General features: G+C 41.3%; 2 protein-coding genes across 8 annotated transcripts; both read left to right on the forward strand.

The window, feature by feature from the left end:
• The first annotated feature begins 1155 nt into the window (after positions 1–1155).
• On the forward strand, positions 1156–10099 carry RSAD2 (radical S-adenosyl methionine domain containing 2). Its single transcript, XM_054194566.1, has 6 exons — positions 1156–1832; positions 2059–2220; positions 2664–2893; positions 4116–4265; positions 6080–6112; positions 6727–10099. Exons 1-6 carry the CDS (start codon positions 1496–1498, stop codon positions 6889–6891), a joined length of 1077 nt encoding a protein of 358 aa, XP_054050541.1. The 5' UTR covers positions 1156–1495; the 3' UTR covers positions 6892–10099.
• Positions 10100–11480: 1381 nt separating this feature from the next.
• Positions 11481–82448, forward strand: RNF144A (ring finger protein 144A). 7 transcript variants are annotated; one of them, XM_054194568.1, is made up of 10 exons: positions 11481–11681; positions 30021–30110; positions 32463–32660; positions 53369–53514; positions 69353–69457; positions 69671–69731; positions 70756–70963; positions 72819–72966; positions 74282–74371; positions 77454–82448. In XM_054194568.1, exons 4-10 carry the CDS (start codon positions 53380–53382, stop codon positions 77583–77585), a joined length of 879 nt encoding a protein of 292 aa, XP_054050543.1. In that variant the 5' UTR covers positions 11481–11681; positions 30021–30110; positions 32463–32660; positions 53369–53379; the 3' UTR covers positions 77586–82448. The 7 variants fall into 7 exon arrangements, with proteins under 7 accessions (XP_054050543.1, XP_054050547.1, XP_054050542.1 ...); XM_054194572.1 differs by having other exon boundaries at positions 32463–32617; XM_054194574.1 differs by lacking the exon at positions 11481–11681 and adding an exon at positions 26621–28494.
• The last annotated feature ends 61731 nt before the right edge of the window (positions 82449–144179 follow it).

Below are 144179 nucleotides of genomic sequence, written 5' to 3' on the forward strand. Positions count from 1 at the left end.
GGAAAGTGAAGGAAAGGTGATGGGAATTTAAGGATAGCAAATGACAGTACTAATTAACATAAAGTAAACACTTTTTATTCACAAGCAGGTTTTGTTTCCCATTAAAATTTGCAAACAGGATGACACTAGTTCTCCTACCCCTTTTTCAAGAAAGGGAAAAAAAAAAAAGTCAACATGAGAGCAAGACTGTCCTGCTACGTTAGCAGTTCTGGCAGATCAATGGAAGTGAGGGAAGCTCCAACTTAACCCTGCCACAGCCAACATGCAGTTGGTAGGTGTTGAGATCTGAGTATGGCTCCGTACCTTGGCAGCAGTGGTGACACTAAACTGCCCATGCAAGAATAAGGACAGACTGACTCAAGGCAGGGTGAGGCTGAAAAGCTGCGGAGGACTACTTGGTGTGTCGACACACTGGAGGACTGCAGATAGCAACTGGTGCTATGAGGGAGGTGCTCCTTTCCAGCAATAGCTGTTGTGCCACCGAGGAATTGAGGAATACAGGAATTGGCAGCTTGGTCCCAGTCTCTCCTGGTGTTACCGTGAGGGGACAGCCATCTGCCCCACCAATGTGTCACCTCAGTCAGCTGCCAACTTTTCCTGCTGTTAAGGCTAACCCCATAGTCAACTTGGTGGAGTAGCTTTGCTTGAGGTGCTTTAGGCAGTATTGGAGATCAAGAATTTGAGAACCTTCAAGTATTTTCTTTTTATGAATCTGAAGTCATCGGGCTCCCTAACCTGGAGTGCTCTGCAGTGCGAACCTGTTTAAACTTCCAGGGACTCATAGCTGTCTCTGAGAAGGATGTGGCACAGTCACACAATTTCAGCTTTCTCCCTGCTTCACCAGTCACACCCTTTTGACCAGAAGAACTGAAGCCACTGAGCCCACACACACCAGAAAGTGTACCTCAGGTGCTAGACGTGCTCAAACCTGGAGGTGCCCAAGCCAGCTACCGACCCTGGGCAGCCGGCGGGTTTCGTGATGGCGCTGCAGGGCAGAGCAGCGAGTCTGGGGCGGGGGTCGGGTGGGGTAGGGAGAAGTAAACCAGCGAGCGAGCACCTGCCGCTCGGTGCCAAGTTTCCGTTCTGCGAGAAAGGAAACCGAAACCGAGTGGTTCCCCGCGCCCCGGCGGGGCGGGAGGGGACGGGTCCGCCTCCCTCTTAAGCGCGGAGCGCCGGGCTCCGCTCTGCAGCTGGCGAGCCGAGCCGAGCCGGGTCCAACCGAGCCAAGCTGAGCTGAGCCCAGTCGAACCGAGCCCAGCCGGGTCGAACCGAGCCGAACCGTGACCAGCTGCGCCCAAGTGAACCGCAGCGCATCCCGCCGGGTCCAAGTGAACCGCAGCGCATCCGGCCGGGTCGCACCGAGCCGAGCCCAGCCGGGTCCAACCGAGCCAAGCTGAGCTGAGACCGGGCCCGTCGAATCGAGCCGAACCGTGCCCAGCCGCGTCTAACTGAAGGGCAGCGCATCCCGCCGGGTCGCACCGAGCCGAGCCGAGCCATGCCCCTGGGCGCACTGGTCCGCCTGCCGCTGGCGCTGGCGCGGGCGGCGCTGGCGACACTGCGTGGGCGACTAGGCGCCCTGTGCTGGAGCCTGTCTCCCCTCTCCTTGCCCCTGTCCCTGCCCGGCTGGAAGAGGGTCTCGGCTCCCAGCCTCGCCGCCCCGGAGAGCTGCCGGCAGGAGTGGGACGAGCCGTCCCCGACGCCCACCAGCGTCAATTACCACTTCACCCGGCAGTGCAACTACAAGTGCGGCTTCTGCTTCCACACGGCCAAGACCTCCTTCGTGCTGCCGCTGGAGGAGGCCAAGCGGGGGCTGGAGATGCTCAAGGAGGCGGGTGAGTCCCAGGGAGGGGGCGGGGGGTCGTCGGTGGGAGCCGGGGCGGGGGGATGCGCGGCGGCCGCGTCCCGGCAGGACCAAGTGGCGTCGGAGAAAGTTACCCCTGTAATTAGACAGTCGGGATCCCTCTTCACATCGCTGCGGTCGGGCATGGACAGCGTGTGGAAGGAGCGGGGCAACAGGCAGACGGAGTGTCCTAGCATCTCTCTTTGGTCCTTCTCTAGGAATGGAGAAAATAAATTTCTCGGGAGGAGAACCGTTTCTTCAGGATAGAGGCGAATTTGTAGGGCAACTGGTGAAGTTTTGCAAGCAGGACTTGAAGCTACCAAGCGTCAGCATCGTGAGCAACGGCAGCCTGATTAGAGAACGTTGGTTCAAGAAGTACGGTAAGGCAAAAGCCCCGTGCACAGGAGCGCTGGCGGGGTTTGGGAGCTTCCTTGGGGCGGCCTCACCAAATACGGTTTTCAGTGCAAGTGGGAGACAGTTCGCTAGCGGTTCATTTACAGCAAACACAAACCAAATGTAAATACCGGTGAAATATTGTTAGTTATATGTTGTGAACATAGTCAGTTTTACTATTGACTCTTTGGTATAATAGTATAATAAAATAATAGGCTCAGGCTGTCTCCATAACGTGCGCACACACACACACAAAACGTGGGTTTTGATGATGCCACTGCTGTGGCTTTTGTCGTTCATGTGTTGACTTCCCAGAACTGTATTTACATGGCACTTTGTGACAGATCACGAGGCGGTGAAAGTGGACAGAGTCCCAACAGCTTTTAACTGAAGGACAGAATATTAACCAATTTTTAAAACTTGTTTTCAGGTGAATATTTAGACATTCTGGCAATTTCATGCGATAGTTTTGATGAGAATGTCAATATTTTAATTGGCCGTGGTCAAGGAAAGAAGAACCATGTGGAAAATCTGCATAAACTGAGACAGTGGTGCCGAGAGTATGCAGTTGCTTTCAAAATAAATTCAGTGATCAACAGATTTAATGTTGAGGAAGACATGAATGAGCAGATCAAGGCACTCAACCCTGTGCGCTGGAAGGTAAGAAAGTGGCATATACCCTAGGTTTCCTGGTCAGAGAAAAGTAATGATGAAGTTCTGGAGTTGTCTGAACCTCTAATGACCTCAGTCAGATCTCCAGCTCCAGCTTGAGCTAGCGTTAGTGGACTTCTTCTCAGTGCTATGTGATAAATATTTCAGCATACATAGATCTATTTTCTTTATGATATTAAAAGTAAGATAGAAGTTCTTTAACAACTGAAAATGTGTCATGATGTCGAGAAAATGAAGAAAAGTTAGTGTACAATGCTACATTGGAGTTAATACATCAGCAATATATAAGTGTACATTACACATTAATGTTCTGTTATAGAGTTTTAGTGGTTAGTGTACATATATCATTTTCTACTAGAATTGTATTAAATACATTATGCTTATTAAATACATTATGCTATCGGTTTGAAAATGGGTAGAGATAATGTGACATAAATATGGGAGAACTTGTGGCATAATCTCTCATTATTTGCTTCATAGAAATTGGTGTATATGTATGATCTCCCAGAAAACAAAAAATCACTGTGAAATCTTGGTCCTACTAAAGGAGTGTAAGGAGAATGTGACATACATTTTAACATTTTTATCAAGTTTCCTGGCCTACTTTCTTACTGGGGTTACAGAGCACATTGATGGCAAAAGCATCTTTTTTCCCCGCAAGGTCTGAATGTAGTTGAGGACTTGGCCATTAGACAGAGGCTGTTAAGTGGACAAACTATTGCATTTTGTTTCTGGGAAGTCTTCTCTATCTTTTCTGCAGTTGCCTGAAGCTACTTAAACTTGCAGTCACAAATCAGGTTAAAATCTTCAAACATACAGATTGACTGGATAGTCTGCATTGTACACAGTACTTGCTGGCATTTATGATACAGCCGTACTATTTGAGGTCCAATCGAAAGTTAATTTGAGCTTTTATTGTCTATGCCCTTATTAAGACCAGAGCAGTTAGGATTTCTGTGGAAACCTGGTCAGGAACCATGACTGTATAAGTACATTTAGAACTGTGTAATGTTAATTTGCTAAAAATACGTCTGCACTGTGCCCTTCATGCAATATTCACTTATCACAATTTGTGTCAGTGTGGCTCCACTGACAGAAAAATTAGAGACATCGCTACTGAGACAACTGGAGGTTTTTGTCACGGTGACGGTGTCTTATACTCAAGGGAAGTGAAAACAGCAAATCTTAACCAGGCGGCTTTTGTCTTCAGGTATTCCAGTGCCTGCTCATTGAAGGGGAGAACACTGGTGAGGATGCCCTGAGAGAAGCAGAGAAATTTGTTATCAGCGATGAAGACTTTGAACAATTCCTGGATCGCCACAAAGACGTCTCCTGTTTAGTACCGGAATCTAATCAGAAGGTAAAATTGAAACTGTCCTTTTGCAACTTTAGTTTGAAATAAAGTCGGAAAGACAGAAAAGAAAAAGAAGCATTCATGGCAATTAATGCTTTCCCTATTAGTATTGGCTCGGAAGAGGTACAGTACAACTTTGTCAAGCAACTGGTTTTGTTATGGTGGAAGACAAGGTTTTTGATTTTCTTTAAGGCTTTTTATTGAGCACAAAGATATTAACAGAGGCGTAAAAACTCGTTGATCCCAAGCCTGTGGAAACCAGGGGGAGTCCTCTCACAGTGTCAGTGGGATGGATGTATAAAGTATCAGCACAGAAACTGGAGAAACTGAGTTTCCCACACATGAGTGGTGAACTCTAAACAATAATTAAGTCCTTTGGAATTGAATAGTCCTTCCCCACCAGGTCACAAGAGCCTGATAGGGTTGAATATTAATGTAGACACACTTTATACTTTAAGCATAGTTTCCTAATAGAGATTCACCATGATGTTATGCTATGGCAGTGTCATTGACCTACATGAAGTAAGGTATCATCCCAGTCAGCATTATATTGGGTACTGAGGGATAGGAACTAGTATTTTTGCCTGACACATCTTACTAGGTACTCCCTCACACAACAAAGTTGTATTTTTAACATTGTCTATCTGAACTCCTTTGGACTGCATGTTCAGGCTCTTTGTTCATGGGGAGACTCTTTGTGCTACGGCAGAGCCCAGCAGGTCAGTTAACAAGCTGCCATCCAGCTTATGTTAGCTGCAGTGAAGAGCCTAAGGGTGGAGATCAGACTCTTCTCTAAGATGCCTACAGACCCTATACGTGGCATAAGAAGAGTTAGAAGGCTCACTGTTAAGAAAGTTAATGAACTGAGTGAGGAGATACTAACTTGAACCAAGTTCGGGAATGCCTATAATCTCCCATCTCACCTTCCCTTTCCTCTCCACAGATTAATAATCTCCATTTACAGTTTACTTTTTAAGGTATAGAGAGCTCAAGTGAGCAAACTGGGTTGCCTCTGCTATGAAGACCTAGAAGCGCAGTCTAGTGTTTAAGGCATTTTGTGAGAGAGAGCACTCATCAGAGGAGGTGTTTAGATCATAACCCAGAACTGTTTCTAACTTTTTTTCCGTGTAAGAAGTCCTACAAAAAAAGAGTAGACTTCCCTGAGTAGGTTTGGTTCTAGAAGACTGTTTCTGATTTCTGTTAAACCTGTGTGAAAGATGGGTAGCAAATTGATTGAACAGATTTCCTATTCTACACAGCAGCAAGCACCAGGCACCCAGAGAATTTTAGAGAAGATCATGTAGGAGATGCACAGTTAGCTGAGCAAACATGTCTTATTTCAGCTGTTGGCCTATTTCTTGGTGCAGACCCGAGAGCCTTCTGAGCTGGGAGCGCACCTTCATTTTCTGGGGTGATAATTAAACACCCCAGCTTAAACGGTCATGTCATTTGTTTGGAAAATGACCTAATCATTCCAGTATGCAAAACAGTGCAAGTTCTGCTGGTGTAGAAGTTAATAGAAAACTTGGATATTATTTAAAACACCTTCATCCACTTGGGCACCCATATTTCCATAAGACACTTGAGAGGTCATATTCCAAGAATTACTGGTTTATTCATGCATTAAGTCATGCTAGTAATCCTGTCGTTTATTTCTATAAATTTGATCCAAGCTCACTGAAACAGTGGTAAGACACTACCTATTTCAAAGATTTGGATCAGGCTTTGAATGAACAGTTGTTTGTTTTGTTCTTGATTTTTCACCAGAATGGAATTTTGGTTTGGATATTAATTTCTTTCTTTCTTTTGATCTATTACAGATGAGGGATTCATACCTCATTCTGGATGAATACGTAAGTCTTTGTTTGATGCTTAGTATTTATTTGCTATTTGCATAGTATTTATATGCTAATGTATGTATGTATACAACAGTGATAACCTATTCTATTTACTGTGCAGTAAATTTACTACATGGTAAATTCTATTTAATGGTAAATTCTATTCACCTATTCACGTACAAGGAATAGACGTATTTTTTCTCATCAAACATATTAAGAACTTGAATTTAAGTATGACCTGAGGAGGAGTTGCCGTCAGGTTGCATGTATGATCATAGCATCACAAATCTTAAAGTGAGATGTGTATCTTTGAAGGATGTCTTTGCTGTTTTTCTTTAATTTAAAAATACAGAACTTGTGCTGAAAGTTAAGTTTCAAAGAGCCTACTTAGTTTACATGTAACTGAAGAGCAAACATTTAATCTTCAGGAGTTATGGTATGGCTTCCTTCCTGCAAAGATGCGTCAGTCTGTGTAACTGTGAGCTTCTGAGCCTTCTAAGGACTACAGTGAAACTGTTTATGCACTTACATAGGCTTTTATGGGATTAGCCGTGCAACTTGTTCAATTCTGTAGAAAAATAAAGGTTTTACAAATTGACTTTCTAACATCTTATCTATTGATGTTCCAGATGCGTTTTCTAAACTGTAGAAATGGACGGAAAGAGCCTTCCAAGTCTATCCTTGATGTTGGGGTAGAAGCAGCCATAAAATTCAGTGGATTTGATGAGAACATGTTCCTAAAAAGAGGAGGAAAGTATGTGTGGAGTAAAGCAGACATGAAACTGGACTGGTAACTCGATATACTCATACATGACTCAATGAGTTAGGGCAGGTGCATTATGTAGAGAAAATGGGTGCGTGTATATATGTGCGTGTATATATGTATCTATATGTCTAAGGCTTTTAACTACACTTGGTATATTATACAGGTTGATGGTCAGTATAACCCTGTATGTGAACGTGTTAAATGTTTTTAGAATGTAGATTATGTTCTTATCTATTGTTTGGTTGAACTTTACCAAGCGCCTTCAGAGTTCTCATATAAATTGGTCTCTGAAATCGACTTTCTAGTCTATTTTATGAACGACTTAAGGGTGAACTGTTAATATCATGTCACGCAGGAAATGGTGTGAAATCTCTAATTCGTTATAAACAGCTGTAATGATGGATAAGTAGAAACTCTTAATCAGGGGACGTATTCTGCCTAGTTCGTATGGAAAGGTGGATTGCAGTTCCTCACTCCATCACAAGAGGGCCGGCCGGCAGGCCTTTGGAAGCACCCCCTGCCTTTTTCAGGGGTAATAATAGAAGGTCAAAATCTAGGAATCATTGTCTGTAATAATATACTTAAAAGGAAATGAAGATGAAAAAATTGGCAGTTTTCATTCTTTAAGACTTAACTGTAAAAGCGTCGGTTTTTCTTGTCCCTCTCCTCCATATACACACATGATATTTGCAAAAATATTGGGGGATGTAATTTTCTGTGAAATGTATTTTTAGTTATGAAAAAATATTATATTTGTCCTAAAACATGAAAGTAAATTTTATCCAATGATGAGCAACTTCTTATTTCACCTTGGCAATGACCTTAGTTCTAACAAATATTTACAGAGAAAACATTATTTGCATTTTATTCATAACTTCCTTCATTTTCCCTTTATCTGTAAACATTGATTTAGCATTTTAAACATTTTTTTTCTCTTCCCATACATACAGATTCCTTCTGAAATTAATTAACATTATGTAGCACACCTAATACGTATCTTCTGTTGCATACCGGCTGTGTTGTTTGCATGCTTTTTATTTTCATATTTTTTTAATTTTTATTTTTGTTAGTTCATGTATCATGTAGCCTTGTCTTAAAGGTTGCTTGGCCCAGTGATCATTCTTACTTGCTGGCTACAAACGTGCAGGTATTAAGTGAAACTAATTGGATTTGGCGATAGCTGTGTCTGATTTTAAGAGCTGGCAGCATCAACATAAAATAGAGAAAAGCCAAAAAAACTTGCAAAAACAAGTAATCTAATATGCTGCCCTTGTCCTTGGTTTTCTGGCAATTTTTCTGGCTTTATAATTACAGTTTTCCAAATATAACTAGTCCCATTCGCTCCAAAGCTCTGTACGAAGGGCACAGGGATAAGCATTTCACAAAGCAGAAATGAGCCGGCACTTCTCATTCTTACTGTCCGTTGAAATCAATGCCCGGACTGTCTCACATGTCTAAATATCTGCAGCAGCTGGGAAACAGCATGCATTAAATGTACTGTATAGAGAAAATTACACCTTCTTTCCTTTTTCTGCTAATGCTAGTTTATTTTTTTGAAAGAGTTTTTCAAGAGAAACGTTTTGCGTTCACCTAATGCGTCTTCAAAGTTGAAGGAGGAGAGCGCATAAGTAGGAGCTGCTACTTCTGAATAAAGGCAGGTACATCTCTGAATACACTGTGAAAAAGTTTCCATTTATAATTCCTTCAGTTGCTATTTTTACTATGGTAACTGTAAATAGACTGCCTCAGTGGTGCTCTTTTGTCTCTTTGTATTTTGCATTTTGCAATCACAACACTCGCTAGACACTTACATTTCAGTATTATTTTTTTTTCTTGTATTACTACTAAGTGACATTCAAAACGTGGCCCACAGGCATTAACCCCACAGTCTTTTCGCAGCGGTTTCGCTGACCTCAGTTGGAGTTTTGCCTCAGTAGCAACTATGGGCAGCACAGATTTATCTAACCGTGGGATTGGACTTCCTCTGCCTTTCCATCGCTCAGCTGTTAAATCCAACCTCTTCCTCAGCATCTACGCCGCGTGATAGAAAAGAAGCATTTTTCCTTTGCTGCTGGCCCAGTCCCAGCATGAGGAAAGATTTAGGGCATCAATGTACCACTAAATCTACCAGCTTGCTGCTTCTGCAGAAAATGCCAGCTGTATCGTGACATGCAGGTGTGAGGTGCACAAACTCCCATTCAGACCCCCAAATCCTGCTATTCTTCGCGTTTTACTCTGGAAACGGCTATTCTTTTGCTGCAAGAGATCCTCTGTGCCTACGGAGGAAGCTGCAGGATAAACAAACGGGAGGTGAAAATGTGAAAATACAGTAAATAATGTAAAGACATTGAAGATGGCTTTTATCAGAAGGTTCTAAGTTCTTATCTGCTTAGAATCTTAAGGATTTTACATCGCCTCTTGCTACCTACGTAATTAAGAATAAGTTTCTGCTCTGTGTGATATTCTTTTCCAAAGGAAATGCCAGTTGGGTACACTGGAAATGAAGAATTTGACATAACACACTTTGATGGAGAATCGTTGAAGTTAAAGAATAGCTACCGGTATTTTTCTCTGCAAAATTAATTTTTGTGTAAAATCTCTAATTTTTTTTTTTTTTTTTTGGCTAAAGCTTGATTAACCTAGGTTTGTTTTTTTGTTGTTTTTTTTTTTTTAAATCTATAAACACAATTCACGTTGGACCAAAAATGGACTTCAGGCTTTTATTCTGTAGTTGGGCCTAACTTTCAGAAAAATAATACTGAATTCAATAGGGCTACTCACTGGCATGGAGATTACATGCACATTGTGGCACTGAAGAATCAGGATTTAAATTTAAGTCCTGTAAACACAGATATGCTTAATTGTATTTTCATGTGTAATCTCTTAGTACTGCAGCTAAGCGCTTGCTAAAGATGCTGAATTGGGGAGGAACCTCCGCTGTGGTTTACCAGTATTAAGCAGATAGTATTTGTAAATTCATATTTGTAAAATTTGTAGAGAATGAGTGTTTGGGAGACTGAGTTACGTCAGTTAAAATCATCACGTATATACCTTGGATAATGAACAAAACTGTGATTTAAATGCATTTTAAGATGCTTTCTTTTTCAGTTTGAAGGATGCTTGATATATTTGAATGTTAGAAACGATGAATTTTTAAATGATACTGCCGCATAATTAGTGCTAAGTATTTCACATGAGTATGTTGCACATTTCAATAAATGTTTCTATTTTCTTAAGTTTGCCTGCAGTTTCTTTTTTTCCAAAATACAAGCCAGAACCGTAACGGCAGAATGTGCGACTGCACTCACAAGAGAGCCGTAATTCTGGATGAGGTCTGTATTTAGCACAAGGGTCTGCTTGCACAGTGCCGAGGGCAGCATTTAGGCCAAAACGGAGAATAATAGTCATGATTCTCCACGTGATGAAAAGCATTTGTTCCATGCTGGAGTAGACTGGCCTGTGCTGGGAGAAGACGGTTAAAATACATTGTGCTGTTCAAGTGACAGCCATTACGAAAGACACAACTGTCCATAAATATCTGAGGAGAAAACAGGATTATCTTCTGTTATGGTAAATAAGAGAGAAGAAAAAAAAAGGTCAATTTAGAAGAGTAAAGACAAGCGGCTTCTGAGGCTCATCTCCTCATCTTCAGGCTGCAGTATGAACTCTTGTACTAGACAACCTGAAATGGGACTTTTCATGGTAATTTGTTGTGTGTATGGGGGGAGGCTTTGCATTTCCCCCCCGCACCTGGCCTTTGCCAGTTTTTTTCCCTGCATATGCCAGTGGAGCAGAGATGCCCGGGAGCCGAGCTGCAGCGAGATGCTCTGTGCCCCGCTCCCCGACCCCGCGGCCCCCACAAGGTGCCCCCCCTGTGTCGTGTCACCCCTGTGCGGCTCGGCCAAGGGCGCAGGCTGCCTTTTGCTAAATCAACCCGACTGCTCCCGTTCACCGCTCCAGCTCCGCGTTCTTCCTGTGTGCCTCTGTGCGCTACGGAAGAAAACCAATCCTTGCTCCATACATAAACCAACAACAGGAAAGCAGCTGGTTTTGCTAAACAGCACTTGCAAAACAGCCATGACCGTCACGGTTTCCTTACATTTCCCTTCTTTCCCTTCCTTGCAAGCATTCCTTACGTTTCCCTTCTTCCCTTCCTGCCCTCCTGTGCAAAACCAGTCCCCCCCGTCTTGTTTCTCTCCATCCGCTGGATGCCCTGCTGGGCCGGGAGGGGTGTCACTCTAGGGCAACCCGAGATGAGATTCCTTAAAAAAATATATATACATTAAAATACGGTAAAAAACCATAAAAAATATTTAAAAATATTAAAATATAGGGAAACCTTAAAAAAATATGAACTACATATTGAAATATGAGGAAACTGGCATCACGGGGCGGCCGCCTCCTCCGCTCGCAGCCGGGCGGCATCAATCCAGCCGCTTCCAGGCGGGAAATCCCGGGACCCCCGCGCACGCCGCGCCGGGAGGCGCCTCCCGACGCCGCCAGGGGGCGCCGCTGTGCGCGGCGGCCGCTTCAAAGCGGGCGGTGGCGGCGGCGCGGCGGTTAATGGCGCCCGCCCTCACCCCACCCTCCTCCGCCGCCTCCTCCTCCTCCGCCGGAGAAAAGCCCGGGAGCGGCGCCTGCCGCGCACACTCCAGGCTCCGCGGCTGACGGCGCCGCCGGGGGGGTGGAGACCATGCCTGGAGCGGCGGCGGCGGCGGTTGTGGTGCCCTGCCGCCGCTCCGCGGGATAGCGCGGGGCGCCGCCGCGCACCTTCCGCCGGCCGCCCCGCCCCGCGCCGGCAGAGGCTGGAGCGACAGGGTGAGGCGTCCTGGGGGAGCCGGGAGGTGGGGGTACCTCCGCCGGGGCGGGGGGGGGTTACAGGGGGTGTCCCCGCTCCCCGGTGGGGCGGCGGGTGGCGGGGCCGCGCACCCGCATCCCCTTATGTAAAGGGCTCTGCCCGCCCTGTGGGGCGCACATGGCCGTCGGCGGGCTGCGGGCCTCCTCCGCGGGGTGCCGTAAGAGCAGGACCGGCGTTATTCCCGCTGCCGGTGGCTCTCGTCTGCCCCGGCACCCAGCGACACCCGCTGCGGTGGGCGCCCCTTGGCCGGTGAGGGGGTGTTTCTGTGCCGGGGGGGGCGGTGGTCGCTCGGTACGGGCTGTCGGGGTGGGGGGAAGGAAGGGGGCGGCTGCCGGAGGTGCGGGTGTTGTCGGGCAACGTAACGAAAGCGGTGACTGAGACCCGCGTGTTTTCTGTGCTCTGATTTCCATAAATGAGCTGAAGCTTCTTGGAACAGTCCGGTACCTCGGGGTGCAAGAGCCTCTCTTCAAGGGGGTGAAAAATAATAAAGAAAGGAGTGTGTGGCTTGACATCCACCGCCAGTGTTCTCGGATACAAGTGAAGTGTGGGGTTTTGGGGAGAAACTGGCTCGTTTGGGTTGCAAGGGTGGAAAAAGTAGGAATGGGAGTCGGTTTTTTCATGCTGGTATTTCATTTCTTCCCTCATTGTGCTTAAGAGATGCTACCGTTGACTTTTTTGAGATGTTGGAAGAAACCATATGCATGATAACGAGGTTCCCCCCTCCTCCTTCCCCCCCCCCCCCCCCCCCCCATCCTGGATCCCCAATGTCATTTTAAATCAAGGGTATCTTATTCCTGAAAGATCAGGTACTGTATCACTCTGTTTTTATTGCTGCTAAAGAACTGGAACAGGCAGTGTCAATGGGGCAGGCTGGTGGAAGAAGATACAAGCTGTTTGAATTTCCACCGTGTTCTTGGAAATACTGTAATTTCTGCCCTGGAACATATTATTCCCTGTTCTACAACGAGCATGAACGATGATTTATAAATAGATCCATTTGTTTATATTGTGTCCCCTGTAGCCAAACAACTGTTTACATTGTGAAAGGGATTGCTTCATTTCACATTAGCTTATCAGTGCTGACCCAGGGGTGGCCACAGCCGAAGTTACAATGTTCTTGGGCAGAGAGACAACGTCAGGAGTTTAGAGTTATAAACTCCTGGTTGCTGGCCTTTCTCTTTGCTTGTGTGTGCTCCTCTTCTAGACGTGAGATGTAGTGAAGGGGTGGGGGAGAAGGAAGGGTGTGTGGGGATGTGGTGTGCTGAGGGGCAGATTTGTGCCTTTAAAGAAACTGCCCTGTTTATACTTAGATGGGGCTTTACAGCGTGGGAGAATCAGAGTGACTGTCCCCTAGTGATGTTAGGGCATCAATCAAAGTGACCTGACTTGAAGTTTGCTAAATACCCAACAGAAGCAAGATCGAGTGAGAAAAGAGTGGGGAGCGGAAATATTTGCCCTGGTACTATTTGAAAAATACAGGATTTTTTTTCACGGTGAAGTTCTGTGTTTTTTGGTTTGTTTTTTTTCCCCTCCTTTCCCTCGCCATCACGTTTCATTATCCTCTTGTGCAATCTGTATATTGTTCATGAGGGGGAGAAACCATCTGTGATTGAAATATGAGTACAATGACGGATGTTTCAATCTGATATAACTACGTTGAATGAGACATCCTTCAGGTAAAACAAAGGGTTGTTTTCCACCCCCCACCCCCCTTTGCCGGCCTTCTAAATTGCCCTGATTCCTATTCTGGGAGCTGCTAGGTCAAATCATGTGTTTATCATCTACAAACAGTTATTGTAGATTTTTGCCCTTGAAGCACAGTCTAGTATTCTGAGTTATCTTCACTTGCAGTCTGGATTTTTCATATTTCAGTACTTTAAGGCAATAATTTTTGGGGAAAAACAGACTATGTATTTGCTTTGTTTCTAACGTTTTTTCTGGTACTACATTCCAAGTCTTTGGCACATTTTCTGTGTCTTTTTTTTATTATTATTATTTTTCTGTAACTTCTGACAACTTTCCTCTCAGTTAAGCCAAAAGACAAGGCTGCTGTCTTAACCATGAGTTTTGGCTGCAGTGCCATACTGAGGGTATGAATGGCTTCAGTGTATCTGTATTTACAAGAATGCTCTCATAGGCTGGCAGAGAACTGTTGTTTGCCCTCCCAGTGCTGATTCAGGGAAAAAGATCATCCCGCAGCTTGATCTGCGCACGTAGACCCTTTCTCTCCTAGAGACCTGATGTAGCGGGGGAATCGGTGCCTGTTGTGTTTCCCACAGTGTTTCCCGTGGAGTAGTATTAATAGTTAAGCAGTCGAGTTAATAGCTTAGGGTTTGATTAGGAGATTTGCTTTTTAACTCTATTCCTTTTTGTATCTTGAGTTACAAAAAGGAAATGGAAAACAATTACAAACCAACCCACCTCTCAGTTTGAATGGCTGTGGTCAGCTGTTCTTTTTATAAGATGGGATCCTTTTCTGTTCTGCTTTGCAGAAAGGAGCTCATAATGTTCATCTTTCTCTGACCTTTTGAAGGAGATCAGACAAAAAGACCATAATGGTAGTTTCTATTTTTCACTCCTGATGGCTGGGAGGAGCTGTTGAAAATGCACTTGCTCCTCTGGCTGCATGCTGCAAAGTAATGGGAATGATTTTTCTATTTCATAATCAGATCAGAAACGCTTACAGCTTTTCTGCATATGCAGTCAGGGAGTAGTGGAGCTGGCGGTGCTAGTACAAAACGGGTTTTCAAATAGCTTGATTGTTTGCTGATGGTGCCATTTGTGGTGGTGACACCATAAGTGTCCTTCCTCAAAAAGGCTGATGAAAATGAGGAACAGAGAAAGTAAACCAATGTGTCTGGTGGTTTTAGTTACAGTGAGGAAAAAAATTCTCATCAGATGGTTCTAGTCTTGGCAAGACAATGTTATTTCCTTTTTATAGTATCATGTCATTCAAAGACTAGCAAGTGAGTGGTAGCTTGTTGCATTAAAATACTTTGCAGTTATCCTCCAGGTACCACTATGGTAATTTAATACAAAGGCATCCTGTTTGTATTGAATGGAAAGGCCTTATGATTGAAGAAATGGACTAAAGCTTACTTAATGTAAGCTTTTTCTGCCATATAATATCCAAAGGATCACCTGAAATACTCGTGAGTGAAGATGGGTCTTGTAGTTTGTCTGGAAAATAATAAGATTCTGACTTAGCAGGTTCAGGCATAATTTTTTTTATGGTATACAAGTGTTCAACTTTGTTTGCATTGACCACAGCTTTGCTTGCAAGTAGCTACGTTCTGGACTTTTGTAGTCTTTATATTTACTCTTAACTTTCACTTGGAAATTTTCCTGACTGTTCTGTTTCTGGAGCATTGGGATTATTTCCTGTTATCATAAAACTCCACTCCGAATTTGAGCAATCTGTGAAAGCTATCACTGTGGCTCTTGGAGAAGGTTTCAGCTGACCTGCCTTCATCCCAGCTCCGGCCTCTAGTAATTAGGTCATCCGCAGCGTAAGAATTGGATAATACCTGACAACTGTTGTACACATCCAGCCCTTGTGGAGGACTCTTATATTTAGCTAGTGAGGAATATGAAGATGAATTTAGGAAAACATACTAATGCAACAGTCCATTATTGGCCCACCATAAGCTGTTACGTGGTCATCTTCCTATGCTTATTATCCTGCTGTATTTGTTTACCAGATGGTCTGCTTCATGTTTTATTGCTGGTGAAGATCCGTAGCGGGAGCTATGTGTGGATTTCTTCATCTCACAGATATTAATCTCTTACATGTAGTGTAGTGTGTGTATATATATAAAATGTGACATATAATACTTTACATATACATAATGTCACATCTATATATCTAGAATCTAGTCTTGAATATTTTAAACAATGTCTGTTAGAGGCCAGACCTAGTGGAATTGTCAAAAGCGATTGTGTACTCTCCCACCCACGCTGGCTTTCCCGAAACTCGCACTATTATGACTTCTGATGTCTTTCCCGTCACATTGCCCTTGAGGTACATCCGTTCCAGATTTGGGTATGCTGATAATGAACCTTTCATTTTGTCAAGCAATGCAGACTTGAGGTAGCCACCTCCTCTTGCGGGTAGTTGGTATTCACAGACTGTGGTAGACTCGTACAGCCCGTTCCTGGTGGGGCAGCAGAAGTGGCGAGGAAGCCAGGTTATCGCTCATCATGGAATCACAGAACGGTTTGGGTTGGAAGGGGCCTTAAAGATCATCTAGTCTAACCCCCCTGCCATGGGTAAGGACATCTTTCACTAGATCAGGTTGCTCAAAGCCCCATCCAGCCTGGTCTTGAATACCTCCAGGGATGGGGCATCCACAGTTTCTCTGGGCAACTTGCACCAGGGTCTCAGCACCCTCACAGTGAAGAATTTCTTCCTAATAACTAATCTAAATCTACTCTCTTTCAGTTTAAAACTGTTACCCCTCGTCCTTTTACTACACTCCATGATAAAGAGCCCCTCCCCATCCTTCCTGTAGGCCCCTTTAGGTACTGGAAGGTCTCCCTGGAGCCTTCTCTTCTCCTGGCTGAACAACCCCAACTCTCTCAGCCTGTCCTTATAGGAGAGGTGCCCCAGCCCTCGGATCATCCTCATGGGCTTCCTCTGGACTCACTCCTACAGATCCATGTCCTTCTTATGTTGGGAGCTCCAGGGCTGGACACAGTACTCCAGGTGGGGTCTCACAAGAGCAGAGTAGAGGGGGAGAATCGCCTACCTCGACCTGCTGGCCATGCTGCTTTTGATGCAGCTCAGGATGTGGTTGGCTTTCTGGGCTGTGAGTGCGTGTTGTTGGGTCCTGTTGAGCTTCTCGTCTGCCAACAGTCCCAAGTCTTTCTCCTCAGGGCTGCTTTCAATCCATTCTCTGCCGAGCCTGTGTTTGTGTGCGTTTCATTGAACGCGTCCAGTGATGACGAACCGGAAGTTATTTATCTTTTTCTGGTATTTATAAGGATCTTTCTGGCAGATCAGTCTATCTGTTATTGCCATAGATGAGCGTGCTAGATGATTGCTGAAGCTACGCATCCAGGGCTATACGCAGAGTAATTTGGGATGGTGGATCTGCTGCGGCCCTGAGCCTGCAGTCCAGCCAGATGCTCTCGCTTGAAGGACTTTTGGGAAATGCCCAGTTGTTGCCAGGTACTCAGGCGTGTTACGTGACATAACCCGCCAATTCCTGGAGGAATTCACACTCTGTTTTCAGGCAGGGCTGCCCGCCCACAGTGACCAGGCAGGGTAGCTGTGGTGGCATGGGTGTGCAGAGTCCTCTCCCTGCCCAAATGCCCCCTCCCTGGGGTGACAGGAGGAGTCATGCCATATTGCTTAAGGCCTGATGCGTTAGACAGTGTTTATGTCCTCTTAGGAGGAAAATGAATGTTATTTAACTTTGGTTTTCCTTCTTTTGCTACTTAAGGAAAGAGCTTTCCCTTCATCTCTGTATACCTGCATTAAGAAATACATCCATGCAGGTGGACTGAGAGCGATGCTCTGTGGCTTGTGTGGTCAGGCTTATGTCTCCAGCGCAGTCTTGTAACAGCCACTGCAAATTCAAGACCAAGCTAACTGCAGTCAGCATATAGATATTTTTAGCCTGGTTTTCTGAGAAAACAGAGATTACGTGCATCTCTTTCTGTGAATGTCTGTCTTTTGCTCTCACTTTTAATAATTTTCAAACCTTTTGACCAATTCCAGTTGCATTTGTGAGAGGGGTAGAAACTTACCTCCAATAAACCTACAAGTTTTCTGGCAGGAGGCAGCCTAGGCAGATGGAAAGATGCCTGCTGAAGGAGAGATTGCAGTCTGAACTCTTCCTACCACTTTGACACACTTTCCTAGGAAACTGGATTTTACTGGCTCAGTTGCTTGCGAATCAACTTGTATTGTGCTCCTATTTTTTGACCTTATCTCAAATTAGACTGTTACTTCCTCTTTGGATATTTCTGTAACAATTTTGGATATGGAGGAAGAGCAAGTGTTCAGTCCTTATCCCCAAATAGCTTTATAATACTGCAGAAAGCGCCTGATGAGAAAGAAAAAGCTTTTTGGTTTTTTCTTAAACGTTAAATTATAATACTGTTTTTCATATATTATAATAATGTGCTGCTTATGTAATTCCCTTCCCCTGAAAATAATTATTTTAATTCTTCTTTCTTTTATTAATTTTGGCTTGTAATAGCAATCCTTTAGAGACCCAGAAACTTTCAGGTTTCTTGTAGTTGTCTTGTATAAAGATTATTCCTTGAATGGGGCACGTTACTTGATAGGATGCAAACAGAAGCAGTTCAGTTTTATTTCCGTTATTTCTCCTGTCTTTGTTTTGCATAAACATACCCTGTGTGACTCTTTCAATTAGCTGATCACTTTTGCACACTGATACCTGTTGAACGCATCTTACAGTCTTCTGTTTGCATCTTCATGCTGATTCGATTAATGTTGTACCGTCATCTTCCTTCATGTATAATGTATTTCTTGTCATGCATTTGGAGCCTAGAGGAGAAAACACCTACACCTACTTTCTTTAGATTAATTATGCATTACTCCTACCTTTGATGTGTACTGTCCCTTCTTACTTTTGTAGAAAAAGTGCTGACCAAATGTGCACGTTGAGGGTATGTGTAAAATGTTAGATTTGTGGAGAGGCAGTCTATATTTTAATTTAAAAAAAAAAAAAACCCACAACTTTAATGCTTTCCATTTTTTTTTTCCTGATGCTCTTTGTACTTTGATACTTGTTGACATCTTACATTTTGAAAGGTTTGTGGATGACATTTCTCTCTACTTTAAATTACTGGGTTATTTTTGTGTCAGTCACTGTTTCCTAGTTGTGTGTGTGTGTAGCTTTCTAGCAAAGATGAAGTGACGACATCCATTGGGCCACAGCTGGAAAGCCGGGAGAGGCAGGATAACTCAGGTCACCGCTGCAGGATGCGTATGGCGCCTCAGACGAGCTGTTGGTGCTCGTTACATCTTGAGGTTTGGTCTCAGCTGATCCCCAGGACCAGACTTTCCAGCTGTGCAGGTAGGAACACTGCAAGTGTGCTGCAGGGGCTGCCTGGGAGGATGCAGGAGATGGATCAAGGTGACACTGGCGACTCTGCCACTTGCGTGTGGACCAGATAGGTCAGAAGTCCACTGGTTTCTGGCTTGCTCCTAAGACCAAGCTGGTGTCATATAGTCTTTGTGCCTCAGGTAAGCCGCAGGCAAAATAGACCAGGCAACTCTTCCTGTTAATCACTGGGAGATGAAATCTGTCAAGGCTGTTAAGCACAACGTGGTGGTGAACTTTGTAGCTGCTACGCGTGTTGACACTGACCACTTCCTGAGGGTGCGGTGTGTATTATCTTATCTGCAGCTCTGATGGTAAACAGTTAAAAGCCTGCGTGTTCATGGCTTTCCATCCGTTCCTACTCACCTGCCGGGTGCACGTTTATCTCGGGGCTCCAAGCTAGTTTGTTTTTTTCCATCTTCTGACATGATGGTCCCTGGCCTTGGGAAATGTTACGCGAGGAGCATTTGTGCTGTGCGAGGCTTGCACTACCCAGCGCTGCTGACCCTGGCACCTCTCCATGCTGCTGTTGGCTCCAGTGTGTCTGTCTGGCTGTGCCCTGTACTTTGGATGCGTGCGGCTCCGAGGGAGCCGTTCTCCACAGCGTGAGCTCATCCTTCTCCCCACTGCTGTTTCTCACCTCTGCTGCTCGCCTGAGCAAACGCCGCCAGGGTTTGGCTCGCATCAAATCCCTGCCCTCACTGGGCATCAGCCGTGGTGGCGTTCAGAAATGTAACCTCTCCTTTCTTCCATGACGTGATGTCCCACTGGAGCGGCAGCGTCAGCCACATACTTTCCATGGATTTGTGCCTGGAAATCCATTCTCAAATATTTTTACCAGTGACTGTTATTGAGGGTAAAATGTCTAGTTCTTGCTTGTTTTCCTGTCCCCTTTGCATCTATGAAGAGGCATTAGTAGGGTGACAACCCACTTGTCTTTCATCTTTTGTTCCAGGTTGACATTGCCTTCGAAAAAATCTCGCTTCAGAGGGAGCAGCAATGTAGTTCTAGCTTCAGATCACGTTAGATATTTAGCTTAAAATCAAGTTATGACAAATCCTTAGACGACTTATAAATCCAAAGAGTGTGATAGTCTTTTGAGCAAACTGTCAGTTAGCGCTAAATATTTTCACCAGTCACTTCACATTTCCATTAGCTCCTGAAACAGCTGAAGTTCACAGATTTGAATGAAATATAATGCTGTCTTCACTGTTTTTCAATTTAGACTAGTGCTATGATGCTTTATTATAGTTACAGGGAAATGTGTTTTCAGGGGCTGCTCTTTATTGGGAAGATCACTGTTTTGTTTTCCCCTGTCTGAAAGGTCTGCATGGGGTTTTTCTGGTTTCTTTGTTTAGGTTTTGTTTTCTTCTTTTCCACAATTCTACTGTACTGGTCTCCAGACCAACGCAGGCCAGGCCTTGTTACTTTCATTAATGGGAATCGTTGCTTTTGGATGGGATGGTTCAACGTAGCTGCCAATACAAGGAGGAGTCAAACCATCATGTCCCCTCATTGTGCTAATAATAGTGATGTACTGTTTTTTCTGGCAGGCAACACTGGTGCTAGTGGCAGCTTCAGGAGGGATCGTTGGAAGGGCAGCAGGGTCATTCAGGATCTCTGCTCTTTCCTCTCACCTTAGTATCTTTTCCTCATACAGCTTCATTTCTTACCCCTTGAGACTGAAACAGTCTTTTAATTGAAATAACTGCGTGTTTCACACTGTGGTATCAAATAATTCTGATCTTGAACTGTGGAAGAAGGGCGAAGATGGTGCTATTTTTGAGGGGAAAAAAAAAACAACCCAACACCCTCAAGCAACCAACAAAACAGTTTTTGTGCTACCCTGGACAGAGTGTTACTAAAATTACAACTTGGAGAGTGACAGGGTAAAACAATATGTGGATGTGCACAGCAGGATGTCCTATCAAAGTCACCTCAGCTAACATGAAAATCCACTTGTCTTCTGAATACCACGGGAGCTTTCATATGATTCCCTTAACATGAGTGCTATAGGAATTGTCCAGCCTTACTGGTTATGGAGGCTTTGAAGAATTCACAGTATCTGGAGTTCGATACGAAAGAGAGGAAATTCATGTTCTCAAAAAACCCCCCAAAAAAACGAAAAAAAAAAAACCCCAAAAAACCCAAAGAAACCAAACCCAACCAAACCCAAAACAATACCACCCAACAAAAAAAAAAAAAAAAACACAACCAAAAAAACCCACAAACCAAACCCCCTCACCCCAAAAAAAAAAAACAAACCCAAAACAACAAACAAATGAAAAACAAACACCGAAACAGCAACGACCACCCCAACCCCACAAAACTGTACTGTTAAAGAAAATTAAGGGAAGCAGGCTTAAATGAAAGACAGTAGAAATCTGTCAGGTTATGGCAAGGTTAGATATTTTCTAGTTTAAAGATTTCTGATAAATGTTTTATGGACTTTGTTTTTTTGTTTCTTTAACGTTTGCCAATTACGCTGAAAAGTTGTTAATCTTGGGAAGGGGAGGGAGAGGGTCTGAAGCAAACCTAGAAAATCACCTTGAAGTAAAGCACAACTAAATTGCTTCAGAAACAGCAGCTCTATCTTTTCCCTGTGTAACTGCCGGCATTACTGCAAAGCCCGTGTAAAAATACGAGGAAGTCGAAATGGCTCATTCCTTCACGTAGCAGGCTGCTTGCCCACCCTCTGGGAGGGGAAGGGGAAAACCAGCACGTATGGAGTAAGGCTGTGGGGGTCAGTGTGTGTCTGACGGAAGAGACCAGTTTAAGGGACATACTGAGAACTACCTGAAGCTAAAAGTGAATGGCCCACCTCTAAACAGGTATTTGGGGTGGTGATTGGGAAGACAGTAGCTATCTTTGCACTTGGAAGTTGCTGGAAGGCTGCAGGAGGTTAGTCTTCTGACCATCTGCAAGTAGGTCTTCCAAGAAATGTGTGGGAAGTGCTCTTTGTAGAAGCTGTAGACCTGAACGTAGGTGTTTCATGTTAGTCAAAGTCTTCTGTGTCTGCTGTCCAAATGTTTCAGGGCTTGAGTGGGATAAAATCCAGAGGTTCCTCAATGAGACCCCTCCTAGATGTTTATCAGAGCTTTGATTATTTTCATTCAGTGAAGACATACAGAACTCTAGTACTTAAAAATGGTAAATGCTGTAATGTGACAGTAAGAAATAATTTACAAGACCTAGATTCCTATCTGCATGGACCTCTTACCTTGAGTGCAGACATCAGATATAGGCGCATTTGATGCATTTATAAAAGCTAAAGAGAACTCAGTGATAACGGTATCTTCTGTGATTGCATCATTATATGCTTAGGGAGTCTAAGCACCAAATTGACTTTCTCTGTAATTGAGGTGACTCCTGCCGTTTAAAACTAATATATACCTACAGTGATGGGAAGTCTGCAGGGATCAGAAGAGATTCCCTGATTTGCCTGAGACCTTTTTTCTAAATATGCTCTTCCTGTATTTCTCTAAAACAACAGTTACTTGTCATAATAATAATACAAAAAACCTCCTCCAGTTTCATTTTTTTCTTCCTACTCAGCAGCCATTCAGTACACAGAAACAAGGAAATGAGGATATTTTGAAATAGGGATACTTTGCATAAGTTATTTCCAAAAATACTTGCTGTTCTTGAATGTTGATATTTCCTATGGATGTTAACAGTTAAGTAATATAATGGAACTGCCAAAGGAAACAAGATACGAGTTCCTCAGAAAAGAATAATGTAAATATAGTGTTTTTTCTCTCAATGCAGCATGCTTTGGCAGATGCCATCTATTCAGTGGCAATATCACATATGCAAAGCATGCAAATGCAAAGAGAGCGGCTTCAGGCCAATCTGTCTCAAAACGAACAAGAGCATGGGGCATCTGATGGTACATCTTAAAAGTGTACGAACTCTTAATGTGTAAAGACTTGGTGTGCCTGTAAATGAGTGAGCAGCACTTGAAGGACAGGGAAGATGCGAGTTATTTCAGAGCCTTCTTGGAGGATCATCTGGTGTTAGCCATGAAGGCAGCCATGCTGAATGGAGGCCTTTGACTGCTGTGGTGGTATGAATTACAGCATTGCGTGCCATGCTATAAATGAGTAACAGTGTACACAGAGAAGGGACTGTGTACCCTGTATACAGAGCTGTATTTTCTTGTTCGGATCACTTCCATCTTCTTTTATGCTCTTTCCCTGTGTTCTCCTGTGTGTGTATGGGGTGTTGGTTGGCTCGGTTTTGAGGCTACATGGGAAACTTGAGGCAGAAAACTGGAGATAAATTACATATCTAATTCCCTTTTCTATCAAAGGACCACAGTCATAGAATCATAGAATGGTCTGGGTTGGAAAGGAAAGGAATGGAAACGATCATGTAGTTCCAACCCCCCTGCCATGGGCAGGGACACCTCCCACTAGACCAGGCTGCTCAGAGCCCCATCCAGCCTGGCCTTGAACACTTCCAAGGATGGGGCATCCACAGCTTCCCTGGGCAACCTGTTCCAGTGTCTCACCACCCTCACAGTAAAGGATTTCTTCCTAATATCTAATTTAAATCTCCCCTTTTTCAGTTTAAAACTGTTACCCCTTGTCCTGTCGCTCCACTCCCTCATAAAGAGCCCCTCCCCATCTTTCTTGTAGGCCCCCTTCAGGTACTGGAAGGCTGCTCTAAGGTCTCCCTGGAGCCTTCTCTTCTCCAGGCTGAACAACCCCAACTCTCTCAGCCTGTCCTCATAGCAGAGGTGCTGCAGCATTTGGATCATCTTCATGGCCCTCCTCTGGAGCTGTTCCAACAGGTCCATGTCCTTCTTACGGTGGGGACTCCAAAGCTGGATGCAGTCCTCTCAGCTGATACAGCACTTTTGGTAAATGTGCTGATACAACACAAGATACAGGGGAAAAGCACTGACAGTCACTTGTACAGCTCTAATCCAACAGGCGTAGGGAGAGTACTTCCGCAAAGTTGCAGGGATATAGGGAGTGTATGCTTTGGGAGAACGCCATTCTTGCCTCCTATTTTGCCGTTGTTTTGCCTGTGTAGCTCACTGCCAGTCAGCAGTGACCAAACCATTGCGAAGTCTGTCCACCTGGCTGTAGACTACACAAAATGCAGCTGTACCTCTGTTAACCTCTGTACCTTTGTCCCATGTTGTGCAGGCATTTTTGTGGCCTGAAAAAAGTCATCCCACATATTTCTCTTCACCCAGTCACTCTCTTGCATGCTCAAGTTTCAAGGGAGAATGTAGGCACTTCAGGACTGGAGGAACATGAATCTAGGACATTTACAATGAAAATCTCACTCATTAAAGAAAAAAAAAAAAAACAAAAACAACCCACAAACCAAAAAACCTACCACTTTTCCAGTCAAATTCTTAGTGTGTTTCAAAGTACCTGAGATGAGCCGCAACTTCTCATGTCTCTTTGGGACTGACTGTCAAAATGAGGTCAGGTTAAACCTGTGTGGAATTCCAGGTTAGGCTGAACCTGCCCTCAGACTCTTGTTTAATTTCTCTCTAGTACTTCAAGTGAACAGTAGCTTTGAAAAATATTTCCGAATGGAGGAATTAAAAAATGGATTTATGTTCTTCTTCTTATGTTCTGTTTGCAAGGGCATGTAGCAATAGGACGAGGGGCAATGGTTTTAAACTAGAGCAGGGCAGGTTTAGATCAGACATTAGGAAGAAGTTCTTTAAAATGAGGGTGGTGAGACACTGGCCCAGGTTGCCCAGAGAGGCGGTGGAGGCCCCATCCCTGGAGGCATTCAAGGCCAGGCTTGATGAGGCTCTGAGCAACCTGATCTAGTTGAAGATGTCCCTGCTCACTGCAGGGGGGTTGGACTAGATGGTCTTTAAGGTCCCTTCCAACCCAACACATTCTATGATTCTTATACGTTTCTGAGGGATGGATAGAAATTTTCCAAAATTCAGACTTTTTTACAGACTGGGCACTTCCCTTCAAATCATAGTCAAATTATTTTAATATTTCTCCTTAAGAAGCTAGACTAGCAAGCCATGTGGAAGCATTTTTTCCTACACGATATTAAGACTGTTCAAAATGGTGTGATATGCCTCCATCTCCTTTTTTATAGGAGTCCAAACAATATTTCATCAACTTTACTGCATTTGAATATCATCTGGAAGGATTACAAAACCTTCTCCAGGAAGATAAATATGAAACGCTGATTTCGTTATGTTAACAGTAGGCTTTGATTTTTTTGTTCTTCACTGGAGGGAAAAATAAATAATAGGGAAGATGTTTTTCCATTCCAACTCTTTAATGAGCAGGTGGGTGTGTGTGGAGGGAGTTGTCTTCTCGGGAAGGCTTAATTGTGTGTGCTTTTCTATTGCACATATTATAGTAAACCTGGTAGTTAAATCCAAGTTAAGACCACCTCTTCTTACAAATCTAAAATGACAAGGCTTTTTTTTGCAGGTGCATCCAGGAGTTAGAGTAGTAATAGCTGTCAAGTTCAAAGCAAAGCTAGTAATTAAATCTTCTGGCCTATCATGTTAGAAATGTAATATATTTCCCTGTTTTCAGCACACGGTATCTCCTGTATTAGTATGAATGGATCTATTAAAATACCTTTTATCACTGTGCTTTGAGCTTTTCTGTCTTCATGAAATCGTGTAGCTGCTTTCTGTAATAAGCTTTTAAAGAGCTTCCCGCATCTGATCTGATAAAAAGCATCATCTTGTCATGAACCAGCCAGATGAATAACTGTTCAGCTGTAGTAACCTCAACAATACTTGCTAAGAGCAAATGATGTGGGATACGTAAACCCAAGGGAAGGAGGGGAAAGACTGTGGCGGGTGGGTCGCTTCAGACTCTGCTCCAGGGAGTCCATGGGAATTTCACCTCCTGGCTTGGATGACCGCAGAGTTGTCACGCAAAGGTCATATGCGCTTCTCTCTTTGCTGAATGTTACGCTTAAGTTCTGCTTAAGAGTTTCAAGATGAAACTTTGTGTGACCTCTCTGGCACAGGGATCACAGGACTTGGGTTCTGTTGCAGCATGTAAATACCTTGCACAGCAGAACTTCCCTTTGACGAGTGTGTTGTGTCCCTGGCTCCCGTGGGAGCCGTTGCTGCCGAGGGATCTCATCTTTCACCCTGCGCTTCTTCCCTCTTTCTGTAGCGGTGACAGCATAGGACTGTATGAAATGCGGTCTCCTGACAAGGCTGAGGAGACCGGTGAGGACATTGCGTTTTGCATAATCACACATTGTCACCACCATAAGTAAAGGTGAGAATCCAAAGCTGAAATTCCCTCTTGTGCCTATAACCTGTCAAACTTCATCCTCTTTCCTACGCGTCCTTAAGCTTTCATCCTTGGACCCTGTGGCTGCTGGGCTGTGAGCTGCATCATCAGCTCTGACAGGACGAGGTGGAGGGAGATGAGTTTCACGGCCATTCGTGCCTCCGAGCTACCCTTGGCTGACACAAAAAACAGATGAACCATGGGCTGTCACCGCCATACAGAGCAGATCCCACAGCCTTTCTTTCTGCATCTGCCACTGGTCCTGTGCTGAGCCTGACACAGGTTTCCGAATTCTGCCTGTCAGCTTGTGGCTCTGTACAATAGAGCTTTTTTTGTTGGGGAAAACCATTACAGCACATCAGCAAAAACACGCCGGGTGAATGGAGCGGCAGCTGACTGCAAAATATAAACAAATAGATGTCTGTTGGAAATAAACTGGGAATCAAGATGCTCCAGAAAGACTGAGCCTAGACTAGACACCATTTAACAGTTTCATTTGTAAGACAACAGCTTAAAAAAAAAAAAAAAAAGCAAGCTGATTATGCTGTTTGCCAGTCTGTCATTCCCAGATTTTAATGATAAGCATGATTTCTTTCTTTTTGATGAGTAAAACCGTAAAACCAAAGGTATGTATGCAGGGTGTGGTTGAACACAGTCAGATTTCCCAGTGACAAGTTTTCTGGACATCCATAGCATGGGAGACTGCATCCTGGGAAGCAACGACTCTGCAAAGGCATTAGGGATCAGGCTGGATACAGAACTTTAAGTTCCCAGTGCACTGTGGCAGGGAGAAGGGAGAGGGCTAACTTAATCCTTGGCAGATGGGATTTATAAAAGAAACATTTTTCTCTTTACACGGCATTAATGACAGTAATACTCAAATTCTGTATCTGGTCCTAGTTTTCACATCTTTAAAGGGTCTTTTGAAAACCTGCAGGAGGTACAGAAAAAGAGCCACAAGAATTATTAGTGCTGAAAAAATTCCTGGTAGTGATTTAATGTGGAAAGGGTGGGGTGTGAGCAGCTTTTATTATTTTTTTTTTTCCTGCATTTGTCTTATTTGTAATTATTGTATCCCTGTCCAGACAATTTTAGGGCAGACTTCATCTTATCCAAAGAGAAATGTCTAAAATAGGCCGGATGGATTGATCTGTCAGGTCCACCTCTGTGAGGCAGATTGCTTTGTTGGTGGTGGAGGGCAACGTCACCGGCTGATCAGAAGTAGGCAGCTGGCTCAAACACTGGTGTAAAAATGATCAAGACAAAACAGGCTGAGAAGGTTATTAAAATTATGGAGAAGGATTTTGGGGTGGTTTCACATGAATTAAACACCAAAAGAGGGTTAAAACAGCAAGGAAGCATGCAGGGGAGGTGACCGTTGCTTACGTCCTTTCAGAAATACTTCTTAAAGTCAAATTTTGTTGGTTGAAACCCAAGAAAAGGAGGAAGATCTTGAGTGCCTGGATGAGCATTTTAGTCGTCTGACAGATCAGAAGGAAAAGACTGCATTTCATGTATATTATGCATATTCTTTCTGCAGGAGTTAGATGTACAGGTTCTTGTTGAATATCACGATCAGCCTCCAGGCTGGGTGGCTGGCAGGATGCTGGCTAATCAAGGAAGAGCCTCTTGGGAAAAGCGTTGTGTGGGAAGGGAGATAAGAGGTTTGTCTGTCTCTGTGTAGGGCTTAATCTAGTAGCTGGATATCTCCAAGGAAATGTCAGAGAGAAGGATTGAAATTTCCAGTTTGGATAAGGAGAGAGAGGCCTGGAGTAGAAGGTAAATCTGTGAGGTCCTGCTGTAGGACAGGATAACTGAATTTTTGTGGCTGGAAGAGATTGCCTAGGAGCAAACGGGAAGAGGGACAATAGCCACTGATATAAAGGGAATTACTTCCTCAGGATCCCTCCTGCCTTTGAAAGACAGAAGTGGGAGAGAGGGCCCCAGGAAGGCAGCGCCGGTGGAGTGGTTAGTGAAGTGCTGAGTGAGGTGCTGGCAAGGGCGAGGTTTTAAGAGGAAGAAAGATGTCATCCCAAGTCGGATGAAGCTGATGCAATAACTGAGAGTACTGGCCAGGACAAGTTTTGTCCTAAGGAAGAAGAAGGGTTGGCAGAAGACCTGGAAAACATCTGTGGTAGAGCTGTAGGAAAGGAGTTTGCAGGCAGTTTAAACACTAGCCATACCCCAACAGCGTGAGAAGAGACAGCGTCTTAGCTGCCTTGACAAGAAAGTATTTTGTACTAACTTTCTTTTACTTTCCTTTTTTATTTTTTATCTTCTTCCTCCTCCCATTTAGCGAGTGAGAGGCGTAACTAGAACCACTGGCTGAAGTTCTAAATGGAAATAAGGCGAACTGCTGCAGCTCTTCAAAGCAGTAAATTGCCTTTCCCGCCATTAGAGAAAGTGGTGGATCTCTTGAGGTGCCCAGCCCAAGGCAGGTGATGTGCCCGTCAGTATTTGTTAGCCACGTACAAGTTACTTGTCTTGCTTTCAGGGTACTTGGGAACTGGGTAATAATTTGTGGTGTTCAGGTTAGGAAGCCAATGCATCTGACAGTCCTTCTGACCCTAAGCTCCAGGAAGCCGCTTTCTTATATTACAAGCAGATACACAGTAATGAAAGTAGATTTTGTTTGTCACTTTTTTCCTTCCTAAAATGTCAACAGAGTATGGGAAGAGGGCAATAACCCAATTTTGTCAGATTTCCGAATTTTCAAGCAGGATTTTGTGTCAAAGAAGCAAGTAGGAGGGGGAGGTTAAAGTGAGGAGGATGTGCAAGAAGGGAGGAGGGAATGTCTTTTTGGTGACTTAACTGTTGGTTGAATAACTGATGGGTCGCCTAAAATGCTACAGTGCGCATATATCTGAGCTTGTTCAAGTAAAGGTTGCCTGAGCTGTCAGGCCATTCCTTTATCTACTATTTGTTTTGGTTTTTTTCTCGAAGTATAGCACATACTTTTTCCATAGTACATCTCTCTCTAAATGGAAATCAGAGAGTGGGGGATGAGAAATTAATTAAGTTTTCAGAAATGAAAAGCTTATTTTTAGATGTTCTAAAGGTTAATGCATGCCTTGATACTTACAAGTATTTTTAAATAGCGTGTTGTTTAAAACTTCAGATGAATAAGGATGACCAGAAGCTTGCATGTTTGGCTATGAATTCATTCCAAAGCTGTTTTTTTTTTTTTTTTTTTTTCTATTTTTAAGATTTGAATAAAGGACAGGTTTTATGCTAAAAATCTACCTCGTTAGTTTGAGGATACAGGTTTTCTGAGTATTCAGCGGAAGGGAACTAAGCTCTGAAATTCTCTCTCAGAAATAATACTGCTGGATAAATCTGAAAATGGGGAATAGCTTGAAGTGAAAGTAGGACTCCTGCCAGCTGCTGTGTTCTGAATTCCTCCTCTTCCCTGGCATCTCATCACATTAAAATGTTCTGCCTACAGACTGATTTTGCCCAAAGTAGTGGCCTTCGCGTGTGGTTTTGTGTGTATGTTTTCCTGGTACAGTTTCTAGAAATGCTTTGCGAAGCGTGTGGAAAGTTGTAGTTCACTGTTGGTTTTGTACATAGGGAGTCCCTGAACCTGTGCTGGATATGGTTTGTTGATCCTTCAGAGTTTGTTGATCCTTCAGAGTACGTTTTCCTGAAGTTCTGGATCATGGGGGCTACAGCTATGTAAAATGATAGTAAAATGTATTTTTTTCCCCTTCAGGCTTGGAAATACATTCCATGAAAAAAAAATAATCTCTTGTGTGATGGGATTAGTCTTCCCAAGCTGCTAAGTACAAAGTGAGCCAGCGAGTGCAGAGAGTAGAAAGGGTTAAGAGGTGAATTTTGTCTTTCTGCACTAAGACCACTTGTGCCACCACACAATTTTAAAAGCTCGTTGACAGAACGGAGCTGTTAGTTCCGGTTTTATGCAGTCAATCTAAATAAAGTCTGACCCTTATTTTTTGTTTTTCAGGCCTGTCTAACACTACCTTGAGCCAAATTCCTAGACTGGCTGGTGCTTTCTCATGGGATCCCTGTGACTGACAAAGGAGAGATTGTTGTGGTAGGCGTTTGCATTGACTGTCTTGACAACGCTTGGCCTGGGCACAGACAGATGCAGTTTCCAATGCAGCCACTCTTTCCTAGGACTCTCTTGCCAACAGGAGCTGGGGAGGGGGGGGGAATAAATGCCTCTGGGATGGGTTTTATAGTCTTGGGAATTGCTGTTGTGTTTCCCCATAAAAATCAAAACCACATAGCCCAAACTGCTACAGAGGAGGGAATTTGTCAAAGTTTGCTTTTAATTGCGGAGCTTTAGCATGAAAAGGCTTGGTTCACTTCGCAATTAAACGTAGGAGAACAAAAATCTGTGTTCTGGTTAGCCCGCTAGCAAAGTCCAAGGTGCAGAGAGAGAAGACTTGTTTTGGGGCAGTTCAATAACCGTCTTCAAAGCACAGTTTTACGGTACTACCTAAAATGGGTTCACTAGGCTTTTATTTTTATATCTCAATGTGTTATATAGAGATATAAAGACACATATTTTATATATATATGTATTATATAAAACATACATATAATGTGTTGTTTATTATATGTGTATATATAACATAACATGCATATGTTGTGTATATGTATATTAGAACATATATGTTATATATATAATAATACCTATCTTTATAACTGTAACAGAGATTGTTGTGCTTTCATATATGGTCCTTAATTTCATTGTTTAATGTCCCACAATACTACATTTTCAATTTTAAACCGCAGTAAATCCATACTTCAAATAAGGAAATGAGATAATAAAAAAACTGATTTCCTTTTTGACATGGCTACAGATCTATATGTACACCATAGGTAATTGTTGATATATTAAAAAAAAAAAGAAAGTAGCACGTTTATCTTCTTGTCTTCTAAAAGGTAGTAAAAATTATGTTTAAATAATTAAAGTCTATCCATTTTTCTGTTTGCGGTTTGGAAAAGATTATCCTGCAAATATCACTAGAGCTGGAAGTGCTGCATTATGCTTAACCTAATACGTGGGTAGATGTGGAAATAGTGACATTTTTAGATTCTTCATTTGCCTGAGCTTGTGACTTGCTGTTGGTAGCTTTCCATTTTCCCAAGCAGTGCCACTTTTGCATGCATGCATCTGCTAGAAATAGTATTGAAAAGTCATATACTTACAGACTGGCAGGTTTTAATTTTTTCTTTTCTGCTTTCCTTTAAAACTCATATTCTTGGCTTGGTTATCATAGTGTAATGATGTTCTTGCTTGACTCTTTCTGATCACAGGAAAAAACTGTTGTAAAGAAAACATAATCATGCTCTCATTGGCTTGAATATCGTTATTGAGATTTTAATATAACAAGCTGTATGTTCAGCTTGAGTAACATGTCTTAGGGAAAAAGATATACTGTTTAATTGTAAAGCTTGTTGAGATATTTTTTTTTTATCTTAAGATTTTTTTTTCTGCTCACTTTTTCAGTACTAAGTGAAAAAAATCTTTTTTGTCACATCCTTTTTAGTAGAAAAACAAAATGAGGGAAAAAGGAAGCGAGATTAAACTTGATTTAAAAACCAAATGGCTGATGTTGTTTTCAGTACCCCTTGCTTAGAAACCAAGCTGAGGTTCAAAAAACGTATGATTTCATGGCTTTTTATTTTAACCAGCTGATTTAGAACTTAAATACAGGGAAGTGGAGCGGGTTTCTTGGATCTCTGTTTGGACTGTAGATGATGTAATTCCTTTCATAAACTTTCCTCTTACAAGTAATCAGTATTTCTGTTCTCCCTACCTCTTTTCGGAAGCTGTAACAGAAACATATCCTGTATCTCTGACACTTAGAAACTTTCTTTGAGTTTCTATAAGAAGTATATAATGCCAAGTTTATACCTGTCTGTCCTTGTTGTCAATGATGTCCTTTTAGCTTAAACAGTTCCTCTCCTGTTGCGTGATGTACGTTACCCTGCATCATATACATGCGGGGATTGACCATATCTCTTCTTGAGCTCACTGCAGGAAGCTAATTAAGCCAAAGCCCATTAGCCTCCTTCCCCTAGATCAGCTCTCCATCCCTCCCCTGAGAGCCCCGCGCCTTCAGGCACAGTGCTCTGCCTCTGCGCCCCTTCCACTCTCTCTTCTTACAAGAAGAGCAGCTTGCTCTCCCCTCCTTGTTTGGTTAGTTGGCTGCTGAGGTGTTTCTAAAGATCCTCAAACCTCTCCAGGCACCATATCCCATTTTCTGAAATACAAGTGTGCGTAAAGTACTCTCAGAACCCACGTCCAATCTCTTGGAAAAACATGCAGAGCTCGTCTTTTCTTTTTTTTAATCTCAAAGAAGTAGAAACCTCAGTTTAGTGTCATTGTTCTGCCAAATGTGAAAAAACTGGGGACTTCTATGATCTTTTGTAGACTTCTGTGGTCAGCGTGAGAGCAGCTGCAACATACTGTGCACATACATACCTGAAATGTGCCTTGACGTGTCCTGAGTCTTTCTGCTGCCTGCCAGCCCGATTTCCCTGAAACGGCTCTGCAGGATTACTGAGACGGAGCACATCCTGGCAGGGGTCTGTACTGGAAAATATTTGTGGCATACGGAATGATCACGAGGTATTTGTGTAAGGAATAAGAACATACTATACGTAGTTCAGACCTTTAGTACAAAGCAGAGGAGCGCTGCCCTCTGATTTGCCTCGTCTACCGGGGCAAGAGCCCACCACCCTGGTGGTGTGGTAGCAAACATAGTGGCAGAACTCACTGGTCTTTCCTAAGCATCTAGAGAAAAGCTTGTGCATCCCGTCATCTCTAGAGATGCTTTCATAGATGGAGCTTGCTCCTGCTCATTAGTAAGGAGAGGAGGGAGCAGATGGGGAAAGTCAGGAGTTTGCCAGTAAAAGGCAAAATTCTTCTCTAATGAACTAGTGTTGGCTTGGAATTGTGGGTCTTTCTTATGGAGTTGTTTATTTCTGTCTCATTGTTTATAACCTTAAATAGTTGTAATGTTTCGTTTCGCTGTGGAAGGAAGCGATCAAAATATTTTGGCTTTGCTGCAGATAATGTTTTTCTAAGTAGCTGTCTGTAACCCTAATAGCAGCTGAGACCTCTGTAACTGAGTCAGTGTACCATGGTTTAGTGACAAGCATGCAGTGTGGATGATCTAGCTCCAGTGACACACTCATAATTTGCATTATCATTATTATTATGTCTCGTAGCAGTAGCCAAAGGCACAGCTTGGCTCAGTCCAACATAGAAAACTTTGATAGCTAAAATGAAATTTAGTAAGGATGTAAATATAATCTGCCCACAAAAGTCAAGTAGTGTCTTTTCAGCCTATGACAAGAAGCAAGAACTTCACTGCAGAGGTGACAAACTCATTCTGTGGTGACAGCCACAAAGTAAAGTTTGTTTTTAATTATAGTTCATGAAAGAGGATGTAAAACCTATTTATTGGCTTTAGTCCACAAAAAATCTCCCCCAGTAGCAAGGTTTGAAGGTGGAAAAGACTTTTTTTTAGTAAGCAAAATTTATAAAGTAATTTACATCTGCTCATTTCAGAGCCATCTGCATTCCTTTGTTTGCCTGGTTGTTTATATGTGTGGGTTTATGGCTTGTGCAGAGCAACGTGGAGTGGTTTTAAGCAGGCAGGGCATTCTCGGTCTTCAAGGTTTTTAATTCTTAGTGGATGTCTCACTATTACTGCCGAAGAACTTAGCATCCTATTGAAATAAATAGGTGTAGGTGGCGTTTCTGGGGTTTTATTTCAAATACCAGAGTTTTTTCTTTTTTGGTTTTGTTTCCTTTTTTTTTTTTTTAAACATACTATTAGTTCCTAGTAAGTTCAGATTGACTAAGATATTTTGCGGTTGTACCATATTACCAAAACCTAAATGGGAGTTATTTCTCCCCTTCTTTTGCATGCTGTAGAACTGAAATCTGGCTGCAGATGTTCACTTTTTGAACAGATTCTCTCTATGCGTGAAGTTGGCTTTCTGTATAGTTTGTTCCAGTTCTGTATCGCTGGCCACTTTTCTGTTAAGAAGGGATTGCAAAAGTCAGTGGAGTTGGGGATAGCTTTTTTTTTTTCTCCTGTTCAGCGAGTGAGAAGGGAGTAGGGGACACTGACTACTGCAGACACACAAAGCAACAGGGAAAAGCAGTAGGATTCCAGTACTTAAATGTGAGGAATGTACTGGCAATGATTGAAGTAGGGAAAGAGGCGCAAGTCAAGACACTTGCCTTCTGTTGTGTATTTTGACCTTCTTGGAGAAGAGTTAGGCAACCACTGCATACCAGTCCTTGGAGCAATAGTCTGTCTTGTGCAAAAGGGTCTTGTTTCTGCATAACAAAGTCTGTTCCTAAGCTTTCACAAGCAGAACTTCCACTTTTTCTACTTCTTTTGAATGCAATTTACACTAATTTATTGCAACAGTACTTGAGAAATTTTCTTGCCCCTCCCTAGATTCTGACATTACTCTGGGGCCTCTAATCTTAACTGATCAGTCTTTCATTCTCCTGTTAGTATATTGATCCCATCTCCTGCCAAGGGAAACCAGTTCAAAAGCTCCCGCCGCGTTTGCTCTCATCTCAGTATTCCTGAATCTTCCTCCCACCCCAACAGGTAGAAATGCAGCTGTTCCTTCTTTTCTCTTTAATCCTGGCTTGCTTTCTGCGTGTCTCAATCCAGTTTCACTTTCCTGTAAAACTTGCAGGTTGGCTTGAAACCATCCTGCAGGATAAGAACTGCCAGTGGGAATGAAGCTGCCAAAGAACTCTGCCTCTGGGAGAGAGGACCTGTCAGCTCCATCCCCTTCCTTTGCCACCACGGTAACAGGCTGATTTGCAGCTTGCCATAATGATCAGTAGTCCTTTTAATGTTTCTTTCCTAATTTTGAGGCGCTGGTTCCCATTTCTGTAAAGACTAGAGCCTGCGGCTGAGGAAGAAGCAGGTTGGTGGCTGGTCTGTCACAGGCACAAGCTGAGCTGTGCAAGTGAAGTAGTTTTCTCAGGGGCTGTGGAAGGAACTTCTCCAGGAACTTGGAGCCGTCTCAAACCTCACTGCCTTGCTGTTCCAAGCACAACACCCACTTTTCAACCACGCTTTCTTTATCCAAAACACAGAGCCAGTCTCCCCAGAAGAAAACATTTCCTTTTGAGTATTAGTAGAGAAGACAGGAGAGAGTACAAAACTGTCTGTGACATGGGATAATTATATTGCCTTATGCACTATATGCCACTTCGCCTGCCTTTTTCCATCTGCTGAGCCTCCAGTCGCTGCTGGCATTGCAGGAGCCCGGGCCTCCTGGTTATTTCAGGTCACAAGCAGCTATTGCTGCATCCTCCTCTAGCCAGCTCAGTGGATTCAAATTTATGGATAGAAGTTAAGTCCATTTTGTCACTCAGTATTAAAGTGTTGCCCCCAAATGCAAGAGCCTGTATTGTTGCCCAGAGACTGGGAGGAGAGTCCTCTGTCTGCGCACCAGCCTGAATTGTAGTTCTAGCGCCATTTTTTCTGTGACCATGCTGCTTTGTGTATGGTTTTTTTTCCTCACTATTTTTTTCTGTCGTCTTTATCAGGCATTTTTACGAATGGTTAGTTACTTCTATTAATTTCCTAAAAAAACACATAGTTAGAAGCCCCATGCAGCCAGCTTATGCCTTTTATGTTTTTAAATCTTGCATTTGGATGTTTTCTGGTCTGCATGTCCTTCTCTCATTTTCACTGTCCTCTGTAGAACTTCATTAGTGGGGTTTGGGTTTTTTTGTTCTTTCAAAGTATGGATAGACTACAAACGTTCCTGTAGTTAATCAGTTACTCACCTAGTTGCTTTGTCAGTCATATTCCCAAACTCCCCATTAACTCAACTGGGTGACTTCAGCTATTAGACTTCAGAGGCTTGAAGCTTTTGTAGCATTGCCTTGGCTTACAGCTGGTGCAGTAGGTCTGGTGCAAACACCTCGCTATTCTCCATTGAGAACAGAGTTTGGTACAGGTGAAAGAAACCCTGAATTTCCCATCTTCTTCTGTTGCATTGCGGGGGTCTTCATACACTCCTCCAATGTGGCTTTTCCCACCTAAATGAGATCTGAAGTCCACCAAGTACCTTTGTTCCAGTTGCGATGCTCTTGCTCCCGTTTCTGCTGTCAGGTGTAAAGGAGATGCACTGTTCTTGTGTCTCTGTCTTTTTTTTAAACAAATGGCTTGTTCCAACTCTCTTCTGAAGAAGCAGCAGCCAGCTACTGTGCCTCCTCCCTGTTCTTTGTTTTTAAAGTAGCACTGCTTTGCTCTTGAATCTATTTAATTAGTTTCCTGCTGGAAAGAAAGCAAAGGGCTGCCTTTGCCAATTAACTAGGGCAAACTACTGTATTAGTAGACAATGTAGGTTAACCAGGGATTTCAGAAAAGAAAAGTGGGATACCTTTGGTAGTTAAGCACTTCTTTGGTGGGGTGTTCTTTTCATTAAATATGGAATAGGAATTCAAAGACATTCCAGGGTGCAGTTCCTTCCCTCTGAAAGTTTTCTTCCTGTCTAGTTTTAATATTGACAAACTATTTCATCCTAAAAGCATCCCGAGCTCTCAACTCCTAGCCAAGCACTTATTGTCCTTTGACAAAAAAAACAATAAAAAAACGTAGAGAATGATTTCAAGCCTGTGACACAGCTGACTCATGTAATAGGCTATCTTTAGGAACATTAATAGCTGTATTTTAAATGAAATTTCTATTATTGGCCTCCTAGATTGCTAGGTGCAATAAAGTCAACCAAGAGAGAGCAATCAGATTGAGTCTGTTACTAGGAATATCTAAAACAAACCACAAAACCTAATTTTAAGCAGTGGGTTGCAATCCATGTTGTTTAGTTTAGAACCTCTGGAACAATTCCTTTCCAAACATCTCTATTTTAAACTGGTATGTTAGACCACTGTGGCTGCTCTTTCATGGTGTTCTTAACATAAAACAGTATGGGTGACCATTAAAGTAAATAGGAAAAAGCAACAATTACTGAACTTATAAAAAAAGATTCATTTATTTGCACAGTGGATTCCCTTTAAATTGGGGGGCGGGGGGGGTATGTCTGAAGAGCTGGGTGGGTGGTGTGTGTGTGTGTGTACACGTTACTTGACTTGGACCATAATGAACAACCTCATCTGTGATCTTCCCAGAAGCTGAAAAGAGGGCAGGCTTCTGTGGTTTGTGTCTTGTTTGGTTTGGGAAAGCACGAGTTGAACTTGGCAAGATTCCTACTATCTAAAATGTTCAACACGTGGCCTCTGGAAAGCATAGAATATCCTTAACTAGGTTTGTTTTTTTTTAATTCAACCTTTTTAATAATAACAACTTCCAGTGACATTTTGTTTTACTAGAGTTTTTCGGCTTTATTTTTTAATGCTGAAATAATGTGAAACAGTTGATGTGATTACTTCTGCTTTTTTAGGCTGTGTACAAAAGGGAGGAAGCTACAGGGGTCAGAACTGCTCAGACAAATAATGTTTTAAAGATACCTCCTGACACCCAAGTGGGTCTAGAGAAAATGGTTGTCCGCTAAATTCAGCTACTCATCCATTTTCTGAGTCAGAGAATTTAAGACCAAGGGTATTAATATTAGTTGAAATGTTTTATAACTTTGTATTGTTGTTAACTTCTGAAACCTGTGGTCCGCTGCAGCATGTGCCACGCAAACATAAAAAGTAAAATGGTTTTTCTCCACAGAGGAGTTTGCAGTCTGAGGGTGATACTGACCCTATTCTGGTGCCCTGGTTTGAGAGAGAGAACAGAACCAGTTTTCTTTTCAGTAACTTTACTTTTCAGTTAAGTCTCTCCTAACTAGCTACACTCTCCGAAATTAACAGCATGTTTTTCAGACAGTGTCTGCTTCCAGAGTGATAATGTCCGATGTTTAAAGTTAATACCAAGGAATGGTATGCAGAGAGGCTCTTGCTTATACTTACTGGTGTAACAACTGAGATCAGCTAACTTTGTTGTGTGCTCTGTTGGAGAGTGGGAAGCAGAAGAGCATAGAAGAGCACCTTCAGGGAGGAGCGGACAGCCAAAATCTACCACTTTATATAATAAAGTGGCTGAGAAAATGTATTTTATATATTGATCTTTAAATATGTGTTGCTGCTTTATTCTGTTTCTTTCTTTAAGGAAGTAAAATGACTTGATTCTGGCAATGTTAACTTCCTTTAAAAAGCATCAAGGCTCTCTGTTTTGCTTTTAAAGCTCTTCTTTATAAACCCCTAGAATGATGAGCACAAGCTTAAGCTGCCCTAGAAATGTTTTCCCTCCTGGCCAGAATAAGTCTATGCAAATTGCCCTCACTTTATGCTGCAGGCCAGATCTCTCTGCTGGGAAACTGTGAAGAGTAAGTACGTGTTTTCCATCCCCGTGCCAGCGTGCTCACAAGCAGGTCAGTGCTGGCACCCAGGAGAAGGGTGCAGCGAGGGCTGCCTTTCAGCGTCCTTCCTGCCCACGCTTACGAGCTGGTGGGAGTTGCGGATTGAGCAGAGGGCAGGTGACTTGCACAGAGCCACAAACCAAAACTGCTCCTATGAATATGCAGCGTGGGATATACCCAACGCGCCAGAACTGAGTACCTCTTGCCATGTGCGTGTTCGGTTGGGGAAGGGGTTCATATTGTCTAGGAACACTAGGAGGCAATGTGAAATGTCCTGTCATGTGAGTAGGCTGTCACTTTCACTACATATCAAATCTCTAGCGAAGTCAAGCACTCTGATCAAATTCGGTGGTTTTGCATTGCTTAATCGTAACCTGAAGTGATTCCTTTTTAGCAGGATGAGTTATGTGAGTATGTAGAAGGTGTAAGGGACTGACTTAAGTCTATTCAGTCTTCTCTTTCTAACGATGCAGTGACACGTAAGGCAACATGCTTTATTTATTTTCTTTCTTTCTGAAATTCACATCAACTATGCTGACATATTAGTTATAGCTTATTCTATACCAAGTTGACATTTTCCTTTAATAATTTTAAACATCTGTTCTGTTTGGGTAACTCAAAAATCAAGTCTTTTCCATAATATTAAAGGTTAAAAACCCAAAAAGTCCTAATCAGCTCCATACTGTCCTTACTAAATGAATTAATTGGCAGGGAAAGCCATTTACAAATGTAGAACTGTCAGTAGTTTGTTCTTAAGGTTTTGTTATAAATGAGGAAAGAAAAACTATAGCTCAAGCTGACAAAGCATCTTAATTTACTACAATTAATCAATGAGTAAGAGGAGAAAACTAAATGGAAACCATAAGTAGTAAACCAAGGCGCAACACCTATTGATTTTTAAGAGCTGCGCTCAAGTTTACGAAGCAATACAGAGAAATTCCCAATAGTGTTCCTCTGCATGTGTTCCCGAAATCAAAGGTCTGGAACTTACTGGTACTTGCCATCTCAAGAATGTGGGGAGCCCTGAAGGGAGAATGTTTCCACTGTGGAGGACCTGTGCTCTTTCTTTTCTTCCCCTTATGCTTTCTGCTGTCTCTACATGGCCTTAGCGCGTCAGCCTTCGGTTTCGGTCATTCTGCCTTTGCTGTTGCAGGGATGTTACGTACCATCTCTGCCACCCGCAGATGGGGTGCTACAGCGCTTCTGCATTCTGCGGTAGACAGGTAATGCGTGTTACACTGCTGATGTTGTGAAATGTGGGGAGAAGGGGAAAAAAACCACCACCAATAACAAAGCAGGGAGCATTACTATGCAATAGTAATATTACTGTGAGGGATTAGAGCTGGGGCTGATGTCAAGGGTAATATGTTACACCTCTGAAAATACTGCAAATGCTGATTTTCGCTCTGCAGAGGGAGAAGGGAAGGAAAACGCACACTCAGGCAGCTAAAGCACTGCTCACCAGCTTGGGTGATGTGATAGGTACCATCTCATGTGTCTGAGGCACAAGTAAACCATGAGCCGCTTAGTTACGTGGTAAGCTTGAAGCAGAAGAGGTTATCAGTAGTTTCTTATAACTCAAGTGATCTTCTAACCACTAGATCAGCCTTTAAAAAAGGTGTGTGCAATCTTAGTGGTTCACACTGACATAAGAACTTCCTGTTGGTTGTGTTTCATGAAGGTCTTCCAAGGCCTGGGCTAAATGACTTGACTAGATAGTCAATAAGAAGGGAGGAAGAAACCACACCAAATAAAACATCTGCCCCTAATGGAAGTATTTTTACATAATAATATTTAATAATAAGGGGCCCTTAACAATAAGGGGGTCTATAGAAAAGATTGAGAGGGACTCTTTATCAAGGAGTGTAGCGATAGGAGAGGGGGTAATGGTTTTAAACTGAAAGAGGGGAGCTTTAGATTAGATATTAGGAAGAAATTCTTTACTGTGAGGGTGGTGGAACAGGTTGCCCAGAGAAGCTGTGGATGCCCCATCCCTGGGGGTGTTCAAGACCAGGTTGGATGGGGCTATGAGCAACCTGGTCTAGTGGGAGGTGTCCCTGCCCATGGCAGGGGGTTGGAACTAGATGATCTTTAAGGTTCCTTCCAACTCAAATCATTCTGTGGTAATAAAAATCTGTTTGCAAGTTCCCTACCCCATGTGAGTGACAGGTCTGTGCCCAGGCACGTGTTGGTTGAACATCACGTCAGGAAATGATTTGGAGAAATGTAGCTGGAACATGTAATTCTGTAATGTGTGAAAGGAAACTTGTGAACAAACAACACTTTGTTCACCAAGCTAGAGCAGCTGAGATATTAACATAGACCATAGTGTAATTAAATTTTATAATACAGTGCTTAAAAAAGGCATACGGCTCCTCTCCTAGAGAGAAGAGGAAAACTTGTCCCAAGCCAGTTGCCCAGTAGGACACCCTGACCTCTCCTCTTTGTCTGACCGGGGCTGTCCTGCCTTGGATACTGTGTAGTGGAGGCAAAACTGAAGAACTGGATTGTGGTGCAGAAGAATTGATGGGAAGAGGGCAGGCTGCTTCAAGCAGGAGGAAATTAGAGCAACAGTATTACTCATAGGAAAGGAGATAAAAAGACAAATAATACAAAACTTTTAGGAGGATGCAGGGAAATTATCAGTGTGCAGAGAGAGACTTGAATCTGGAGTTACAGAGTTTGTCAGGCCAGAAGTTTGTTGTAAAATGTCCTCGCTGATAGGTGTAACTTCTATCACGTGAAGCATCAGATGGTATGAAGGGTTGACTGTTCAGTGAGACATGCAGGAATTTTCAGCTCTTTTCCTCTCTTATGATTTTTAAAGTTGGCACTGCTGTTAAGAGGAACAGTGAGTAGCTGGTACTGTTGATCGGGCTGGATCTTGTTTACAGGGTGTGCCAAGCAGGATGCATCAGAGTTCTCTCGATGTTTGAAAGAGAGGGGAAAAAATAATAATCTTAGTGATCTATAATCAGCCCATTGAATGTCCCAAGCCGTCGGGTTTGTTGTCAGGAGACAGAATTCTTCCAGAAAGATGTGGTGAGATTTGTGTGTTTGGTTTTTTTTTTCCCCTTCCCCCTTATTATTCCGTTTGGGTGGTTTTTTTCCTTTGGCTGAGGTGCGTGGTACTAGACACACAATCTCCCTCTGAAGGCCTTTAAAAACACTTTCCTTCCTCTCACTGAGTAGGGAATGTAGGCAATCATCTTAGAAAATCTGCTTCTTTAGGCACCAACAATAGAGTGACTACGTTAGGTAGCCTGGATCCCATCCCAGGTTTCTCCTTATGCTTGGTCCAGTGTGTCACACTGACATGGTGAGTGAGTTTGTATACCATAACATCTAATTAAACTACACTGTACTCTTCTGTCCTCTGAAGACTGGAGGGGCAGTTCTGGGTCACGGCTGACACACAGTGCGGTATGGTATGATGGAAGCTGTGACTTCTGCGGAGAAGCTGTCCAGCTTCTAGCAAGAGTTGCTGTTTTTAGGCCTGGTTTTGGAAAAAGTGAAAGTCATTTTCCAAATGGCTGTAATTATCGCACAAAACATTTCTATGAAGTTTTGCTCTTTCTATGAAGAGCCTTTTTCTTTATACTTCAGCAACGTTTTCTTACTAGTCCTATTGAGTATATGTGCTCTGATGGTTCTTCTCCCTCTTAATATGTGGAAGTCAAATCTTCAGAACAAGGGAGAACTTCATGCTAATCTGAGGGGCAGATCTGGGGCGTGAGACTGGGAACTCGCTGTCCACGTTGGGAGCTGTGAAAAATGCTGTCTCTTACAAATATCTGCCTGGAATTTAGCGGTTATTATGGAGTCACAGGAACGAAGACAGCTGTGGGTAGGTTTGTAAGACTTCACCCCACTCCGAATGCTGTTTTCGGCTACCAGCTTATCTGCTTTGCTGTTCAAGTGTAGCATATGAAGGGATGGTACTTGTGTATGTGTTATCTTACAGGATGTGAGCTGTTGTTAAAGCCCAAGCTCCGCTGTTAGTATACAAGTGTAAGACAGCAAGAGGGTTTGTGGTGGGTTTTTTTCAATCCAACGTACTTTGTTCCTGCATCTGAGACTTGTAAAGTGCTATGGAAGTGCCACACTGGGCAGCGCACCGAGCATGCATTTTGCCACAGTTGCAAGGAAAAAGACAATTTTGATTTCCTTTTGACTGGTGGAAATGAGAGAATTGCTCAGCTGGTCTCTCCAAGTGGCTCAGTCCGAACTAGGGCTCCACTCCCCTTGCTCGTATTTGCATTTTCTCAGTAATTTTGCATAGCTTTAAATGTGGTTTTTAGCTTTAAGCTTCCAAAACTTTTTTCTTCCCCCACCCTCACCCCCAACAAAGGAAAAGCCCACAGAGCTCAAGCTTGCTGTTATTTGGGCTTTGTGTAAACATAGCTCTTACTTTTCTGAGAGTGTCAGCTGTGGAGAAGGAAAAACCCTGTGGTATGTTGAAGTTTCAAACTGTTCCTTACTGATTTATTGCTATTGTGGAGACGGCTCAGAGTGCACTAATTCATCAGTTCCTTATAAGCAGAGAGGTGGGAAAGAATAGGAGGAAAAGAATAGGAGGAAGCAAGGAAAGGGGTGGAGGGGGAGTGAGTTGGGGAAGAGAAAAATAAAAACATGGGAAAATGTTAGGCATGGGAGGAAAGACACAGCAAAGCATTTGTTTTTGACTGGGTGGTTTACGAGTTTCTGGCAAATAATAAAATAAGATGTTACCCTAGAGAGCAGTGGAATTGTTTGTGCCGTTGTTACTAGTGTTGCCTTCGCAAGCTAGAAAATAATTCAGTCATGAGTGACTTTTTACTGCTAGATAGTGTTCAGGCATTGTTGCAGCTGCAAGTTGCCTATTTACGTTATAATTGGCTTTGTTAGGACCGCTGTCTTTCCAGTTGGCTTCATCTTACCTTGCTTCAAGACCCCTTACAGATGTTGTCTTAGAGTTCACCCTGGGCTCCTTGTGGGAGAGTTAAAACCAGTAAGAGGTCAAGGCATATGGGTGGAAATCAGCCTAAGTTTTAAGGTATTTTAAATGCAGGTGGCTACTGGGTTACCTGTAGCCAGTAGTAGAGCTGTAGTTGGTATGGCCAGCAGAAGTGCCAAAATAGTCAGCACGCTCTAAGGCAGGCACCTACAGCCCATGACTATAATGGCAGCTCATAGCTGGAAAACATGAAAGTATCTTCTTAGTCATGTTAATTTGGAGTAGAATTTATCTGCGTTCTGAGCTGCCTTTCTTGGCTGACGAATGCTAGCTGTGCAGCCCTTGGTGTACCCATGGTTTTGAGCATTAACTCTTGTTTACAAAGGTGGTGGCTACAAGGTGCAGAACAGTCTGTAAATCTGTAAACTTTGTAACCATCATCTTTCTTCCAGTAGAAGCAAAATGTGAAAACATTCAGTCTAGAAAATGTTGGACTGTTTCTGATTTTGTCTTCTGATAACCAGAAAGACCCAAGTCAACAGGATGTTGCTCTTTCACTCTGAAAGTCTCCTGGTTGTTGCTGGCATCTGCTGAAATGGTTATTCATCTGACGGCTCCTTTCAAGAAAGATTACACTGACTTTGTTGTATTCAACTGTCAGTGGAGAGGGAAGGTTTGTTGTTTTTTTTTTTCCCTGAACTCTTGTTCCTTTGGTCATGATGGCAGTAAAATGTTCTAATCTGTGCTTAATCTCAGTCTCACTACTATTTCGGTCATGTAGTCTTGGTTCTGTTTTGTTGGAACTTGGGGAGAAGAGGAACACTGGAGTGTAAAGGGTCACTCTTCACATGGAGAAAATCTTTCTTATTTCCTAGATTCTGGGCGCATCTGATTTTCCTGTCTTTAAGACAATTACAGACCATAAACATTTCAACTGTTAATGATTTAACCTGTGGTCTTCCACACTTTTGCATGGGCTTAGTGTTTGCCACAGTAATTCATAGATGGTACCTTGGTCTTGGCCCTAGTATTCAAAGGCAGTGGTTCATTGTGTTAAAGTTTATGGGAGTTTTTAATGAGGATCTGATGGGTTCATGACTCTTAAAGCAAGCAAATGAGATGGGCAGGCTCATTCTCTCCAGACCAAAATGCGTTGGTGTTCATGCCAGGTGATACACCTGTGCTTACAGTATCTAGGCTTTTCTCCAGTATGATGCAGGGTGGAATGTTCCTGCTCAGCATGGAGGAGGATGCTTTTAAAATGCATATATCGTCTTGGCCTAGATGTTTCAAATTATCTTGAGGCCTTCTCTCTGGCTGCTGAGAGTGTTCTGAGATGAGCTGAAGGTCTGGGACGCTACTGCTGGGAAATGGGATGGTGCAAGGGCTTACCAGCTCTCGCTTGAGGTGCTCTGCTGCTCCAGGGCTCGTATAATCTCTTGGATAGCAAACACCAATTAGATACATGAATTCTGGGCAACGTTTCTTAATGTTACCGCATCTCTGTCCTTTTGTTCATGTCATCTTTTGGGGATCTTGAATGTTTGGGGCATAATGCGGTGGAATCCACTTCAGTAGTTGTACTCTGTACAACAAAATATACTTCTGGGACAGCGAGGAAGATTTTTTTCACAGAAACACAGAATGGTAGGGGTTGGAAGGGACCTTCGGAGATCATCTAGTCCAATCAACCCCCCTGCCAAAGCAGGTTCACCTAGAGCAGGTTACACAGAAACGCATCCAGGCGGGTTTTGAGTATCTCCAGAGAAGGAGACTCCACCGCCTCTCTGGGCAGCCTGTTCCAGTGCTCTGTCACCCTCAAAGCAAAGAAGTTTTTCCTCATGTTGAGATGGAATTTCCTGTGTTCTAGTTTGTGCCTGTTGCCCCTTGTCTGTCACAGGGCACCGCTGAAAAGAGTCTGTCCCCATCCTCACTGACACCCGCCCTTTAGGTATTTATAAGTATTCATGAGATCCCCTCTCAGTCTTCTCTTCTCCAGGCTAAACAGACCCAGGTCTCTCAGCCCTTCCTCATAGGAGAGATGCTTCAGTCCCTTGATCATCTTTGTAGCCTCTGCTGGACTCTCTCTAGTAGTTCCTTGTCTTTCTTGAACTGGGGAGCCCAGAACTGGGCACAGTACTCCAGATGTGGCCTCACCAAGGCAGAGTAGAGGGGGAAGATGACCTCTGTCGACCTGCTGTCCATGCTCTTTTTAACACGCCCCAGGATACCATTGGTCACCTTGGCCACAAGGGCACATTGCTGGCTCCTGGTCAACTTGTGGTGGACACACCAGAACTCCCAGGTCCCTCTCTGCAGAGCTGCTTTCCAGCAGGTCAACCCCTAACCTATACTGGTGCAGGACCCTACTTTCCCCTATGTTCTTCTCATTTCTCCCATCTGTCTTGTGTTCTCTGTCTTCCTCTTCACCCCTTTTTTCTTTTTATTAAATAACGGAGTGGTTTGTTTTGGTTATTTTTTTTTCTCCGTACCTTTGAATCTTCCAGTACTTTCCCTTCTGCCTGACCACAGTTTCTTTCACATGGAGTGAAATGATTTTTTTTTTTTCCTTTGAAATGTTTACACCCCTGCCTACAGGGTCTGAATAACATCCACACCCAGTTTATTTCAGGTTGCTGCTGCTTGGCAGTGCCTCGAGAAGCCACAGTGGCACCAGAGCTGGTGACAAACACAGGAAAATGCAAGGTCAGAAAAGTCTTTGGCTCTGTCACATTATTCAGTGGCTGTATTTTTGGGGATACATGAAAGGATCTTGCCCTGTGAGGTACTACTGCATGGACAGAAGCTGAGCTTGTGGTTTGTCTATTTATAGTAGTCTTTAGAAGTTGGAGCTTTAAAAATTTGTGGTTTTTCTAGGTTTGTCTCCATCATATCTTTTCCTTTCTGCCCACCGTGTGTTTGGTAGGCAGCATGGTCATATACATCCATAGATCTAGAAGCTGTCCATTACTTTTCTAATATTTAAAATCTTTCATGGTCTGTGCTGTAATCAAACCAAGCTGTTTAAATTTTCTGGGTTTTTCTGGCCTTATATGATACTCTAATTAAATTCCTCAGGGAAAGAAACAAGAAAAATTGTTAGCCATGTACTTAGCAAAGAATTTTTTTTTTTTAATGTCCCCTAACAGTGACTTGTCCCAGAAGTGGTCCAGTAACATTTTTTTACTCTTGATGCCATTGTTCAGTACCCTTTTTTGGTGAGAAACCAGCTGTTCTTTCTCTCTTTTTTTTTTTTTTTTTGGTCATTGGAATGTTTGAATGTAATCTTTATACATGTATATATTTTTAAATTTTATATACATGTTCATATATATTAGATTATTTATGTATATTTTAAATATAGAATCATAGAATCATTTAGGTTGGAAAAGACCCTTGGTATCATCCAGCCCAACCATCAGCCCCACTCTACAAAGTTCTCCCCTACACCATATGCCCTAAATGTGTGTTTTTGTCAGTCAGGAAGGTAAAACAAAGAAACATAGTGGCTATTCATGGGGTAGACCATAGTCCCTGGAATAATTCTTTCAACTCAAGGAGAGCTTGTTTCCACGTGCTGTGTTGGCAAGGATATTGAAGGTGCTGACAGTGTTCTGAGCTTTTATATGATGTTTTATCTTGTCTGGGCTCGGGCCCTGGAATAGCTTGAAGATAAGAACAGAGATGGTGAGCTTGGAGTTGATGGTTAGCCAGTGTAAGGATTTAAAGGCAGGTCTGAAAAGTTCATGGTAGGCTGTGTGTTGACGTGACTTTCTGCAGTATTCTGTACAAGCTGAAATTTCTTCTGTGTTGAAAACAGTAATCCCTGAAAACAACAGCCTGTTACACTGCTGGAAGACAGAACCTGGCTTTACCAGTTGGAGTTGTCTGGAATTTAAAGGACGGCTGGTATCTGCTGGACTTGTGTAGTCAATCGTGGATTGGATTTATGAGCGAGCCTTAAGAGTTGGGTGTGCGCTTGGCAGGATTTAAGAACTGAAGGAAGGCACCAAACCTCTGAAAGCAAGCCATCTCTAACCACCTAAACATCTTTGTAAATCCATTCTTCTCTGTGTTGGTTTCCCTGATGTCTGCCAGAGAGAATTATTCTGCTTTACCTCCCAAGCAGTTCTGTGAGGATGAAGACTCAGAGACAGTTAATGTGGTGATAGATGCCAGTAGCTAACTGGGATTGATAAGTGAGAGATACCAAGTCTGCCTGCCAACTTTTACAACCATTAAATCTACCTGGAGGGTGAATCTATTAATTAATTAGTTTTATAGAGGGACTTTAAAAAAGGCCTTATCAGTCTGTAGTACTGTTGCATAATAAAACCTGGCAACACCAACAAAAAATAGTTTCTAGCTGGTCAAATATGTCATGCGGGCATCTTTCATGTTTCCCTAGCCATATAGTCATTATGAGGATCCTTGGAAGAGCCTAGGAATGGAGGAAAAAAAAAGGCATCAAGTTCAAACTGTGACAGAGGTGTAACAAATAATCCAAGTTGCAGGACTGTCACCGAGTACCCTCAGCCATCAACCTTGGTCGTGGAAACTAGTCCCTGCTCACTTGGGGGTCTTGGAGATAGCTATTGGATCATGTGCAGTGAGCTACAGCTGTGGCTACGTAGGAAGGCTCAGAATTATTTAGGTGAGTCAAAATAATCACTTAATAGGTGTGGCAGGCAGTGCCAGTTCCAGAGTGCAGTGTAATAGCCTTTCTGCAGATGACTCCGCTTCAGAAATGTGCCTTTTTTCCATTTAAGTAAAAAATCTGGAGAAAATTTTATAATTTATATTTTTATATATTTATAAATATTAGATGTATAAATGTAACATATAAACATACTTTATATATTAATTGTACAGTGACAGATGTGTTTGACTTCCTGATGGAAGACATGTAGCCTGGATTATATATATACACACATACATATATTTATTTATATATACAAATATACACAAAACTAAAACTGTACTGTAGCAGATGTGTTTGATTTCATCTAGCAGCCTGGATTACTTTAACTAGAGTTACTTTGACAAAGAGGGACAACAGGAATGAGAACCAATTTTAAATCCCAATTAAACCTCTTCCTTTGACTTCTAAAAGAGCTGTTTTCCATCATGTCAGTAAATTCAGATTAAGATAACTCCTTAAGGCAGATGATTCAAGTGTACCTGATTAACTAGCTGTTTGGTCAGAGAGGGGACTGAAGGCCTTAATTTAGCAATTAAACCCATCCCTGATCTAAAACTGAAATTCAGATTCTGCTGAAAGCTCAATTTTGAGTCTTGCTTGGTGAAAAAAACCCACCAGTTGAAGCATGATGTGTATGACTATTTTATTCAGCCGTTTTTTCTAGTAGCTTTTTTTCCTTACATAGCTGGTCATGTATCCGTGAAGTGTTAACTTGATGCAACTGCAGCTTGGCTGTACAGTGCCATGAAATGTTTGACTACAGTGCAAGAAGAAAAATCAGTTTTATGATTTCTTGAATGACTTGTATGGAAGAAAGTTGCATTATTTCCTGCTTTCACAGAGTTTTTCCGCAGAATTTTTCATAGTGTTTCTGTTTCACTGTTTTCTGCAACTTCTTGAAGCCTGGAAAGAAAGAATTGTTCTATTCTTGACTTACCAGAGATCAAGTCAGCCATTTGTTCTCACTTGAAAATGTAGTCTGTGTAGGTGGACCAAAAACTGAGGGATTACTGTTCAGAAATGCAGTTTGTATTTGCTTAATTCATTAATTGTTGTGCAGAAATAATGAAAGATTCCTTTCCCCTCTGTACCCATCTCCCAGAACACATAACAGTCACGTTTTAAATATATTAACATGTTGTTACAGCAACAAGACTTCAGTCTCTTCTGTCTCCTTATGCAGTGGTTCCTCTTTTGTGTGGACATGCACATGGTTGCAGAATTAAATAATCATTAGTCAGGTTGCTGGTTATTTATGCTCTGAACAAACTATTACTAAAGCTATTTCCTATGTTTCCTACGCCCAGCCTGCTTTGGGACGCTGTCCTAGAAAGTGGCGGGCTGTATTGCCATGTTTCTTACAAATTCAATACTACCAGATATTTTGCAGACCACAGTCTGCAAAAAATACATAAATGAGACAGAGTGTGGCTACAGTAGACTTTGGAGTCTGAACTGTTGACCAACTGCTCTTCTTGTTGTCTGTGTCTCACAAGTCTGATGTGTCACACTGGTTATCGGGGCCTGTGAAGTGCTGATGTTCGTACCGAGCTTGGTAATCAGCACTAAATCTCTAATGAATTAAGTATGTATTGGGGTAAGATCTGTTGAGCAGGTGGATTGGACTGTAGGTCTGTACCTTTACTAGCTGTATTTCCTGGGGCCTCCTAGCAGATAGACAAATCGTGAGGCAGAATTTTCTACCGGCTGGTGCTCTAACTGGTGGTCTTCAGCACGGGGGAACGCCAGTGCCTGTTTTTCAGTGTTTTGTTCCTCTAGAGCTCCTTTCAGTTGCTTTCTCTTTCTTCTTGCTGTTACTTTGCATTCTCCCTGAGGCATTGCACATCACTAGAACGCGTGAGAATACAATCTGAAGCCATAAGAGACCACCACAGCTATGGAACAGTAGGAGTCTTAATCTCATTGACAGAAGGTAGTTGTTTTTTTCTCTGTTGCTGTCTTGTGAGTTTGGTTTGGGGTTGTTTTTTTTAAGGTTTCTTAAGCACCATGATGTAAACACAGGAGCTCATTATTTAGTTTCGACAGTGTGCCAGGTGATCGTGAAGCGAGATCTAGTTTGTGCTTTGGAAAGCTTCATTCCCGGTGTTCCCTTACAGGGATACCGCATCCCAGTGGAACATCTCTGCTGGGTAGCTTTCTGTGTGTGTTTTCCAAGGCTAGGTAGTAGATTTCTTGATCCTTGCTTTCTTGATCCTTGCTTTAATGCCACCAGCGACAACAGATACTTATTCCCTTGCAAGTGAGTGTAAGTTTTGATTATTAAAACTAAAGACTCTTTTAGCATAGATTTAGTGAGTAATTGAGGTTGTAATGATTCTGTGTGCATATAATGCTGCAGTAGGCTAAAGTGATAGGTATAAAGTGATATAACACTATCCTGTATTTGTATTCTATTGTTGCCCAGAGAAGCTGTGGATGCCCCATCCCTGGAAGTGTTCAAGGCCAGGCTGGATGGGGCTTTGAGCAGCCTGGTCTAGTGGGAGGTGTCCCTGCCCATGGCAGGGGGCTGGAACTAGATGATCTTTAAGGTCCGTTCCAACCCAAACCATTCTACGATTCTATTTGGAAAAAGTGGCATACCAAAAATAAATAGAAGACTGATTTGGTGACTTGGAACTTGTTTTCTTTGGCAGCATGGGATAGAAGCCTTTAGGCGTCAATTAAGCACTTAATTCTTTTTTTAACACATCCCTATGAATGGAGGCAATCAGCCTCTGCTGCGCATGTTACTGTCTCAGCAGAAGGTGTTTGGCAGGGAGGGTGAGCAGGAATGGCTCTGCAGCCATCTTGAAGCCGCATTCAGGTTGTGCTTTCTGTTACCACCATGGCTGAGCTCGCCATAGATTACGTGCCACCTGTATTGGGCAGCCGATTTCTGCTGGCCTCCTGGATGCCAGCTTTGAAGAAGTTTCACTTTGATTCACTTTTGCTTTGGAGGAGAAGGCAAAGGGGAGAAGGATTTCCCAGTGAGGTGTATCTGCAGTATAGCTGTGCCGCAAAAGAGAGATTACCACAATGATACCAGTAAACCTCTGGTGAAAGTCCTAGGGGAGCAGGGAAGCAGTGTAAACTTTGGCGCTGAAAAGTTAATATTTTCATCATTTACTGACCCACACTGAATTTATATAAATTTCTTTTTTGTCTGGATTGAATTGTATCAATATATTTGGTGAGTTTTTCGTGTGAATTGTGTCAGATTTTACATCTTTGCCATACAATTTGCTAGGATTTTGGTCTACCTGATGCATCCAGGTGCATCCTTAAATTTATTCCTCCTTGTTGTTCATCTGCTAGTTTCATCTATTTGCTGCCATAAGCAACAGATGTGCAATAAACTGGGCAGGACAGACATAGGACACTCAAACTAATGGCAAACAGAGTTATTTCAGGTGTGTTTGATCACTGCCTCTCACATACTTCGGAGTCTTATCTGCAAATGTCAGATAAACCAAAGTTTGGAAGAAAATTGTTTTTGCTGGCATTTTGTGTTAAATGAAAAAGTGGTGGCAATTGACAGTAAAGAAGCAGTCTAACAGCCTCAAAACTCTCATGTTAGTCTCAGACTGCGCAGCACAAGTCCTGTTTTTGTGACGTGGAGCCATTATTCGTGTGCCGCGCTGCAGGACTATTTCATCTCTTTCCTCTGAAACAGTGTGGAGTTTGTGTGTGGGCTTTTGGAAGAAGTGATCCAGAGTGTCCCTGGAACTGGTGGGGTTTAATCTTTCTTCTCTCCCCTTCTCCTCCCTGATGGCTGCGTTAGAAATAAGTATGGTTAGTCTCTGCTCTTTTGGTGTCCTTTGTGTACATTTTAAGGGCATCTTCTAATGAGTTAGGTTGAATGGAGAGCTAACTTCACTTTGTTTCAGAGAATTTAGAGACCTTGGTGGAGTCATGTCCATAATTAATTGAATATCAAAGACTCAGACTTCACAAACACTTCTTTGAACTCTCCATGTGATTTGTTTGGGGGCAAAAAACATATTTTACTTGCACATCTGCCTCAACCTAGTGTAAGAAGCATAAAAGAAATTTATTGTAGTTCTTGAAGACTTGGGAAGTTCCAAGATAATACGATTTAGATATAAGCAGTTCCTGCAAGTGCCAATGGAAAAGCAAAAATAACAAACAAAAAAAACCCCCTGTGATCATGGTTGGAGTAGCATAACTGCTGATGTGGGAAAGGTAAGGAACCAGCTCATTTGGGGAAGGAGGGAGGTGAGATACAGCCTTGGGATGTGAATTTCCCACGCTTGGAAGGTCATCACCGTCACAGTGACAAAACAATACTAGTAAATATGGTGTTAAGGTCAGGTATACTACATAAGATGTTTGGGGGAGCGTGTGGTTTTTTGTTTTGCTTTTTTCCCCATGCATGTAACTTGTAAATTAGCTTTCCTCTTTGTGGGAATACATTTGTTATGTGTGAGATTATTTTCTTTCTGGTTAGTCATTTGACAACTCTCCATCTGGGCCCTGAAGCCTAGGATAAAGATGCTCTGCGTGGTTCTATCCTGTTGCTGTCTTGAGGCTGATATATAGGTATTATAGCCTCCTCTTATAGCTCATTTTTTGTGGTTTTATTTCCCCTAGTTGGTTGTTGCTGCAACAAATTTGTGCTCTTGGCATATAGCAAGTGTTAGGAGAAAAATGTGGGCTCAGAAACCCTGAGGATACTCAGAATATTCACCTTCTTTCTAAAATTAACTTAGCAAACTGATGGATCTGTCATGCTCTTGGGAACAAAACTACCTGGCTCTGTTTGAGTTGCAATATCATCAGGCTGGAAAAGGGGCATAATAGATGCTTGGCTCATGAAAGAGACCTCGTGAGTCTCGCCTGGGTACCTGCAGTTGTGGGGGTTAAGGAATGTATTTTGCGTGACGGTCAATCAATGTTGGTGAAAGAAAGCTTGTAATTAGTGGTGGAAATGGCAGGAATTGGGAATGAGATTTTTGCATGTATAATGTCGGAGAGAAGTCTGTGACCTAAGGATATTTCCTGCTTGCTCTCCTATTTTGTCGGTGTATTACGTGTCGTTGGGTTTTTTCCTCTGCTTGTTATATGCATGTTTTATCAGGCAGGGGATGCGTAGCCTGCTGCAAATGCTGATGCTGTCAAATTACCCATTGCTGCTTGTATTTTTTTTTTTTCCAAAGAGCTAACAGGCAGCAGCTGACAATGATGTTTTCAGTAGCAGAAACGAGAAACTGACTACCAATACAAGGAAGTGATGGAGTATCTTTACTTTTGTGCTGTTTTCCAGACTGCTCTGCAATGACTACAGCAAGATATCGGCCTACCTGGGACTTGGTACTCGACCCGTTAGTGTCCTGCAAGCTCTGCCTTGGTGAATATCCTGTGGAGCAGATGACAACAATAGCACAATGCCAATGCATCTTCTGTACCCTGGTGAGTTTGCTTTTTTTATTAGGTATAAAAAAAGCAATGCGCAGTTTTAACTGCAGAAATCATGTGAGTTTCTGCTGAGTTGGTTTTACCCTGAAGTATCGATGCTGCAGTGGAAATAAATACTGCTGCATACTTACTACAAGTGCTAGCAAGTAAACTTCCCTGTTTTCCTGTTTAAAAAAAAATAATTTTATTCAGCACTTCCATATACGGCTGTATACTGTTACCTCCTAAGCAAGATTATTCACATTTTCCCTTTTATCTATCAGTGGCTTGGATTTGGGGTTTTTTTTGGTTGGTTGTTCTTTTTTTTAATTTTGTTTTTTTTTTAACTTCAGCCCCAAGTCTTTCTTTAACAGAACCATACACACACTTGGAACTAGAAGAGTATTTAAATATTATAGATTCTGTTTTCACTGTATCATAATTACAATCACATAACAGGTTTTCATTACCATACTTGTATAAATGCATGCCTGGAATAACAAGAATCTTGAAAGTTAAGTACAAAACGCTGATTGGTGAAGGTAAGTGTAGTATGTAGCAAAGATCATCATCACAGTAAATGGGTATTGCCAGCTTATGAATAGAGAAAGAACAGTAGTAGTAGTAGTTTTCCATCCCTAACGATGTTTGGGAATGAAAATGTTAGAGCCTTTAATTTTGCAATGGGTGTGGATACACCAAGAACCTTGTAACGATGGCTCAGCAGCAGAAAAGTTACTGTAAAATCAGTAAGAATATAATTTCTAGGATACATGATGCTTAAAGACTTTAACACCATGTCATAAACTCCTGAGAAATTACAGGTTCAGACATGGGATAGGGTGATTTTTAATTTTAAAGTCCTTTTCAACAAAGTTAGTTTTTGGGGATTTTTTTTTTTTTTATGTTGAAGAGCAAGGATTATTTTAAGTAGTCTTTTTTCTGTATTTTCTTTTTCTTCTTGGAAATATTACCATTTTTTTTAAAGAATCATAGAATCATAGAGTTGGAAGGGACCTCTGGAGATCATCTAGTCCAACCCCTCTGCCAGAGCAGAGCAGAGCAGGTTGCACAGGAACACGTCCAGGTGGGTTTTGAATGTCTCCAGAGACGGAGACTCCACCACCTCTCTGGGCAGCCTGTGCCAGTGCTCTGACACCCTCAGGGTAAAGAAGTTCCTCCTCATATTTAGGTGGAACTTCTATGCTCAAGTTTGTGCCCATTACCTCTTGCCCTGTTGCCGGGCACCACTGAAAAGAGCCTGGCCCCAACCTCCTGACACCCACCCTTTAAGTATTTATAAGTGTTGATAAGATCCCCCCTCAGCCGTCTTTTTTCCAGACTAAGAAGACCCAAATCCCTCAGCATTTCTTCATAAGAGAGGTGTTCCAGTCCCCTAATCATCTTGGTAGCCCTTTGCTGCACCCTCTCCAGCAGTTCCCTGTCCTTCTTGAACCGGGGAGCCCAGAACTGGACACAGTACTCCAGGTGCGGCCTCACCAAGGCAGAGTAGAGGGGGAGGATGACCTCCCTCGACCTGCTGGCCACACTCTTCTTGATGCACCCCAGGATGCCATTGGCCTTCTTGGCCACGACGGCACATTGCCAGCTCATGGTCATCCTGTTGTCCACCAGGACTCCCAGGTCTCTTTCCACCGAGCTACTCTCCAGCAGGTCAGCCCCCAACCTGTACTGGTGCATAATAGAACTTTTTTTCTTGTTATTAAGAAGATACAGGGGCTTGCCAACAGAACAGACAGCTCCTTCTTGTTGCTTACTGAAAACGGCAAAAAAAAGCAATGTAAACAGCTCGGTTTCTAATATGTGTAATATTCTAAAGACGTGAAGTTGTTGCAACCAACTTTAACATTCATGTTCTGTGGAAAAAGAGAAAGTGAGTACACAGGCAGGTAAACAGATACAGTCCGTTGCAAACACTGTGCCTGTCCAATTAAAAAATAAGTATTGCTTCGTTACGCAGTTAGAAAAGAGTGTTTGCTCAAGCATGCAAAATATATAAAATAATAGGCTTCATGAAAAACAGAATAATAGGCTTCATGAAAACTGTTTTCTATTGCACAATGGATAGTTCTAGTGTTTACAGCTGAGTTTTCTGTGTCTCTCCCTGTTGCCTGGATGCAGGCAATATTTTAATTTCATTTTTTTTGGTAACACTTAAGCGGCAGCAGAAAGGCTGTGTTGCCAGATATCTTTCTTCCTCTCCACCTTGTTCCTTCTGACATTTGCTGCCATCACTGATTTTCCATTTCTTCTTGGTAGAGTATAGTTATTGACTCTTACTGCTGTTTCAAAAGATACAACCTGTTGTAGATAATAAAGATGTAATCTTTGCCGATAGCCTGTTCTTAGGGCCTGGCGTAAGTAAACTTACTGTGGTAACATTGGATTCTTGTGTAGAACTCTGTTCAGCTGGAACCCTCAGTCCATTTTTACCACTTGTATTTGATGGTCTTGAGTAGTTCATGCATGTGGTCCTGTTCAGGCAAACCAGTGTACCTTATCTGCCTCTCGTCTGCCATTTGTATGAGCTTCACTATGGTGACATTTGAGTGCCCTGAAAACGTTATTTACACTAAAGTTTTCCTGTGAAATAATAGGAAAATAATATTACCCTTGCTTTAATTGATGGCGGTGGAGGAGGAAATAAGAATCAATGCCAGTAGTTGCAAGGGTCAATAGCTAAAAATACGCGTCAGTCCAAGAATTCAGCACGACTGAAACCCAAGGCCTCCATCTCTACCTCGTGGACAGCCTTCAGGTTAATAAACTTGCCTAAGGAAGTACTCCTGTAATGAGTCAGGCAAGACTGTTCAGCCCATTGGCAATGCTTAGGAAGAGTGTGACAGCTGTGCGCTGATTCCTCCACTAGTGTTCCTCCAGTGATGATTTCCAGAAACTTGGTGTTTCTGGAAATCATCGTTGCAGTCCTCAATATGAACTATCTTTTGTAAATGGCCAAATTAAAGTTATTGAAAAACAATGTGAAAAAAAGATATCCTTTTGACTCAAGACTTGGATGGTGTCTACATACAGTAGATTCAGTACATTATACTAAGATAAGTGTGCTCCACCAGCTAACAGGCTGCCCAGAGAGGTGGTGGAGTCTCCATCTCTGGAGACATTCAAAACCCACCTGGACGCGTTCCTGTGCAACCTGCTCTAGGTGACCCTGCTCTGGCAGGGGGGTTGGACTAGATGATCTCCAGAGGTCCCTTCCAGCCCTATGGTTCTGTAATTCTGTGAAGTGCAAGTACACTTGGAGAAATATTTTACCATCTCTGTTTTCTTTTTGATGGACCAATATATAATTTTATTCTGGCTTCTTGCTTTTACATAAATGATCTGGGGTAACTGATGGCCTCTGCGGTGATATGAGCAAAAAAAAGAAAAAAGGATGTCCGTTACAAGCGTGAAAACTATTTCTGCTTCAGCTCTTGCTCCTAGCTGTAGCCCTTCTGTCTAAATCCTAGCAAGCTGAGGCAGTGTGTGTATTACAGAGAGATCTTTCACGTGCAGTGCTACTGGTATGTAGGCAGAATTTAGATCAACATGCAGATTTCTCCACCCTATAACATTTCTGTCTGAAAGTCTTCACTCCTTTATAACTAGAAGTGCCATGGTAAAGATCTCATGAAGGATTGTCTCTTCCCGACACTTATACAATAACATAAGATTGCTATTCAGAAAGATAGAATGGGGACACTGTTTCCTCTTGCTCCCCGGCAGAGCTGGGCATGGATTGAATAGAGCAGCCTGCCACTCCTCTGCTGATAAGGCATAGACGCTACAATTTCCCATCGTATTATTTTGCCAGCCGTGGCTCTTAGTACAATACTCCATTATGGTTTTTATCGTTATGATCGTTAATGCGCACGCAATGCTGTGAGCTCTCTTAAGTTTTGTATATCTCATCCATTAGGAATGTATCCGTCGTTGGATTGCTCAAGGTACCAGAGGAACAAAAGCCTAGAGAGTAGAAAGGAAAACAAGCTATCTGCTGATGGCTTTTTGTTTGGTTGTTTTTCCGAGTATTGTCAAGGGGCAAACTAATATCTCTTTCCTTTTGGAATCATGTCAGCAACAGGACCAATCTTAAGTGTGCTCTTCAGATTTTGGACCAAAATGCTTAAATGTCTTGCTGTTTATTAAATCACTTTTTTGTACTTAAATAGCTCACAGTAGACAGCTAGTAGCCTTAAATTTCAAGATAGTCACTTAGCAGTTGCTTACCCAGGAGAAGTAATTGATTTTTGTATGTTTTCTTCAGAAAGCTTTCCTTATGACACTTCTCTCCTTACAGAAGGAAAGGGAGAGTAAAGCAAACAAAGCATCGCTTTTATTCTTTGTGTTTAATCTTGTTTTGTATTAGTTACTGCACCAAAATTTTTCAGTTATTAATAAGCCTTTGTTTTTTGGGGGGGTGAGGGGAGATATGGAGCAATTTTAGTCCAATTTTTGTCTGAAATTCTGACCATTTTGTAATCTATGATGAAATTCTCATGTGTCTTAAGGGATAGGATGTTCCCGTGATGTGTTACCAATTGTATATGTACTGAAGTTACAACAGATTTTGTCCCAGTTGATATTCTTGCATGAAAGTTGATAATTTAGTTGCTGAAATGTGTTGTGATTCAGTGTTACATTTATATGTGTATCCATATAGAACTTTTAGATATATAAACATGCGCATAGATGTGCCAAATAACATGTTGCAAGTACAGTGATGCCACTACTCATACTGAAGACATGGTAAGCACCTCTTGGCTTCGCATTAGATTGTCAGTTCCCTTCAAGATGTTATGCAGTGCTGATCATTCTGGTACCGGAGGATTCGTTGCTTACCTTTCTCAAATTTAAAAAGAAAATCAGTCAAGTAGGCAGTCTGGAGAAGCAAATATCTAGAATAAATATGAAGCCTGAGAGAGAACTTGTCTTTGATGGAAAAAAAATATTTTAATTACTCATCTGCAATCCACCTTGCTACCGATGGAAGGAAAGCGTGCTATTCAGATACGAGAGAGAGAGAGGTCCTACAATCAAAAAGAAAATAATGAAATTAATGTTAAGACCTATCTTCTGCTGCTTGTTTGTAATTTCTTGTTGGCCAGCTGTGGACATGTAGATCAGCTTTGTGGTGTTTGAAACTAGCAGCACTGTGTCATTTTGATATCTGCTTAGTAGATACTTGTACTTTGATTCTTACTCATAGGCTCTACCTTAAGCTTTTGAGGCAGCTGGTTAATATTCCCTGGATCTTTAGCTGTCCCTCTGAGTTTGGTAGAACTGCGATTTAAGTCTATATCTAAGTGTATTCTATCTCAAGTAGCATGACAGCGGGAGAGTGGTAGATTCTTCTGCTCTCACTAGCCCTCTTTAACCAGGATTACTGCTTTTGCCTGATCAAGACTGTTCGTACATGTCTACTTAATTCTAGTCATTCCCCTAATTGATCTTCTTCATAGGTTGAAGACCTGAAAGGAAGGGAAGACCCTATGATTAGCAAGGCAGATATCATTAGCCTGCCTGCAGCCAGCTTTTTTTTTTTTCTTTTTCTTTTTTTTTTTTTCCTTTTCTCTTGTTGCCACGCTTGACTGGAAGCACATAGACATTTGCTGGCCTCTGAGTTGAAAGACAGCAAAAAGCATGATTTAGGTAGTCTTCATCCTCGCTCCAAATGAGGCAGCATCAGCTTCTGCTGCCCCTGGGGCGAGGCAGACACCAAGAGCAGCTGGGGATGGGAGCAGGTGGGCTTGGCTGCCTTCCCCATCCCGCGTGGGGTGTCCCTGCTTGCCAAGGGAAGCCTGCCTTAGCAGGGCAGCACCGGGCTGAGCCCAGGCTGTCCCCATCCACCCAGAAGAGATGCCCTGCTTGCTTTGAAACAGGAGGGAGGGGGAAGCCTAATGGCTTGTGAGGTTTTATAGAGCTCTGGGCGCTTTTTAGCGGCTGTAATGTTTTCCTGTTTTCCACCAGCTGCTGGCAAAGCTTAGAGCTTACCTCTTGTGCTCGCTTCCCCCGAACCTTAGCAGAGAACTGATACTAATCTTGACATGTGATGTATTGTGACATGTGATGTGAGGTTTCGCGGTTAGAGGTTTGCGTAGCGATTCACGTGGCTGGCTGGCTTCTGACTTGTTTTGTAGGTGCTGTGATGACAAAACTCCCTACTTAAATAATAAACTCGCCTATTTACAGAGTAATTAACGTACAGTTGGGAACTGCAGAACCCTGAGTTGAAAACTAAACTTGATGCAGACCCTTCAGCTCTCCCCTCTCCTGTGTGATGTTACTAAATGAGATCAACATTATCTGTCTTCATCTGGGTCTTGGGAAAACTAGTTCATTTTTGTTTGCATAATGTTTTGCATGTGAAAGTGAAAGGTCCTTTGTTTGCTGCAGGTGTATTGTCCTCCCACTCAGAAATACTCATTCTGCTCTGAAATAGGGTAAACATTTCTCAAACAACCATATAAGGGAAGAGTGAAACTTTTGTTGTTGTTGTTTTTGCCTCCTGAATATTTGAGTTTCATCCTGCATATGTTGGCATTTGAAAACAAATTTCGTTTTGTAAAGTTTACCCTGTGTGTTTCTACCGGTTGAGAACAGGCAGCTTATGGAAGCTAGTGGAGGGGTAAAAATCCAACATGGAAAAATGTTTACAGGTACATCCACTCAAAATAGCTATTCTGAGATGAAGATAGGCATGAACTGCAAGATATTATCCCTGTCTCATTTGGCCATTTTCTTCTGATATCTACCGATGTGAATGATTTCTCTGAAGAAAAAGTATTCATCTTCTATATATTTTACGGTACACAGTCATATATGAATGTGTATATAAACTCCCTCAAAAAAAAAAACCACCCAACCCACCATTTCAAAAAATAGGCAGTTTTCACTGCCTTCCCTTTCTCTATTAAGACATTCAACTGGAAACAGGCCACTTGTTTTTGAGGTTCATTTAGTTCCTGTTGCTTGTCCCTGCTTGTGGTCTCCACAGCCATTGATTGCTGTGTTTCAAAGGGCATTTGCCATATTCTAATATTTCTCAAGCTGAAGAAGTCAGCAGGGCTCCTCTTTCTGCATCCTTGATAGGTACATCTCCTCTTGCCTCACCTCCACCATTTACTGACTGATGCTGACACTTCCCTGAACTCAAACAGGCCGATACTCCCCTGCAGAGGATCTGGAGGCCGCACGGGAGCAGAGGGGTGCTGCATCTTATCCCTAATGTGAATATCTTGTCTGTGCGTTGTTTGCGTCAGTTAAGAAGTGTGATGTTTGGGTGTACTGGTAGAAAGTATTTAGACAGAGGTAGAGCCAAAGCAGCAAAATCTGCACTGCTGTCCACAGGAAAAATCAGCCGTCTTTGCGCTAACCGCAGGGGCGTTTGCGATGGGCGAGTCCCTTCTCCTGACGCGCTGCTGGTGATTTCCCCTCCTGAGATTCCACCAGCTGATAGGAGCACTGATAGGAGCTGATAGGACTTTTGGACAAGACCAATTCTTTACATCTCAGGAAAGGATGCTCAGATGGTTTGTCCTGAGACGGGGAAGCGCAAGGGTTGCATTTATCTTCCTCAGCCGAGACACCATTGGCCGTCATCCCCAGGCAAGATGATGCAATGGGATTTAGGCTGACAAGATGGGCTCTAGCAGGGCTGCAGAACAGCTGTTGCCATCTTTAAAAGCTGACAGCATAAGGAGAGGAAAAGGCATTCACCCTTGGCAATTTTGAACAAAAAAGTATCTTTAAAAAGAGGCCAAGCGTTGGGCAGGTGGAGGCAGGAAAGCCTGTCAACAGAGCTTTTTCAAATTACTTGCCACTTTGGGGAAAATGTTTGTCACCTGTGCCATTATCCATCTCTGGTCCTGGCCGAGGTCCCTTTCTCTGTGTGTACCTTATTGTTCACCTCATAGGAGACCAAACTTGAGCACTAGATATTTCCCTGTTGCAGAGCTCTGGAGAGCCTTGCAGATGCTTATCTTGGAATCAAGGTTTTGTATGCTTGTGTAGCATGATTTTTGCCTCTGCAGCAAAACAAAGGATATAAAGAGCGAACATGTAAGACTATTCTCTGTTACTGCTTTCAATTTGTAGATTTGAAGCACTGCATGTCAAAATAAGTGACGGCTTCCTCCTGTGATTTATTCTTAAGGATGATGAATCAGCTGCTAATAAAAATTTAGGATTTTGATAGTGAAGATCTCTTTGGAAGTAGATTATTGTCCCTGAGAAGATGTCTATAGAAGTGGAAATGACCTATAAAAGTTCAAAGTAGTATCACAGACATTAAACATCTGTCTAATGTACACCTGCTTCTGAGATTGAAGTGGTTGTGAGGTTGAAAATAGCTTTTGTTCTTGGATTTGGTCAGCATAGCTGACAGTATAGCTAATAAAGCAAAAAAGAATCACTCCCATGGTTGTGTGTATGCCTCAAACAAATCTCTGTGATTAAGTGTGCATAGATATTTTCCAGTAAGTCACTTGTCAACCAAGTAGGATTAGGGTGATACTAAAAAGCCAGATTGTAGATCTGCCGTAGGGAATTGTGCACACTGGAGCAGCAGTGAAAGAGTATTTCAAAGTTGAGCCTGTGATTAAATAAGGCTAGATTTGAGCAGGATTATAACTACTACTTTACACAAAAAGGCCATGTAGTAAGTTTGAAAGAAGCTTAAAAGCTCTCTAAGGAACCAACCCTTTTTTTTCTTTTCTTTTGCATGTTTTCTTCCATGCTCTAAGTGTACCATGGAAATTTGACTGAAAGTAGTTTTCTTTTTCTATGAAGCAATGCGATTAAAAATGCATTTGTCTTATAACCAGATGAGCATTCCTGTTGCTTTTAGAAGCATCCACTGAAATATTAAAAAAAGGTAGGTAGCATATGGCGGTTATATATGGCTACAGGAATTTGTGATTTTTAGGAACAGGGAAGACTCAGGCTCAAACCTTACTCCGTCATTCTTCCCTCCTTTTCAGAGACGACCCCAGCTGTTGGCTGCTTGTTTTAGTGCAGTTTTTCCTCTTGTCCTCCTGAGTGTTCGGCTTTGTCTAAAGGCAAAGTCTTTCTAGAAAGTGACATTTTCTTCAGGGAAAAGCTCCCTAGTCCAGAGTGAATTTGCTGTTTGGACAAAAGGGAGAGGAACTGTTATTCCGTGAGTATTAGCCTCCACCTGAGACGTGGACACCCAAATTCATCTCTCAAATTTATTTGTAGGGAGAGATATTGACTCACTCTCATGCATGCTGTCTCCCCCTTACCCCGGTGAGTACTGCATGCTGCATCACTATATGCTATTATAACCTGAAGCTAAAAATGAACATTACATCACACTACCCAAGGACTTACGGACAACGTGTTTATGAGTATAAATACCTATTCATCAAACATACTGCAGAATTAGCTTAGTGGAATTAGTGCAGAGCAGTGGAATAACCTTGGTATTACACTGTCTTATGGCAAGTGAAGATACCACCGTCTCAGTGTTCATTTATAAATAATGTAAAAAAAAATACCGGGTATGCAGAACATAAAAATATTACAAAATACTGTCAAAAGTAGTTGTTGCAGCATTTTTGTTCATCTATATAGCCTCATCACATAAATTTTGAGCTATGACTTAGTACCCTTTTCATAGACTCATAGAATGGTTTAGGTTGGAAGGGATCTTAAAGATCATCTAGTTCCAACCCCCCTGCCCTGGGCAGGGACACCTCCCGCTCGACCAGGTTGCTTTTCGCACAAAAACTACTCATAGACCAAACTGTAGATTTGTAGCTGCTAAATAAGTGCTTCTCATTCAATATCCTTTCACAGTCTTCATATTCTTTCCTAGAATGTAAGGCCAAAAGGGATCTTTGCATTCATCTAGGCTGATGTCATTTGTAATGTGGATCATAAAACACCAACCAGCGTTTCCTGACTTCATGTGGTTGAATGCACGTTTTTGTAAGTCCGTGTGCATGTGTTATAAATATGCATATTTTTAGAACTTCATCTAATCCTGGTTTGCAGATGATATAGAATTTGCGAGACTTCAGCAATTTAGTCTACGTGTTGATAATCGTCTTACTTGGAAACGTTTTCTTGTTCAGTTTGAGCTTTCTTCCCAGTGTTATTTTGCATTTCCTCTCTTTGCATTGAAACTTAGGCCGCACTAATTTTAGAATCGGATTTTTTTGGTTAAAAAAAAAAATAATAAATCTCCCTTGTTGCAAAACCATGTCAGCCCTTCCTTGTATTCTTGAAGTGCAGTGCAAAATTCTTAGTGATTTTCTGCCCAAGGTGAAGGGATATTTGCCTGCTTAATATTTGTGCACAATTGCAGCTGCTTTCATCTACCTTAAATACTCACCTTTAACAAATGCATTGTAAATAATTCCTTCCCTTTGTTTTTTAGAACTTGGTAAATGCTAGATTTCTTTCCTTCTACTTGTTCTTTTTTCCCTTTCAATTTCATCAGTAGGTGTTTGGGTTTTTTAAAATGTTTTACCAATACCAGCATGTGATGATTTTGTGTGTTGTGCGCATTTTGGTTTGGGATGTCTGTGGCTTAGTGCCAGCACTAAAATACATTTAAAGTTTTAAGAAATAAATCAAATGATACGGTGATGATATACTTGGCTCTGCAATCCTGTCATGCTTTTTTGGCCTTTCCAAATCCATTGACTTATTTATAAAATTTCCCATATGACTTGGCACTTGCATCTGCAGCATTAGTGTAGTCAAAAGTCTGCATTTTGACAAAATCCACCTAGCAGCTGTTAAGAAAATAATACAGGATAATCTTTTGCCGTGTCTAACTCTCAAATAAAAGGTGACATCTTGAAAAGGCATTCCTTGTCTCCTGTGATAGTAGCAATAACGTGTTCTTGAAAGTAAATTTGTTGTAGCTTTTCAAAAAGGTATGCTGTTCTATTTTTAAAAAATGAAGATGTTTGCCAAAAATATCTTCAAGTGTTTTTAATTACGTGCATTTTGTATTGTAAAATTACCTTGGGCGCCAAGTGAACACATTTTTTCTGACAAAGTAAATGCTAGATAAATGTTGCCCCACATGGAAGCAATGAAAGTCAGATTCTTTCTTATGAATTATGATTTTTATTTGGTTTCGGGCATCGGGAGAAATAAGTCAAAGCACCATCATCAGAAATGGGCATAATTGTTGCTCAAACTCTTGTGAAAGAAAATTGAAAGCCAGACATTTTAGTTCTTTATATTGAGATTTTGCTGTGGCCTGTGCAGGTTGTGAGAGTTAAACGCAGCAGGGTGAAATTATGTGTTATGGTTTGGAAATCAGGCAAGAAGTAAGCATTTTGATTCTCATTGGGTATTTTGATCTTTATAACGTTAAACAAAATGATATGCAAAAGCGACAGCACGTCAGTGGTCACTGAATATACCTCTCTGTGTGGTGCAATCCTTGATGTACAAAGGTTACAAGTACAATTCATCTTACAGAGCTTTAAATATTAGGCTGTGCTTGGCAGCTTCAGAAAGGAAGCTGTTCCTTTATAAGCCACCTATCTCTGAGGCTGAGAAAAAAAAAAAAAAAGAGTTGTTCCTAATTTATATAGGCAGCTGACAGTAAAACTGCTGCTGAGCTGGGCTTTTAGTTGGTCCTTGTGAGAGAATGGATTTGGGCCAAAACTTCTCAAAGTGGTTGTGCTCCTGCCCTTTGTCATGGGGACATCAAACGACAGTAGGATTCTTGGATTGCCGGGTGAAAGAAAAAAGCCCTCCAGACACCAGAAAGGACAAGTGTGAAGCGCAGAAAGAGGACAGAGCAGGGATGTGCAAGGAGTGTGCATACACAGGGAAAAACACAGGCGTGCGTGATGCTCGGGGGAGCTGAGTGGCCTCTTCTGACTGAGCTGAGGTGGTTTGGCAGCAGTTGGGGCATGCGACACATCTTGACCTGCGGTTTTATAACCTTATATAGGGTTTCAAATATAGTTTATATATATACATTTTATATATATTGTTTATATAGTCTATATATAGTTTATATATAACACATATGTCGTGCAGTGCTTTGCCTTCCTTTGCCTACAGGAAATTGCCAAAGTTCCATGGCAGTTTTCATGGAGTTCCCTGTCTAACAGTCATATATGGTAGTGTATTACAATTTCCTTTTAATTTAAAAATACATGAAGTTGTAAAATGAATGTTAAGGTATAGATCTGTACAGTCAAGGAAGCCAAACAACCTCGGTAGTGTCCTAGAGTGCCATCATATAATAATTGTTCTTTTCCTCCCCTCGGTCATTTGCCGTGCTGGGAGTGTGGATGCTGGACAGAAATCTCAGCTACTACAGTCGCCTGTTGCCTTGTTGCAACTACAACGTAAAACAGAGTAACTTGCCTAACAATTGTTATAAACTGACATGTTTGGTTCTGGATTGGGAAAGGGGTAGGAGCACACACACGGTTCGTTACTGTAGCTGGGCTAATGACTGAAAGCTTACACACTTGGTCGTCTCTTCTTGTTGTTTAGGCAAGTCTTCATTATTCCAGGTGAACGTTGTCGGAGTACAGAAATGAAGTACAAAACTGAATGCAAAGGAAATGTTTCCTCTTATGACCTACTTAATTCAGTGAAGAGTTATTTTTTTTGTGAAATGCCAAGTCTTATCCTGTCTTCGTCATGGCAGATTATATACATAAGTAGAAATGTACAGAATAATCACCATCAGTTTTTGAAACGTTTACGGTATCTCCAAGTGTGACTTACTTAAATCACATTTAGTTATTTACTTACTGAACTACAGTGAGGTTTTTTTTAAAGAAAGAAAGAAGTGGAATTTAGCAAAAGTATTGCTTCAAATAAAAGTAACTTTCCATTGACACATGTCCATTACAGGAGGAATAAAGATGCTTCTCAGCATATTGATTTTATAAGGGTCAATGCACAACAAGAAGGATATCTTGTGACCTTATTCCAACTTCAGGCCTTAGGTACCTAATCTCAGCTCCTGTTTTCTCTGAGAAAAAGTATGTAATATGGTTTATTTTGAAAGTTGTTTGGAGTGACTTACACTCCCACATTTTTCATTCATCCTATACAATACTTTACTGCCGTAATGGAAAGGTTGTGAATATATTTTCCTCCAGCATGGGATCAAGCTACAAAGAAAATGAGCAGCAGTTTATTTGTTATCTTTTTGTAGTTGTTTTGTAGTGAATTTTTCATAGTATATAACTGAGTGCCTAATCCTACCGTGTTGTTTGCCTGCATGCTGGTGCATTTCTTGCACTGTAGCCAGTTTAAACTTTTCTGACAGAAATGGCGTATCTTGTGTCCGCTCTCAAGAGGAGGCACAGCTACCCTGTGCTTCAGATTCTCTTGCAACCTCTTTGGGTTACTCCTTCTCCACCCAAGAAATCTCTGGAGAGAGGAAGTCTTGAGTGGACAGACAGAGTGTTTTATCCTCTGCCTAATTTGCAGTGATATTTCACGGCCTCGAAACAGCATCTGTGTCCCCAGAAGGTGTAATGTAAGAAATGCGCTTTGGCTGGGCTGGTTTTGAGGAGGTAGGGGCCAGTGCCACATCAGGGGAAGGGGAGGGCCTTGGACATATTGTGGCAGGGATGAGCTGTGTCATTCCTTGGAAGATGTGAGGAAAGGGAAACAAATCGAATGGGCTTTGGCAGTGTTCCCAAACAGGTTGAGGAAGAGAATTAACCACATGAATGATTAATGACGGCAAAGATCATTCAGCTAGAAAAGTACTTTCTATAAGTGCTAAGTGCTGGCATTAAAAATGTATGCATTTTCGTTTTAATCCGCACTTGGCGTCTGCAAATGGAGGGGAAAAGGGAGAGCCAACAGTGTCATTATGGCAACACTCCCTACAGCTGAAATCGTAGTTTGCCAAGGCACACAACCTAGGACCTGGTTCCTGCAGAGCTCAGCAAGCTGTGCTTGCTGCCAGTGGTTCTCTTGAACTGCTCCACCACCCGCCCTGCAGAGCTCTAAGCGAAGGCTTGGAAACCTCCTGCAAGTCAAACGTCTACTAAGGGAACAGTTGTCTTCATGAAATCCCTACTGATAAAGAGGAAGACGTAGGCCATGATCTATCCCCCGTGGATTTTTTTTACGTATGTAAAACTTTCAAAGATATCGATTATCCAGTCTCTGGTTTTCTTTTCCAAAAAATAGACCTTTTGTCTCTGTTGAGTAGGAGATGCCGGGAAGGGGACCCTGACAGAAATGAGTTGTTGTGCGATCAAGGTGGCAGCATATTGCCACCAGAAAAGCTGTGTCCCAGAGCAGCAGAAATTATGCGGGCAGGAAGTGAAGTTTTTGCTGCAATCAAGCTGGGAGAGGTAAAAACTGAAACAAGATGTTAATATAGGTGAGTCTCTGGAAAGAGCTGAATAGACATATCAAGAAGCAGAACAGAGAGAGAAGAGGCTGAATGAGTAGACTCTGAAGTCTGGACCTGAGCAGCTACAAGCCACGTGCAAAGGGTTGGGCTGGAAATGTGCTTGTTGATGGGCCTGTTTGATGGCGTGGCTGGAAGGAGGAAGCGGTTTTGTGCTGTGACCTGCAGTGAGGCACGCTGGACTCCACCAGGTCAATGCAGCCCTTTCCCTTCCCAGGCTGACGGCCGGTCGGTGGCTGCATGCCTTTTGCAAGTCCTGTCTGGAAGTGGTACTTGAATTCCCTGTTTTGCCAGCTTGCCGCAGTGTGTAATCCTTCTCGCCTCCCACCCAGCTGTACGCTGAGCTTGCTTTGTATCTTCATTTCACTCTGCTGCTGCGCTAGCCTCGCTCTTTATTCACGTGTCTGGTAACAGAGAGTTAGGGACCTACTTTCTCTAATTGTCTCCAGTTTGCTATTGCCAGCTGAGCTCACAAGCAGGGTGAGAACACTAAGGGTGACCCATGCGCTGGGAAGCAGACCCTCATTTGCTCTTTCTGTGTCGCGTCAGGCTGGTAGAAGTCGCACGGTATCTGCAGGGAGGGGGATGTGTCTCTCCACCACTCCCCTCGCCTCCCTAGCAGGCACCTATGCGATAGCTCTCACCTTGACGGGGAAAGTGTGGGGGTGGAGGGGGTGGTTCCTCTTCAAGAATAACAAGGTTTGTTGTTAATTTGCCCTTAGTCTAAAATATCCACCTTTCTTCTCTCTTTTGTCGATGATCATGCTGTGCGCAACTGTGTTCGATGCTACGCTTTCAGTTATGACTTGGGTGAAAGGCTGTGGTTGCTAAGGAAGAAAAGTATTAGTATTACCAATATTTATTATTCGGTCCCCATGGAAACTGTAGTTCTTCTGGGAGTCCTAATTCTCACATTTTTCCTTCCTATGGAAAAGATGTATGCTTAACCATGATGTTCAGATAGTTATTTTCTAGAAATAGAAGGCAAGACGCACCACTCCCTTTTGCGCTCTGGTATGTTTGACAGATGTCTGTCTACGGGTAGTTGCTGCTTACTAAGCTGTGTTGTGGTTTCCAGTCACATAAAGATTTTTGGAGTGTGGTTAATCTAATTTTATCTTGGTGGGGTTTTATTTTTATTTTTTTTCCCTTCCTAGCTCGCTGTTTGATTTATCCTTTTCCCTGTTATTCTTATTTTTTAATTTGCTGCGTATTTTAAATTCAGGAAGAGTTATTTGATGGGGAAATTATCTTGCTGTTTTCTATTTAGAGGTATAACCATGGCAAAAGCTTTGGGCATGGCCCATGGTTGTAAAAGTGACACAGTAGTACCTGTTTTTTCAATGAAGTTTGAGTTCTTCAGATTTTCAGAGGAAAGCTGGTGAAATACTGAATGCTTTATTCTTGGCGGGATAGTTAACTCAATCTCTGGCTCTCTTTCAGTGCCTAAAACAGTATGTGGAACTTTTGATCAAAGAAGGTCTAGAAACAGCAATCAGCTGCCCTGATGCTGCCTGCCCAAAGCGAGGCCATCTGCAAGAAAATGAGGTATGCTTTTACCACAAATAGTTTTTTCTTTTCTTTTCTTTCTAGGATGTTTAAATGTGTCTTGCTCTGTGTGCTACAGCTGCCACTGTTGCCAACACGCATTTTTAATAATTCTCTAAAGGTCAAATATTTTGTCTCCATTTGTTGAAAATGCCTTAGGTTATTGCTGTTCCCAATTGGAAATTTGTCTTTTTCTTTTCCTTCCTTCAACAGATTGAGTGCATGGTTGCGTCAGAAATCATGCAAAGGTATAAGAAGCTACAGTTTGAAAGAGGTAACTCATGTCACACTACCTATTGCAAGGCTGTGGGAACGGTATCACTCCAGAGCGATCCCATAAATCAGAATCTGGCTCTGCACATGTTCATGCAGTAGCGTTGTGCATTAATTGTTTGGTTATCACAAAAAAAAAAATAAAATCCAAAACCCGAAAACCATCGTTTCTTTTCTTGCCTGTGTGATTCCCAGAATTGCAATATTCTGGGAATAAACTAAGGAAAGAAAATTGCTATGTATTATATTGCGCTATAACTAAGGGAGGGAGTGACTTCTATTTCGAGCTTTGCTGTTTGTAGACTGACCCCCTTTATGGAGCCACCATTATCTCCTGTGATGGCATCTGGTGCAGAATTACTAGGCAGTTCTGTGTGTAATGATAACATGAACCCTGTTAATTTTTATGAGGATATAAGATGACTGGGTGCCTATGGGGATGCAGAACTGTGTGGCCATAGAGAACTTAAAGTAAGTTTTTGCGGAGGGCAGGACCCAACCTAGAAACCACTGAAGTCATCAGTAGGTTTTTGTTGACTTCAGTGGGCTTTGAAACATGACATGACTTACCAGTAAGCAGCCTCAAAGAAAGGGATGAAACTGTATAATAGTCTTATGCTATTGTTAATCATGTGGTTACATTAGGGCAGAGACCAACTTGGAAATAGAGTCTGTAAAAATAGGCACTGTAAAAACACTTTCTGGTGGGTTATACCTCCATAATATATGCTCTATTAACTTCAAGTACAACTGAAGAAAAATACAACATCTCAGTCTCAGAACGAGTTTAGTTTGGTGAATGAAAGTGGGCAATTAATTCAAACTTGGGAAACTCACTTTAGTTTGGCTCCTGTTTTGCAAAGCAGACCAGATTTATGTCTGAGTGGGTAGCATAAAATAAAAGGCTTCTTTTGAAAACGGGTGTCTTCAAATGCCCTGCCAGTCAGCCTCAGCTGGAATACATTGTTATGGAAGGCCGGTCTTGTAACCGCCTTTGAATTTTATTCTTTTATGCCCCTTTACAGAAGTGCTTTTGGACCCGTGTCGGACTTGGTGTCCATCCTCTACTTGCCAGGCAGTTTGCCAGCTCCAGCAGCCAAGCCCACAGGACCCCCAGCTGGTCCAGTGCAAAGCCTGCGACATTGAGTTCTGCTCTGCTTGCAAATCTAATTGGCATCCAGGTCAAGGCTGTCAAGAGAACATACCAATCTCTTTTCTTCCAGGAGAAACAAGGTAAAGTATTGCAAGAGATCAAGTATTTAGAAACAAAACACTCAATCTTTGAACACTCCGGTGTATGAATAGTAAAGAGGCGTTTTCCTGGTATTTTGTATTAAAGCTGTTTCCTTCACTTAGTCATTCCTGTTTCTTTAATGCTGTATTACAACTCTGGATAGCTCTTGGCAGCCTTCCTTCTTGCCACCATTCTTGGCGAAACACAAAAGAACTACTTGAGCCTCTATGAGCCGCCCTTTTGCCCCAGTGGGAAAAATATGATATCCAGGCAGCTCATGAGCCTCCCTTCAGAGAAGATCTCATTGCTGCTGCTAGTCTGGACAGCGTGAGGGTTGGTAACATCATGCCAGACAGTGATTTTTCTGATACCCTGTCAGTCATCTCAACTGCTGCACATTTGGCCAATGATCGTAAGTTCTGTTTCCAGTGGCATACTGCAGCCAGTGAATAAGAAAGGCCATTGTGCATGTGTTCTACTTAATGTTTAGGCTTTTTCAAAGATTGTGTAGCAGTTCAAGGTATCATTGGCCTGGCCCTGGCCAGCTTTGGACTGAGCTATTCATAACTTGTCTTCTTTCAAGCTTTGCTGTAACAGATGACTAGCTAGGATGTCGTCATGAGTTCCTGGTCAAATATAGTAACCTTTGCACATGCTTTTTGTGTGTCCTTGACCAGAATTGAAGATCACTAAACTTCATGGCAAGATAAAAACCTTTATTTGTTTTTCTTAGTGTTTTGGTTGCTTTTGCTTTTATTTCATGCTTAATTTTTTACTCCATTGCATTTTTTTTTAATTATTATTTTGGAGCATAATGTTCCAGTAGTAGTTTGTGCTACCATGCATTTGGAGTTTCATTTACAGTTTATGGATTTAAAGCATTTTTCTGTAATCCAGTTGTCCCTAATGTGACTAACGAGTGTATGTTCTTTTATCCTGCTGTTGGGCAAATCAATCAAGCAGTCAGTCAAGGGTGAGTCCTGTTTTCCAGTGAACTGTTGATTCCCCATCAGTCATTTTTGTATCTGCCACTGGCAGTGACTGCAGGAAGTGTCATTTGTTACGGTACATTTTAGTTGTTGGTGTGCATAAAGCCTGCATACGGTAGAAAGCTACTCAAGGGAAATAAAGGTCCTTCTAATGTTTCCTCTGTTGTGCCCACTGTATGAGGGGACATCCTATGGTTTTGCACAGTGGTGCAAGACAAGAAGAGGCTATGCTGACTCTAACTTATGAACATGTCCTTGTTAGGACAGTGTTAGAGACAAAGAGATCGACTCTGAAAGAACGGCGTGCCCCAAAACCTCATGGTTCCCGATTTGGAAGGAAATTCCTAGGGAGGATCCTCAAGGAGGGCAGAGACAAGCAATCTCTCACTGGTGCCCCCAGTCCAAAGGAATGTGGTCTGGGGTTACGCTATCAAGGGATTGCTTCCTCTTTTTCCCTGAGAAAGAAAAAGGGAAAAAAGAACATGCTTTAGACATACAAAGCCTTTAGGTGTAAGCTAGCTGCTGCTCATCTGATATATTCCAGGAGGAAACTGTATAATATCTGTTAGTATTACTAGATAACAAAAATAGTTGGTAAAAATGGTAAAATACATGGTAAAGAAAATGTCCTAACGTAGGCACTGTAGTCATTAAACATTTTTTTCTAGAGATATGTTTGAAAAATAGAGTATAGCCAAAATATTTGAATAATAAAATTCAGTTCGCTAGTAATTTCTCTCTCTTTTTTTTTTTTTTTTTTTTCTGAAATGAAAAAGTAGGCTTACCTTCTTATCACAGTTCTTAAATTTTCTTCTGTAAACTGATGTGGCCACATATCTTACTAATTCCTCACTCTCTCCCACAGTTCAGTTTTTAAAATGGAAGAAGATGATGCTCCAATCAAACGCTGTCCAAAGTGTAAAGTTTACATTGAACGAGATGAAGGCTGTGCCCAAATGATGTGTAAGAACTGCAAACATGCCTTTTGCTGGTACTGTCTGGAATCTCTTGACGTGAGTACATGCCATGCACTCTGGTTCTCAAAAGCTTGGAGGTTCATTGCTTTGCCACCCAGCTGTCTCATTAATCAATTAAATAGTAGCTCACTAGCTTCTGCCCAACTTGGTGGACCGCCACCCACCAGAGCTGATGGGTAATTTGATAGGATTTGTATGCTCTGTTTTACTTCTCTGACCTGTGTGATCTTAGCAGTTTGCCCATGTGAGTCAGTAAGTAATCAAAAAAGTAAAGTTTTATGAAAGTATTCTGTTTGCAATCTTTACGTGGCAATTAACATGGTGGAGTGGTGTTGCTGCTTTTTTTTTTCTTTTTTTTTTTTAAATAATATGTCATTTGGTACTGACTTTGCAATGTTCCCCTTCTTGAATGAGCTACACGATGAGTATAGCAATGTTCTTAGTCTGTGGAATTTTAACAAACCCTAGATTTGGTGCGTCACCATGCAGGAGACTAGCAGCAGATTTGTTTACCATTCATTGTATTCTGTGGGACAAGAAATAGATCTGACATATGAAAAAGAATACAATGTTCTCCTAATACCAGGGATTCGTCAGTCTATAAGCTGCTGCTGTCATATGTTTATGTTTTGTTTTTTTTTAAATCAGCCTGTTATCGTGACCAAGGATCAGAGTATATACAATATACAACATCTGTTTCCATGTCATCTGTTTTATAGCATCGTTGACAATAGCAAAGGAAATGTTTTAGGTTCCCGAAGCTACTCTGACTATTCAAATCCTGTGGCCCATTTGAATGCTTTACTAACAGTCCTCGAGTCCCAGGCTCCTTGCATGCTCAGTTAAAAGGCAGTGTTCCCTTGGTACTAGGCCTGATACTGTGGCTGGTTTGCGAAAGGATGGCAGGACAGAGATAGGGACATCATTTCTCAAAAATCTGTATTGCACTTTTATTCTTCAACTAGTAAAAGGAACCAGCTTTGTGAAGTCTGCAGGACAAGTACTCATTTTCCTTTGCTCTTTCTGTATGTGTGCAAAATACATGCAATGGTCAGCTTATCTTCTTGGATCTTCTTGCTAAACTCCATGCTAGTATTTAAATATGCAGCTTGAGAGCCTTTGGGAGAATTCGTTACAGATATATAACACTTGCTAAACAAACCTGTTTGTAAAGACACTTTAACTGTAAACAAAGCACTTTGGAAAGATTGGAGCTGCCATATCCACTTTACTAAGCTTTTGTCTTCCTGTACAATTCTTGGTTAGAAGTTCTCAGGAAGTAGTATTTTATAACTTGAAGAACAGCTTGTACTTTTGTTTATTGCCTACCTTTTCATTTAATGTTTTGTAGGATGATTTTCTCCTTATACATTACGACAAAGGACCTTGTCGAAACAAGCTGGGACACTCCAGGGCGTCTGTTATCTGGCACAGAACACAGGTAATGCTCAGGTCTCTAAAAGCTCTGTACAGGTCTACTGCCGTCACAGTGCCTTCCTTTGCCTGACTCATTTTAACACCTTAGGGTAAAACTCTCTGTCAAATGGTAACTGGTTTTCCTAGCATATTTAAAGAAGGCAGTAGCTTGGAGAGGAACAGTTGGCTTTCCCAGAGAGGACACTCCTTAGCAGAAAGCCACAGACAACTAGAAAGGGTACATTTGCAGAGCCAGTTAAGTGCCAATCCAGTTATGTTCTTCTCAGTAAACCGGGAGTACAAACTAGGTTGCCACCATCCATATTATTAACAGGGAAGTTCATCCTGCAAGCGATCTTTATCTTCAAATACAGAACTAGAGAGGAGTTAGCCTGAGTATGCTCAGTACCTTGCTATGGACTCCAGTTGACTCATTGATGTAGGCTGGGTAGAAGGTAACCCAGCGAGCTTATCAGTAGCTTCAAACACGATTTCAAATTGAATATTACAAAGCATGTGGGGGTACCTCTTGTAGTCTAGATGCAGTCTTGCTGGACCCAGCATGAATCCTGGCAATGGAAGAGCTCTCTGCACTACTTCAATGCATGCAATATAAATGCCAATGTGTGACTTAGTCCAATCTACTGCCTTTACAGTCACTTCAGAAGTGCAGGGACATCTGGGTACCTGAGTCATCTCTTCCTAAATTAACCGTGTGCCGGTAAATATCTACCTTAGCTTGAGACGAAGTGCTTTTTTTTGAAGTACAGATTTCTTTCCCATTTGAGCATAAATCCCAAGTCTAGAGAATAAACACCAAGTCTAAACTGAAATAAAAAGAGAAGGATCGTACCCCTCTCCCTCCACATACACCCCTGGGCACGTCAGCTACAAACTTGGTTTTGTTTGGCTTAGCCAATGCTATTTTAGAAAGTGTGTGGGTATATAAGCTTTCTTGATATACCTGTAATGTGAGGTGATTAATCGGATATTTGAGATCTCAGCCACAGTAGTTAGCGCAAACATATTTGATAGACAGTACGTTTGATGTTCTAGTCACTGTTGAGAAAGTGATAATTGTCTACCAGTCAGGATGTAATTCTGCTAAATCCACTAAAGCCAAATCAACATTGCAATCATTTCCTTATGTTAAGTTTCTTTGAGTATTTTATCCAAGGCAAACTGAGGTGAGCCTTTGGTTTGTTGTTTGTGGATTTAAAAGAAAATATTTATTTTGGCCAGAGGGAATGGCTTGATGCTGAGTAGGGCAGTAACTTCTTCAGAAGCAACAGAACCAAGTAGAAAATGAGTAAGTAACACGCAGCAGGCAGTTTTTCTTTAAAAAAAAAATAAACTAACGACCCCCCCAAAAAAAACGAAAATAAACAAAAAACCCACAACAAACAAAATGAAACTTAATGAATTCTTTGATGGCGTATTGAGGCTGAAAGGAAGGTGTAAATAGATACCTCATAAAAATTACCAGTAGTCAATCCAGTCCCCAGAATTGCTAACTTCCAGCTTGGCTCTGTCTCGCCAGTAGACTCTTAGCCTGGGCTGCAAAGAGCTAGACAAGGGCATGCTGTCTCCAAAGAGCAGTAGGGCAGTAGTTTCAGCTCACAGTTTTTAACGAGATTAGAATTTAGTTTTGGTTTATGTCTATAGTAAATAAATGTAAAAATTGGTAAATGGAAGTTGCAGGAGCTTGTCAACACCTCCAAAAAAAGAACAAGTAATGCAACTTGCCCACCTCCGAAGCTGAAAAAGAAATCGCCTTTGGCAAGAAATAATATTGTTAGGGCGAGGAAGTTGGAGCTCGTTATCCCTGGACAGCGAAAAGCCGGGATCGAAGGAATTTGGGGCGGCGAGCGCTGTCGCACAGCGCCACCTCCCGCTGCCGCCGGTCCCTTCAGCCCCGGCTGGAGATCCCGGGGGGGGGAATTGCGGGAAGAATTAACGTGGTAATCAGAACGAGAAATAGTCCGTGGCCGACGAAAGTACTAGTAAATCATCCCATCTACACCATGGCTAATTAAATATTTGGCAGTTAATTGAAGCGGCATTTCTAGCCCTGGCTGGAAGAATTCTTTAATGAGTACTGCGCTCTAATTTCATTTTGCCTTCTGTTGTGAGGTTTTGCTAGCAGATTAGCATTCCACTCCTGCCTTCATTATTCAAAATTATTCACAGACACTCTCATGTGAATAAATCTAAATTATTTTCTCAAATAATTCGCGGGCATATTGTTGCAGCATTACTCTTAGAGTTGCCTGTGGCAAATGGGAAACTTCCTCAAGGCAATGAACCTAAACTTGAATGTTTTTCTAATAATTTTCCAAATTTAAACTTTAGAAACTAACAGAGTTTGTCACACCGACAGAATGGGTAGTAGGTCTGCGGTCCTCTGCCCTTGCTGGGAAGAGGATGAGGATGACCAATACATGTAAATGAAAAAAAAAATGCTTTTAGATAGAGTTAAGTCATGCCCCCTGAAGCAGCAGGATGAGCTCAGGTCTGACTGCAAAAGGCATTTGGCATATGCAAAGCCTTCCTATCATCCATAGTGTTTGTAATCTGTGGCTGAGATTTCCAAGTTTGTGTTCCTGCTGATGGGAAGTTTGTGGGAGTCTTCCCAGATTCTCCATGAATAACACCAGAACCTTGATGGATTCTTTTCGGAGCTTTCTGCAGCAAAAAGGGGAGCACCTGAAAGTAAGAGTCAGTGATTCTCTTGTAGTCTTGATCCTGATACTCAATATTTAGGTTTGACGAAGAAAAAAGTATCTAGTCAGGTCTTCCATTAGTTGTTTGAGGTAAAGCAAAACTCAAAAAGGCAAATAACCATCTGCATCAGTTTGCGTGGTGGAAGTGAGTTGTGTAGCACGGCTCTGACTGGAGCAATGAAACGTGGACGTTTGCTCTCTGATTTCACTCACGTTTACTGATCGCAGGCACTGTCTGTAGCATATCCCTGGGGGGAAGTCCTAGCTCTGGTAAGGTCAGTGGCATTTACTGAGATCCTTTTGAAGGACACTGATGATGCACTGGTGTCAGCAGAATCTAGCCAATTGCTATCCCTAACACAATGCTATTTCCTTCTCTTGCAGGTGGTAGGAATTTTTGCAGGATTTGGTCTTCTACTTTTGGTGGCCTCCCCTTTCCTTCTGCTCGCTACACCATTTGTTCTGTGCTGCAAGTGCAAATGTAATAAAGGCGATGATGACCCTCTACCTACCTAAGACTGAGAGGAGATTGGACTCATCACAACATGTGTTTTGATTTTATTGTTGCTGTTGATGTTTCCCTCTTGCACTTACATTGCTGTAGCCTTACTTGCCCCGTTCTGCTTTTCATTGACACACGGTCTCGCTTCCAGGAACTGTTGTTACTACTGTTGCATAGATCAATTCATGACAAGGAGGGTTATGGAAGGCGAGTTTGGTGCTAAAGGGAAACCACGGACCCAGGTATCTATCTGAAATGAAGAGGTGATACTGATACAAATAATGCAGAAAGTTTCTGATGCCCTGCTGGTGGACTGGGAACTGTGCTGAATGACATCAGCAAAACAAGCTAAAAATGCATACAAATCTAAACTTCCTGCATATCTGTTCGCTTCAAAATTTGGTGTCTTATTCCTGCATATATTTAAGTTTTCTATCATTTAAATCAGATAGTCAGTGTGACTTTATCGTGTTTATTACACATCTGGTTTTGTTAAGGCCGTCACAGTGGCCTTTTTAGTACCTATTTTTCCAAGTATAACAAAATCAATAAGGTGCATATAGGCCATCCTATGCCTTTCGTGAAATTTGGGGAGGGTTAGAAGGACCAAGTTGGTCCTGTTGCCTTCCAGGAATTTTTTTGAAGTCTTATAAGAAATTTGTTTGATTGAAAGCTACGTTTTAAAAATGAATTAGTGAAGCAAAAAGGTTGAGTGGTGACACAAACCTGCTCTCTAATCGAGGTTCTTTTAAAAATGCATTGATGGTATTGATTACCGCTGGACCACTAGTGTTTTTCTGAGTTGTTATTTTTTGCTGTTGTTTAGGGTTCTGCTACACTTACAGGGCTACGTAACTTCTAATCCAGGTATCTTAATCTTTTTTATATAGAGATATATATATATAATCCTATTTAAACCAAATGTGTAAATAGCTGTGCTATTGAAATATTTTGGAAGTTCAAGATAGCTTGCTTCTGTCTTTAGGACAATTATTAAAAAATACAGGACTAACTTTACTAGTAGCAGACTCTTGGGTTATCAATGAATCTTTGCTTTTAAGTATAAAAATACATCGGGGTTATCCCTGTAGTTAATAATGAAAATGCCTGGGATATTTGTGGAAGTTGTACTTTACATTTAAACTACTTAGCCCATTTTCAGAGTTAATATCGTGTGATGTGTGGTGTATGCTGTTAATAGCGATGCTGTGATGAAACAAGTTTTCATTTGAAAAATAATCACTTGACTTGATTTGATAGTTTTGCGGAATTCACAGTGCTGTGTTTCCAGGAGAGTAAAGCGTGCTAGTCAACATACTGTTAAGTTTCTCTTCAGAAATATTTTGTTGAAAACCATTTTGCTGTGATTTTAAAGCCTACAGGAATTTGACTAATAACTTCTTGCCATGAAATACGAAGCATCTGAAACGATGTGTTTGTCGGCTTGTGTACTCAAGTCTGACTGCGGGTTTTTCATCATCGTTTATTTCTGTGCGTTATCAGTGTACTCAGATGGATGAATACATTGAAGCCAGGGTAATTTTGCACTGAAGATGTATTAAGACCCTTAACTGCTTCTGGCTGCTGTGACAGGCTGAGAATATGCTTTCATAGCTCAAGCATAAGGAAATGACTCCTTTCTTTATTATCTTTCGTTTTATACTGTCTATCTATTAAATAAAAAGACTGTAGGGTACAATTTTGAAAAGGCCCGCTGTCTTTTTATAAAACTACTCTTGAATTTCTTCTGCTCTCCTCCTTCCGAGTTTAATGGTATCCAAATTCAAACTGTATCTAACTGCAGATTTTAGCTTTGGAGGCTAGAGGTTATCTGCAGTTCGCTTACCTGCCTTGATTTTAATGAGTTCAGCCATTATATTGTGAATAAAAAGGATAGCTGTTTTTTAGCATATCTGAGTTCCTTGTGATATCTTCAGGTTGTTCATGGCAATGCACAGTTCAGACCTTTACTCGTCATATTTGGTTTTGTTATCACAGTATTTTTAGTATTTTAGCTGTCTTTGTGGTTAAAAATTGCTTAGTTGTTCAAAAATACCTGAAATCCGGACAGCGCGTGCGATCCCTCTTTGCCAGCCCCCCGCGGGGTGTGTGGAGCGTTGCTGAGCTCAGCGGGCAGGGAAGTGGTTGTCTCGCTCCGCCTCTGGCAGCAGCTCAGTCCATCTCCCCGGAGGAACCCTAAGCCCAACGCCTGGGTTGTCCCGAGTCATAGATAGCTTCATGGAAAGTCATGGAAGCCCTTCTGCGAAAGACAGCTTCCTGCAGGTAAGCTTGATCTATGGCCTTTCATCCTTGGCCCTGTAATTCTTTTTAGCTGGAGGGAAGAAAAAAAACACCTATACAACAGGGAGTAAGGATTTCAAGGGTTGTTAATTTTCTACTCGGGAGCACTAAAGGTTTTTGCTCTATGTGGCAGTGGCTCTAATGACCAGTTCTACTACTGGGATGATAGGAAACAGCAGAGGTGCAGTGGCCTGTTAACAGTACTGGAGTGTCCTGGTATGAGGTTTATTTTCTCTGTGCCTTTCTTAGAGACAGCCTTTTTGTGGCAATACAGCAAAACTCAAGTTTTCCACGGTACTGTGTGGCCAGTTAATAATCAATGTCAAAATGAATGGATTCCCAGATTTAAAGAGGAAAGAAAAAGAAGTCCCTGACAAATACAGACAATTTGACATGATAGTTTATCATTGATGCTCACAAGTAACATTATATATAATCAGAAAACTGTGTAGTTCTGTCAGTTTATCTCTGTTTCTGATCTCAATGTACTTGAATTGCTACTGGAGATTTTTATGACATATCTCTTGTTTCACATGCTGGCTGTTGGGATAGACTATATGCCTACATATATTTACCTAATACCTAATCCTTTCAGGTTTGCTAAATGTCATTCCATCTGTATTCTTCTCGGGGAATTTTTTTTTTGTTTTAAATGCCGATTTGTTTCCAAAGTAACAACTTCTGGCGGAGATGTATTGAGTTTGGGGCATTTTTATGTTACAGCTTATGTTGATAGTGTGACATTTAATACCCTGAAATTGAGTTGTAAATACATTATTTTAAACTCTGACATTTAAACGCACTGCCGTGGAAAAGCGAATGTTTGTCTCCGCTGCTTTTTCAGATGAAATTCTGTTACAACAGCTTTGTCTTTATAGATTTTCACCAGAAAAATAAGATACATTGCATGAGGTCTGTTGTGTTTTTATGGTTATGCTATTATTTAGGTTTTTTGCATTGTCTTAAATGCTGTTTTTAGTGGAGTTTGTAACAGTCCATCATTTGCATGTTCTGGTGGGATGACGCAGTGTCCTGTCTAGCAAGCATGGGACTGAGTGTGGCGTCCAGACCCCAGAGGCTTTGCATCTCCCCAGACTTGCCATTCATTAGTTGGGCTGAAGTCTGTCCTGAGAGAGGGCAGTAGCATGGTCTGTTCCAACTTCGGCGGCAGTAGCGTTGGGTTTTCCCCACGTGACATTGGACAAGTCACTTGTCTCCTTTTATCTCAATTTAACCATCTTTTAAATGGATGGACCAATGTTTACCTACCTCACAGGAGGGCTGTGGGGGCAAATTCATTGGTTTTGAGGCTCTTCAAGATTCTGTGATGAAAGATTATATATACATGCTTACTCTAGTTTTATCTTAATATTTCAATTTTATTCATGGTGGCATTCATCCTGAAACCTCCTACTACTGACTTCAAGCCAAAAATTTGGGATGCTTTCCCCTACATACCAAGGAGCATAATCTTTCCTCAAATACTCCAGTTTATGAATTAGGCAAAATCCCAAATAAGAGCTGACTGGATCAACTCTCAGCTTACAGTCGATCTCCTGACATGCGGGAAACACAGTCAAAATCAGTGAAAAGCTCTCTTGTTTATGGAGATGACAGGATAAAATATTCATAGATCAGAAAAAGATGAAGTGCTTTTGGTTTAAAATTGTTATGGGCAGGAAAATAAAAATGGAAGTTTTGTGCATTTCGTCTGCAGGTCTTTTACTGTATTAGGAGTAAGTATATTTAATACAGGCCTTTCTCAGCCCAGTGAGGTGCAGCATGCATAAAGCTTTGTGCAAGTTTGCTTTTTAAAACCAAAGTTTGTACATTTCACATACATAATCTGAAATCCTGAGGAAAACAGGTAGAATACGGTTGTTGTTGATGACAGTGATATTAAAGACATCAAAAAAGTCTCCATCAGTGCTTAATTGCTAATGCACTTATACTAAGTGAGGCATGCTGTTTGTGTTTAGAGCCCTGTGGTCTTCATTATTGCTTTGATTTGTATATCTCTCTCATAAGAATTCCAGGAACATTAGGTACAGGTACGTGGTGCATAACTGAACCTTTCTTGATCAATTTATCATGGATGTATTTTAAACTTGTATAGGGATAAGCATGAAGGAGTCATGCGTATGTATAAATAATGTATTTGACCAGTGTAAAAATAGTTCTGTTGATGTATTTGAAATGTAAGTACATTTTGTGCCACTAACACTGTGATGTATAAAAGAGCTGTTGAATGCCTTTTAATGTTGTGTTTTGTACTTTGAATCATATTGAAGAGTTTAATTTGTAATTTCAATAGATATTTTAAATGAATGTGTCTCCTGTGATTCTTCGTAGCGACCTTTCAGTGCTCTCCATTCACTGAAGAAAAGTGCTTTCGTTGTGGTAGGACTCCCTGTGCTTATCTGCCCCTGAGTCCTTCAGACCAAGCACAGCCTGGAGCCTGGAGATGTCCTGCCTCGCTCCTGGGCGTAACTCTGGTTTCTGACTCATCGTCTCCCAGCTTAGCTGAAAGAGGGAATCTTGTGATCTCCAGAGCTGATTTCACCCACGGCTGGGTCTTTGGTCCAGCTCCTGTTGCAGTCCACTGCTGTACGCTCTAGCTGGGTAAATGTGCTGCTCCGAGGATCACTCCCAGATGTGTGGATATTCTTGCACCACAGCTTTAGGTCTAGTGGAGGTGTCTGGGAGTAGCTTGTATTCCCCTCAGTTTGGCATGCTGTGGAGGTGACACTTTGAAAGGCAAAGCCCGGTCTCCTGAACAACCGAGCATACTTACCTCTCTTTGGGGTGGGAATTGGCTCTCATGTTCTTGACTCCATCAACAGGCGCTTTGCATTTTGCCTGAACTGCAGTTTAGGATGCAGTCTTTCCTTCAGCGCCCACGGATTCTTTCTCGCTTGTTAGGATACGCTTTGTCTGTAACCATAAAATAAGCACAGGCGCAGTTTCTTCAAAAAGATGGGATGCATAACTATATGCATAACCAACTTGCGCGTATGTGCTCTACACCTGACAATTTAAGAAAAATCAAGGCCACATAATAACAGCTACTCAGTCACTCTTTCATTTTTGTGGAGCATAATGATTTCTCCCTGTAAGGGAAAGATCAGTTTAGATATTCTGTTCAATTAATTGGGCAGAAAATAGTCTGTAAATGCCACGAGGGGTTTTGACCTGTTCTTGGAACAGATATTATTAACAAAGCAATCTTTCTGCTTTCTTCCTCTGCTCCCACAGTCTGTACCTTCCAATTAGGGTTTGTTTTGCTTTGCAGTTTTCTTTGAGAGAGGAGGATTATTTCTCAGTCACTTGCAATTATCTGGTAGTTTAGTAACGTTTAGCTCCTGGGCATTTCCTCAGTCTCTCTGTCAGGTTCCCCTTGCCTTGCTGTAGAAGGATTTCCTTCAGCTGTGTGGCTGGGTTTCTGCGCAACAGGTCTGTAATCAGTGAATCAAGCTCTGAGGAAACTCTTAAGTGGAGTAACAGACTTTAGGGGCTCAACTGTCTAAAATTAGAGTGGTTAAGTTGAATTCTTAAATGGCAAACTTCCAGCCCCTGTATGCTGTAGTATATAGAGAGTGACCGGGATCATTAAGTCACCAGCGGTGACCCACATCCATAGTACTGTTAGGAGGGGTCCCCATCCCAGAATAACTCCTGCCCTGTACCTGGGCACTGGGTGGGAGAGTTCAGGTCAAAATCATGCCACTAACCGTCCTGTAAGAACTGAATGATTGAGACACTTGAATCCCACAGCACAAAACCACAGTGCTAGGTCTAGCATTCTGCTAGTTGTAATGGTACCAATAGAGATGTAACTGTAGAAATTGAATTACGTGCACACAGATGGATGGGGATAGTGGTGCTGTAGATTATCACTGAAGTACAGTGCATCCACAAAGCTTTTCTTTTTTTTTTTTCTTTTTTTTTTGTTCTTCTTGTATTGGAGATCATCTGGGATGTTCTACATCCCACATCTAATGGGATGTAGAATCACCATCCCACATCTAGTGGGAGGTGTCCCTGCCCATGGCAGGGGATTGGAACTAGGTGATCTTTAAGGTCCCTTCCAACCCAAACCATTCTGTGATTCTGTGTTTCTCATAGGAGATTTGCCCGCTAGCAGTGTGTCCATACCAAGAGTCTCATTTTATGCAGGATATATAGAAACTGATGAAACTTTGTTGATTTTGAAAATAAGGAAGCCTTTGCTACCCGGACTCTGCGCTCTGGGAACCAAGGTTCAGCCTTGAATCTGACACCGCTCTAAGTACGAGGTTTGTCTTAACATGCAGGTGTCTGACCTTAACTGATGGTAGTCAGTGCAAAGACACATCTCCTGGGTCTTTGGGATATTGCCCTTCCCATCCTATGCTGCTTACTAAGGTAGTTGTCTAGACAACTTAGCTTTTTCAGCCTCTCAAGATGCTTCTCAGGTGTGGGTTCTTTCCCCACCCGTGATGAAGACAGAAGCCTAGGCAACTCTCTGTCCAGGCACATAACTTTTACACAGCTACAACTGAATGAAACAGTCATAGAGTGCCTTATCACAAGTCCTGCTTTCAGATACCAGGGCAGAACTTGCTGGTGCAAATTAGAACCAGGTTACTCTGCTCCCCTACAGTGTTTCAGGATGAATATATGTGTGTGTGATGACAATAACTTAACACGCATGTGGCACATATACAAAGTGTTTAGGTGCTGTAAATCATGCAAACTAGCTCACACATGCAAGCAATAGAAATGCACTTGAAAGACTGAACAGTCCAGTTCCTTTGTGGTGAGTGCGCAGGAGAGAACAATGTCAGGCTGTATGTGCTAACTGGTCGTTTATTCCTGGTGTTCCTTGGTCACCTTTTTTTTTTTTCTTTTAAAGCCAAAATTGAAATGAACACTATAATCAGTACATAAATGCTAAATTTAAACCTAGCTCCCAAAGAAGGGAGCCCCTGGGAGTAAATTCTAGATGTCCTAACGCAATGTCATTTCCTAAAATCTGAGTGTAACTATGTGTGTCTAGCTGATGTGTGGTATTTTATTTTTATACACACAATGTCCTTAAATGTCAAATGTGGTTTCCAGTCAGTTTAGTTCATATATGTCTACAGGAAGAAGAAATTCTACAGCGTAATTTTGTAGAGCAAGAAATCTGATCCTGGAGCAATACAGATTGCCCATATTAAATAGACTGATAAATGTTCTGGGAATTTTTTTTTTTGTAGCTTTATATGGAAGAAAGTGTATTATGAATAGAATTAAATCACTTTGTCCTTCAAAACACCGCCCTTTTTTTCCCTCAAGTAGCTGGAAAAGTGAAAGCAAATGCCCATGAGCTTGAGTAAGTGGTACTCCATGTATGCTATGGATTGGATGCTCAGAGCTCATTAAAATGGATTAGTCTTTCCATTACTTTTTAGTGAGTTTGGATTTTCATTTTTCATTTTAGGTGAGCAATGAGCTCATCTTGCTGTGTGTGAGAGCACATGCGACAGAGAACTGTTTCGTTCTGTCGGGGTTTTCTCTTCAATTGTCGTGATCTGTTTTGCGTAATAGAATTCAAGAGACTGATTTCACTCTGGACTCTTAAGCGGAAGGAGTTACATGTCATCAAAAGAGAGTGAACATAACATGCTAATTTACCAGGTTGTGTAGGCCTGATCTGCTCATACCAGTCTAAATTAAAGTCTGCAGGCTCAGCCGTTCCTGCGATCTACATTGCTGTTTTATTCTTGAGAATGATTACAAACAAGCACACATTTTATTTTTTCTCTTTGTTTTGGGTTTTGGTGCGTGGCAGAAATGCTTGAGCTGCCTCAAAATCCTGAGGTCCCGTTGTATTTTGAGACTGACACTGCCGTTTTGTGGGATTACCCATAGGAGAAGTGCCTGAGGTTGTGCAAAATTCCATTTTAAAATTGCCTTGGCGGATCAGCATAATGCAGCATTCCTTTCTTTATTTTCCTGTGTCGGTAATTATCAGTGTGCTCATTTTGTTTGAGTATCCTGTAACTTCTGTGATGGGCATAAGGTCGAGTGAGGGATACCTGAGCTGGGACATGGATAGACTTTTCTTGATGCACGAGAAAAATGCACAGAAAGGGTATTTTAGGCCCTTGTGGTACGCGGTGCTGCTGTGAGCCAGCAGGGTGCAGTCTCTGAACGCCGTTGCAGGTGACGAGGACTGGCTTTCTCTGAGAGTATTGCACGTAAATCCATATTAACAAGATTTCTATCTCGAGCTTTTAAAGTCTGTGTTTCAAAACCTCCACAGAGTTAATTGTAATGATATCATGGCTAAAAATAACGACGTTATGCTGGGCCTGTTCTAGTCTCTGCATATTAGCATATGTTACTGCTCCTGTTCGCTGAGAGTATATAAACCTTTTCTGAAAGTGAAAAAGACTAAGTATTTGAACTTTCAGAAAACTGATAGAAGCGTAGAGATGTTTCAATCTGCAAATGTAAAATGAGAGGTGCAAACCAGAGGTCTCTTTCAAAACGCCGTGTTCAGAGAGGACTGATTAATCACACTGAGAAGAAAGGGGAACATTAAAATTGAGTTGGTTCAAAACAAATTAAGTATTGGCTAATAACATTGCATCTTCTCTATATTTTATAATTGACGGATGTTGTAACTGAGCCAAATTATTCTCTTCTCCCTTCCTACCCACGCCTGCTGTCGTATCTGTGTTCCTCAATACAGATGTTCAGAAGAAACAATGCAACTGTCCAAACAATAACTCTAACCATCCGTTTAGCAGTCAACATGTTTGGCAGGGGGGTTCAACGGGGGGTTGCTGTGAGTCCGTCTGCCTTTACCTCACTCTATTTATATATGTTCCAATGTTCGTGCGTCTTCCTTCCCCCCACTCCCCAAGTATACCTGAGTAAAGCAAAGTGAAAAGTTAGTTTCTTGTATTTTTTGTGGCCTAGAGGTATGTTTCAGGGTCCTGCCAACACTAACACAAACTAGCTTTTAAAGAAAATATAACGTGCTGTCCCGGCTGCCACCATCTCCCTGCCAAACTTCCAGGGGCTCCTGGGAAACTTCTGGTTCATGCCATTTACAGCCTGTAAGCAATGTGTTTGGAGCCTGTATTTCAGCTGGATCCATTTTTCCTTTTCAGGACCTCGCAATTATCTTACGCAAAATGGTGCAATTAGAGGACTGGGGTTGTGCAGTGTATCTTATTAATCTGCTAGCACTTTGCTCCCACCATATCACTGCGTGTTGTTCAGCAGATTTCCCCTGCCTTCAGTATTGGCCAGGTGGCTACGGACTGAGGACCTTGTCAATGCGGGATGCCTCCAGCCTTTCGGTGATGCTTGCAACATTTCTTGACTTCCCAACAGCAGGGTACAGTTTCTAGGGGCACAGCAGCATTGCCTGTTGAAGAATGGCCCTTGGAAGATGCCTGTCCACAGCATCTCACTGCTTCCCACTGTAGGAAGCAGAAAGCAGGGAGATCCAGGGCAGCAGAAGGGAGAGGATCTGAGAACGAGCACCTTTTTCTCTGTCACCTCCACCTATGCGATGATGGATGGAAAGGTAAGTTTGCTGCTTAGTGCCACCAGCCTTACCAGCAATTTTAATCCTTTCACTTGTGATCTTAGGACGCGCTGCATTGCAGGCTCTGCAGGCCATTACTGGCATCTCCTTACAACTAAGACTTGGCAAGGGAGGCAGAGGGGAGGTTGTGACCGAGTTAAAATCTGAGAGCCTTATGTGAGAGCTGACCCTCTGAGTCAGCTTCACCTTTGCACTAAAACTGAGGCAATTAACCCAGATATTTTCTCTGCCATTTTTTCTGTGGAAACAAACTGAACGTAAAAACCTACAGTACCTACAAGCGGTATCCTTGGTCCTTCTAGAGACATCCCAGGGCTCCCTTGAAACCCAAAGAGTTCTGTAGGGTGCAACCATCTCCCTTTCATGGCTTTTACCATTATGCCCAAGAAAACCCCTTCTGAGCCACAAGGTCTGGCCAGAGGCTGTGGCCGCGAGGCAAAGGAAACTGAGAAATGCCTGAGGTTCCAGCAACATCTGCTTTAAATCACAGGATACCTTAATGACCCTTCAGGCCACTCAGTACTTAAGGTCTTTAAAGTTTTTGATGGCAACCTCAAATGCGCAGCCTGTCAGCACAGCTCAATGAGGTTATAACACTTCTTTTGTCTGGATGGACTGTGACTTTTCTTACCCCAATTCCTCCTCCTCACAGATGAGCTCTAGCTGCTGTGCAATGTCAGCAGAGCAGCTGGGAGCTGCCTGCCTGCTCCTTCACTGCAGCTTGCAGCACCATGGAATGCTCGGTAAGAAATGGTAATGATTGTCTCTGCTCATAAATGATCATAGAATAGAATAGAATTATTTAGGCTGGAAAAGACCTTTAAGATTGTCAAGTCCAAGCGTTAACCTAACACTGCCAAGTTCACCAGTAAACCATGTTTCTAAACAGCACATCTACATATCTTTTAAATACCTCCAGGGTTGGGGACTCAACCACTTCCCTGGGCAGTCTGTTCCAATGCTTAATAACCCTTTCAGTGTAAACATTTTTCCTAATATCCAATCTAAACCTCTCCTGGCACAACATGAGGCCATTTCCTCTCATCCTATTCCTTGTCACTTGGGAGAAGAGACCAACCCACACCTCCCTACAGCCTCCTTTCAGGTAGTTGTAGAGAGTGATAAGGTCTCCCCTCAGCCTCCTTTTCTCCAGGCTGAACAACCCCAGCTGCCTCAGCCGCTCCTCATCAGACTTGTTCTCCAGACCCCTCACCAGCTTTGTTGCCCTTCTCTGAACACACTCCAGTATCTCAATGGCTTTTTTGTGGTGAGGGGCCCAAAACTGAACACAGGACTCAAGGTGGGACCTCACCAGTGCCGAGTACAGGGGGAGAATCACTTTCCTAGTCCTGCTGGCCACGCTATTTCTGATACAAGCCAGGATGCTGTTGGCCTTCTTGTCCACCTGGGCACACTGCTGGCTCATATTCATCCAGCTGTCGACCAACATCCCCAGGTCCTTTTATGTCTTTTCCTTTTTTTCATCTCCAAATTCTGGTGGGCAGCAGCCCCACAGGGAAAACTGCAGCGTTCCTGGAGTCTTGCTTGAAGCAGCAGTTATTGGTCTCAGTCAGGAGGCTGCATTGGGTGGGATTTGCCAATAAAACCACTAACGATGCCCCAGTGGAAGGGTTTTATAGGGCTTTATGTTTCTGAGTATTCAACAACCACATGTGTGAAACACTACGAACTGTAAAAGCTCCTGGATACAAGGAGCACTCAATGTCTTGGTAGGGAAAGAAAACCTTTTGTGTTTACAGAAAAATATCATAATCTCTTTAAAGGCCATAAAAGCAGTCAGAACATGAGGTCCAACAAAATTTCCATTACTCTCTAGCGTCCTGTATGTCCTTTGTATCAAATCAGTGTTTCCACCTTGAAGAACTCACCCTCTCATAGCATTTTTGAAGAGCTACTGACTCAACATAAGGTTTGTGTGATGAGTGTGTGGGTTGTGTGCTGCGCTCTGGCTAATCGCTGCCCCTGAAGCAGCTGGGAGGGGGCGGCCACATGGGAACATTACAGGGGGTAGTCCACAATGATTAGAAAAGGCGATAATCACTCGATTTGCCAGGAGTACAATCAGGCAGTTTAAGCAAATATCTCTGAACCCTTATTATTATTTCCTTCAACGAGCAAGATTTCAAAAGATATCTGACATCCACCCCTCTCCCACTCTACAGAGAGGGAAAACTCTCTGGTGTTACTGCTGACTTTTGTTTCACTAAAATGGAATTTTCTTGCTATTTTAAACATAAGAAACAAAACCAAAAATTCCAACAAGCTCTTGAGTGCTGCACAATGCCTGGCTTATTTCTTTTCATGCATGGTGTCATGGCAACAGGAAGAATTCAAAATTACTTATAACCCAGGCAAGGTGGCCTCTACTTACATTATATATTGGGTTTAGCCTGGCCTTGTGATTTTATTTTTGCCAAAACAATATTGATGGCACTCTTTGCTACTAAGGATTTTTCTTTCTCTGGTAAATAAATCTTGTGGTCACTAATTTGAACGTGTAGCAAGCTGACAATGAAAATTATGAATTTGAATTAATATAAAGGTACGAGACAAAGGAAGATTCAAAGGGAAAAGAAGAAAAAAGGTAGTAAGTGATTAAAAGAAACAGATTTTGTTAAACTTTAGTAAGTTTATGGGTAAAGCAATGTTCTTTATAACAGGAACAGCTCAATGAACATTGCTGTTAACAATTTTTCTAAAAAGATTTGATTTATAGCCTTAGTAATCAGATATGAGAATGTATTTCATCTAAGATATGTTCAGTACCTGGCCTTGATATGGTGACGTTTTAACCTTAAAGACACTTTGATGGTACACAAAGAGAATTCAATGAAAATTCAGTTAGGCTTTCCAACCTAACAAGTGTTTCACATGCTCATTCAGATAGAGTCACAAATTCTTCATTTTTCTCTTCTGGTCTGCATTGCTAGAGGGTCATATATTGCATACATTTTCCAATATAAAGCGCTAAAATCAAGTTTCTAACCATTAGATAGCGTTCTTACACCTGGAAAGCCAGTTCTGCAAATCTGTACCAGCAAGACTATTTTGCAGTTCTGCCTGCAGACGTACGGTGCATCCTGTGAAGGGACCACAGCTGGCAGGAGGGCTTGCGAAGGCTGAGGTTTCCCTGCAGCAGATTCCCACAGTTTCTGTTCTGCACAACACAGAAATAACCCCCATATGATGAATGAGTGACACAATTATGAGGCAGCTTCCCAAAAACTGTGAGAGGTGTAAAGGCCTAAATCAAAGAAAAAGGAAGTTCTGGATTCTTTATGTCCGTAAGTGGCTTTTGAACCATAAGCATCCATATCTGCAAGTTTTCATTTATTATGAAGACCAGAATCAATGTGTTTATAAAAAAACAAGCCAAACCAAAACCAAATCTAAGATTCAGCACAAATTCCGAAATTAGGATTTCTGAATAAATAATAAATACAACAAGGTGTTGCTTTTTTATTCTTCCATTTGTATGAAATGTTTTGCATAGAGCTTATCTCCTTTGTGCCAAGTCAGTCCTGAATTACATGTTCCAGGTATCGGGTAGACACAAACAACCTACTGTTGGCTATACAGGATATTCTCTTTCTTTTTAGATGGAAGGACAAATGCTAATTTTTATTGGAATGGAAAGCTACATCCGTCTGGGGACAAAAAAAAAAAAAGAGGCTATATTCAGGTGTTACCGTGCATTTAGTTCTTGACTGAATGAAGAATGCAAGACCTTGAACTGAGCTGATGATAATCTCTCGGGAATTAGGCACTAGGCAGTCCTGAAGGTTTGTCATTCAAGCCTTTGCCTGTAGTCAGAGCTACTTGGAGGGCACTTTGACCATAAGTGTCTCAACCCTTTTTTGCCTCTGTGGTCTCAACACAATTTTTAGGAGTTATTGCACAAGATGAGCTGAGGACAGTGGAAGTTCCAGAAGATACTGCCACCCCAGACTTTGGTATCAGGGATTGGTGGTATTGCATAACTAATCTCTGAATATTGTGACTAATTTCTATGTCAGAGCAACAGCTACTCATTGCAACAACTAGGGAAGAACATGTGGGAAAAGTAGCAACAAGCACCGAACAACACATTGACACATGTCCACCAGGCAGAGTGCTGAAGAATCGATCCACTCACCAGATGTATGAGAGGTCCAGGCACCTTTCCCGATTCCTCTTGTCTCCACATATGGAGCATCAAAGAAATGAACAAAGACTCTCTTAGCTACATTTTTGAAGATGGAAAGTTACCCAGTTCTTCAACAGAAATATCTGTAGACACTTCCCCAAGATGGAGGATGGAGACAGTTCTGGTGTGTGACACCACTTTAGGATCAGCTTTCTGAAGAAACCTGGAGGATAAAAGAGATTGAGTAAGAGACAAGCAAGCAAACAGATTTACTAGTCCTCAATTACTCTGAGGAGCAGCGCTTCAGCGGTGGCTCTCTTTCTGGGGTTTGTATCTGTACTGCCTGTAGCCAGCACCGTTTATAGCCACAGATGATACTGGAGGATTTATAGCATTTAAATTGCTGTAGCATGTTTTCAGATAGTTCCACAAATGACTATTGCCATTTATTTTGGATATTGTTTTAAATGACTGCGTTTCTTTTATGCAATGAGATAATGAGACCCAGGTTTTTTCCATATGGACTGGCAAGCACGTGGTGATGAAGATCACTGATGTGTACCAGTAACCCCTCTTTCCCAGGAGCACGCTCCCAAATTGCCACTTGTGAAAAATGTGGTCCCAGTTAGCAAAACAGTGAGACCTCGCAGGCAGCTGAAGAGAGTCTGTATGTTTAATCCATAGTTAACCAGCAGCGGGAAAGCGGTAGGAGCCTAGTAACTCCCTGGGTATGAGCAATGTTGTGTCAGCTGAAAACTTGGCAGAGCAGATTCATAGCGGGGCAAGGACAAAAGCTCAGGCAAAGAGTCAGGGGAGAGGTGTCCAGTAGAATATGAGAGGATGCTGTATTTAATGAAAAAGAGAAAGAAACAGCAGTGTAATTAAAACAAACAAACAAAACAAAACAAAACCCCCAAAACATGCAAATGTAAGTGAAAGGGGAAAAAGCACCAAATGCAAATTAATCAGATGTAAAATGTTTGTGTGAAAAACCATACATGCTTTATTTCAGAGAGTACCTGCATAAAAGACTATTCTTAGTGTGTTTGATGAACTGTCTGTGTAGAAAAGTGCATATCAGAGTTACTTTGCACCCGCTGTGCAAATCTACTCAAGCCAGGACAGCTGGCAGGACACTTCCCCTCAGGGGCAGCAGCATTCGCACCTGGCTGAGCACAGACTTGCCTTCATTCAGGGCTCCAGCCAGGGTCACCAAAAAGAGGGTCACTTTGCATCTTCACGCAGGGCAAGTTCAAGACCCAAAACTTGTGCTACTCTACTTTTAGCATCTCATTGCTTAATGTTTATTAAGAGTTACGTAGCTAAAAAGAATGATGAAGTGGTTTCAAAGATGCCCCTGGGAAACTCTTCTCAACCATAGAGGATAAAACTGAATGAAATGACTTTGAAAATTGAGAAGAATTCGACCTTGGCAGAAGGTGGAATGAAGTCAGGGACTGTGATGTGACCCTTTCAAGGATGTTGTGCCAGTCAGTGTTTTTCCAGCCCAAAGCAGAGGTTAAGTACGCTGGTAGGAAGTTGACGGGAGGCGCTGCTGCTCAGCCACACAACGTGCCATTGATGAGAAGTTCAAGCCCCTCAGGAGTCAGGGCTGGGAACTGCTGCCTCTCATAGGAGACTGGGCTTTTAGATCCCAGCCTATGCTGGTAGGGTCCCAACATCTTTCCAATAAATTATGGCTGCATACCACCCTGGCCCTAATTTTCCTATCCTTGGTTTCTAACACCATTGTGTTGTATTAAGTGTTAGAAGCAAACACTAAGACCAGTCGAGAAATGGACCACAAAGTCACTTGTTTTATACTGTTCAGCATCTTCTTTCTTTTACTTCCATTCTACTAAGCAGGCAAATCCTTAAATATCTTAGAGAAACTTCTGATTTTTGAAAAGCAACAAAGGAACCTGCATCAACACAGCAGCAATAGCTCTAGCAGTGGTCAAGTAGCAAGCCACAAAACCTTGCAGTAAGCCTGCAAGTTCCCATCCCACTTCAGTCTAGGGACTGGGATATAGGTAGCAACAGTGAAAATACATTTAAAAGAAATAGAGCTTTGCAAGGCAGCCTTATTTCTTCAAAATCTTTTTCTCTCCCTCCCTCTTACATACATACATATAGATTCCCAGTACTTACATTTGGTGTTCTTCATTTCTATTGCTCTGCCAAGTTATTCATTCATTCCTTTCACAGAGCCATAGTGAGGAGCCCAAAATTGAGTTTCTCACCCTGATTCTCGCAGGTTTTTTTATCTCATCCAAACTGGATGTCTACAAATTAGATAGCTAGACAGCAAAGTCTCCCATTACATTCAATGGAAAGAAACTGTTATCTCCAGAAGTAACAGTGAGATTTAGACTTGTCTCTAGGTTTGGTGTCTAAGAGGGATGACATGAGATGAACTTCTCACTGTTTCGGTCCATTCTTATTGAAGAAGCCCGGGGTTCGTTTCCCAGTAGCCAAGCCAGCCTGACTGAAGGCTGGTATGGGCCTTTCCTCCAAAAGTCATTCGGTTCTTCCCTTCCCAAGGACCAGCACTGGAGCTTGTGGGATCTTTTTCCACATGCTCATTTAGCAGGACATCATTGCCATGATCATAAGTTTTAATTTAGTCCAGTGTGCCCCAGGTCCAGTGAAACGGAGAGTGAAAACGCAGAGGCACAGCAGCCAGCAGAGGGATTGCCGAAGTCACTGTAAAATTGCAGTCTGAGATGAATAACTTTTAGCTGCCTAAACTTCCCGAAATAATGTTATTTTTGTTTTCTTTTGTGTGTTTGTATTTGTGGGACTGGTTAGAGGGTTTTGTTCATGACCATTTACTACACAGGTTGGTTCCCACTCTGGTTTCTGAGCTGACAGGATACACTTGCTGTTTTCAGGTGTTATTTTTGTGAAAAAGAAAAAAAAAGTCTAGAAACCTTTTTGGGAAATGAAAACAGAGTATTGCATGCACTGTGTATTTCAGCAGTTGAATTCCTGAGGGAAGCACCCGATACTGGAGAAAGTGGAAACAATGAACATGATACAGCCATACATGGAAAAGCAAAGTGAATTTGATTAAGAATAAAAATGGAAAAAGGTTAAACTTTAGTGTCTTCTGTTCTGAACTCTGATTAGAAACAGTCAGTTGAGCTCTCTGTGAAGCAGATTTGCCTAAACTCACCTATGAGTTTGCCGTCTTTGCGACTCTTCTGTTTATTGTTGTTTATACCCATCAGGCATGCAGGTGTGCTTTTTCCAGCTAACAGTTCACAATTTCATATATCCAGATGTAGCCCATATATAAAAGGTCCATTTCAGGACATTCACAGTTTAAATCAATATCATCTCAGAAATATTCCTTCTTTCCATTCTCTTCTAGTTTCTGTGTATCCCTTCCAGCATAACCACAGAGCACTGATGTCATAAGTCGTATGTCTCCACTTTGAATATTTATAAGTAGTCTATAGTCCCCTTCGGTTTATTGTTTCTGACTGATCTTTGTTTTTAGAGCAATTCATCAGTTTAAAAATAGATGGTTGTGTTACATTCAAAAATCCTGATGAAGGATGAATGCTTTGATCTTTTCTTATTCAAAAATGTGCTAAATAATAATTCCTTATGTGGTGTAACTCTCTAGGACTTGCTTAACACAAGTATTTGTCTGTTTCTGGAGTTTGATAGCCCAAAATAGTATTTTATTAATGAAAGGGAAGTGAAAAAAATGCAAGTCGAACTAAATTCTCTTACTGTTGCCATTAACGTATTTTTGGCAAGTCTTACCTCTTTAATGTATTTTGGCTAAATACAAGGCTCATGCTTACATCTTAGATTCACTTTTGTTTGAAAACATAATCTCCTAAATCTGATGGGCCATGACCAATAATATTATTTCTGGAGTAGTAAGACCCAGGACAAAACACCTATTTCTTTTTTTTTATTATGATTTTTTTTTATTTTGTACTCTAAGTCCCTTCCTAACTCAAAGTCTCACAAGATTCTGGGGAACAGAATGAAAATAAAAATAGTTTATTTTTGAGTTGCTTGAATGTTTTTGGGATTCTGCAGTCAGCAGCCTAGTAGGCTGCTGAAGTATATGTGGCATTTGAGGACGGTTATTGCAATCCTGTGCAGCAGAAGCCGAGCTAAGCAAATGAGAAGATGTCTCCAGAGGATGCCCCAGCTCCTGGCTGTCAGGTGAGCTGTAGCTTGAAATCCCAGATGCACAGGAGGGCTATGTTGGCTGTATGACAAAAGCAAGGGATTTTTTTTAGCTCTTTCAAATTTGGACAGTCCCTCTAACAGCTGGATAGGTGTTGAGTTTCCTCTTGAAAACTGGTCACCCTCCAGCCAATCAGTTGCATCTGCAGCTATTCAGTCCTTGAAAATCTAAACTGTAATTTTCTGAGTTATTAACTGGGAGTTATGGAGTTATTTTAAAATATGTATGAAAATACACTAAATCAAAGATTATCTCAAAATTCACCTGGCAGGGCTTTGTGGTCATTTACTATCACCTTTTCCCACTATAGCATGCTATCCTGCAATGCTTGAGCTGCTGTCTTTTCCTCGCAGTTGGATGATTGAGGCATGTTCTCTCTGTAGTGGATGTAGCCTAAAAAAAAGGAGAATGAAGATGTAAACAAAGATTTACTACTGGCTAAGTTAGTGAAGCCCCATAACAGGCTGAGGATTTTGGGGGTTCCCAGTGTTAGAGGTTTCAATAACAGGTTGGACAAATATTTCATAGGAAGGGTGTTTCTGGTGATGTATTGGGACCTCCTGAAACCTCTCCAAACTCTGCTGTCCAACTCTAAATCCATGATGAGACCTTGTGTTATCAATAACCATTCAAGTAGAACCTACTCAAAACCTTCATGAAAGTTCACGTGTGTTTAGACACTTGAGTGAATCATTACAGAATCATTGAATCGTTTAAGTTGGGAAAGACATTTAAGGTCATCAAGTTCAAGCATTAACTGCCAAGTCCACCATTAAACCATGTCCCTAAGCATCACACCTACGTGGCTTTTAAATACCTCCAGGGATGGGGACTCAACCACTTCCCCGGGCATCATGTTCCAATGCTTGACAACCCTTTCGGTGAGGAAAATTTTCCTAATATCCAATCGAAACCTCATAAGACTTGTGCTCTGGTCCCCTCACTGGCTTTGTTGCCCTTCTCTGAACACTTTCCAGCACCTCAACGTCTTCCTTGTAGTGAGGGTCCCAAAGCTGAACGCAGTACTAGAGGTAGGGCCTCACCAGTGTCAAGTACAAGGGAACAATCACTTCCCTAGTCCTGCTGGCCACACTATTTCTGACACAAGTCAGGATGCTTCTTGGCCACCTGGGCACACTTCTGGCTCATATTTAGCTGGCTGTTGACCAAAACCCCCAGGTCCTTTTCCGCTGGGCATCTCTCCAGCCGTTCTTCGCCAGACCTGTAGCGCTGCATGGGGTTGTTGTGACCCAAGTGCAGGACCCAGCACTTGGCCTTGTTGAACCTCACACCGTTATCCTCGGCCCATCGACCCAGCCCATCCAGATCCCTCTGTAGGGATCTACACTCCTGCCCACCTTGGTGTTGTCTGCAAACTTACTGAGGGTGCACTCGATCCCTTTGTCCAGATCATTGATAAAGATATTAAACAGAACTCGCCCCTAAGGTGTTTTATAATACAGGAAAGCTACCAAACCCTTGCTCCCTGGCAGCAAATAATCAAGACAGCACATGGAGGAAACAGTTTGAGTATGTCCCAGCAGCTCCTTCACATTATTATGGGTGTGTAGGTATCCGTACCATTAGCAAGTGGCTATTTGGGAACAAAAGAGATAAATTCTTGCTCAATAAATGTAAGAGGCTTTTCCGTGCCCCTCTAAAGGCCCACAATAAAGGCAATGAGAATGAAAGGACAGATCACCCTGTGCAACAGGCTCAGTTTTATAGAGGCTTTGAGAAAAGATAGTAAGAGAGCAAAATATCTGGCTTAGAAATAGTTTAAACGAAAGCTTGGGAGTGGAGAGAGCTAAAGAAACAAAAGGACACTGAGAAAAGGGTATGTCAAACCTGCAGTAGAAGGCAAGTGTACTTGTCCAGAAAGTAAAATCTGATGTAGACGCATTCAATAGCTTTATTCACTTTTTGATAACCAAAGAGTGGGACAGTTTAGCACACCCGCTGTGCCAGGTTGACTAGATTTAAAACAGAACAAAATACTTCTCTGGTTAGAGGCAAGATTTTCTGTCTTTGCAGATATCAGTTGCAGTGCTTAAGGAAAGCTTTTTATGTAGAGAAAGACATAGCTGGCAGTGCTGTTTGCCAAGTCAGACTTCCTTGGAAAGTCAATAGGCTAAATCTCTGCTCTCTTTGTCTTCTTATTGTTTCAATGGAGTGAAATCATCTCGCAAAAGCCTGTCATACCGTGGTGTTTCCGGAATCTAGAGAACCTTTCTAAACCTACACATCCACACTGCACAAAACCAAATTGTTCCAGCTCCCACTTTGTGTAGATCAAAGCGAAGATAACATTCCCAGGGACATACTGGCAAGTTACTGTTTTCCAGGTGTGTACTATATTCTCCCTCAGTCCCTTTGGGCTAGCTATGAGCTGGACAATTATATTGCAGAACAATACATGCACTGAGGACCAGTAGTCAGGCTTGGTAGTACTCATGCAAGCCTTACGCAGATGGATCTCACACAATATTGCACGTGTTTGGTAGACCCCAGCTGGACCTAAACTCTCCCCGACTCCCAAAGCAATGGAACAAAATCCTATTAACGTGTTTTCCTATGAGGTGAAAAGCAAGGAGACAGCTGCACTTTCATTTTTCCTGCGTATTTCTAATGTAAGATAGCAGCAGAATTTACATACGGAGGAGTGTCAGGAAAAGATGTGACTTACAATTTAATCTTGCATGGGAAAGGAGGGAAGGTGTTATTCTTCAGGTTGTCACAAATGCAATACTTCATTTCCACCCTACCTGTATTGTATTGTATGGAATGAAAAAAAGCAATCTCAATAGTTGCAAAGAAAAAAAAACACTACAGAGTAAAACAGGGTTTAAAGTCTGACTGGTTGTATTCCAAAATAGTGTTTTACATGTGATCGTATATGTTATTATTTTTTCTTGTGAAAGAAAAAAAAATTGAGAGAAATAAATCAAAGTAGGAAACTGAAAGGAGCCATGGGAAACAGATGAATGATGACATTCAAAGAATGGCATGAAAAACTGAAGAAATGCTACACAAAGCCAGGAAATTGTCATTTTGCAGCAATGGCATCTATCTGTGATTGTCTCCAGCACTGTTTCACCACATCCATCAATGAAGGATGCGCAGATGTCACCATGAGAAATTCACAATTTGAATCAAGTTCCACAGCAAGCAACGGAAAGACTTTGATTGACTCCAGAGGGCTTTGGATCGGGCTCTTTCCATATCCTGGCTCATTTTGGCTCGGGACCTGAAATCACTGTTGTTCTTTTTAATAACAACACTTTCCACTTCTATAGTGACTTCCATCCAGAGAGCTCAGTGAAAGCTCAGAATATTTCCTCTTATGAGTTCTATTAATATCACGCAAGATAAAGACCTTTCAGCTTGAAATACAGGTCTTCTTACCTTCTACTACTCTCACAGTTCAGAGCCCAATGAAAATTGTAATGAATTTTGAATAAGAAATTGTAACATGTTGAAATGTATTCTCATTCTGATTTAGAACAACGCATTTTTTATGAAATGAATATTATAAAACATAATAACCTAAGAAGTTATTCAGATTTTGAAATACCAAGTCAGAGATCATTCTTCGATTTTATATTTTGCTTATGAAAAGGGATTTTCTTCTTTTATACATGACAGTCAACATATAACATTAATTACTGTCTGAAATGCAAACTATCAATGCCCATAACACATCATAAAGTGATAGAAATATGATTGAAAAATTCTATTATTTTAGTGTTGGCTTTTTTTTTTTTTTTAATTGGAGGGGGACTGATTTGTAGTAACATAGTAATAAATGAAATATCTTTTTTTCCCTCTTTTTTATTTTTTAATCAGTATCTCCTGTTTATGTTACAATAAAATTGTTTGATCCTTTAAGACAGGACAACACACTATGAAAACTAAAGGCAATAAAGTCAAAAAGTCTCCCTTGAGCACAAAAAGTAGTATGAAAGCTGTTCTGCTACATGTTTAAGGAATGGAAAAAGTGCTTGTGCAGAGCAATATGATAGTGGATTCTTCTGGGAAATCTGTCCTGGATTATAAATAAGTAAAAATTTAATTTTGAATAGAGAACCAGTGACTTGTAGGCAATGAAGATAAAATATCTCTGCAGAAATATAGACAGCAATGAGCACACAAGACAGGTGTGTCTGTATGTGTATGCGTGCAGGTTGCCCTCCTCTCCCCTAGAAGGGATTTTCAAATCCCAAAAGATGAGACCAATAAAAGCAAACAATAGTACTGCTATTTTAGCAACAAGAAACAAGAAAAAGGCAGCTCCAGCAGGAGCAGCTTGATGCAAGAAAAGGGCTTTTATCTCCCCTTCCATCCTGATATCATAGCCAAGCATCATGATGAGACTTTCAGTTCCAATGCAACAGTACACTCCATTTTTAAAGGCCAAAACGGATTCCGATGAGGCTGTCTTGATTCATTAAAAATAGCCTTGTGCTGAAGTGGAAGAGGGCTTGTTCCAAAGCCCGCTGAAGTCAATAGGAGTTGACTTCAATTGCCTTTGGATCTAGGCCACGGTAACGACAGAGGCACCATGAGGTCATAGTTTAACAACTTTGTTCTAAAGGACAAAGCCTAAAACGTTCCAACCCTCGTGAGTTCCTTACTTAGCTGCAGGAGGCTTCAATGGGCAGTTTGCACTATGAATTGAATCCACTATCCTTTTAGTTGAGAGGATGCTACTGAGTGCTCAAGTCAGAAAAGCTTGTGGTTACAGCGGTTAGGGCTGCCTCTAGAACAGTGAGGGCTCTCAGGGAGCTCTGAAGCTTTCTCCATAAATTACAACAGCACATCTCAACTCCCTTCTTCAGCTGCCACCACAGATGGCCTGGACGAGTTCAGTAACTGCATGTCACTGTATCTGTGATTGCAGAGACCGTCCTAAAGTCTTACGTCAGTAGTTCAGCATTCAGCCCTCTGCAGCAGCTTCTTCATAGAAGACTTTTTTTAAATTTTATTTTAGATTTGCAATAAATAAGTAAACACCATAAATCTCGTGAACACTATTTTTCCCCTCTCTCATTTGTAGAAGCCTTCCTCTTTTTATTTCTCCTGGCTGCCAGCACCATTACAGGCCTTTGTTCCAGCCAGGCAGGTGTAGCAGACCACGTATTGCTGGTGTCCTGCCTTTGCACATTGGCCTTGGAATCATAGAATAGAATCATAGAATCATTTAGGTTGGAAAAGACCCTTGGGATCATCGAGTCCAACCATCATCTTCACTCTACAAAGTTCTCCCCTACACCATATCCCCTAACACCACATCTAAACGACTCTTAAACACATTCAGGGATGATGACTCCACCACCTCCCTGGGCAGCCTATTCCAGGGTCTAACCACTCTTTCTGTGAAGAATTTTTTCCTGAATGTCCAGCCTAAACCTACCCTGTTGCAATTTGAAGCCATTCCCTCTTGTTCTATCGCTAATTACCTGCGAGAAGAGACCAGCACCAACCTCTCTACAGTGTCCTTTCAAGTAGTTGTAGAGAGTGATGAGGTCTCCCCTCAGCCTCCTCTTCCTCAAACTAAACAGTCCCAGCTCCTTCAATTGCTCCTCATAAGATTTATTCTCCAGGCCCTTCACCAGTTTCATTGCCCTCCTCTGCACTCGCTCCAGCACCTCGATATCTCTCTTGTATTGAAGTCCCCAAAACTGGACACAATACTCAAGGTGTGGCCTCACCAGTGCTGAGTACAGGGGGACAATCACCTCCCTACTTTTGCTGGTCACACTATTTCTAATACAAGCCAGGATGGCACTGGCTTTCTTGGCCACATGGGCACACTGCTGGCTCATGTTCAGCCACGTGTCAATTAGAACTCCCAGGTCCTTTTCTGCCAGGCAGCTCTCCAGCCATGCAAGGGGAGCTCATATTGGTTTGCTGGGTAATCCTGGGTCAGTAAGGTGTTACTTTTGCTTTTGTCCGATAGCCATGATGTATGTAGGTTTTGTGTGCTTCAAGATTGCCCTCAAGGGAAGTTTGAGCCCAAGGATGGGGTTTGCCATTATATTGTGCAGTAACGCCACCAAGCTAGCACACGAATCACAGAATGGTAAGGGTTGGAAGGGACCTCTGGAGATAGCAGTGTAGCATGCAAGGTGATCTCTGGTGACTCTTCCAGAAGGGCAGCTCAGATGCTCTCTCCAGGGAGACCTTATTGCAGCCTCCCAGTACCTAAAGGGGACCTACAGGAGAGATGAGGAGGGACTCTTTATGAGGGAATGTAGCAATAGGATGAGGGGTAATGGTTTTAAACTGAAAAAAGGGAGATTTAGATTAGATATTAGGAAGAAATTCTTTCCTGTGAGGGTGGTGAGGCATCGGAAGAGGTTGCCCAGGGAAATTGTGGATGTCCCATCCCTGGAAGTGTTCAAGGCCAGGCTGGATGGGGCTTTGAGCAGCCTGTTCTAGTGGGAGGTGTCCCTGCCCATGGCAGGGGGGTGGAACTAGATGGTCTTTAAGGTCCCTTCCAACACAAACCATTCTATGATTCTATGATTCCGATTCTATGATTCTGTGATTCTATGATTCTGTGTGTGGGAGGTTGGTGACAGGTTCAGGATGAGGCAGGTGAAGGACATGAACGGGGCCTTGCTTGAAATTAAGTCTGATTTTGACCCAGTCTGGACCAGCACACAGTCACACATACAAACTACATAAACCCTGTTTCTTTCTCCAGAGTTTTCATGTGAATTCAAGTAAGAGCCTCAAAACATAGTTTCAAACGTAAGAAAAATCTATGAAGAATCATTACAAATGAAACTGTGACCAGAAAATGGGTCCCAGCTGCCCCTCTGAAAGGAAGTACTACGGTGGGTTTCGTTTTTCTTCTGCAGCAGTTGTGAAATCTGAAGAAATAAAATAGAAAGGAAGAAAATGTTGCGACATTGGGCTGCATTTACTTGTGCAAGAGTCCCATACAATTAACAGTCTTGTCCTGTGGGGCTGTGGGTTAGGTGATTTGGCTGAAATATCATCATCAGAAATAACTAAATGTTTCTAAAAGCATCAGTTTTTGAGAAATATTTAGCATCTCATAAAAAGAGATTTAAAAGACAGGTTTATGCCCAGGAGAGGCTAACATGAGCCTTTGGTATGATCAGAAATTTATTAATTCAATATCACAACAACAACAACAAACCCCCCTATCTATCTTAGGCTTATATATTTCCCAGCATAATTATTTGCTATCTGTTAAACTCAATAGATACAGTCCTCTGTCTGGTTCCAGTAGCCTGAGCTCTGGTATTTCTGATGAGTTCTGCTGCTAAGGATGCTTGCCCGTTCTCACCCTTCATCAAAGCTTATGTCAGTAAGTGTTTTACACCAGTACTATTAAAAAGGTAGCTTGAATTAATTAATATTAGCTAAATAAATCACACAATTTTTATTTTCTGTACATGAAGTGATTCTTTCATGGACAGTAAAGTTTTTGTCCATTCTCACTGAATAAACAGTATTTTTAGTCTATTATCTCCCATCATTATTGTAATGTTCCTCAATAAAACTAAATGCTTTATTTGTTCAGCAGGGTGACAGTGTATTTCCTTAACAACACAACATCATTGTGTGCTTTAGGAAACAGCTGCACAAGCCAGTAAAGTGATGACACATACTTGGAATTTTCTCCATCTCTCAACCACATTTTGATGAATATCCCATGAAATGAATAAAAGCTATCTGCTGTAAATGTCAGGCAGGTGCTATGCAGCTGCACACCAAACACGGAAAGACTATTTCATGAGAATCTATCTGCTGTATCTGTCTCTTCATCTCTCCATCTCTGCACTGTGTCTACCCATCTACATCTTTTCTGTCCATTCCGCCTAAATCTCATCTCTAAATTTATTTCAGTCTAATCGTCCGCTTGCTTCTATATAAACCCAGGTTTTACTTCCTGCTGTGGCTATGTTGTGCAAACCCTTTTACTAAGGACATTAAGTACAGCTCGTTTTGTAGATTTGGTGTTGGCTGGAATGTCCTATTAAGGGACATTCAAGAAAGTCAGTCCACTTTTAGGCACCATTTAATTAAAATGCTTGTCAAAGTGGGACTGACTTCTGAATTTTAAATATCTGACCCTAACAGCTTGCACAAATCTTGCGGTGCAGAGAATTTTTAAAAGGAGTTTTGCCTTCACATTGCACTGGGTAGAGGTAAAGAGGTATTTTAATGCCCTCTTCCCTATGGTTTAGTGTCAAGGTAGGTATATTTGGCTCCGCTGGCTGGCAGACAGTATGTGTTTCCTTCCATGAACATTAATACTATGTACAGAAATCTCCAGACTTTCTGAAGGACTGATAGGACTATGAGGGTGTTGGTGCGCACTGTCCCTGTGGCTGTGCTTGGAACATGCCGGTGATCAGATTTTGGGCGGGGGGGGTATGACTCACTGTCCATAAGCATATTTATCTCCATTGTCTGTAGAATATGAATGGCTCTTTCTAAGATGTGCTTAAAATGAGATTCAGCTACCTAAAATCTACTCACAGCCCATGAACTTGTCTACCTCACCTTATGTATACCTATGTGGATATCAATGTGCGTGTTTATATCTATATACACTCTCCCACTTACACGTATAGAACAGAACAGAATAGAAAAGAATAATTCCAGTTGGAAAGGACCTAAAATGATCATCTAGTCCAACTGCCTATCTGCCTGTTCTATATATTCTAGTGCATAATATCTATATTTATGTGTCTGTATGTCTCTCTGTTAAGGAGAACCACCGACACTGCATGTAAATCCATGGCGTCAGCTTGTATCCATGTGGTTGCAAAACTGGGAGGAGTAGCTAATACACCAGATGCTTGTGCTGCAATTCAGAGGGAGCTCGGCTGGCTGGAGAAATGGTCCAACAAAAATCTTATGAAGTTCAACAAAGGGAAATGCCAAGTCCTGCAGCTGGGGAGGAATGACCCTATACACCAGCACACACTGGGGGCCAGCCAGCTGGAAAGCAGCTTCACAGAGAAAACCCTGGGGGTTCTTTTGGATACCAAGTTGACCGTAAGCCAGCAATGTGCCCTTATTGCAAAGGTCAACAACATCCTGGCCTGCATTAGGGCTGCAGTGCCAGCAGGTCAAGGGAAGAGATCCTTCCTCTCTATTCAGCTATGAATACCACATCTGGAGTGCTGGGTCCAATTCTGCGAGTACAGTGAGCTCCAGTACAAGAGAGACATGTACATACTGGAGCAGACCCAGTGAAGGACCACGAAGGTGATGAAGGGAGTGGAGATCTGACATGTGAGGACAGGCTGATTCCATTTGGAGAAGAGAAGGCTCAGGGGCAATCTTGTCAGTGTATATAAATACCTGATGAGAAGACATCACCAGACTCTTCTAAGTGATATCCAGTGAGAGGACAAGAGGTGGTGGGCACAAATTAAAATACTGAATATTCTGTTTAAACATCAGAAAAAACCTCCTCTATTAATGTGAGGCTGCTTGAACACCAGAAGACATCGCTCAGAGAGGTTGTGGTGTCTCCATCCATGGAGGTATTTAAAGCCCGACAGGATGCAGTCCTGAGCAACCTGTTCTAGCTGACCCTGCTCTGAGTGGAGGTTTGGACTAGGTGCTCTCCAGAGGTGCCTTCTATCTTCAACAGTTCTGTGATTCTGTGAATCTGTGGATAGAGGTGCCCAGAATTTCTTATTTTTCTCAGCATTTTGTCTTAATTTTGGGTCAGTCACACTAGAAACCTGGAAGCAGAAATCTTCTTAATGCACTCAGAAGACTTCTAGAACCACTGACATTGCCCAAGAGACACAGATGCATGCACCATCTTCCCTGCTACTCCACACTGTCTCTGGAGTACCCCACTAGTATCTTTCTCAGGTTTTGGTACAGAGAATTTTATCAACCTGTTACATTATGGAGATTGTATCATCCTCATGCTTTCCTTGCAATGTCACTGAAATAGTGCAAAAATAATGTAAAGTAAGTGCTCTCCCTTCCAGAGCTTTGTGCATTGCAAAGTGCACAAAGTTTATTCAGTCAAACTAATCCTTAGTCTTTCCTATCATGAGTAAGAAAAAAATTGAAGTCAACTTTAAGCTCTTTAGCTTGATTTTACTGGCATTGATTATTTGCGCTGAAAAACCTTGCCAGGGAGAAGAGCAGCTGAGGTCTGTTTTTCCAGCTTTCCAAAGGAAGAAGCAACATTTAGAGTGAACCAGTGTTCAGTTCTAGTACATCTCTTGAAAAGCAAGACATTCTCAGCTGAAATGAATAGTAAAGGTATGGACCATTATTCCTCTGACATGGTAAAGCTGGATGAAAGTAATCACTGCCTGACCTGTCCTAGACTAAGCCTCATGTAATTTCATAAACAGACATATGAAATTTTTCTTTTTTTTTTTAACATTCAGAATCAAGTTTCTGAATATTAAATTTGCGTTAGATAGAATTGATGATAAATATTAGAATTCACAATAAATATTCTCCAAAAAGGCTTATAAGGGCCTATAGCGTATTCCCATGTTTCACATTAAATTAGAAGGAAAATTTCAGCTCCTTACAGGGACTGATGAAGACTTATTTTTATTTGAGTTTTCCCTCCTCAGCTAGTATATAAATGTAAACAGACTAGGGCAGTTAGGTGTTAGAAATAATTTTATATAATCATAGAACTCTCAGTACATAAAAATGTCTCTTTTTTTTTCTTCTGTTAATTATTGTTTAAAATTTCCTTTTCTTGGAGTACATAAGCAAAATCAATTAAGTCCACTCTGAAATATAAATTCTTCCCATACGTGCATGACAAAAAATTAAAATTGCCCTAAGTTATGATGAAACTGTATGATTAAGATTATGTATTTAACAAGGAGAGAGGTAAGACAGTTCTACAGTAAATAGAATTGAAATTTAATTTTTATATAGTTGTTATCATAAGGGAGACTACCTGTGGTTATTTGCTTTTCATATAAAACAAGAAATCAGAGTTTTTTAAATCAAAGAAGCAGCACAATTTCTTTTTGTCTATAGCACACAATTTGTAGGTAAATACTACATTTTAGAGGGCTTGTCATATACATTTTTCATTAGAGTTTATGAGACAAAATCCAGTAAACAAAGAGCTGAAAGGAAATGCTTTCCTGGTGTGTCTGTGTTTCGTTCTTTTATTATTATTTTGTATATGCTTAAAACTAGTGTAGGCCCCTACTTTTATTCTCCCAGATGAAAAGGATTTTTGACTTATGTGCAAAGATTTCAAGCCAGAAGTGCTCATGGGTAAAACTTTCAGTCATACCCTGCTGATGAGAGAATGCTCTACCTGACAGATAAGGAACAGGAACAGTTATTTATGCCTTTTTCACTCCCCAAATGGACTAACTTCATACCATACTCCGGAATATGAATCTGTCAGCAACACAACTGCCTTTCAAGCTCTACGGTGTTTTCGAAGCCTTCAAGATACACTATAGTCCAAACCAAGGATATCCAAAAATAACTTTCTAACTCTAGGCTCATGGATAACTCAGGTCCTTTGGAATAACCACATGCTTCACAGTGAGTCTCATCTGCAAGTGAGAGGAAAGTTTCTCAAAGGAGCAGTAGTTATGTCTATCACAGATCTTGCACCCGTCCAGAGCAGATGTCATGACTTTTTCTCATATTCTCTTCTCCACATTTATCTTTCTCAAAATGGATACCATTTTCAGTAACTGACAACAGGATTGAAGCAACAAAAAGAGATTAAAATTGCTCTGCATCATTTCTGGGGTTTTTTTATGTTTCCCTATTTTTATACATGTTCCACTGTATTTTATCTTTTCAGCCTTCTGGAGCCCAGTTCGCCTCCATTATCACTAGATTTTCTGGTATTGCTTTAGACAGTGTCCTAAGTACTCTGAGGAGAATTTAAATATGGTATCAAATTATTTGAAAATCTTTAACTTATTTAGATAGCCTCCAAGTTGCTCTTTTTCTGTGCCAGCTGACTTCATACTTCTTTGACATTGATGTTAATTGTGTTAGCTATCTAATCACAGTTGGTGAAGACTAAAGCCAGGAAAACATAAAACACCTCAGATCCATTGGCAACATCTGTCATTAGTCTTCTCTCTCCATTAAGCAGAACACTAGATCTTTCTACTTAAAAAATTACAGAATGCTTTCTTGGTACTCTTCTTCTTGTTACTGTTTTGGAACACCTGTACTGAAATTATCCTGTGTTTTGGTAGTTCTGACATTGCAGCTTCATGTTAATGTTATTCTCCGTACTTGTCATTAACAAATTTTCCAGTTTTTATTTTATAATCATTTGTTTCTTAAGAGTGAAGTACTGAAGAGCTAATCCAAGTTTAGCCTCTCACTGTTAAGTCAGGTATTAGTTATTAAGGAGAATTGGGGGGGGGAACTTGCAACTAAGATTTTTTTTCATTACAACTAAAGGGAAACTAAGGCTCAAGGGAGGAAGAAACTTGTGAGGGAGTGAAAGTAGTCTCCTCTGTTCTGGTTTGCAAGGCTGCTGAATACAGTATTGAACTCTTAAACTAGAATGTTAAATGAGTCCCTGAGATGGCTGCTCTTCCTTACACTGACTTTGCTGTTCATCTCTCTTGTGCCACTATTTAAGAACCTGCCAGCTCCCTTGGACTGTGTTGCCTATAATTGTATTTCCTATTGGGTCTTACCGATCATTTCTCTGAGTAATGAAAATCTGTTTTCCTGAAGCCCATTCTCCTTTTTCCCACTGCTCTCTCTTCCTCCATTTTGAAGAATTATCAATTATACCACTTTACTGATCATTCTCCCTTAAGTTGCCTGCCCCTCCTCATTTTCAGTCATTTTCTCCTTTTGATCAGAATCAAGTGGAGAAAAGGTTTGATTGCCGCTCAGCATTTTTTCACAACATTTACAGTTTAAGTGATAATAATTTAACCTGACTTTAACTATCTTAGACACTTTGCTATCTAGGTTTCCTCCATAGTCTATGTAGAGAGACAGATTCACCCAGAGGCAATTCTTCCCATCCTAAAATAGCAGTCTAAGACAGGTGGAAGGGACTGATTGCAATATGAGCTTACATAGTTTAAATTAGATACCTGGCTATGAAAAGGCTAAAATTAAATTACAAGTACCCAGCTTTGCATTCTCTGTGTCCTGCTGTACTTCTTTCCCAAAGATGCCCTTTCCTCCTTCAGTTATTACCCTGGAGACTTTCAACAGGTCTGTCTCCCACCAGATTCCAGATCTCAGAGTGAACATGTGCATCCTGCATCATATAAGGCAAAATGCTTTACACATATCTACAATCGATTCAGTCATTTCCTTCTCGTCCCTCTTATGACCCTATTATGAATACCTCCTCCCCCCTTCAGGAAACCCAAGTCCTCTAAGCTGCACCATCTGTATAGCCATATATTTATCTCCAGGATGTGTCTGTCCTTGCTCAGGCTTTTACCCTCTCCGATGGGACTGATAAGAACGCCAGCTGAGGCTCTGATTCTCTCATCGTGGCTTCAGGAGCCTTGCTGTTTCTTATGGCTTTCCCTAGCCTGTTCCTAGAGCAGCAGCATTAGCTCCCAAGTGAATGAGCCACATGGAGGAGGCGTCAGATGGCTGAATGAGCCTTGGCAAACTTGTGCAATAGCTCTGACTTGGGCAGAAACTCTCCATAAGCATTAGGTCATATCAACAAAGGGATGTTTCTGTTACTGAGAGGAGTGAGTCACCAACCACTACTACCACCTTTCATTTTCTTTTGCAAGCAGGGGTCATGAACCACTTAGCCGTCAGAGCATGTGGTTTTTCTTCCTTCAGCATTGCAGTTGGTTTCCCACTCACTGCCAAGAGAGTTTACTCCTTTTTTTTAAAGCTTGATAGATTGCCAACTGAGGCTGAAGCTCCATCTGCCAGCAATAGCAGATCACAGCCAGCTTTCTCCCCATGGAGAAATGTGTTCCTCTTCCTTCGTTGGGGCTTCTGCAGATCTCAGCGTCTTTGTTCTTGGAGTCTCCACTAGACGTAGACGTCTAGTACGTCTACGAAGACTTTGCGTTCCCTCATGCTTCTCAGCCCACCCTCCCTTCCTGTAATTCTTCCATTTGATTTCTAGGAAATTACACTTCCTGGCTCTCTGGATTCTGCTATAAACCACATTCACTGAAAATCCAGACTGTGACCCAGATAAAAGCATCTACGGTTGAGATCCTAGTCTGGACATAGCTCCCCTGAGGGCAGGTAGAGGAAGAGCTGGCTGCTGAGTCAGCTCTAGCGAGGAGAAATTGCTCAGCCTTATTACCCTCTTTTCCATGGCCCTGTAAACTCTCTGAATCTTGGTTTATTCCAATTTCCTTATGAAGTTCTCTCTTGTTGCCATCTGTTGCTGGTTAAGTGATCCCAACCTTTCTGCGGGAAAAGGGGTTTCTAAGCCAGTCTCTGATTTAATACTTCAAAGCTGAGACCGAATTTTAAATCAAAACGTGATACCCTGTCAGCTGATGAGCTGAAAAGGTTTTTAGTCACATTTTACTGATCAGCATTTCTCAAGTGGTAACTAACCCTCACGAAGGCTGTCTCTGAGCCACCGCAGTTAAGATCAGATGAAGAGTCTGGGCTAAACTTCTGTGCTTAAGCACAACGGGCTGCCCAGGGCCCCACGCATTTCTGGGACTGACCTCCATTGAGCTCTCCATTGATCTCAGCAGCAACCCCTCTGCGTATCTCCAGGGCTGCGCCTAAACTCCCTACCTGGTCTTTGGCAGCTCCTCAGTTGGCTGGCACCTTTTATGAGGCAAATGAAGAAATACAAGTTTTTGGCAAGGGACGCGGAGAGGAATCTAAAGGAAAGCTGCAGTTGAGTCTGACCTAAGCCACTGGGGTTAGTGGTACTGGGATTTTTCATACTGATTTCAGAAGTCTTCAGAGCAGGCTGATTGTTAGCCAGCTGCTATTACAATCATATTTTAAAAGAAAAGTCCTTTCAAAGGAGAGCCACCTGTGAGCCAGGTGTTACTTATTTATTGATAGGAAAAAAAATTAACTGACCTATTCTAGAAAATCTTCTGAGATTTACTGCTAAACAGCGTGGCATAAGACTAGGACTATTATTATTTCAGTCAGAAACCTCAGCAAAATACTTTAAGAGGTTCCTAAAATCTCAAATTCTAAAAAAATCCACGCAGGTCTTTCATCAATCATCTAAATGCTGGAGATGTGATGACAGAGGAAGTTGTGAAGAGATTGCAAGACAACATAGAAAAGTGGCAAAGCTTATTTTTCCACCTTGCTGTGTGGTTATTTTTCTATGTCAAGTCAGAGTTATGTCTATGGTATGATAGATTTTCCAGAGCAAGATGCAGTACACACTCTCCTGTTTTTTTCCTGCTGTCATATTTTTCTCAATGAGCATTAGTATATTTTCGTCTGCTTAAGTCTGACAGAGGTTTTTAAATTATTTGGTTACCACAGCTACCCGTGGTCTCAGTATACATTTGGGCAAAGGACCGGAATAGCTGTTGCTAAATGTTATTCATAGGCAGCAGGCGGAGAGAAAAAACCAATATGCTATTTTAATTCCAGAAAGATAGTTATTGTTTTGTTTTGTTTTATTTTTAACTTCAGAGTGTTGCTGCATCCTCAGTCTAATTCCTCCCTTTCTTCCTCCTGTCTTGTATGTTTGTACCCTAAATACTCTTCCTGATACAACCTCATGTTTCTTGTGCCTGTCCTATTAGATTCCTAGTTTTCCAATTAGGAGGAGAAAGGGAACAGGAGTTTTTGTGGATTTCACTGAACCTGGTAAAAGTGCAGCATTATTTCAGCTTTGAAAAGCAACTGCTCCTGTACCTGCTGCCTGCCTTATTTCAGTGACTATTTTTTTTTCAAATTGCTGTTTGTCTGCTAAGCTTATCCCAAATCTTTAATGTGTCTTAATTTAATATAATTTGCCCCCTTTGTGTCATTGACACTCCTCAGGTTCTCTGAACTCTCACGAGGCCCAGCGACGCGCTGTTTTTAGTATGGATGCACTGTCCTTTTTTGGAACTTCACAATTTTGTTCTCTCCTGGTTTCCCTTCAGTCACTTTGACCCTTAATTTGTAATTTCCTTTAGCAAGTCCTTTTCTTTCCCACTTTTCCTGGCATCTGGTTATATACAGTTTTCACCTCCACCTTCCCTTGTTTTACTTTCTGTCCCTAAGTGGCCAAGTCTGTTCCCTCACATTTCCAGGGCCAATGACTCAAAACTGACCTTCCCGCTCTTTCAGCCTAGATTTAGTGCTTATATAAATGGAAACTCCTCTTCCTTACTATCGCCTTCAGCACAATGGGAGTAAAAGGCTCTTTATCCTCCTCCTCAATCAAACTGCTGCTTCACTTCCCTAGGGACAGATCTAATATGCTTCCCAGTCACAGAGAGCTGTGGGTTACGTGGCCAGGAGGGGATGAGCCAGTGTGGGGCACCTGCTCCAGGAGGGTGCGTTCCACAAGGCTTCCCAGCATCTCTGCTCCCTTTGGTGCCTGGCTGGAGGGTGAGATACTTAGGTTCTTTCCAAACTCCAACGTTTCATCCTGTATAATCTTTCCTTTCACTTCTCACACTAACAATTTCCCTTCATTAGCTGCTGCAGTGTCCTTTCCTCAGCTTCCTTTTTCCTTTCCTCCCATCTCCTGACCCCTTAGCTCCATAGGCAGACTGCCCCATCGTGTCCCTGCTGCTTGGCACAGTGAAATGCAGCATTTTTAGCACGTCACCTCTGCACGCACAAGTAAAGCAGAACCAACCTCTCCCCGTGGCATTCTGATGATGTAGGGGTGGTCTGCATGTGGCACTTGGGGTTTTGGGGTTTTGCACTGGCCAGTGCCATCAGGTCTCTCCATGGTCTACAAGGTTCTCTGGTGTGGGCAGGGTGGCGTGTGTGGAGCTCCCTGCCTCTGCGGGCAGGCACCCCTCAGCACGACTGTCATGGACTAATAATTTCAAGGCAAAGAGGAAAGGGGAAATAAGTTACACATCTAATGACATGCAGTTTTTATTTTAATATTGTCCGTTGCTCTATGTCCAACTGACATTCTTCCCAGTATATTTTATTAGATAGCCCAACCCCCTGCTCTTTACCTTTCTGTTTTAGATTAGAAGGTCCTTACAACAGCTACAGTACCTTCTCTGCTCTTCCTAAACCAGGCAAATAGTGGGCTGTAAGGTTCATAAAACTATTTGTTTAGGGAAAGTCTTCAATTTTCAGTTAGCTCTATCCTGATTGTCTAGATGTGAAAATAATAGCTATGTGTTTCCAGGTCCCTTATATATTTCTGATCAGGAAATTATTTCAAACTCTATCTTAAAGTAAATTCATTTTACAGCTATCAGAAAATAGAGAATGAGAAACACTGCAAGTAAAGGTGCTTAAAAATAAAATATAAAAATTGTCATATGTAACTGAGTTATAAACCAAGGCCATCATCTCACCACTGTGTACTTTCTCACTATTAAGAGTTTATTAAAAATGCTGTGTCTAAGTGCCATGCATCCCTAAATCTGAAGGAGCAATGCTGCCTTCTCTATCTTACACTTCAGTGTTATGCACATTTAAAAATAATTGATGACCTTCATGGAGGGTATTAGAGAGATTTATGCAATGCTATTTCAGTTGTCATGATGCAACGTCAATAGTTGAAGCAACATCTGTCCAGGTGGTTTTGATATGTAAAATGTGCAGTGGTTCAACATTCTTTCTCCCGGAATTTCACAAAAATCATAAAAATATGCAATCTACAGCTGATGCCGGCATGACTTTTTAGCTTAGAAATCCTTTGAGCCATTGTTTTAAATGGAACCAAGTTCTCAGCCCATTTGGTTTCTAGCTTCTTGTTAGACTGTAACATTTATCACAAAGTCAAACTGTAATATATTTGACATGCACCGAGTCTCTGCTTCAAGGACGAAAGTGCTTTGACTTTGAAGAGCTCACATGCAAAACTAAAGCGTGTGGATTCCAAGCTGGTGGGTACGCTTTTATTCATTTTCAAATTTTGATTAATAATTATAATAAAATATATTGTACACTTGATGATAGATTACCAGAAGAGCATATAAAGAAGCAGACATCTACATATCTGAAAAAAAATAAAAATAGGCAATGCAGAAGAATCATTAACAAAAGTTTTCTGCTTTGCTGGTAAGGGCTCAGCTGGACCACTATAGCCACTACTGAGCACCACAATCCAAGAAATGCGTGGACCAGCTGGAGAGTCTGGAAGCTGAATCAGAGGGTCTAAAAAGCGTGAAGTAGGAGGAAATATTGACATAAATAGTGAAAGGGGAAGGAAGGGCAACCTAAAGAAGAGAAACGCAAAGGAAGAAAAAATACCATGCTTCAAGTATGTGGAGAGCTGGTGCAGAGAGAAAAGGGATAATCTGTTTTTCACATCCAGTAGGGATATACTGAAAAACAAGAGAATTGAAGAAAAACAGGAGACATTTGTGTCAGACACAGGGAAAGCTTATGAAAATGAAATTAGTGAACTAGTGGATGAGGTTGCCTGGAGGTTAGGAGGCATAGGTATGGTATATATCTATAGTTAGAAGGTATAGTTAGATTATAATTAGAAAGTATAACTCATCCTATCATACATCAGTAGGTTTTTGAGGTCCCTTCTAATCCTGTTTTGGGTTGGTTGTGCAGTTTCTATTTTTTTAAATGAAATAGGACTTCAGTGTTTGGCTATGATTCACTCACTATTGAAATAATTTTGGAAAAGCCCTATGCTAAATGCTATCTTTAAATGTGATATTTTTCATGATTTGTTTACACAGAAGTTTACTTTCCATATTGAATGTAATATTGTGTTAACCCTCTGTGTGCTGAGTTCTAGTTCCTCTCTTGGTGGAACCAGCTGGGACCAGAAACGCTCAGAGGAGTAAAATTTGAAGGCCCTGCCTCCTCTGAGGTGCCTCTCATGTCATTCAGGGGAATAGGACTCTTTTCAGTGGTGCCCAGCGACAGGACAAGGGGCAATGGGCACAAAGTGGAACACAGGAAATTCCATCTCAACATGAGGAAAAACTACTTTCCTTTGAGGGTGGCAGAGCACTGGGACAGGCTGCCCAGAGAGGTGGTGGAGTCTCCTCCTCTGGAGATGTTCAAAACCCACCTGGATGCGTTTCTCTCCAGCCTGCTGTAGGTGACCCTTCTTTGGCAGGGGGGTTGCATTAGATGGTCTCTGAAGGTCCCTTCCAACGCCTGATGTTCTGTGATTCTGTGACTGTTCACCGGCTGCAAGGGAATGCACCCAGACAATATTCCGAGTTGGCACATTAAAATGAGCCATAACAGCAAGGCAAGCGCTACACGAGGCACTCTGCAGAAGGAACATGCAGCGTTTATAGACAGGGTGACAATGGCACGAAAGAACACGCGGCATTATTCACAGATTTCGCAGACAGTGTGGATTCTTGCAGCAGCGTGTTGCCAGGCGTTATGCCTGGGTGCCGGGGTCTGCCTCGCTGGATCCCGCCCGGGGGGAGCCTGGAAGCGCTGCTGCAGGGAGCGATGCTGCCGCAGGATGGAGCGATCTGCCCGCAACTGCGAAACTTGGCTGATACGTTTCACACTGTAAATTTAAAACAGAAATCTGAATACGGCAAAAACATAAGCTGTTTCTGGATGTGTCTCAACAAGACACGGCTTCTTGCAGAGAGCAGGCGGAAAGGAGGGAAGAATTCAGGCTAAAAAAACCAAAATACACGACAGTGGTGGTACATGAGGGTAAATTGTTGTAAAGCCTGTTGAGATCTGTTGAGTACCTGTTATGCTTATCAGTATTGCTGAACTGAGTTGTAGCAAAAGGAACCCCTTTTCAGGGCTGTCTGAATTACTGTTTAATGCAGGGCATCACCTAAATTCTACTTCTATAACTGAGTATTTTCCACACTGTTTTCAAAGTGGGGTCCACCTGTCTGCAGATAAAATTAATATGGAACAAAAATAGACCAAGAGAAGGTCTTCCTGTCCCCACATGAAATATTTGAACTGGAAAACAGTGCTGAACTACCAAATCCTGTTTGTGAATTGCCTCACTCAGGTCTATTTAGACCATGGCTTCTGCTCTGCACCACCCTATATGCGGTGAGAGTCAATGCTACTTCAGATAGATATTCCAACGGTAGCTGGGAGAAGCTATGGGCCATTCACACTGGGGACAGGGTCCAAGCTGGAATGGGAGATGAACAGGGCAGTCAAGGAGTCATGTCCTCAGCAGGAGTGGGAAATTGCTCTCCTCACATGGAAGAAAACCTTTGATTTCAGGAAAAAAAACTTTCATGGACTGATACTATGATCAGCTAAAAAATTTTGGTAGGTATGTGGGAGGAAATCATCACAAGCTCTTATGGCAGAAAAATATCATATTACTTGTATTTTGTTTTTGAAAGACATACTTACATATTAACTGTCACATTTTTTTGTTAAAAGGCTAATTTATACTTTCAGGTTATAAGATGATTCAAGGAGAGCAGAACTTCATAATTTAAAAATTCTCAAAACCTAAAGACTACTTTTAATCTTTTTGCAGGATTAGTTAGATATTTTTATTATTATTTATCTCACCATAGACAATGAAAAACTATCCAAATTATTTTTGTTGAGGGTCAATTTCTAACCAACTTTGCTGACAAATTTTATGACTTCTCATGATTTAGTATCAAATGCTCGAATTTAAGGAGTAACTACTGCCCAATGACAATAATCTCCTATATGGAAAAAAAAATCTGCAAAGATTATGTCATCAGAATCGTTTTTATTAGCTCAATATTTTGTTAAAGCATTTTTGTAAAGAAAAACATATTACATTCACCCCAAGTTTTGTCCATTAAATTTCATCTGTCTGCGTGAGTATGTCTTAAATTAGTTTTAGAAATTCAGAAATATCCAGCTTCCAGAAGATGGTGCTGTAGCACTTCAGCTGCCTGCTGCCTTCCCATTGGGATGTGTGTTCAGGTTTCCAACTCTGATGAAAATTTTCTCTTTCAGTGTGATTCCTCAGAAATGCAGGAGCCCCCCTCACCCTGAAACGCACATATTTTTCTACCCTCACATGAAACCTTTTGATTTTTCTGAAGCCAGAAAAATTCAGAATCAAAAGGGAGCACAAATACTGCCTTTCCATTAATGTGGGGATCAACAAAGACACGTATCTAGTAATGGGACGTAAGATCAAGCTGCTTATTTTGGACCTGGCTCAAACCAGGTTTGAATTCAGTTCTGCTGTTGTGGTTGAGCTGCTTCTGAAAGTACCAGTCTGTATCTGAAGTTTTTGCCTGAGCTGGTTATGGTTCAGCAATATTTAAAGCCCAATTTTCATTCTAGCCTGTCTTTGCTCCTACAGTATCCTCAGTTGTTAATTTAAAGATTCAGCTCTGAAGGCACGTTATTCTTCTCCCACCAGTGCCTGCTTCAGCAGCTCCCATTGAGCAAATCCGCCGCTTACTTCACAAAAATAATACGCAAGAGGGGAAAAAAAACACCCACCCAACCAACCTAAACATCAGATTAAGAAGTTGATTGGAATAACATTTTTTAAAGGTCTAGCCTCAGTCTCTCTCCCCTTACAGCCGTCAACGACTTCAGCAGGCTGATGCCTATCAAACTGGGTGCAGAGGAGGCCTCTGAGCGAGCCACCATGGAGGAAGCGGCTGGGGCGGGAGGCTGTGTGGGGCTGAGGCCGGGAGTGCCCAGCTTTCCCCTCCCCATCTCCAGGGGATAGCCTTGATTTATGGCCTTGCAAACCCTGGTGGAACAGCCTGCAGTAGAGATAATTTGGGTCTGACAGCTAGTTCTATAGCCATGGCATTGCAGACGTGGGAAGTCTATCAGTGCTGGAAAGGCTTGGTATCTTTTTGCAGCATGCTGCCCTAACTTTTGTCTTGCAAGTGTCGCAGGAAACTAGGAGTCTTGGACACAATCCAGTATCTACATTTCTGTTGCTTTATGCAGATAATTTGGAGCTGTGTTTTGGGAGTTTTCTTTCTTTTTATTTATGTACTTATTTTTTAACATAATGTTTCTGAAATACTGTAGCATAAAATGAAATACTTAAGTGCAAGGGTCTGGAAATCAGTACTTCCAGATTCTACTACTGGCACTGACTACAGCTAAGAGGAAAGCAGTATTGTCCACACAAAGCACTGGGAAGACACAAAAAATGCAGGGCCTTTAAAAATCACAATTAAAAATCAAACATTGGTGCATGCTTTTTACGGAAAAACTGGAAAAAAACCAACCCTGTTCTCTGAGAAAATTTACATTTTGAAAAGAAAACAAGAGCCGCCTGTTTTCATTTTCTGTAAGAGGTTTTCAATGTACTTTTTTTCCACTGGGTTTAGCAGTGACTTTGACAGACTCTGCTTGACCTTGAGGAAACCCTTCATCTGCTAGTTACCTAAGTGAATCCCACCTGTGTTAGAAAAGTGTCTATAGAAAGATAATGAAGCTTATCTCAAGTGTTTTTCTGCAGACATGTTTAGCGGAAAGAGGATAGCTGTATCCCCTACAGCTACATTTGCAATATTTATTCCTGCATCCTTTCGTGTCTCTTCTAATGCAGAAGTGCCTTGAGTTTCATCTTTTGTCTCCTTTTGCAAAGGCAATACTTGGTAGCGTGTGCAAGAAGCAGGCATCAGAGTGTTTTTCTTCAGCATAGCAATAAATGTTTTGCAGGTCATGTTTCCTTTCCTATAGGCCATCCAGAACTCTTATCAGAGACTGATTGATGCCGGGTTAGATGTGCCTATCAACCTCATGAATACTCACGGGAAGACATATTGCTTGAGAAGAAATACTGCTGAGCACTCTCATGCATTCTAGAGTGTTTGTAAAAGCTGTAAAATGTCCATGAAAAAGCTGGATGTGTGCATGTAAAGGCATGAATGCAGCTATTTAAGTACTTTATAGGGTGCGACTGATCAGCGTTGTAAATCTTTTCCCAAGCTTGTCGAAGGGAAGGGCAGTTCCATTTCATAGATAACCACTAGAGTCACAGACAAATAAAATAATTCAAAATCTTTGCAAAAGTCTGGAGCAGAGAAAGGACTTGGGCCAGGTCTTCCCTACATATGGCTGCTGCAACCACTGATGGGGGGCTGCTGGTCTCACCTTAAAAGCAGACGAGGCTGTAGAACAAACTGTAAAAGAATGAGTTAAGCATAGAAAAGTACACCTGAAAACTGAACAAAAAGCAAATTTAAGGTAGATTATGTGTACTAGCTTGTTCACTTTTTTCTTTAGAATATATTTGATTTTTGAGACAAAGAAAATCTGGAAGATCTAATCTACCTGGCCTTCTGTAAAGCCTCTGATCCAATGGAAGCATCTGATTTCAGAATACTAATATGGATTTTTTCATTAGACTGAGAAAATTGAATTAAGACAGGAATTATAAGTGACTTATGTACGTAGTAGTGAAAAGCAGTTGTATTATCTTCCTGGAACGATCTTAAATCTATGGTTCTTGAAGAACTGGTCCTTTTTAGCAGGCTAAAAGAAAAAAAATATTTTTAGTAACATAAAAACATTTTATAAAGTTGTTTTTTTTTACCTTTTTTTCCTATGTATCATTTCTTCTTTCTCTTTGATAATTCTTCAGGGTATATTCGTGACTGGAAGTAACATCCATCATTCTGGAGCTTTCCTCACCTGACCTTGCATTTTTGTAAACTCATTGCAACGTGGAGAACTACGGACTCCAAAATATGGTGTAGCTAAAATGAGGGTACAAACTGTATTCCTCATTTCAGCCAACAGTACGGTACAGAACAGGAGACATTTTTCTGTAACTGTCACTACAAAATTAATATTTTTGTCGCTTTTGTACAGTACAGTCTTAATCAAATACTTACATGGGTGCTTCCTTGCTCACAAAGAAAAACTTGTTCCTTGACACACCCTTTCAAAAATTTGGCCTGGGTGACTATGTTTTGGCTTGGGTTTTGATGTGCAGATAATGCGAAAACAATAAAGCTGTATGTGCTGTAGCTGTTAAGTAGTTTAACCAGGAGATTAATCTTGCGGATTACAAAAATTGAAGAATAAAGGAGAAACTGACATTGAATATGAGTTTGTGAAATTTGTCATTTTTAGTTCAGCAGAGACAACATGCTTTAGCTGAGCTACTATCCATATTGCAATGCACAGGAGAGTAATTGTCATAGCGATAATAAGCTCTCTTCCCAGCACGGATACTGAATGGTAGAGAAAAGTGACAATTTAGCTCCTTTCTCATATAGCTGTATCAACACAAGTAGGTTTATCTCTACCACCTGTCAGCAGAGGTAAATTTGTTCCAAGCTGTATTCATACACGGTCTTTAAATAGTAAAGAACACTGATTCTTCACTGATTTTTCCATTTGGGTTCAGCTCACTTGGTTCCCTAGCAGTGGGATGGAGAGAAAAGACCACTCCAATCTGCAAGAGAATTACATGGAGAAAAAAAATGAGCATCTTTTTCAAAGTATACTTCTTTTTGATTATCCCATTGGATTCGTAGGTTAGAGAAATTACCTACTACTATGTGGAGTTACCCACATCGTCTCCAGGGCTGGAAGTAGTGTAGCAGTCTGCCTTGCTGTTAGGATAATACCTGCCAGGAATTGCTGTACTAATAATATTACTGTGCAACTCTAGGTAGTATCTTTGTGTTGCCCTGATCTGCACCATATACACACACTAGATATTCAGAGCTGCCTTTCATGTGGAATTCGACTGGAGCTTAGGAAATTGAGCCCTTGGAAAGCTCAGCCTCGGTTGTTTCTTTTGAAATAATATCGGTATTAAACGTAACAAACCAAGAAATTCTTGAAACTTTTTAAAGTTAAGTAAAACGTCTACTCGGGATTGAGTTCCTTATACAAATACTTCATTCCCCACTTTTCACAGTCAGCAGCATCTTCTCTGAAATTTTTAACTGAGCCAAGAAATGAAATGTTAAATATGACATCCTTGATGTGTAGCTAGCACTACAGCTGACTTTATACAAAATAAGCAGCAACGTGCTGAGTATCTGAGAACTGTGGCATACAACCCAAAAAACTGCCTTTCACCAGAGATGACCCTTAGATACCTCAATCTTTTGCTTCCTGAATGATAAATGATGAATTTGTCCTTACCCTCCTCTCCCCCAAAAGAAAATGTTGAAGCCAAATTCACCAAAGACAGAGCCTGGTGTCCTGATGTACCTCAAGCCACTATTCAGTGTCAAAGGCAAATTTCACACTTCTGGTGAATGATTTTCCTTTCTTTTACAGTTTCAGAGCAATTTGTTTGATTCTTAGGCAGCAGCACACAGGTAGTGTAAAAGGACAGGAAATAGGATAATAATTTATTTTTACTTTACAATTTGAAGTCTCTATATTTCTAATCTTGGTAAAAGAGCTCTAGGGTGAAGGAGAATGGAGTGCATTGTGCCAGTGATATCAGAGCGATGCCACAAGCAAGAAAATATGTGGGTTCAATATACCACTCTACTGGTTCATTCTTTGACCTGGATAAATTGCAAAATACTTATCCAGCGAGCATTTCTTTAATTTGGTATAAACACTCCAGTGCTGAAGATAGGTTGTTCGTGCCGTTTACATTTCTGTGTTCACCCATCCCAACAGCTAAAGGTTGTGTCATTGTTCCCTCATTTCTCCTTTTTATTTTTGGCCAGAAAAATACCCTAACTTGTAAAACCTCTTACTAAAGATTTGTCAAGACTGGAATGTTCTTGGAAAAATACTAAGTTTCTACAAACTGACATTTCCAAGAATAAATACTTTGATGAAATATTCTTGACCAGCTTGACTATGAATCTCCGATGCTATACTAGTAACTCCTTCTTCTTCTCATCTCTGTTAGAAGTGAGGGTAGACCTGGATTCTTCATTTGGAAAAGAGCAATTGGAGAAGAATATGATAAGGTGTTCAAAACCATGGATTGTTTGAGTAAAACATATAGGGTAGATTAATCATTATATCTCATAAAGCAAGAACTAGAAAGCAGCCAATGGCGGACCAAGGTGTGCAGGAAGACTGTATCTTTAATCAGAGCAACTGGTATAGTTGGAAAATTGTCTCTTTTGTATCTGTGGACCATGGTTTTACAAAGCACAATGAGGGAAGACAGTGAAATTAGCTGGCAACAGATTAAAAACAAGCAAGCAAAAAAAAAAGCTGAAAATATAAGGCATTACTTTCCAGTACATCTAGATTACCAGAAACTCGAAGTGCATAAGAGGGAAGGGAGCACTCTGCACATGACCTACTCTTGTTCTTTCCTGAGTATCCGTTGCTGCTTACTGTAAGAGTCAAGTTACTGGATGAACCTTTGATCTGACTGAATACAAGGAGGGACAAAATCAAGTAGATAGACTTCCCTTGAGAGGAAAGGTGTTGGTTTCCTATAGGACAATAAGTGAGAGGGTGGAGGTGTGTTTTTTTAGTATAGTTTTGATAGAAAAGGCACTAATTTTAGCATATCTATATGACTTTGCTACTTAACACTAGAAAGTATAGTAGTGGATCAGGTCCCTCCTGAGATACTAGCGTAGATATTCTGCACTAGTGTAGATATTGTCTTCAGTGCTGAGGTAAGATTATGGCAGCTGCTATTCTTACTGCTATTTTTGCCTCTTCGGTATGATACCCTTCCTCTCCAGTGGTGACTGGGTCACAGATAGAGAATGATGACCCTGCTGAAGCCTTGATTACAGTAAGAAAATCATTTAGTTCAGGCTATAAAATCTCTTGTTTTAAAATTAAAATTTCCTGGGTTAATCACCTGAGTTATACCAGTAAAATGGGCTCCAACACCTTCAAAGATATCCTTGCAACTTGCTTTACTACCATGTTAGTGTTGTCTCTGAGGTGACTAGCCCTGCCTGAAAAAAAGAACTTTTAGCTTGTGCTCCCCGTTTGTGCAGTAATCATCCCACAATTTCACATTTACTATTTGCCCTATGGGTTAAGTACTTATTCCATTCAGCTGTGAAGAGCTGCCATTCACTCAGGACGTGTCAGAAACTGTTTCTATCTATCTGGAAAATTGTTTTAATGGTGGCTTTTTTCCCCCCACAACAGGATGAAATAATTGAGGTGCACTGGTGACAGGGTGATATTTATTCTTCCTCACCTTGCTGTGAAATTTTGAAGCAAGCGAAATGTTCTGGCTTCTTGCTAAGCGTAAAACTTTTCATATGCCTCCAGGGGACAGCTGAGCATGTGGGCAGTTGCATTGTGGGATCTGCAGCTCTCAGGTGTCCTGCTTTCATTTGCTCAGAGGTTATGCTCACTGGCACGTTTGCCAAGGGTTGTTGTTTTGCTTTTCCAAATGTATTCTGGGTAATTCTGTAAACTGCATTCAAATACATGGATTACGTGGTAAATACCTCTGTCTGGTACATAAGGTCCAAACCTGAGAAAGGTCAGACAATACAGTATGAGGATGCATAAGCCTTTTTCATTAAACACAGAAAACAACATCTGTTTTTCCTTATTTCAGTTTTACTTTAACAGATATTGGTAGGTTAATGATTGTGCAGCAATTTACCATTATTAAGCAGGTGAGCCACTACAGCACAAAAAGGCATTCTTTGGAGCCAGTGGAAAATGACGCTGTACCACAAAAAGCACAGTGCACACACTGCTCAGGAGCTGCGGGAAGGCAGGTTCAGAAATGCCACAATACCAACAAGCTTTCCTCTGGAGACATTCGCTATTCACATGCCTCTAAAATAAACTCAAGTCCGAAAGTGCTTCACAGAAAGCGGTGCTGGGTTGCTAATAGTCAACATTATAGCTCTCAGAGCATCCCATCTGGCAGCACACAAAAATCCAGGGAAAAGTCACAGAGTTTGAACTAACACTTCAGAAAACAAACAAAAAAGCATGTTGTGTTTGTGGACAGGTGCACGTCACTCTGCTTGCTGCTGCAGAGCAGTAAACCCTGAATTTGTGATCATATTTTAGATTTCATTCATATCTCTAGAGTTGAAGTGGCTATTACAAATATATTTTTTTGCCTAGCAACTGTTCTTCTTGGAAATAAAATTAAACTTCCTAGCTACCAAGGACAGGCTTTCTGTATTTGTGTGTGTTTTACAAATCTCTGTGACCACATTGAGTTACCAGTCGTACTTCACTGATATCAAAGAGCACATTTTACATGAGTGCTTCATAAAATAGACTCTTCCAACTGTTAATTCCTCTAAAACCAACTTGGTTGTGTTCTTACATGTTGTGAAGGGGACAGGTTGGAGAATGTAATCACCTTATGAAATTAGCTGTCTTCTGCCTAGGTATGGGTAGCCCCGTCTGGGACACTCTTAAACCCCATGTTTTGTCTCCCATATTATTGCATAGGATAGACCTCACTATAATAACGTGTTAATGGAATGAGCAAGGTCAATGAATCCCGTGGGAGTAGGCAAAGATTAATCTGGGATCCTCTAGGGTGGTGCATACTCTTGCTTCCTACATGACGACATGGTAGTACCCAGGAAGGTCGCAGTTTGGACTTTTGTCCCAAACTCCCTTCAGTCTCTGTGCATACAAGCCCTGCTGTCAAGCATTGTTTAACTAATCAGTTTATATATGGCCGTGGTTAATTTCTTGTGGGATTACATTCATTTAAGAGCTCTCCAAAAAAAGAGGACAAAGTCAATGAGGAGAGCTGCTGAGTACAAAAAAGAAAATGCTTGTCTGGGAAAAAGATCACCAGGTTATGTTATTGAAATATGAGAGTTCCTCAGTCCAGATTTCATTATTTCCATTATCTTGGCTTTCTGTAAATACATTAGCCTTGTTACACAATTCAAACTTCGATTGGCATTAATAGGATCTTACAAGTTAGATATGGAAGAAGACTATTAGATAATGCAGCCATCTCCCTGCTGCTGCAGGAGAAGTCATTGAATTACTTATGCTCATTGAAGAAGAGAGACCTAAAGGGTTGAACCTGCCCTTTCAAGGACAATTCACAGCAGATAAAATCAGCCACTGTTATTGTAACATTTTTAAGCTTTAAGATCAGTGACTGGTTTTCTAAAATAAATTGGTAGTAAAGAACATAAATAATACAGGTTAATATTGGGTCTGCAGTAACAAACAAACAGTATACATGAGACTGGGTTCTTTAGAGTGTGAGCATAACTTTTATCAGCGCTAAATGATACTAAGCAAGGTCAAATAATATTAAATTTCTGAAAGGCACAGCAGGGTAGATAAATGTTACACAAATCTTTTTGCAATTACATGTTTTATGACTTTAACTCTTGGGTTCCTATTTCTAGTCTTTAGCCAATGTGTGATGTGCTGTTATTTTCCTACAGATTCACTGCATGTAGCCAGCAGATCAAGCTAGGTAGACAACACGGTTCTTGTCTTTTGGAGACTACAATAGCTGATGAAAGTGAGCTGCATCTCTCTAGTTGCTGGGGTGCACCATAGTGCACCTCTGGGAACTGGAGTGTCCAGATGAAGCCACTGCTCAAATTATGCACTGTTCTTTTTCTGTCTTGTTCTTGGATTGTTTTTACATGGAAACCCTAGCATTAGACATGAGGAGATAGCAGCATCTTCCACCAGCATGATGTCTTAATGCAGTATCAGGATGCTTCCGGGAGGTGCACTACTCAGAAACTTGAAAAAAACCCAGTTCTGGTAGCCGCAATAACTAGTTTTCTTAAATGAACAGTTTAAAACTGGAAGTAAAACACCAAGAGGAAAATTGTTATAGAAAAATAAGCCCTCTCTACGCATGCCGTCCTTTCCAAAAATCCCATTATCTCAAGGTGGTGGATTGGACAGGTCTGTTTTGTGCACATACTACAAAAGGGGACACTGTCCAAATACCTCACAAGAAATTCTTGCCTTCCCTCTGGAGAGATTATTTCTATTTGGCCATAAATCCTTGGTGGTCCCTTAACCCCCCCCTAGCTAGTCAAAAATAATGCTAATTGCCTTGGAGTCAGGAGTTTGCATCCTCACAGGTTATAGGCTGTCAATTGCCCCTCCACAGTGTATTAGCGTTTACTACAGGCTCCATATCTTATCTCACACCATTCTTCATTCTTTCTGCTTTTTTCTCTTGTAGCTACAATCAGGATAAACTGGCATGTTCACACAATAATTATTGAATAGCCAGGTCACATGAAATATTCATAAATCGTTGCAGAACAGCCCCATCAGCCATCACATGGATGTTAAAAATAATGTGTCCTGAAAAATAATTACCAATTTTTATGTTGCTATCTCCCTACATAGGCATATTGCTTGCTTTCCTTGCTCTACTGTATTCGCTTCCCATTTAACAAGTTATGTAAAAAAGTTTTAGCAATTCATCTGATGGCTGAGCTGCAGTTATTTATAATTATGGAATATTCTTGGGTGTTTGTTTAAAGTGTGCTGGAGAGCTGCTGGTTTTGTTTTTTTCTGGTAGGCGGCTCATTACTTCATAAATCTGTGACTGAATGGGAATTGTGGCTGGGGAGCAACTGTGCTGCTTCATGCATCATGACCAAGTGTGTGTGGGAGTCAGGAACAGCACCTCTCTGGACCAGCTGCTCCATCCATCTGCAGCTGGGTCTAGGTACAGTGATCTACGGTCAAGATCTGCACTGGGAGTATTTTTATAGCTGTTTTATAGCAGCTGGTGTGAATGGCAGTAGAAAAATGAACGATCAACTTCCTAACCATCAGGAACAAACTAAGAAAGAAAAATAAGCATAAAAATTAGCACATTTTTGTTAGTATTATAAAGACACTCTTTGAAGTTCAGTTTCTCAGAAGAGCTACTGTAAGCCTACATATTTATTGGTTTGTCACTCAGCTGAAAATTTGCTTTATACCAAAACTTGGCACAAAAATGTATTTGAGTGGCAAGTGATGTTCATAATTTCAGATGCTTTTATATCCTCTTAAAACTGAAAAATAACTATTTAAAAAGGAAATGTTACTTGAAGCTAGTCTGGTTTTGTCACTCTTATGGAGAAAAATAAGGGTACACAATCAAATTATTTTTAAAATCCAGGTAGAGTGGGGTTGCTTGTCGAATATTGAGTGTATACTTTCAGTCCATCTGGAATCCAGCCTATGTTAGCAACAACTAACATTGTGTTAATAAAAGGGCCTAATTCATCTTGCTATACATTTAATAGCGTGAATGATTTTTCTTTATTATCCTAGTCTGAGCAAAATATAACGAGAAATATTTTTGTATGGCTCTGGCTTTTAATTTTGGATTTAAATAATCATGAGGGATCTCAGCACATTTTAGATTATATCTGCAGCTTTCCTGGAGGAGGCTCTGCATGATGTGGTTCTGCAGCTCCTGCCAGAGGAAGTATTGCCATCACATATAAGTCTCACTTGTAATGCATTCACACAGCATAACACAACACGACACAGAAAGTGAGATTGGTAGCTTTTTGTCAGAGTTCTTTTTAAAATTAGCTCAGTGATGATTTAGACTCTCATTACAGAAAACAGAGAGAGTGGACAAAGAAGTGAAAGGCTGGTGCTTCCATAAGTGATGTCTGGGAAGAGGATCCTTGGCATCTCCTGTGTAGAGTTCCCTTCCATGGAGGAAGGGGAGAGCATTCTTATGTCTTTCAGAGTCTACCTTCTCTTTAGAAATGCTCATTAAAATTCCTCAGAAAAATAATGTCTCGAATACAACAACTTGCACCAAATTCTCCATATATATTTGTCAAGAAGATAATACCTGGAGAGCAAAATCTCTTTGGTTTGTGTGGTGTTTTCCTTGAAATGACATATGCTGAACTGAGTGTTTCAGAGCACTATTGCTGTACTCAGTCTGTCTTTCAGAAAAGAAAAATTCCCTGCCCGTGAACAATAGTCACATAATTGCCAAGTCCTGATGTGTCCATTCTCAGTTGTGCATTGTGTCAAAAGAGAATTAAAACTCTCCCAGCATTGGCAATCCCCCACATTGTGACAGCGTGCTTCTTACCACACTGGATTTAGCACAAACCATTTCATGAAATGACCTTCCTAAAATAGTGACAGTATATTAATATTTCTGAACCTCCCATGTAGACATGCTTACTCCCTTACTCATTCCTCTGCTCTGGTTTAGAGAAACAAAGATGTGTTAGGTGGGCTGGGCACGATTTTGTTCATAACTCCATAAATTCAAAACTCCTATTTACTTTTTAGACAGATTTTTTCCTGAATATGACTGCAGAAAGGTAACGGACACAGTTTGATCAGAAACAGAAGTAAGATGGAGATACCAAAGTAAGAAATGTCTGGGGGAAGTTTCCCGGACTCTGTCAGAACCTGACTTACCTGACTCTTTCACATGATTCTGGTTTACGTCTGTCTTTCAGCTTCTAAACTTAGCTGAAATTTTGATGCCCTACAAGAGGATATGCATTTTGCTAACATTTATACCACTTGTGTCTGCCCTATTTCTTCAGGAAAATCTTTATCCAAACTATAACTTTTCCTCTCCCTTTCAGAAAAAAAATAAAAATGTCCAAATCCCCCTTATATTATTTAGAAATAAATTATTAGTTGCATTTCATACTGAGTATTTGGCATCAGTCTATTGAAACAATGCTGTAACTAAAATGGAACAGAATAAAACATTAAGCTCGTTAAAGGCTCGTTGTGTTAATGCTGAACATAGGCAACCAACGTAGTACGCAGTACCTGGGAAAGACAGTTATTCTGGGAACATTCATAGGTTGGCTCTGAGAATTCAGGCCAGATCGTGAACTGCTCTGGGTAGAGCTGAACCCTTTTGCACCAGCTGAGCTTCTAGCCCTTTCTGTTCAGAGTATTTTAATCCCTGCATGATAGCAATGTGGCTGTTAAAATTACCAAGAAGGTGGTCCGGGGCGGGGGGGGGCGCGGGGAGATGGTGGTGGTGGTGGAAAGGAGCAGGGCATGGTCTCCCCTTAATCACAGCCCCCTTTGGGCACTGATAAGAAAATCGTAGAATCAAAATTATATCTCAAAATTCAGAACAGTGATTTCAACATAAAAGTAAGAGAAGAGCATCCATGAGATGATATGAAAGAGTCTAATCTGAAAAAATCAGCTGCTCTTTCATGGCCATGCACAGCTTAGAGCTAAAGAATTAGAAAATGCTACTGTATATTCGATGGGAAAACAGGTCTCTTTAGTGTTTTCCAGTCAGCAGTGACAGTCTGTCTTCCCTGAGCTTGGTGCAGAGGGTCAATTTGAATCCTCTGAAGTGCCAAGAGCTCCATCTGCTCTTCCATCTGAAATGGGAATATTTTTGCTCTTTTTTTTTAATCTTGATTTGGTCTTTCGGTGTTTGTGTTAGAACACACAGCCCAGATGCCAATAATGAGGAAAATATATTAAGTGATAAGGGAGAAAACAGAGAAATTAAAATGAACGAGGTAGGAAAATTGTAAATGGAAAATGGGAGCTGATTGCAATATCCAGCCCAGGTGTGGCTGTGAATTAAAGTGCTTTCCTGAGAGATTCCAACAGATATATCCCATAATCCTACACATCTGGGAAAGTGTTGGTCAAGACAGTCCTGGAAGTTGTGCCAAAAACACCTTAAAGATATTCCACACAAAGATCCAGCTTGCTATATACTCCAGCTGCTGTTTATTAGTGATGCTCATATTTTATGTATGCTAGCACACAAGAATTCTGTTACAGACAAAACTGTATATATAGATTTAAATCCATTGATTGTATATTCCACTTAGGCTTTATTGAAGCATTTTTCTGTATGCAACCACACAGCTACAGTTTCTTTAGTTGAAGGTGAAACTTACGTATATACCTACAAACACACATGCATACAAAGGAATGATTCAATTTTCCTTAAAACAAATTGAAAAATGTCAGTGCTGCTCATCAAGAAAAAAAAAATACACTGCAATCTTTCATTTCTCCATTTGCTTTGTTTTCACAGACACCTTGTGCTTTTCTAAATTTAGTGAATTTGAAAAGTCAGTATTCTGAGGCTGAGAAATTAACCTCAGCAATTGTGCAAATGCTTGAACCAGTCTTTGGTGCAGAAGAATTAGTGCAGCATTTTTGTTCTGTGTAAGAAGACCACAAAAAAAGGAACATCAGAAAACACACTCCTTTTAAACCAAGTTATTTTGGGGGGTGAAGAAAAAAAAGTCTTAGCCATGCATCAGTCGATAGGTAGCAATTAATACTTGTGAAAATGTTACTTTTCCCCTCTCCCTCTCTGTTTCTGTCTCTCCATCTCCTTCCTTCCTTCCTTCCTTCCTTCCTTCCTTCCTTCCTTCCTTCCTTCCTTCCTTCCTTCCTTCCTTCCTTCCTTCCTTCCTTCCTTCCTTCCTTCCTTCCCCTTCCCTTCCCTTCCCTTCCCTTCCCTTCCCTTCCCTTCCCTTCCCTTCCCTTCCCTTCCCCTTGCCATTCCCCCTTTTCTTCTCCCCTTTCCCCCCTACCTTTTCCTTTCCTTTCCTTCCCACCTTTCCATTCTTTTCCAAGTTGGCAGGTGGTGAAAAGTCCCAGATGTTGGTGGTCTTAAGACAATCCGTCCTTTGAAAAGGATTCTCTTATACCTTTGAGCTATTAACAACTTTGCTTTCAACACCAGGTGTCACTGCAGTGATAGAAAATCTTAAAGTATTTTGCAGAATTGGTGAACAAAGCAAGATTTGCTATTGAACGTAAGAAAATCATTCCAGACATACGGTGGCAATGGAAACAAAATAAGTTTGTGGAACTCCATAAAACAGGGTAGCTAGCATAAGCGTATAACTTTGAAAGCAAAGCTGGAGAGAATACAGCTTTAACTGTAATCTACCATTGACAAAATGCTCTGCAACTAAATGGACCAATTTCTATACTTAATCACCGATAGGGTTACAAAGCTACTATTAAACAGCATCAATTATCAAGTGATGCAGGCTTAGGTAGGTAAGTTCATCAAACTAAAAAATGTCCACACTTCATTGCAACTGAATTTACTGTGAAATAAGAACAATTCCACTGAACTTTTAAATGGTTTTGGGGTACAGAATAAATTCACAAGTAGACATCAAATACATTCTGAATAGCTTTGGACACAGTATTTCACAGCGGTGTTTCACAGAGATTACTTCGGCGTGTCAGAGAGGTTTCAGTAAATTTTGACAACGCTAATCTGTTACATTTTGCATTGAATTTATTTGCTATTTTTACTACTTTCATAGCATTTTGAAAAAGGTTTAGAATATTTAAAACCAGGAATAATATTCAGCTATATTTTTCACAGAAAAATATTTCTATTTTTAGACCAGCTCCAGAAATAACAACAAAAAAGATTTACAGAACAAACATTTGTCTGTTTTGGCTGTTCCGGTAGTTCTGATGGCTGAAGGGAAATAAGGGTGTTATAAAATCGCTTTGTCTAAAATGTTTTATGAAGTAAGGTTGCATTGCTGTCTGCTTAAAAATATAATAAGTGTTTCAAGGTAACAAATAAGAAATAAAACCATGACTTTTAATAATAAAGTAGAAGGAAAAGATAGAAAAATAGAAAAAAAAAATTGAGATAAATAAAACATGAGTGAAGGAGTGCAGGAGTGAAGTCGAGTCTGGAAAAGGGGGGAGGAAGGGTGTTGTTCTAAAGTTTATCTTTTTGTTTCTCATTACCTGAATCCATTGTAAAGAACCCAAAAAGTTAATTTTCTTCAAGAAGAGTTTGTTTTGCCAGCACCAGTAATGGGCGCTCAGTGCACGAGCTTTCTTATCCTATTGTCACCCTCGTCCCACTAAGCAAGGGGAATGAGGGAGCAGGTGTTTGCCCCTTAGCCAAGGTTAACCCATTGCATAGCTAAAGGTGTGTTAATACCAGGAGTCTATTGCTTTTGTTAAAGTGCTAAAGCACTTGTTCTTTCCTTCCTCAATACACTTTTTTTTTTTTTTTTTGTACTTATAGACAGAATATTGTCTTCAATAAAAGGATCTACCTTCATAAAATTGCCTTAGCACAACATGGTCATGGCACTGAAAGTGACAATATGCTAACGTAATTTGATTAGCTGTTCTTTGGTTTTTCATGAGAGAAAAACACTAGGGTGTTTGCATCATAATAAATGCAATATCTTAAAATGTTACTATTAGTTAAATGGCATATCCATTAAAGCAATCTGAAAACTTTTGAAGTCACTCTGCTAATTGTCCTGAAGGTTATCCAATGAAACATAGTTCAGGAAATATAACGTGGCAATTTATACCAGGGTCTTGAATAAATCTGTTCTCTTCAATCACCATCTTCACACTTCCATTTTCACAAAAGTGTTCTGAAGTTGAATTCATCCTTGATACTCCAGGCATAAAAGCCCGTGATTGTTTAATATCTCTCAGCACGGAGGAGGGACACTTAGTGCTACTATATGGCAACAGCTGTAAATCAAATTGATGGGAATACATTTTTGTGCCTTTTAAAAATGATGGAACTTGTAGTCATAGACTGTTAAGAGGACAAAGGTATGAATGAGTTCCTAAAGAGAAAAGATTGATTAATGGAGGAGAAATCAGGTCATGGTCAAGAAATAGAAAGTCTGAAATATAAACTCGGACTTGAGAAGTTTATGTTCTGAAGATTATGCCAGTATTCATATATAGTTCAGTCCATGCCTTGGTGTGTCATCCTTTCTAGATGTCCATGAATAGCTCCTGACAGAAACAGAACTACCTCAACCAGACTTAGGCTCTTTCTTTATTTTCTAGTGTCATTAACTTTTGATGCTCAGTAAATGGAAGTGTTCCTACTTACCATTCTACAGACTGTCTGGTGGAAATGTTTTGAAAGTAGAAACTTTAAGAGCAGAAATAAAATATAAGTCCATAAGCAAATGCAAGTTACAGTGTCTTAAGGAGTTACCATTGATTAGCTAAGTCACCCTAAATCTTATGGCATATGCTTTTTGGTTGAGTTGATTGCATAGATAGGTTATTTAGCTTACCCCAAAATAAGCAATCATATTTTGCCGTACAAATGGGTCAGGGTAAGAATACGCTCCGCAACATTTTGATGACTCAACTGATGGGCCATAACTACTATAGTTGTCTGAAGCAGAGTGTGAATGACTAAGTACCTGTACTACAGCAGACAAGGTGTTCATTGGTCAGTTGATGTGGTATTCCTCTATCAAGACCTAATCTATTCAATGTTTTCACTTTAAAAGACAAGTAAGGCAGGACTCAGGGGAGTACTTAAGTGATCAACTACACCTACCCTCTGGTTTTTGCTCTGTATCCCTGATCTCCCAGTTGTACAGCCCAAGTATGACAGTAGCATAATGATGCTGCTACCTGGGCAGTCACCTGAAAACCAGGACCTGCTAGGGGGCTGGCAAATGAGGATCTCAAAAACTTTGGTGTTTTCCAGAAACAAGACCAAATCTTGATTTACTGTTTCTGGGGTCTTATTTTAGGGTCCAAATATGTTCTTCTTTGACATAGTATGCTTCACACATATGTTTCTTCCTAATTTTGAAATAAGTTTTTTTCTGATAAATTACAGAAACTCTCTAACTCTTCTATGTGTACTTTCTTCTGTTAATATTTAGTCAGGCTGTAGTTAAAAGGCAATGGAATTTCACATTTTCACAGAGATGGTAGCTAAATCAAGCTAACATTGTGTTCTCATTTAATACTTCAAAGATTTATGCAAGTTTGGGACAGATTTTTCTTTTCTACATTGTATATAATAATAAGTGAAAAATGATATTTCATCTTGACGTGTCAGATTCCTGAACACACCTTCCTCCCCATGTCTGAAAATGCTTGGAAATTTGGAAACCTCCAAGTAAAAAAAAAAACTTGTCAAAAAGTGTATTTTCCCATAGAACTTGAACAAAAAAAAAGTGTTTCTGTTTCCAGGAAAAGCTCTGTGAGCTTAAGGTACCTGGGAAGCTCAACTTTTTCAATAAACATATATATACAACACTCCTGTCAAGTAGGAAAATAGTATAATCCACATCTTACAGATAATATATGAAGGTAAAAGGAGGTGGAAAGTCAACTTTTCAAAGAAATGTTGACCTAATGAATTTTCCTGACTTTGGAAAATCTACACAAACCAAATCTTGGAGACATGCTCATTTTCTAATGAAAATGTTTACAAATTAAGGAAAGGTCTGACTTTGGAAAGCTTCCTAGTATCCCACCTGACATATATTCTCAGAATGGATATGAAGCCATCTATTTTAGACTGGCAAAACTTTGATTTGGCTGGCTCAGTTTGTGTCCCCTTCCCTAAATTTAAGACACTATCTGGGCACATGCAAAGTTTTCCTAGAAAATCACGTCTACGCTAGCAGTTTGTGTTGCCATAGTTCTGACAATCACACTTTGTCACAACACTTAACTAACTCTGGCAAGCCAGAATTTATTGTGCAGACCTGGCCTCTATGTCAATGTCTAGACCTGATATACCACAGTATGGCCAGAGAAATGTCTGACTGAATTCCTGGTCCAGAGTAATTTCTGGAGCACACTAAAAGCATATTAAATTGTGAACACTGTTGCGTACCCATGTTGGAATATTGGCTTCATGGATACATTAATTTAAACACATGGAGGATCTATTAGGCTATATTTCAGGCAAATGTTTTGTGTTTTTTTCTTTTTTTTTCTGGGAAAGGAGCTTGACAACGCTTTGAAAGATCAAGAGCTACCAAGGCTTTGGGCATGGGTCAAGAAATGTTAAGTTCTTAACCATTCACCCGTCCCTACAGAAGATAAGGTCTTCCATATGGGAACCCATAATGGATAGATAAGCTTTAATGATGGAAATATAATTTCATTATCTAGCTATCTCATGTAAAGGTAGAAGTTCCATTTAAAGTTGTTTAGTGTCTGCGTTTATATCTGGGTATCTACCTGGCTTGGCTGTCTAGAGAATGAGAATGAACTTGCAGGAGAGTTTTGGCCAATGGAGAAAAATCTGTGAATGCTGGGCAAAAGTGGGGGATAACCTCAATGATGAGATGTAGGTCTGAAATAATCTGAAGGTCTTCTGCTATTTCAATGACCAAGACTATTCTATGGCATTATCTCATCTCTGGACAAAATATATCAGAAAGGAACAAACCTAGAAACACGCAATAAAATTCTTAGAAAGTCTGTTTAGATAGTATCAGAATAAGTTGGCCTGATATCATGTCAGATTTAACAAGAGCTACTGGTATAATTTGTAAGTATAGCCTTTACTTTTATTACTTAGTAGTGCTTCAGACTTTCTGAACAATATCACTTCTGGAAAGGCACTGAATTTTGTTGCATTTTTGAAGTATGCTATCTGTAAATTATTCTTTGCATGTCCACTTCAAAAAGCCCCTTCTTTCAGCTGTGATCTTAGCAATATGCGTAGAATGGTGACATCAGAAATATACTCATGTATCTGCAACAAAACCTATTTCTCCCTAAAACAAGCATATCATTTTTTGAAACATTTGTCTTAAATCTTTGCCTTTTGATGGTTGCCATGTAAAGGTGCAAAAACACCCATAACAAACTGCTCTGCCCTTAGAAATTCAAATTCTGCCATTGCTTTTCTCCATGTAATTTTTATAATGAAGACAGAGCTTTGACAGGGAGCACCAAGGTAAATTCTTTGGATCAATTCTAAGACACGGTTGTACTCGCAGGTTGTGCCTACGCAGCCAAAAAGTCTGAGCCAGGAGCAGACTTCTAGCACCGAGACCTGCAGCATTTCTCCTACAGTTAATCTGTTACACATTGAAAACAAAACAACCCCATACAGTTTTCACATTACCTGGCCCCTGCTACCTCCGCTGGCAAGTTGTGCTATGGGGGATACCAGCAATCTAATGGTATGGACAGATCAGTGGGTAGGCCCCAGTTTGGGCAGGTGAAGCCACAAAGCCCCATGTCCTTCAGCTGGGCATGTGCAGTAACACAAAATTTTGCTCTATTGAACTTGTAAATACAAGTGGGGATTGCTAGTTTGGGGCTCAGGCTGTTTGCTGAACTGACGCTACCCTAGAGGAGCACCTCACGGCAGACAGTGCTGGCAATGCCACTCTCGTGGTTGTCCCTCAGCAGCATCACTTGCCACAGCGTTCCCCAGTCCTTCTCCTAACCAGAGCATTTCAGTGGCAGGCTCTGTTTCTGCTGTGGAGGAACCACTCATTTTACATGGCTTTGTAAACAATGGTTTGGCTTAGAAAAGAAAACAGATGTTATGAGCGATTCTGTCACTCCTTCTCTCTACTGAAGACTCACCAGCCTAAAAAGCTAAAATCGACAAGGATTGTCTCTGGAAAACACAGTGTGTGGCACAAAGAAACATGCAGCCCTTAATCTTTTCTCAGTATATTTACTGAGTGTTAGGGTTATTTTTCGCTGTCATTTGGTGTGCTTTGTTTGTCATCATTTAAATGAAATATTGGTGGGTTTGTTTCCTGTCTTAGCTGACTTTAGGTATAGGAAAATCAGGCAGTTATGTAGGACAACAGACTGCAAAATACTGGGGCCCTGCTGCTTGTTTTTCTTGGGAAAAACCAGGTTAGCAGCACCTCCAGCAGTTGCACTACTTCGCACAATAACCTCTGCCAACCAACACAGGATTTTCCGAATTAATTCTCCTTCCCAATTCTTTTATAAATTTTATCTTTTTTTTCGCATAGCAGGATGGGGGCGGCTACATCCCCTCTTACCTTTCAGGTAGCAAATTTCGTTTTGACTACATTTCTAGATTTCTACCCTAGAAAAAAGATATAAATGGCGTGTATTAGACCTCAGTTCAACTTCAGTTATCTGAGTCTGCAAACCAATGTTCTTCGTTTCCTTATCTGTTTTGTTTTCTTTTGCTTTGTCCTGAGGATTGCTACAAAAGCATGTTGATAAACAGGTCAAAAAAAAATTTAATGCTTATGTACCGCATAGGAGCATTGAGACCTACCACTCCAGAGAGAAATATCTCAGATGTGGAAGGAAGTGATATGTGGCCAGCAGGATTTCACACTCTTCGCTCATCTAAACTGCCCAGAGAATCATGTTTTATATGAGTAATAAAACAAATGGAATGGTGAAAGATGAGGCAAATGATCTGGTTAATGTATATCATTTAGCCTTTTATAAATGCTGTAAATATCAAGAGACATTGAATCATCCATAAAAGAAGCATCCTATTTTAAATATTTATTTAGCATACAATAGTGCTTGATTTTAGTGCAGGCAGAACATAGTCTGTAACTTATTATGTTTTCATACTCTTTAACTGTCCACCACATTAGCAAGAATCATATGTGTAAGGCTTAGGCACAGGCCATCTTTTCCGACTATTTACACTGCAAACTCACTCCTAATACTGATGAAACAGAGATTGAAAGTGCATAAAACTGGGGATAGTGTGTTCCCTACAGCTTCTTTCTTCCCGTAATTCTGTTATCTACATACTGGTTGTTGATTTCAGTCATCAGAAAGCTTACAGATATTGAGGACACGATTTTAGTCCATTTTACCAGAAGTGCAGAAAACTGCTCCTGGATGGTCCTGAAAGCTCAGGCAGAGGAGCTTGCAAACTCCCTGGGCGCACAGTGCCTAGAGGCAGTGGTTGAGGAAGTTACTATCTCACCTATCACTCTTCCAATTCACCTTTGATCTGTCATCCCCATACTATGTACCATGCACATTTCTCACCGTCACATAGGTGGATTCCTTTGAAGTGGAGGGCTCCCTTGGCTCCAAATGCAGCTGCCATCCACTAGGACAAGACAATTTTGTTTTGCAAAAACTGTAGAAGCAACAACACATTGGATCTGAATATTAATTATTTCTGGAGACTGTAACAGCATATACAATGATCATGAAATAAATCCAGATACCTAATTGGTGCTTATGCTTTTACAATAGATGTTTCACAGGAATTAACACTCCCATAACTCAAATGGCACTATTTAGAATTACCAAAGACCTGATGTTATGTTAAGAGATAGAATTGGTCATATATTTTCTGCTGAAGCAAAGTTTGCTGGAAAATGCCAGTTGGTTGAGTGTGAAATATTTCATTCAAAACAGCTTGGGTTTGAGAAAGTTTTGCTGAATCCAAGGCAAGATTCCAAGAGAAACTGTGTTTCTGGCAGGTCTACCCCAGTCCTGGGAACTCTGTAAGCTACAGTTTGGCCAGCCTGAAGCCAGGAGTCCCAAATGGGTCCACGTCATGGCTGGGGATGCTGCAAAACTTCAGGGCCCCCCAGTAGAAATGAGCCTGGATATACTCCAAACAGAGATGATCCTGGATTTGTCCCAGATGGGGAACTCCCTAAAGCTACCAGAATTAGTTACAGGATGTGGAGAGTCTCTATAAGTTTGAAATTTAGAAAATTTCCACTACGGATTATAACAAAAATAAAGGTAAGACTCCTACTTTCCAAACACTCCTATTGATAAATGTGTTATACATAACTAGAAGGAGCACAGAGTTTAAGCTTACTGGTCAAATCATCATTAGTCTTTACTGAGTAGAGGGCTGGGCTCTAAACATTGTAAAACTAAATCAGCATAGTTCAAAACATGGCCCATGGGTCTCAGATCTGGCAGAGAAATTGCTTCCATCTGTCCCAGTCACCGGTCCCTGGAGTGGAGGGGGAGCGGGTGTTCAGGCAGCTGATACAGCTCAATCAGCCAAACAACTTCTGACCCTGCACATAGCCCTGTGCAGCTGTGGACCCCTTCTGGGTCCTCATGAGGGGTGGGAGTGAGACTGATGCAGTGGGATCCCTGATGCACAGTAGAATCACCATGGTTGCCCCTCATGGACCGTTCTGCTTTCAGCCAGTCGTAGACCTTTTCACAGATGCTTTGAGCGCAGAGTGGCATGCTGTGGCTCACGTTCCTACCTGACATGCCTCCTGTCCAACAGTTGAAAACAAGAATCACTGGAACCCACTGGTTTTTACCATATTTTGAACTAAAATTATGAGTGTCAGATTGTTTCCATGCGACATCGTAGGTTACTGAACTCACTTATGAATGATCCCAGTGCTGCTTTAAAATGTTCAAATATCTTTCCAAGTAGATAACTTAAAAGTTTAACTAAAACCTTAACTGGACAAGTTTCAAATGGCTTTTGGATCACAAGTACTATTATTGTCAGTGTTTGTCCCAGTTATAACAATTGTATTAAAATCCCATGCAGTAACACATTGGTTGGATATTGCATTGATTTTAGTGACAGCTACTCCCCTACCTTGGAGGCACAATTCCTTCCTTCATCCCTGTATTGTCACTGTTTGTGGAGGATGGAGCAGGCCAACATTCAGTTATTGTTTAAAGAATTCAATATTGCTTACAGCAGCTCGGTGAGGTTGGTGGTGACGGAGGCAGTACGTCGGGATAATTTCTAGTGTAGTCTTCTGTCCCCTTTAGGTGTTTTGGTGGTGAGGTAAGAAGCTGCTCTGCGGAGCTTCAGGTCCTTACCCTGGATGGAGAGCAGGAATAAGTCTGAAGAAATTGCATTACCCATCAGCTACAAACAGTCCTTAATATTTTTATTTCCTAGAAAAAAGGTTGAAGATGTTGCCAGAATTTGCTGAAGTCTTGGGAGAAGGCAGGAGGTTACAGATGATCTAAGCAGAAACAAAACAAATGGACCTTTGAGATGAACCAGGGTCAAAGGAAAAGTTAGAAAAGAGACAGCTGAATGCATGGTGAAACTGTGAGGCACATGGCAAGGAGGGATGGGACGATGCATAGAGCTTCAGGAAGGGAATATTGAGGTAGAGGGTGGAAGAGGAGAAGAGCTGGATATGAAGTTGTTTGGATTCTTGGTCATGGAGTACAAGAAAGTATACTGCTCCTAAAATCAGAGCTACCAATTGTCAGCAGAACCATGAATCTTTGCTGGCTTTTTTCCCCCCCACTGACCATAATAGCATTAAGAGTAGAACTACCCACTGAAAGTTCACTGAGCTGCAGTGAGGGTACGTTTCTCTTTTCTTTTTACAGGAATAGGAAACCACAAAGGATACCCTTTCAGACACACCACTTGGTAAGGGCAAGGACAGAGCAGCTAAGCTTCAACAGACCTTTGAAGAAATTGTTCATGTATTAAGTTCACAGAATAGGAAATGTCAACCTTTTCCTGCTGTCATGTGCATACTTGCTTGTCCTTGCCGGCCCACACAGGGGCCATGCAAAATCTGGCTCCTAAACATTCATTTTTATTTCCATGATTCCTCCATGTCTTCTTTCTGGGTTTTGTTCTGCAACATTTTTTTTTAATTTATTTTTAACTGGTGAATATCAAGCCCAGTGTTTGTTTATATACGATTTTTTCAATGTGTTAATGCACTGGATATTGACCACCTATTTGCCTGTTTCAATTGGGATTTTTTTAGGTAAAGGGCCTGAAAGAATATGAATCTATGAATGGCAGCACTGGAGTATATGAAACCCAGGATCATTGGGTAATTCAGTTTGGAAGGAACCTCAGAAAGTTCATAAGAAAGTGGCTGCTTTCTCTTCAAAACACTGCAGATTTTGATTCTTCTTGGGCAAGCACCTGAGCAGCTACCTCTGTGTACAAGGTGTCAAGTGCGGCTGAAGTATGAGAATCAACAGCCACAAGCTACAACACAATACACTGAAAAAAATTAACTCCGAAGGTGGTAAAATACTGGAACAAAAACTCAGAGAAGCTAAGGAATCTTTGTCCATGGAGATACTCAAAATCTGATTGGGGAAGGCCCTGACCTGTTGGACCTGGTCTGATCATGGGGTTAAACTAGAGACCTTCGGAGGTTCCTTCCATCCTGCTTAGTTCTGCAATTCTGAGACTGCTTGGAGACATCTCCTCCCCTCCATCAACATATTTACTTAAACAGTAATTAGTTAAAAGATGCATAAACAAAAATAACATAATGTGAAGACCGATGTTGCCAAATTGCAACACATCAGTGAGCAACACCTCATCAGGAGTAGAAAATATGATTAAGAAGTGCTTACACTGACAAGGTGACAAGGAGAAAAGTAGTCAACATCTTTGGACTGTCATACTCTGTCATTCAAGAATGTGACTGAAAATCCCTGTTAGCACCTCTCTGTTTGAGGAAGCCTGTATTCTTCACAACAGTGGGGTAACTGTTTCCATAAAAATTAAGCAGACAAAATCATGAAGTAGCAAAAAAATCACTTTTTCATAGAGTCAATGGAACCACTAAATCACTTTGGAGATGAAACAGAAATGCAAAAAGAGAAAGTCAGAGTGGAGCAGTTAAAATATTTTGTTTTATTAATTCACCAAAAAGCACGATGGTGAAGTATTTACCACAGGGATACTCCTTCCTGATAACAAAGATGAGATGTCTTCAGAAAACAAGGTGTCAAAGGCAGAAGTTAGAACAAACTGATAGCTTAAATCTCAGTAGGTCATCAAGAGATCTTCATGAATTTAAGAGTGTAGTTGCAGCTGAACTACTAGCACATAAATAAGCTTTCATTACCTGAGATGCTATACTGGAGGCAGCATTTGCCTTCTATATTAGGAGGGAGAAAGTGTTTTACTTCTGCTAAAGAAGTGCTAAGGGTGATGTTTTACTTTGTATTTTTGTGAATAATTCTGATGAAAAAAATGAGGATTCTAATGACAGTTATATTAATAGAGCCCTACAGTACACAGACCATTTATATTATTGATATCCATAATTATATACTATTAATTACTATTGATATTATATCCATTATAGCATGGATAGGATCATGTCAAACTTCTCATCAAAACTCATGAAATAAAAGCATTAATACTTAGAAATCTTCCTGACCAAAAGTTAAACAGCTTGGGCTGTTGGTATGAGAAAGGTTAAAAAAAGTTGGTAAAAGACAGTGCTATCAACCAAGTAAGTAATAAAACAGTCCACTGGGAAAGGTAAAAAAGAAGAGGATACGGGTCCTCTGTGACTCCATTCTTTATAATAGGAGCGGGGTAACTTCTAGTGAATTTGTTTATAATTGCTTGGATTTGAATTAGTTTACTGAGGTCATTTAAAACTGGCTTCAAAGTGAGGCACAGTTATTGCAGACTTGACTAAGTTGTGTTGCAGGTATTTGCAAAGTCTAGGCTAGTTATGCTAGGCCCTCCCACTTCTCCTTGGAGAAATAAAGAGAAGTTTGCTCCTCCAGAAGATGATCTCAGGTTGCCAGCTGGAAACTAACTTTGGGTGCTCTGAATTGCCCCAAGAGGAACACACCATGCCAGCATCTCACCGGCTTAGGTTCAGGCAGGCCCTTATGAATATCCTGTCCCCAGATCCCTGTTCCACATTCCTGTCCATCAGTTTGCTGTTTCTATACCGTCACCAGCATGTCTATTACCTCAAACTCCACAACAGGACACATGAAGGACACAGCTTTCCAGCCTTTAGTTTGAATGCTCTTTGCAGATTTCAGCACAGACCTTTTACATTGTCTGCTGCCTGTTTTGTATTAATAGCCTGTTTTGTTTTGCCTTTTTTTTTTTTTTTAAATTAGAGGTGTTTCTCTAAGCCTGATGGTGTGTGAAATGACATGCCGTCCTGCACCATCAGCACATAAATAATTCACATCTCCACTGTACATACCACAGTAAATGTACTTAGAAGAAATCAGGGCTTTTAAAACATTATTGACCTCCAAGCTCTTTTTTTTTAATTATTTTTTTTTCAGTTGATGAAGTTATTTTTCCTTTTATTTATAGGGCATATAAGATGCTCAGATATTACTGTAATGGCTGAGGCATCAACATAAGATAAAGGGCTAATTGTGGAACATTAATGTTGCTCTACAGCATTTTAAAGAATGATCTGAGTTTCATTTCATTACATCTCTTATTAAGCACTGTAAGTTCCTGCCATGTCCTATGTCCCACAAGAAACATCAGCAAGACAAATATCACCACACAGTCTCACAAACGCTGGTGTTTACTTTGCAACTGAACCATGAGCTCTAAAATGAAACCCCAATGATAATTTTAAAACACCCTACATTTCAATAAATCCCGTTCACATCAGTTGAGACAATTTATTTTATAGATAAGAGAATAAACTAAGAAAATTCAAATAAAATTATGCATTTTTTTCCTATTAATTACCTTTATGACAATTCCTGTGCTTCCTTGATACCTGAAATACATTAACAAGACTTGCGTGCTTTCGAATATGCTTCTGACAAAGTCTGTGGAAAACATGTTCAAGCAGGATCTAGGGGAGATTACTTACTGTAGCCAGTGATAAAAAGTCTGCACAATCACTTAGCTGTACCATAACTCTCAAATTATTTAGAGTTTCACTATAGAATTATCATAGTGTTCTTATCCTTTCAAGTTTTGGGGATTTTTTAAATACATTAAGACCTCTGGGAAAGTCACTAAAACCAAATCATTAATCAGCTACCCCATGCTATTCTATTCATCCTTAGAAGGGCAAATTTGGTCCCTTGTAGGCTTAGAGAAGAAAGGCACCTGTGTTGCTGGTTAGCAGGGGAAATAGCTAGTGTTAGGTACCTACTGCAGTTCTGCAAACTCTTCCTCTTTGAATACACCACAAGGTATCGACAGTTCAGCCCAAAATTATCTGTTTTTTTCTTTTAAACAATGCACTCAGTTTTGTCCAGTCCCTTCATTCATTATTCATGGCTAATGAAGTGTTTGCTGAAGCTGTGTCCTTCTCATCCTCCAGTCTCAGCACAAATCCTCACTGTGGGACTCTTGGGCTTATCTCTACATGTCCTCATAGACAGGTTATCCATAAGGTGATTTCTGTCACTGCTTACCAAACCACTTTTACCTCCCTTGTCCATTTTGTTAAATAGAGGGTGACTCACACAAAAGAAAATAAATACACCATTTCAAATATAGGCAGACTAACAGATTAATGTGATAATTTATCTTAATAAGAGCCAGACGGATGCACTTTTAATCATGACTATTTGCCCGTGGTGGCAAAGATTGTATGATGGAAAATGAAATATTGTAGCTTAATAATTCGGCAGGCATTGAACTGAAATTTGACCTTGGACCTCACTATGCCTGAGAAACTTCATGATAAGTCTTGGACCTCTGTGGGACTCTGCACTGTGTCTCCTGGTGCCTGTACGATAGCCTATTGATGCCAACAGCCTCCCTTAATGGAAGCAACTGTACCAGCACTGTTTTGCAGGCTTGAAGGCATAACCTTGCTTCAGTTTGAGTTTAATCTTTCTTAAAGTATATTAAAGACTATTTTTGTTGACATAAGAAGCAGCTACTTTTTCTCTTGACAAAAAAGTAACAGCTTCAGGTATTCACAGGTCAAATTTTGCTATGACGTGATTCTATGCCATGGTAAGTAGGTATCTGGTGTTCATCACAAGGCTGAAAC

The sequence above is a fragment of the Rissa tridactyla genome, chromosome 3 (genome assembly GCF_028500815.1).
Source record: "Rissa tridactyla isolate bRisTri1 chromosome 3, bRisTri1.patW.cur.20221130, whole genome shotgun sequence".
NCBI lineage: Eukaryota > Metazoa > Chordata > Aves > Charadriiformes > Laridae > Rissa > Rissa tridactyla.

What these genes read in the sequence shown, in the direction of transcription:
- RSAD2 (XM_054194566.1), top strand. Translation starts at nt 1,496, where the DNA reads ATGCCCCTGGGCGCACTGGTCCGCCTGCCGCTGGCGCTGGCGCGGGCG. An exon ending in TCAACCCTGTGCGCTGGAAG is followed by an intron (nt 2,894 to 4,115) that starts GTAAGAAAGTGG and finishes TTTTGTCTTCAG; the next exon opens with GTATTCCAGTGCCTGCTCAT. An exon ending in ACCTCATTCTGGATGAATAC is followed by an intron (nt 6,113 to 6,726) that starts GTAAGTCTTTGT and finishes TTGATGTTCCAG; the next exon opens with ATGCGTTTTCTAAACTGTAG.
- RNF144A (XM_054194568.1), top strand. Translation starts at nt 53,380, where the DNA reads ATGACTACAGCAAGATATCGGCCTACCTGGGACTTGGTACTCGACCCG. An exon ending in GAAGCTACAGTTTGAAAGAG is followed by an intron (nt 69,732 to 70,755) that starts GTAACTCATGTC and finishes GCCCCTTTACAG; the next exon opens with AAGTGCTTTTGGACCCGTGT. An exon ending in ACTGTCTGGAATCTCTTGAC is followed by an intron (nt 72,967 to 74,281) that starts GTGAGTACATGC and finishes AATGTTTTGTAG; the next exon opens with GATGATTTTCTCCTTATACA.